This window comes from Rhinopithecus roxellana, chromosome 4, assembly GCF_007565055.1.
Source record: "Rhinopithecus roxellana isolate Shanxi Qingling chromosome 4, ASM756505v1, whole genome shotgun sequence".
NCBI lineage: Eukaryota > Metazoa > Chordata > Mammalia > Primates > Cercopithecidae > Rhinopithecus > Rhinopithecus roxellana.
Window position 1 is genome coordinate 125,978,027 of NC_044552.1, and position 144,179 is coordinate 126,122,205.

Genomic DNA, 144,179 nt, shown 5'->3' on the forward strand with positions numbered 1-144,179 from the left:
TAGGACATTGAATAGAATTTAAAAGATAGTTTGTATGAACATACTCAACATCTTAATACAAGTTTATTATCCTAAAGCTCTTCAAGTCAGAAGTCTGATGGACTGGGCTGATTTCTGTGCTCCAGGTCTCACAAGGCTGAAATGAAGGTATCAGGCAGCCTAGGCTCTTACCTGGAGGCTCTGGAGGAGACATTGCTTCTAGTTCTCCTTTGGGTTGTTGGTAGAATTCAGTTCTGCCTGTGGTCCCTGGTTCCTTCTGGACTATTGGATGAGGCAGTACTCAGTCTGCATTCCCTGGTTAATGGTCCCATTTATCTTCAAAGCCAGCAACAGTAGGTTGAGTCTTTCTTAGTCTTCAAATCTGTATTCCTCATCTGACCTTTCTCCAGCTGAAGAAAGTTCTGTGCTTTTAAGGCCTTGCGTGATTACACTGGGCTCACCTGAATAACCCAGGCTACTCTCTGTATCTTCAGGACAGCTGATTAGTAACCTTAATTATACCTGCAGGGTCTACCACCACAGCAGTATCTAGATTAGTATTTGACTGAATAACCAGGTGATGGGAATCTTGGGGGAACATATTTAGAATTCATCTACCATGAAGCCCACTCCCATTTGGTAATTTTAAAGCTTAAGGTATGAGTCAGAGACTGCAGAGAGAAAGAGCAGGACCAGGTCACAGGCAGACTCATACGCTATGGAAGAGTGCCTTTAATTTATAAGTAATCAAACAGGTTCTTAGTAGGGAGTTCAGGTTTGTGATTTAGTTGAATTTCTGGCTGCAAAGAAAGAAGGCTGGAATCTTACCATAGGTCAAGGATAAGATGAGCCTGAGCTATGAGAGTGATGGTAGAAACTAACAAAAATCTATGAATTCCAGAGGTATCTAGACAGTAAAATTTCTGGGACTTGGATGCTGAGGGTAAAAGAGAAAAAGTGTTCTGAGACTGAATTTCTAAGTTTCTGACTGAAGGAAGCTAAGAGTGGGCTGGTGCTACAAAGACATGGGACTCAGGGAAACAGGCAGATCTTGGAGATGGTGGGCAGGAAATGAGAGCTTCCATTTTGGACAAAGGGCCTCACTTGACATTATGAGGAAAATACAAGCCTCCCTCCCTGTGTGGATATGTGTGTGGTGGTTTTGTTTTTTTTCTTTTCTTTTTTTACATGGTGGTAGGGTAACAGCTTAGAAAGAGCAAGGGAGCAGATTCATTATACCACTGAAAAACTATAGCTGTTTAAAAATAAACATACAACAACAAAATATCTTGTCAAATTAGTTTGTGTAAATCTCATACAGATTACTAGTTAATTCTTAGTGATCGATTATGCTTAATCAGAAGTTTCAGAAATTTTTCAAGGCAAATTTCATCTAATTATAATATTAAACTCTGTTCTGCTGTGTTCAGCCTCCTGCTGCTCCCAGATAATGTCCGTCTGCTCACAACTTAAGTATACGGGTAATGGAGGTTAAAGGGGAGGAAAAAGGAAGTTGGTATAGAAGAACATGGAGGCATTCTCCTTCCTATACCCCACATCCACCCCAGTTTTAGGACCCTCATTTTTTCTTTTCTGGTATCCAGGATGTCACTTATAAAGAAAAACAGAAACTGGGCAATGAGATTTAGCAACAAGCTACACAGCGTGAGCTACTTGTAGGAGAATTAGAAAATGTAAAAACAACTGTAAAATTCTGCTGCTATTACCCATCAGAGAGTTACTCTGAACTAAGGAATTAATGGCAGTAGTCAAATTCAACCTTTTTCAAACCAGAATATTATCAATGTTGATAACTGGGCCTATAAAGCATGATGTATTTAATACATATTTAAGAATTAGAATAGAAACTGAGTGTAACTTAATTAAAAACATAATTATAAAGTGAATTAATCATGTTGCAGGTACGGGCCTTTCCTTCTGTTATAGGCATGGTCAGAAACTTCAATTTTCTTTCTTTGTGCATTTTGATAACTCAAAATCAGTTGTGATGGTTGAATAAAAGGACAATCTTGTAAGAATTGTCTCCTCTTAACTATGCTCTTCTCAGAAAGTTAAATATAGCACAACTTTCTATTATATAGGCCACACACAGTCACACACACACGCATTGTAAAACAGGCTTTTTTGCCCACAGCATTCATTTAACCTTGGACTCCATACACTTGGCACATTCTCTTGTTAATCCTCAGAGACATAAACTAAAAAATTGGGGGTCTTTTTTTCAAATTCCGATTTCTATTTTTAAAGTTACTCTTGGAGAATTTCCTATTGCTTCCATTGAAAGTAAACAAGGAAAAGCTTTACCCTGCGCTGAAAATGGGAAGTGATCTTCTGAATTAAACATGAAATCATGAGGTATTTTCCCAGCTTGGGAGGGCATTCCATGTCATTTACCCATTAATTGAAGAGCTGCTGACATGCTGCAGAGATCAGGGTTTAGCCTTATGCCGCTGGTTCTTTCACTACTTCTCATTATCACCACCACCACCCTGGCCCAGGCCCTCATTATCTCTCACCTGAACTGTCTTAATAGCCTTCTAGCTGATTTCCTCCAAGTCAGTCCCCTCCTGAACCCGCGCCTTCGAAATAGGATGCATTTTCCTTAAATGCTGGGGTGATGCCATCATGACCCTGCTTATCAAGCTCAACCCCAGCTCCTGGTCTGCTGCTGTGGGGAGCCTTTAGAGCACTGGCCCAGCCTCCTCTTCCAGAACTTTTCCTCTGTTCTCCTTTACCTTTCCTCTAGCTGTCAACCAGACTAGATCTTCATGTTCATTGAAACTCCCATTCATTTCTTGCCTCCATAATTGTGCTGTTTCTGCTACATCAGTTGCTCTGCCTTCTTGAGGTGTGCTAAATGTTGTCTGTAGAAAAAAAAAAAAAAAAAAAAAAAAGCCACTGGCCATACAAAGCTTTTCTCCATTGTGACCTCTTTCATGAATATTTTTTTGACCACCTTTCTCCCCTTCTTGAGCCAGATGAGAACTTATACTCGTATATCTTTTGTGGCATTATCTTTTTCTGCTTTTTATTATAATTACTTTTAAATTTATTTTATTCCCTCAATGTTTCTCAAACCTCTTCATCCCTGCTCCTTTTTTTAGGAAAAAAAAATTCAACACTCTTGTAATATTTTGGGATTTCAAAAGAAATGAACTATTATGGGCAATAAATCAAAGTATAGTATTAATTATGCTTTTTAAGACTGTAGTGATTACTGAGAATCTCCTTATCAGCTGATTAATTAAAACCCTAACAGATGATGCTGAAAATGTATATAAAATTCTTAGCACAGTACTTGGCACATGGTGGGTGCTCAATAAATGTTAGCTGTTTTTATGATTGTGATTAGCTCCTCAAGAGCAGGACTGTCAACTGTTGGTTGCAATATTCACAACTGGCTGCTCTGTTAAATTATACAATTTTAGCTTTATGACAAATTTAAGATCATGTCTTCTCGATAATGCTAATCAATAGTAATAAAGCACTCCATGTTTTTTATGACATGGGGCTTATGAGCTTCAATAAATGAAAATGAAACAGTGGCCAAGAGGGGACAATGTAAGTTGTAGCAAAGTACTGGTGGGTAGCAAAGTACTGGTTAAGTGAACACTGGGCATTTCTGGGCATTGCTGTGGGTTCAGAATTGCATTGTTTTCACATGGAAAGAGATGTACAAGATACTCTGATCAATAGTTCAGCAAATCAGGTAAATAGCCATTTCAGAACTTTAAATTGTTTAACCATAATCACCAATGTATAATATCAGGGATTGGATGGGATATATGTCTTATGATTCAAATAACCTGTTAAATTCACATGAGAGAAAACATTTCAGTGTTTCCAAATCAATCACCTTAAATGAGGGTTATGTAACAAGAGGACAAAGTAAGGATGTCAGACACCCACTTCAACTTAGTAAAAAATCATCTATGATAAAATATTTATGTGCTTAGGATCATCACCCAAAACAGGACTTTTCTGAAGTTTTCAGTTACAATTATTAGCTAAGAAGGCTCAGAAGTTGAGCCAACATCAGAAGACAAAGTTGGAGACTAAATTACATCACTCGTGTTTCTAAAAAACACTGTGAGCATTGTCTTGTCAGGCAGCTTAGAAGGATATCACGTGCTCACACCAGAGAATATCATGAAACGCTGATGAAAATAATATCAAACTGTAGAAAACATGACATTGCCTCTTACAGTTAATTTTATTATTATGAAACGATAGCAACCATCCACAGATACTGTTTAAACTAATGTAGATATTGGCACGGCTAGGAGCTAGGTAAAGAACTAGGAGTTCAAAGCAACACATTAACTTTGATTTGAATCTTATCAAAAAAATTGAGTTCTCTACATCATTTTTACTTCCTTATCTTTAAATTGCAAAGTAGTATAACATAATTTTCATTAACTTGATTAAGGCTTTTAAACAAATACCCAAGCAGGCTTCCAGGAATCTCACGATGTGTTTTCTATATTTATGCTCTGCCCACACTGCTTCCAGGAGAGGATGACATGAAAATGAGCTGAGCTCGTAATAAAGAGCTTCTGTCCTCTGCTAATAGAGGACACACTCTGATGGTTTCCCAGTGATCCTTAGCTAGGAAGACCTGGCCTAGGGACTTCAGGGTCAACAAAGGCTTCTAAAGGGAGAGAACCTGGGGGCTGAGATCTAAGTAATGAGGAGGCACGACCATTTAGTCTCCAACTTTGTCTTCCTTCTGAGGTTGGCTCAATTTCTGAGCCTTCTTAACTAACAGTAACTGAAAGCTTCAGAAAAGTCCTGTTTTGAATGATGATTCTAAGCACATAAATATTTTACCATAGATGGTCTTCTTACTAAGTTAAAGTGGGTGTTTGACATCTTTAGTTTGTCCTTTTGTTATATAACCCTCATTTAAGATAATTGATTTGGAAATATTGAAATGTTTTATCTTGTGTGGGTTTAACAGGTTATTTGAATCATATGGCATATTTCCCAACCAAGCCTTGAAATTATACATTGGTGATTATGGTTAAATGATTTAAAGTGAGAGCAGAAGCAGTGAAGAATGTTCCTTCTGATGAAGGGGCACCAGAGCAGAGGACCTGGAAAGAAGCTGATGTGGAGGCTGGAGAGTGACAAAGACTGTCTCCCTGACCACCCTTTAGTCAGGCTCTTCTGGGTCCTTTCCTTGACGAGGCTGTGACCTTGGCCATGTCCTCTCTTTGACGGGTCTAACCCAGTTTCAGCAAGAATCCTGCCAAGTCAGTTTAGAAAGGACCCTCCACCCTTGATACCTGATTCCCCTGGCCTGCCTTCGGCAAGAATCTCCCCACCCTTGCTGTCACCTCTTTAATTTTCCATCCACTGACCCCCTTTCTCTGCTGGTTGGCTGTAAATCCCCACTTGTCCTTACTGTATACTTGGAATTGAGCTCCGTCTCTCTCCCCTGTTGTGATAGTTTTGATGTCTATTGTAGCAGCCCTGAGCAAGACCTGCCTTCTTTACAGTTTTCACAAGAGCAGAGTGAGGAGAGGGAGGGAAGAGGAAGCAGAGAGAATAGAGTCAGGGGAGGCAGCCCAGTTCCCACCAGACAGGAGCTCCTAGGCTGCCTTAAAGACTGTGGCCTTGATTAAAAGAGAACAGAAAGGCATTGAAGAGTTCTGAGTCACTTAGTGACATGATCAGATTTTCATCTTTGAAAGACCATTCTGGCCTTTAGCAAAGAGCAACAATAATACTGTTTTTAAAATCTTGTACAATGTGTAAAGTGATGTGAAAGAAAAATTGAGTTCAGCTATACACATGCAAATGTGCCCCACAAGAGCCTGAGTCTGAATTAGAGCAGGGATTTGCAGTCTTTGTCATCCCACAGCTATTAGTGCCCTTCGATTCCATACTCCCCAGCCTCAGTCCTCCTGCATCTATAAGATATTAACAGTGACTGGCTATGACCATCCCAGCTACCAAATCGTCCCGTTTACTGTGGGTGCTTTGGGGTTTTGTGGTCATTCTAGCAGCCTTACTTGAGACAGGTGTGGGGCTCCAGAGGGATGGTGCTTGCTCAAAGGACAATTTATAACCTGGGCTTTATTTTTAAGACCTGGTGACATTTTGATATTATTTTGAGAAAGCTCCTTTTTCACTTTACATATAAACCTGGTGGTAGTGGGAATGAGGGTAGTGCGTTATAACACACTGAAGCCATTTAGGACCATAAACACCTTAGCAAAATGGGTTTGTTGAGGTTAACAGTGTAAGACCATCTGCTGAGAAAAATCAAACAGAAAAAGTAACTCTTGGTTAAAGAAAGGTCTACATGTTCCATTTTGTGAAACCATGTACAGGTTGAGGATAGGAAGAGAGGGGCAGGGACTCAAAGTGACAGCTGGTTACCCTGACAATGGGCTCTGGATAGGAAAGGAAATCAGAGTCCACAAAGAACCAGGTGCAAAGTATAACACTCAGACTATCTGCTGACTAGGAATCCACAGGTGCCATGCCCTTGATGTGTCTGACCGGACCAGCAACTGCAGTATCTCAGAGACACCTCCGAATCAGCTCCCTCCATCCCAGACTATGACTTCATTCTTGTTTGCAGGGACAAATATATTTATTCACAGAGCTTCCCTTCTGCTTTTCAGAAGAGCGCTTTCAAATAAATTTTCTTCTGTTTAGAATTTGCTTCAAAATACAAGTATGTGATCTTATTGCTAAACTTGCTTTGTCAACAAATTTGTTTTTCTCTGATGAAAAGAAACTCTTTGTATTATGTTCTATAAGATTTTGCTATTCTCTACTGGGTTCTGGGGTGCTGCTTTTCTGTTCACTGTCAGCTAAGTAACAGAGCAGGTAAAATTGCTAGCATAAAAATTAGGTAAGCATACAGAAGGGAGCATTCTGCTTCATTATTTGGCAGCCAGCTCCTTTAAGATCTTTATTGTCTTCTGATTTGGTTATGGTGTCTTATCTTGCTCCATAAGTGTTTGAAAATAAGACTGAATATTTGTCAGGTGGGAACATGAATCGGATCTGACAATGCTTTTCCAATGAGCAAGAGAGGCATTTTAAGAAATCCAGTTGCATACGTTTATGTACTCTTTATGTATGACTAACTGTGATGATGAGGACAACAAACGAAAGGACTTACTGTCCTGTTGCTATAGGCCAATATCATAGCATAACTGTTAAAAAGTAAACTTGCCTCCAATCCATTATATAAAAACAGGCTGCAATCAAGGCCTCCTGGTGTAGTCATCACACAGATGCAGGTATTTTTAAAAGCTGGAAAGTTGGGCAAGAATAACTAGCATCACATGCATTTTTTCCCACCCACCACTTTGCCTGTGGGTGGCAATCAGCTGTGGATATTATGTGGCAATTGACCTTTATATAAATGAATGAGCATTAGAGTGGAGCATCGATTGGTAGGAATTTTGCTTTCATTAAGCAGTAGGAATTGTGGCTTGCTATTTGGGTCAGAAAAGCTTGACGTGATTAGAGTTTTAATTGGAAACATCGTAGCCTTAATTACCTGTTTGTCACTCCTGTTTGATGTCAGTGGAAATGGTCGTACTTTTCATTTGTAGTCTTTAGTTCTAACCTCAACTTACCCCCATGACTAGTTCAATTTGTTTGACTAAAATTTAGGATTTTATAAAGGAAAATCACTTTCATAGTGGAAAGAGCATCACAGGCTAAGAACACAAATTATACTTTAGACTTCAGAAAAGTATCTCCTTTTGCAAGAAGTGGCTACCTAAGAGCATTGAAGTATCCTTCCGTGGTCCAACAGTAGGTAGACAATAAAGTTGACTGGTGCTAAACAGGGCCTGTTCCATTTCTGCTATCTAGTCCCCAAATGCAGTCAGTTATGTTCTCCAGCAGCCTCCCAGGAGCCCAAGGTATCGTTTCCCAGCCTACTCAAAAAACCTGGAAGTACTCAACTCCACCCAGGGCACTAGGTGCACTAAGTGGTCTATTTGGGTGGGCTGACCCTGGAAGGAGAAGCCTAGATGGCTTGTGGCAAGGTGAAATCCTAAAGGGAGAAACCATTCTTCATTCACCTGTGCCCCCTCACCACACACACACACACACACACACACACACACACACACACACACACACCACAACCCCCTCTCCACACATGCATGATATAGCTTGGATATTTGTCCCCTCCAAATCTCATGCTGAAATGTGACCCCCAGTGTTGGAGGTGGGGCCTCCTGGAAGGTGTTTGGGCCATGGGGACAGATCCCTCCCTACAGTGATGAGTGAGTTCTCATCACTCTCTTTGCTCATGTGATAACTGGTTGTTTAAAAAAGAACCTGGAACCTCTTCCTTCCTGTCTCTTGCTCCCTCTCTTGAGATGAGACTTGCCTACTCCCCCTTCACCTTCTGCCATGATTGTAAGCTCCCTGAGGCCTCACCAAAAGCAGGTGCTGACACCATGCTTCTTGCACAGTCTAAAGAACCGTGAACCAAAATAAACCTATATTCTTTATAAGTTATCCAGCCTTAAGTATTTATTTATAGCAACGCCAAATGGACTAACACAACACACAAGCATCCACACTCTGCCCCAGGGCTTACTGCATCACTGAGCATATTGAAGATGCCTAATGCATATAGATTGACCAATTCATATGATGGGCCAAGGAAGATCTTCCTGGCCCCAATATCACCCAAACTAATTTGTGTTAAAGTGGCATTTTGAGAAAGTTTTTTTTTAAACTCCAGATGACTTGAGTGAAATAATACCAAGTCATCAGCACTGATTATTAATGTTTACTGAATGTTACTATGTGTCTATGCTAAATACTTTGCAAATATTTAAATCTCAGTTATATCCCTGTAAGGTATTTGCTATTATCCCTATTTCCCAAATGAGGAAACTTATTACTTTGCCAAGGTTAATTTGCATAAGACCACATGAATAGTAATTAGCCAAATCTTATCAGTCTAACTCCAAAGCCTAGACTCTTGAACATTACTTTATACTGATGAGTTTGTTTATGAACTAGGATGCATGAGAAGCAGACAATACTAATAAGGAAATAGGAGAGAGACCTTGTATCAAAAGTGAAAGGTTGAAAAGGCTGGGACCGGGGAGAGAGAGGGAGGCAGGGTAGGGAGGCTTGGGCCTCTGCAGAGAGTAAGGTCCCCTATAGCCAAAGGAAGGTTCTGAAACAAGCCTGCCTGGTTATAACTTTAAAATTGTCTAAGGTTGGCCCTGGGCATAACTTGGCTCTGCCAGCTTGGGAGGAATTATTATGATCAAAGTTTTAAAACTTGTGTTTGCTTTTAACCAACAATTTTTAAAGCACATGTTTCTCCAACTGTTCTGCTATTTTAGGTAAGTTCGTACGGAAGTGAAGGAAGAGGAGGGATTTACTCTCCCACCTCTCCCAGGAGGATCCTTCTCACTCTTTCACTCCCTTTTTCCATGGCTTTGCTCCTTCTCTACAAAGCAGAGGCATCCATTCTGCAGTTCTGTTTGTAACTGTTCTTGTGTTTGCTATGTACGTATATAAAATCTGTAGTTGTGAATAATGGCACTGAGGCATAGTGTTCTAAACGTGGTTGTCCCCTTTCCCTACTTTAAGTTGTGTGAGTTACAGCCCTGTTTGAACACTGTTTACAGAGTCCATATGTCTGAGTTAAAACTGTGTTTGGTTACAAGGAATAGAATGGCCAAAGCTCAAACCCATCAGGGGGGCCCCTTCCTTAGTGTGTGGCCTTGGCCTCATGCTATCAAGAGCATGCTGTACCTCTTGGCTTCATGTCCATGTCTTATGGAAAGGAATGACAGCTCGCCTGTCTCTTCCATAGCATGTTCCCAAAGGCCTTCTCAGTGACTTCGGCTTAGATTCCATTGACCAGAACTGGGCCACAGTGCCACTCCAGAAACAAGACAGCCTGGGGAACTGAGTGTTTCAGCATTTTGGATTCTCGAGGTAGAGGAAGACAAAGGAAGAGGCGGTTGTGACATAGCACCCACATCACCGTGCTCCAGGAATGCTTGACAGGGAACTTTGGGTGCTTGAGCTGACAAAACTCTCTCTTATCTGAGATGGGGTTCAGTTTACCTTACAAAAAAAGCTCTGATGGTGAATCATGCCTGGATTATAGGTTCCCCTTAAAAGTTACTTTTTGTTAGTGATTGCCATAGTAATTGAAAATACGTCAGAATTATAATGAGTTAGGGAAAAGTAGGATACATCTACACAGTACGATAACTCTAACCAATTTCATTAATACCATTATTTTATAGTTTGACACTACTACAAAAAAGGGATTGAAGAACAGAAGGATACGTCAGAGCTTACCCAGATTTACTCTCTTATTGCACAGATGAGGCAACGATTCAGAGCAGCAGGTGACATGATTGACTCAGGGCGATGCAGTTAGGGAATGACACCACAGGGGTGGGATTCAGAGTGCTTTGCTCTACCCAGGACAGCCTGAGGACCAATCGGAGACCCAGCACTGGAACAGTCAGGCTCAGATCTTACCCAGGGCCCTGCCCAGGAACCACATAAACAGTAGTTTGTACAATCTCAGTCTTTCTGTCCTTTCACACCCAAAAAATAATTTCATGCAATTACTGCTGTTTCAATCAGCACACATTCCATTTATATTGTTATAAATGCAAATGTGATTTAACGGGGAAAAATTCTAAGTTAGAAATGAGGAAATTTCAGCACTTGTGTGTCTATCTTAATGACAGCTAAAATATACTCCCTGGTCTACATGTCTGCTTGTTAAAAATATAAATAGGAACATCTTGAGTCTAATGTTTATTTTTAAATACTGAAGTATTTAAATTTAAATATTCTATATTTAAGTATTTAAATACTGAAGATGCTAATATCTTTAGTGAACCACAAAATTAATATATACAATTTTGGTAGTAATGTTGCCATAGTAACTTTAGATTCAGGATCAACTTTGAGGTTCTTACATGCCCATATTTTCTTTCATTCTAATAACCTTCATTATTGATTTTCATTAAAGAAAGTGAAATTTAGAACCTCTCTGATACACCATCCAGCTTTCTGTCAGATACTAAACAAAATGATCGTAACAGTTCTCTATCTTCTAAAATAAGACTCCAGACAATGTCAAAGTGTTAATTATTGCTTTGACATATTTTTTTGAAAAGTAAACAGATTTAAAAGTAACTTCCAACATTCCTATAGTTATTGTTAAATAAAATTTTAAAACCATTCAAGTCAGTAAGTCCCTAAAAAATTATATTTATTTTAAAATAAATAAGTCCTTTAAAAAGTCCCTAAAAAAATTTTATTTATTTTAAAATAAAATTTTAAGTAAGTCCCTAAAAAAATTTTATTTATTTTAAAACAAAAGTTTAAAACCATTCAAGTCAGTCAATGTCAGGTACGGGAACAGGTATGGGAAGTCCTTTTCCCATACCTGACAGTGTAGCTGTGTGATCTTGATAATGACCTGAACTGAATGTCCCTGGACTTCAGGTTCATCATCTGTAAAAAGAAATTTGTGGATTAGATGCTCTGTACGGTGCTCACAGTCAATGCTTCAAAGAGAATGTCAGATTTGCACTGTCTCTCTTTGGTCCTGAACACTGTTGTCTATGACGGTATCAATCCAGGAAGCTGAACTACCAAGAATTATGAGACAATGGATTTATTACAGGAATTAAACCTTTCACAATTGTGGGGAGGAGGAGGTTGCTGGAGAATGGATGGTCTGATAGGGGAGTGATGATCAAGAGTCCTTAGTCATTTCAAGAAGCCAAATATGTCCAGCCCCAGAAGTGGGTTGCCAAGCGGGAGCTGGTGGAAAAGTCTACAGGAAAACAGTCTGTGGATCCACAACCAAGAGTCTAAGGAAAGACTTGGGGCCGCTACTGGTCAGAGGGTCAGAAGTCAGGAAGAATGGCTGGAAGGGAAGTAAAGGATAGTAAGTTGAAGCTAGAGCCTGCTGGCACCTCTGACCATATAACCTTCAGGAAAGGAAGCTGCTGCTTACCTCAGCCTCCCAATTCTTGCACAGGGTTCCCTTTAGCCCACTCCTTACCCAGAGCAAGTAAAGGCAGCACCTCTAAGATAGGGATTCTAGGAAATATAGTTCCAGTTTAATTAAGTTGATAACAGGACAATTTAATGCAAACACAGCTAAACGAAGTGGTGAGAACTACGCTCTGATTCTCTCAAATGTTATTTAGTCCTTCTATATTCTATGCACCTTTGTGAATAATCTCAAATCCTTGGTGCAATAAGTTAGGTAATGGACACTTTTAAAGAAGCTTCATTATAAAAATGTCTGAGGATTTAGGGACCATGTAAACAATCTTAAAGTGAAAGTTTGGTATGGAATTAACCTGTTGGTCTGCTCATACTAGCCCTTTCCTCCTCACAGATGCCCAGGCTGTGGGAGGAAAGAGTAGGAGGTTTTGCAGAAATGGGACGCCCAGCCAGAAGGGAAGGGGAGCAGTGGGAGGAAGTGGCAGGTGGAGATGCGGGAGAGGGAGAGAGAGAGAAAGAGAGAAACGGAGGGAGGGAGGGAAGCTGGGGAGAGGGGAGAGAGAGAGAGAGAGAGAGTGTGTGTGTGTGTGTGTATAAGTTCAGGAGATAGGTAACAGGGGGATGGGGGTTGGAAAAAGAGCAGATCAATGAACCAACACTGCAAGTAAATCTGGCTGACCATAAGAATTAACCTGGGGAACTTTTTTTTTTTTCATTTCATTACTATGAAATATTTTATATTTTCCAAAGAATATATGTAGCACATATTTAAACGCTAGTGTATTATAATACATCAAATACTAACAGACCCACAACCCACTTTAAGAAAATGAACACTGCCCACTACTGAAGCTCTCTGGATGCCCCTCTCAGCCTATCCCTTTCTCCCCTTCTCTCCTGTTTACTACTTCTCCTATCCTGAATTCAGAGTCCAGAAGTTCGCAGTTGCTTTTACAAAGGATGCAAAGGAGAGTGCATGGTGTGGGTGAGAGGAGAGTGGATGAGGTTTCATTGAGTAATTTTTCTCCCTCAAGAAAACCTGCATGGAGTTTCTGTCTACTCTGGCCATAACCTAGCCTCTTAGTGCTGCGAGATCACTTGTGTGGTCATGGGCATATAGATAAAATGTGCAGGAGGGGCTGGCAGGGGTCACTGTTTTCACTCTGACTCCTGTATGTTACAATTCAATGCTTTTGGCATTAAAGAACCAGAGTCTTATGATTACACTCAAACTAGCAGAGTAACCTCTTGACTGGGCACATTCTCCAAATTAGAGGCATCAACTGATATAATTCTCCTGTGTGGAAATTTGGTATTTAATAGCCCCATTGAAGGATGTCACTTTGCAAATGGTAAGTTAGTGGAACTTTCCTATAAATTGGGGCTTTTTTTGTTACCTTTTCTAGGACTTCTAGATTGGTCTCTTTGGGTCCTTTTAGCCTTGTTGATCCTAAGGAAGCAACAGATATAAGTAAATCACAAGGAAGGGTATGTTAGCGGGGGTTAAGAAGAAGTACACAGCAGAGAGAAGACAGGTAAAGGAAGCTAACGCTGGATTCCTTGAGGAAATGACTGTCTGGTCCAATATTGAATCCTTCCCCATGCCTTCAGCTTTGCCTGGCACAGAACAGTTTGTTGAATTGTTGAGTTGAAACGGGAGAGACAGAATTGGTCAGCAAAGCCTCCACAGTTTTCTAGCTTAACCATGCTTTTCTATCATCTACGTTGATTCCAACTCCACTGTTTCAGAACTGCAGGCAGAATGGAAATCCACAGAGAAATCTCTCCAGCATCAGCAGATCTGCCAAATGCAGTGATGTTTCAGGAGTGGCCTCAGAGGAGCCAATGGTCCTTCAAACCTGGTGGTATAATTGCCGCCAAAGGCTCAGAAATGAGACAGCATTTTCCAACCTAAATCTTTGAAGCAAGGTTGTCAGAATGTTCTGTAGTAATCCCTGGGACTAAGCCAGCATGGATTGGGGAAACGTGATCGGGCACCATTCACAGGCTTGACCAATGGGGGAGTGGCAGATGAAAAGCAGAATGTTCTGAGTCATAGACCAAGGTCTAACTAGGTCATTGTGGCTATAGGGTAGGTTTTCTCAACCTCAGAACCACTGACATTTTCAATCAGATAATTCTTTATTGTGGGTGATTATAGTACTGTGCATTGTTGCATGGCTACCAGCCTCCTTGACCTCTCCCCACTAGATGCCAGCAGCTTCCTCCTCCCCTCAAGTTGTGACAACCAAAACTATCTCCAGACATTGCCACAGGTTCCTTGGTAGCAAATTCGCCCCCAGTTAAGAACTACGGCTATAGAGAATTAGTCTACAATAGTTTTTCTCAAAACACCATTCTCAAACCACCTGCAAGAGAAACACATATCATACTCATTAAAATGCAGAGTCCTAGGGCCCATCCCAGAACCACTGGGATCCCAGCATTTGTATTTTTGATGAGCATCTGAAGAAATTCTTATATATATGAAGTTTGCAACCCATAGTCTTCGCTACTATTTGAAGCAGGGATTTTTGGTTTTGATAGTCCAATAATATATGTTCATCACATCTGCAAGGAAAATTCTATTTTAGTGAATTTCCTTTAAATGTAGGATTTTGTTTAAGAAATCTATTTCTGTGTCCTGAAAGACATGGCTTGTTGATTCATAAGTAACCCTTGCACAGCTGCTTAATATAGTATTTTCCAAAATAAAGTGTGGCCATCTACGTGGCACTGATATTTCTTCCTGCAACAATCAATGCCCCTTCTACTGTAGGTGGCCAGCACAGCTTGCAAGTCTTACCATTGGATGTTCACAGAAATTTGGGCAAGGAAAGCCATCATTATACAAACATTAACTGGTATAGAAAACTCTTTACAACTTAGTATCACTTAGTTTTAAGGTTAGTCCTAGCATAGTGCATGGAAGAATCGTAAATAGACATTTAAATTTAGATGAGGGATGAGATGGTTTTTGAGTTTTGAATATAAAGTAAGTTATTTTTAACTAGCCAACCTCAAGATATTTCTGTGGAGGCAACTTCAGTCTTGACATTCTTTGATAAATGGAGTGTATGATTTGTGGGTACTATGTGCTTGATTAATTTGGGGAAGGGGTTTAGATGTTATTGAACTGCTGGGTGGTGGTGGTTATGGGGAATGTAGTACATAGGCATTGGAACCCTAGGAATTAGAGAATTAAAGTTGTCCAATAAGAAGCAGAAGAACTGAAAGAAGAACAAAAAGACTTTAAAAATTAGCAGAGCCTGCCTTAACATTTTTCTTAAGGCTGACTCAATGACCACAACTAACATTGCTAACACGTTTAGTATGTGTATACTGGGCATTATCTCATTATCTCATTTAATCCTCTCAACAGCACCAGGAGGAAGGCACTCTTATTATTCACCACTGCAGTTAGGAAAACTCAAGTTTAGAAGCAAAGCTATGATCTGAATGTAGGTCTCTCTTTCTAACCCATGTTCCTAACCACACCACTATGGACTGCCTAGATTCCAAATAATTCAACTTGCAAAACCTCCTCTAGGGGACAAAGGTTCACACAGGCTTCCATGAATGTGGCTGTTAATCTGTTATATGAAAATGGCTTTTGATATAGTTCACAATTTGAGCTCCTACTATATCAGCCTCATTATCTGCCTACCATGATCTTGAAGAAGTGGAGCAATCCTGAGCGAAGCAGGGACTGAGAAGGAGTTCCTCAGGACTGGGTGAAGACTGTGGCTGGAGTCACTGGGCCCATGCTTCAGGAGTCCGGCAGGAGGAGAGCAAGGGTCTGGCACCACAGGGACTGGGGAAGGAGGGGGCATTATTCCATTTGGTGCAAATATAGGCTGGAGCCCTTTCACCAGTTTATAGCAACCTGATTTCTTTCTCTACACTCTGCCTCCTGCAGCATACTCCCCTTCCTGTCTTCCTCTCTCCCTCTAAGACATTCTCTTTCATCTGAATTCATTCACTGAAAAGGGACAGAGGGGCACAGTGACTCATGCCTGTAATCCCAGCACTTTGGGAAGCCGAGGTGGGTGGATCAACTGAGGTCAGGAGTTTGAGACCAGCCTGACAAACATGGTGAAACCCCATCTCTACTAAAAATACAAAAGTTAGCCAGGTGTGGTGGCAGGCACCTGTAGTCCCAGCTACTCATGAGGCTGAGACAGGAGAATTGCTTGAACCCAGGCGATGGAGGTTGCAGTGAGCCAAGATCATGCCAATGCACGCCAGCCTGGGTGACAGAGCCAGATCCCGTCTCATAATAATAATAATAACGACAAGAGGAAGACCATTCAAAGTAATTCTTCCTGCTCTGCATCCCCTCATGGAAGGCCAAGGTTCTAGAGCCTTGAGGGACCCTAGGGGAATCCATCATTCACTATAAAAGAGAGAATTGGTCAGGCCTGCAAAGAAGGTGGCCATCAGAGCTGAGTGTCTTCAGAAAAGAGGCAGCAAGCTTGCTTTATTTAAAGGAGGAGGGAGAAAGAGAAAGGGAGGAAGAGAGAAAGAAAGAAGACATTGTATTCCTATCAGATCATATAATTTTATTTTATTTTTTATTTTATTTTATTTTATTTATTTATTTTTATTATTATTATACTTTAAGTTCTAGGGTACATGTGCATAACGTGCAGGTTTGTTACGTATGTATACTTGTGCCATGTTGGTGTGCTGCACCCATCTACTCGGCAGCACCCATCAACTCATCATTTACATCAGGTATAACTCCCAATGCAATCTCTCCCCCCTCCCCCCTCCCCATGATAGGCCCCGGTGTGTGACGTTCCCCTTCCCGAGTCCAAGTGATCTCATTGTTCAGTTCCCACCTATGAGTGAGAACATGCGGTGTTTGGTTTTCTGTTCTTGTGATAGTTTGCTAAGAATGATGGTTTAATATCCAATTAAGTATATTAGTATTAGAATTGACTTGTGTTGGTTTAGTCGGTGCTTTCATGACTTTTTTCATCATTGGATCTTTCACTTCTTTTGGTTTTGCTCACCCTGCTCACCTGGTCTGGAAAACACAATGTCTCCCAAGACAGGGACATAAAGTCATGGCAATGTGACTTTTTTTTTTTTTTTTTTTTTTTGAGATGTAGTCTTGCTCTGTCACCCAGACTGGAGTGTAGTGACATGATCTCAGCTCACTGCAACCTCTACCTCCTGGGTTCAAGTGATTCTCCTGCCTCAGCCCCCCAAGTAGCTGGGATTACAGGCGCCCGCCACCATGCCTCACTAATTTTTTGTATGTTTAGTAGAGATAGGATTTCACCATGTTGGCCAGGCTGGTCTCGAACTCTTGACCTCAAGTGATCCATCCGCCTCGGCTTCCCAAAGTGCCGGGATTACAGGTGTGAGCCACCGTGCCCGGCCGGCAATGTGACTTTTACAATTGCCAGTACACTGTATTACAGGGTGTCCTGCTTGTGGTCTCCAAAATTCAAGTTCTCCAAGTCACATATAAAGTGTCAGAACATAAAATCAAGCTATCACTGGCTTCAAAATGTATCATGCACCTACTGCAGCACACTTACCCCACGAGGGACAGTGCTTGGCCTAAGGCGTGGCTGCTGGTAGAGCTGTCAGAGGACAGGGTCCTGTGGCTGCTTCTCCTTTCTTTCTTTCTGACAAGGTCATCCTGTAAGACACCTGCAAATCCACAATGCTGCAATTCAGGGATTTTCATGTAGTTGCTTCAAGATGTCTTGCTGTTTCAGGTTAATGTACTTGGGGCAGAATTTTTGGCTCTGAGTGAGCCACTTTAGCATCCGTACTGGGGCGGGGGCAAGTCAGCAGGGAGACTCTCATTCCAAGGCCATGCTATCTGTACTTTGTAAGCACTCCACTTCAACAACTGTGAAGTGTTTTGTGGTGACTGTCCCTATATTAGGGGCAGAGCAATATCTACCACACAACAAGAAAAATTCTCAAAGTTGAAGGGAAATAAAGAAAGTCGACTGCCCTTTGTTTCTACCTGTGAAAGGAATATAAATCTTGGGACCTCAAAATCACTAAACCAAGGAAAAGTCAAGCTGGGAACTCTGTCAGGCAAACTTGCCTCCTCTTTTATGACTAAATAAGATAGCTATAAAGACAAAAAAGCTACATACCTCCCTCACAATTTGCCCACAAGGAAATTGCTTGTGAGCCTCAAAATATTTACCCTAAAACAGTTCTGTTGAATTTCACCCTGGCAATGCAAACGGATAGCTTACCATCACAGGTGAGGGACAGAAAGTCATCATGGCTCTTCTCACCTGAGACAAATGGATATCTGATTGCTTCCATTATTTATGTAAAAATGCAGGTTTACTGAGCCCAACTAAATTGTGCATTTAGTGTAAGGCTGATCAAGGACTCAAAAGAATGCAATATTTTGTCTCTTTACCTACCTATGAACTGGAGGCACCCACCCCCACCCCTTCATCTTACACATATTTATTGATGTCTCATGTCTCCCTGAAATGTCTAAAAGCTAGCTGTACCCAGACCACCTTGGGCACACATCACAGGACCTCCTGAGGCCATGTCAGTGGGGCATCTTTAACCTTGACAAAATAAACTTTGTACATTGATTGAGACCTTCTCAGATATTTTGGATTCACACACCGCAAAGGACTCATTTTCTGGGGGGAAAAAAGACAAAATTGAAAGCAGTGTCAGGAAATCCATATTTCCATTCACCAAGTAGAGAGCAGACACCACCGGGAACCCAGATTCTGTATCACATCATGTTGCCTATTTTAAAGGCTTCCCGTGGGAGTGTCCACTCTCTGAATAGCCACCTCAAAGATAAAGTGCTCCCTTTAAGAGAACAAAGCTAATTATATTTATGTCTTATTCAAGTCATTTCTTTTATCATGATGACAGTGGACTTTGAAATCTGCCTAAGATTCTATGGGGATTTTCCTAGTCAGGAGCATAAAAACATGACAGAGAAGCAGACCTAATTTCTGTGTCCAAACGCTGCCCCTCACTCCCTTTATGTTGGAAGCATTAAAAGAAATAAATAGGACAACTTAATTGTAGCGTTTCAACTTTTGGGGGAAGTAGCAGGGACTCAGGATGGGATTCATTCTATTTGGGCATGTTTTCATGTCTGGAGATACTCACTCTCTCCGGATTAAGGAATGTAATAGAAAAAATGCAAAAGTCTGGATATGTGGAAACTGAGAGATTCCTCTTTGTTTGAAGCTGTGCCCTTTGCTTTGCTAGGTTTTTCTTCCATCTTCTTACAGCGTATCCTCTGGGCACCTGGTAGGTAAAGACTCCTGTTTGCTCAGCCTCCCTGAACCTCTTATCCTCTACAACCACAAGCACCAGATATGAATGCTTAGGAATTTGGTGAAGGTGGGGTAGGATGGGGACTCTCATTAGAGGGACAGGCTAGAGGCCCCAGTGCCCACAGCTGTGTGACCCTAGGAAGTGGCCATTCTGGCACTGGTGACTTTACCCAGTGTTCTTATGCTTCCCCCTTTTTATCCCTACTCAAACCTTTCCCTGCTCTTTTACCCAGGATTAGAAGAATAGGTTTCTAACAGGGCCATGTGTTATTCTGTGGTACCGTTCTCATCCTTGACAAGAGAAAAAGACGGGGCCAATTTTGAGCGTAGGCAGAATGAAAGATGCCTACATGCCACGATTTTTTTTTTTTTTGAAAGCCAGAAGAGCTGGCACATTAAGGTTTATCAGTCCAAGGGGTTTAACAGGCATCTTAAAAGACATGCAGGATGAAAGGAACTTGAAGCATAGTGACAGGAATAGAAACAGTGTTCATTCAAGGGGACAAGAATCCAGAATTTTGCCCTAAGCCACCTTTCAAAAACAGCTTTCTGTCACCTTTGTGTCCACCTAAGTGTAAGGCAACCTCCTCTATTTCTCGGTTCCAGACACTCTTTCTAGGAAAATCTTGATAGCTAGTATAATTTGATTATTTCTGATGAAGACAGGAAAGATCAGTGACTTTTCCTCATTTATGATTCACTCTTGAATTTTATTCATTGTAATAAAATTCAGAAATTGTAGCTTAATGTCAGTTAGGTTTGATTGATATCTTTGATTGGAAGAATATATAAAGCTCAACTTAACATATATTTTCTTTTTCTTGTAGGAGTTATACCTAGAACTGCTCAGTCTCTTTCCATATGAATGTGATAGTGATGCATTATGTATGTTTAAAGTTGTTATTATGAAAATTTGGATGCAAATACCAAGAGCTTCTTTAGTCAGTGGAAATCCTTTGGACTCAAAGCCTGGTAGCCTGAAATCAAGCAACAGGGTTGGCTCAGAACACTTTTGTAATGCAATTGTCTGAATATAGGTTAGTAATAACACCTGGATGTGGTGAAATGGTTTTCTAAGATCAGGGATGTGAGAAATTTGTGATTGAGACTAAACATTTCAGCGTTACTCTGTCATCCCAACCATCAGAGAGCAGACAGTGCTATAGTGCAAAAATAAATATTATAGTTGCCACGGAAACTGAGATCACCTTGGAGATGATTAATACCGGTAGGGCTAACAGTGGAGGTTGCAATCACATCATTTCCGGCCGAATTAATCATGACCAAATGAAGAACAGCAAACATTTTTATAAGATCATAAGAGCCAAAGTCTCTTTTTCAGACCATGTAAGAATTAATACCAAGATTTGTTCTCTGAGTGAAAAAAGTATCCTACTAAATGGATAGGTTTTCAACTGCCAAACAACTTTTTACCAGATCAATTTTAGGGGTCTTGAACGTCTTTTTCAGGGTGCAGTAGAGAAGGTTTGATAATGAAAATCCACTTTGTAAACTTACAGGCACTTTCCCCTTTTCTTCTCTGTTGTCTTTTCTTTTGTTCTTTTGAGAATCTTGTGACTCTAGATCACAGTCTTTAAAGTTTTAAATGTTTGTGGCTTTTACAGAGATTGCCTTGCTTCAGAGACCTTTGCCAAACCATCAAATACATGATGCTATCATCAAAAAAGTTTATTATTGGACACGAAGAAATTGTTATTGCTTAAACAAAAGAGTTCTGAATGGAATGGAGAGACAATTTAAAAAATATTTGTTATCTGGTGTGGCTGTGTAGAGATTAGGCTGTCTTGATTTTAAAAGACAATAAAATCATTAACAAGGATAATCTTCCAATCACATACTTCTCTTAGAAATCTCAATATCAGAGGGAGAAATAATGACAAAAATAGTTATGCTTTTAAGGTAAAGAGGGTTACATTATGAAAATACTATTAAAAATTGAATAATGTCAAAGATGATTATTTTGATGCCTGTAATGTACTTAGCAATACTTCTTCCTGGACAAAGTAATGCTATTATAGGTATATTAGTAATGATGAGTAACTTGGCTGTTGTCATAGAAAATCATGGAAATCTTGGAGGCTTAATTCAATGAAGAGTATTTCTCGAATCCAACAATATCCAATTTACTATTCATCTTGATATCACAGAAAGAGACCATAGATATCATATGCTTCCTAAGGAGATCCAATAAGAAGTACACAATACCATATATTCTTGCCAAAAAACCTACCTGCTCAAATAACCCATATGCAGAATATACGGGATAGAGAAACTTGGTCAAACAAGAGTTAAATCAGCTAAATCCAGAATGTGGAAAATGACGCAGGACAAATTGGCCTGATTTCTTTAACAAAGAAAACACAAAGAAAATTAAAGATGAGGAGAAAACTAAGATATAAGTTCAAGAGATATAGTTAACCAACTATGATGTGTGTGAACCTTATTTGCATCCTGATAAAAAGAAACCAACAGAAATAGAATTATAAAACTACTGGGGAAATTTTAATACCAAGTGTTTGATAATAAAAAATAATGTTAATTTTTTGTGTGTGGGACAATAGTACTGTGACTCAATTACAATGAGAGGAGACTCCTTTGGGGATACTGAGATATTTACAGATGAAATAGAATATCTTGGATTAGTTCCAAAACAATTCAGTGTATAGTGGGGTGAGACCTTCACTTATAAAAAAGAATCTCAGTGAAGACTTTGCTAATAGTAGAATATAATAATATTAGAAATAGTACGGAAGACAAGAATTAGTGCTTTCAAAGATCTGGCAAGTATAAGAGATTTTGTGTATGCTTGCAAAGCATAAGTTACTGAAGAACAGGTAACATAAAGTTACTGAAGAACAAATATATTCATTTCATGGTTAGAGATAAAAGTCTCCAAATCAAAATGGAAGCAATTCATTAACAAGCATCAATGATCATCTTAGATCTTTTTCTCTTGGGAGCTTAGGTGATGAAGAATGTTGCTCTCATGACAGAGATAGGAAGGGGAGAGTAGTGAAGGCTGTAGAGCAAACACACATATAGTAAAAATTCGCCTAGGGCCTCCTCCAGGCTGGGTCAAGTACACATCCTGGCCTGGGTGCTTTTTCAAAGTGTAGCTAAGAATATATGCTACCTTGCTTCTCAAGTTATGAGAAGATTGTTTTAGCCTAAAGGACTTTTTCTTTCTTCTCTCTTTTTTTTTTTTTTTTTTTTTTCAAATAATGATTTTAGTTCTCAGAAGATCTTTCACTGAGAAGGCAAAAACTCTGGAAAATACTCAAAGCCATTCATTTACAGGTGACATGACTTAATAATTGTTGAGTTTCTGGATCATCTCAGAAAGTTTTTTCAAAATTGTTTGCCTTTGGTCTTCCTGGCCTTATCCAGCCTCTTTATTCTGAATTCTTTGTTTCCTTTTCCTCATCCCTCATGCTGTCAGCAGGGGGTTCTCTGCATCCATGAGGCCAGCACAAGCCCCAAGGCAGGAGGATAATCCATGGCAGAGGGAGTGGTTAGTGTCCAGGGCGGGGAGTGAGCTAAAAGTCATAGCACGTGGCCATATCCATGTACTAGTAGATGATTTGGTTATTTAAGTCTTGTAAGTTCCTTAAAGGATGGGGTAATGTCTTATTTGGCTTTGTTTTCACAACATCTTACACAATGCCTGATGTATAATGGATTCTCAAAAAGTGATTGTGACAGTGTCTATCGGAGGGTGGGGTCATGGGGGACATTTCATTTTCTAAGTCATACAGTTGCATTTTATTTGAATGTGTTTTAATATAGTGACCACACGTTATTTCCATAACCAGAGAAATTATGCAAATAATTTTAAGTATATGGATAATAATTAAAGTTTTTAAAGCAAAGGTGAATAACTTGCTGTGTCAAATCAAGAGGAAAATCCTGCACATTGTTGAGAGACTAAATAGGTAGGGAACAAATATATTTTCCACAAATATGGAAAGACTGGGTGTGGGGCATGAAATAAAATCTAGTCAATGATGATGCAAAGGGTTTTGAGCTAAACGATTTGAATGATGGAATGATGTCATGAGCTAAACAATTTGAAAGATGGGATGATGTCATCACTGAGAAGAGAAAAACTATAAAATGGACTAAATTTAGAAGGAAAGGTATAGAGTCCAGTTTTTGCTATGATAAATTTCATTTGTCTATCAGACATCCAGGTAGAAAAAACGAGAGACTGAAATAAAGGAGAGTTTGGCAGTTGTGGGCATTAAATATTTTTTAAAGCCATTAGATCAGCAATGAATTAGGGTAGATTCAGAAAAGAAACAAAGACTGAGTTCTAGAGCACTCCAATGTTAAGTGCTGGTGGAGACAGGGAAAAAACAGCCATGGAGACTGGGAAGAAAGGATTAGCAAAGTAGGAAAATCTGGGAGGGTGTGGCGTCCTGGAAATCAAGATTGAGAGAGAACACAAAGAAAGGTAGCTAGTTTACTGAGATGACTGAGAATCCGAGAATCGAAAATGTTCCCATTTTTCTTGCTACTACTTTGATCCATGTCCCAACTACACTTTATTTTTCTCTTTCCTTCCAATACTTTCCAAACCACTCTTCAGATCATGACCAAATTTATATTCTTGAGAACCTCTCTCCTAATATATTTCTCTCATGCTTAGAAAGTCTTACCAGTACCACAAAACCTAGTTACTTGGCCTGGCTTTTAAATTTTTTACTAATCTGAACTCCAAGTACCTTTTCAAACTGATCTTTTCCTCTCCAATTTAAAGTCAATACTCCTTTTGCCACGTGTCCTGCAAAAGGCTTTACTTCTTCCCAATGTTAGGCCTTAACCTTGCCTGCTATTACCCTCTGTAAGATTGTCCTTGAAATACTTCCTTCGTTCATACAAATCCTCAAGGTCTACCTCAAGTTGCTCCATCCTGAGAGCATCACTTTCTTTTTAATATTCCTTCAGGATGTCAAGGATAGTACAGGTCTTATAGTTGGTTCCCAGTGCCATGCATAGAAGTCACGTGAGTGTGCATAAGGCCCTTGAAAGTCTTAAAAAATCTGTTCTGTACCTGTTTAATAAAATTAATAATGTCAACATATATTTTCTACTCAATTTGAAAGAGGGGATATTTGCATCTAAAATTGATTTTCCTACTCTTCTGGTATCTGCTGTTACCAGAACGTGTAAATGTGTAAAATTTCATTAAGAGTAGGTTTCTATTTTCAGGTTTACATCTAGGAAATGAAGGTAATTTGCATGCACAGGTAATGTTGGAATTCCTGGGAGACTAGAGAATGGGAAAAATGTGCTATACCAATGATAGGACCTTGGTAAATGAAACGTAATCTGTAATTCTCATGAAACTAACTGAAAATGACCCTTTTGACTTATAAAATCATGAAATTGAAATATTATGTATACCTGAGTAATTGTTTCATTGATAAAATGGAGATATTTCCTTTATTTCAAATAGGGGTTGGGCCTTAAGGTTAAATTGCAAATATATGGGACAAAAAGGTAATACAAAGTTAATGTGTCAAAAAGGCCTTTGGCCAGTTTTACAAGTATTGAATTCCTTTTGCATTTCAGAATTATCTTTTATATTTTCTACAATTTTGAAAACATATACCCAGCCACTGAAATTACTTTCCTTATTCATTCTAGGTTCAAATGAACCAGAGTACTATTGTATTCATGCCTCCTCTAACTCCCTGCAATTGGTTTATAACCCAGTCACCGCCTTCTATCACTGTAAAACATAAAATTTTATAACCAGTCACATATGTTTTCTGTTTCCTGACATAGTCTTTGGCAAACTGACCCCTAAGTATAGGACAATGAAACTGATTATTCCTTGTATTTTCCATAGTGAATTAAAAAGTAAATTAATTCCACAAACATTCATTGGGAACCCAATATGTAGCAGCACTGTATAAGCCCCTGATATGTTAAAATTAATTTCAGAATTTTCTGGACTTTTTGGTATACAAATAATTCAGGGACATATCTGGATTGACAGTAATCTTTGACCAATGAGCCAACTCTTGATTGACTATGGCAATAGAAGTGGGTGACTGAAAACAGCACCTATAAAAGATATACTTAGTTCTACTTCCTCAGCCCATTGGCTTTTTCACATTTTCTCCCTTTTCTTCCATTGTAAGCCCATGGCCAGTGTCACCATTACATTGCAAAATGGTCAACACTCAATTTTACCTCTCTTTTAACCTACCAACCAGAGAACACAGCCATAAAATTGGGTTAACAAAAGTAGGTAAATAAGTAAAAAGTTGAAAGAGAAGGGCCTGAATGAATCACAGATTAAATACTTAGTATTTAAATATTTGAGAGCAGGCCATATTTTTAGAACTAGACCCTTTCGGTGGAATTTCATAAACATCCAATAATTTTGTGTCAGAATTTCTTAGTGTATATCATTGCCAGAAGAAACCTGGGTAAGAAAAGACTGGCTTAATATTAAATGTACTTTGTAAGTTGCTAAACACCTTGGTAACCAATATAAAACAGAATGTAGTATTCACATGCCAAAGAGAATATATTTCACTTACATTACTTCAGAAGAGAAATATTTCCTATCATTAAGGAAAGTATCATCCTTACTTAAAGTATAGTAAGCATGTTACAGAGTAAGGAATAATTATATCCTATATTCAGTTCGATCCAGATTCTAAATGTGCTTCATATTTTTTGTTCATATGTATTTTATTTGAACCTCTTCAGGTCTTGAAACAGTAATAGATGTTAATAACAAACTCATAAAATGCAAGAGTCTTTGAAAGATAATTCCTTAACTGTTCAACTAACTGGCTGGAAAGTTAATTTGACTTTTCAGGTTATTAACATTGTAAATGATAACACAAGGTAACATACTTGGAATTTGGAAATGCTTTAGAGAAAAATACACACCTAATGAACACAGAAAATATCTGAGTACAGAAAAAAGTGATTTTATTTTTTAAAATAATAACTTCTTAACAGCTTGGAGCTATTCATGACTCATTAGCTGATGACTTCAAATGAATGATTAATTCACTAACCCTTGGGGTGACTGACTCAAATGAGCTAGATAATAAGCACTGTTAATGCCTACTAAAATGTATTTTAAAATCAACTAAGAATATTTTCTCACTGCCTCAGTGATTAAAAATTATAAGCTTGATTTTATTCCAAAATTTAGTATAAATGGAATGCCTTTCCTATGCATGTGTTTTTAATAAGTAGGAAAAACATATGGCATTCTCTCCTCCTCCCTTATCTCCCAAATACCACACTCCTTCCTTCCTTCCCCCTTGTCTTTTTGCCTTCCTTCTTGTACATGTGGTTTATTGAATATGGATGCAAACGTCTTATTTTAGTTCTGTGTATCTTGCTGAAAGACAATATAATGATTTGGAAGGGCTTAATGGCATAATTTTCATAGCAGTGTTAGATAGTTAATACTTTAAAACGTGGGAAATCAAAGTTAAATACTAAAAATTCCCATTCTAAGTTTGGTGCTGTCTGCAATATAGGTCCCAAGTATACCCCCTTAACCCCAACCCAACAAGATGTGTTGGACATTTCAACACTATGTTTTCCTCCAGAAATTATAGATGCTTCTCTCTTTACCAGCCGTAAGAAACCCAAAATCTAATCACCAGATTCTGCACATATGTGATTTAAAAAACTTGATTTGATTCTAATTGATGCAAATACTAGGAATCAACAGTCCCGAATTCAGGTCTTGACTCTGCTACCTTTGGTGTTGCACTGGATGTTGGCTCTAACGTCCTGTTTCTTCAAAATTCAAGGTGTTTATATTTCTATTAGCAAATTATTCCATCTTTTGTACTATAAATACTGTGGCCTTGTCTGATAAACTGATGGGTCTTTTTCTTTTTTATGCTATATTTTACTTCTTTTAGTTATCTGTGGTGAATTTAAGAGCTAAATGTGGGGCCATGCGCAGTGACTCATGCCTGCCTGTAATCCCAGCACTTTGGGAGGCCAAGGCGGGTGGATCACCTGAGGTCAGAAGTTCAAGACCAGCCTGGTCAACACGGTGAAAGCATGTTTCTACTAAAAATACAAAAAATTAGCTTGGCATCGTGGTGGGCTCCCAGCTACGTGGGAGGCTGAGGCAGGAGAATTGTTTGAACCTGGGAAGAGGAGGTTGCAGTGAGCTCAGATCGCACTGTTGTACTCCAGCCTGGGCAACAAGAGCAAAATTCTGTCTCAAAAATAAATAAATAAATAAATAAATAAATAAATAAATAAATAAATAAATTCTAAATTTGAACTGCTAAACAAGTAACTCAAAATTTGTCTTTAGTAAATAGTCAAGAGCTACTATAGTAGCTCTTGATACAAACTGGTGCTAAATAACATTTGTCTTTTTACTTATATTGCCATTGTTTCTTCGAAGATTATACAGATAGAAACATGTATTTAAGCCTGAAAGCTTCATAAACTGATAGATGCCAGGTCTTCTGGTTCCAACATCCATGCCTCCCACTGCTCTACTCTTCTGCAAGTCCTACCCTCATCCTTTGAGAAGCAATCTGCTACAAAGAGACAGGGATAGGCAGTGGATCTTCATCGGAGGGCATCAAGAACCCTGGACCTTTACAGTTAGAAAGAACTTGACAGTTTCTTTTCTTACTCATCTCACTTCACAGGTGAGGAATTCAAAGCCTTGACATTAAGAAAGTAATTGAAATTGAGGGATTAAGTGATTGACTCAAGGCTACATAGCCAGGGTGGCAATGTCATTAAGGGCATATTGCACATTCTCACCTACTTTAGACTAAGAACCCTTACTCACCGCTCCATACCCCATGTTACAGGCTGAATTGTGTCCCCCTGAAATTCACATGCTGAAGTCCCAAACCCCTGCCCCTCAGAATAACCATATTTGGAGATTTAAAGAGGCAATTAAGGTGATTAAGATTAAACAAAGCATCTAGAGTGCAGTTCTAATCTAATATGGCAGGTGTATTTTAAAAATAATTTTCAATATTCATAAAAGCCTAAAGGAAATACACAAAATATGGTCTAACTAGAATTCCAGGTTTCATTGCTTTTAGGTAGAATTGTATCAATGTGGTGACATCAGCTATCTCACATGAATCTGAAACCTTAATTAGTAATCTATGTTTTTGATTAACTTAAAATGAGAAAAATATTTCTAATTTATCAAAGTTGATTTGCTTGATAAGTAAAAAATTCAGGCTTTTTGATGAAGAGAAGATTGAGCAGGAACCACTACTTTAAGCCCCCAATTCCTTTATTTGGATCAACTAAGACCCATGCTGCTTAATCCTCTTCAAATTTCTAGAGCTCTTTCAGGGATGAACTGAACAAATTATATGGCTTCAGTCATCTGTCACATCAGGGGTGTTGAGAGCCACTGTTTTCAAATCTGAGTGCTGCTGACATTTGCTAGATGCTATATTTGGTTATTTTCCTGAGAGTCAATGAAACTTTAAGTGAAAACAATCCCAAGATAACAAAATTTAAAAACAGTCTAATTAAATACGTGGATAGACCTAGCTCTTTAACCGAATAGAAGCAAAATTTAAAAGCCGAGATACTCAGTGCATGTACTAGGGTATCAAGTGTCCTCAGCAGTGTGAAAAATAGTACTGTAAACAGAAATGTACATTTTATTTAAAAAGCAATAGCAAAGGTGTGAAGAACACAAACTTCTATTAATAACAGAAGTTTATTAAATGCTTTATAGCAAAATATTGAGCCCACTCTATTACAATACACAGGCTTAATGTTCTAACAAATAAAGCTGCCTCAATTGAGGGACGTTTGTGATGCAAATGCAAGGTGGAATTTTGGGGAGCAACACAAACAAATGTATCCTCCTTCTGCTCTTCCATAACTGCAATACTGATGTTCAGAAATGTTTAGGTATTGGGAGAAACCTTTAGAATTTCCTGAGTATTTTATTAAACAATTCTTACAGGTATGTTACCTTAAAGGAAAACATGAAAATTTTCTGAGGAAAACATCCATTTTAATATTTATTATCTTCGGTAACTAAGAAACACAATCCTAAACAACATGTATTATACCATGAGAAAGTCTTTGGAGTTATCATAAGGCTTTCCAGCACAAGGTAAACTTCAAGGCAGTTTATCAAGAACTAAATTTTTTTTGAACTACCAAGCTAGTGGCATGTGAAGGTAAAAAGAGATGTCAAGGTTAGCTGATTGTTTTCCAAATACCAGGATCTAAAGCATATTGGGGGAAAATAGAATGTGGGAATGAGGAGCTATTGGAAGGTAACAGATGGCTAAAAAAAAGTACTGAGACTAGTTAGCATTAACTAGTATATAATGTATCTTCATTCATTAATCAACATCATCTTCATGTGTATAATTATTTCAAGATAGCATTTCTACAAATTATATTGGTTCATTTATTTTATCAAGTCAGCTTGCAAATAAATTTTGATTCTGAATATCTAAAGTTATAGCTACTATATTGCATTTTGATGTTTATCCCTAAGTATATCTGGCACTGTCAGCCATGGCTCCTAAATACATTGTTTCTTGATATAATATCACTAGAAACAGAAGTGATATTGAAAAAAATACTACCTATCTAAAACTCAAGATTCACAATGAACTTAACCAATTAACATTATTGAGCTCACACTGAAACTAGATCTTCTTCATTTTAAATAATTTAACCAAATCCTACAAAGAACAATTATTCAGAAAATCACATCCTAAGGTTTGCACTCATAGTCTTCTACAATATGTATTGAGTATTGGGACTGAATTTGTACTCCTGGTCCACACTTTGGTACCCTCTGTTTTCCATACTGGACACTTCATTTTATGAATAGGGCAATCAAAGAACTTAAAAGTAAAGAAAATAAGCTTTAATTTGTATGCAACTATTTTGCATTCATATTAATAAAAGAGATCATGCTTTCAAAGGAAGAGAAAAATAAAATCATATGTGATAACATAGAGTACTGCAGTCACAAGTAACCCAAACATACAACCATCTTCATTACAGAACTAAGCAGCCAATTCTAATACACTACAAACCATTTGATTAAAAAGGCTTATAGCCAGTGCTTTAAGAAGGAAACACCAATGAAAATTGCTTTAAAATATATACCCTTGTAAAATGATATATTCTTTTAACATTAAAACCTTGTTTCAGAAGTTCCCCGCTTTAGGTTGTTACTCAAAAACTCATCATGTTCAAAACTCAAATTATTGTGAGATCTTGAAATCATAAGAAGCTTCTCCTTATTGGTAAAGTCTTTTTTGATGGCAACTTGGGGCACAAGCAACCTATCCATTGGGTCCTCTTTGTTCTCTAGTTTCATATATCCCTTGCTGTTGTTCCGATCCAACCTAGGCCAACTTGGATGTTTCCGTTGTTCTGCCTGAACAGTCAGAGTGGAGGGACCCCGGTCTAAGTCTAAGGACTTTGAGTGTGAGGAGAGCAAATGCAAGGATGTATTGGACCCAAACTGTCTTCTGGCAGCCCCAGGAGACAAGAGCTGTCCAGTCCCAGGTCCGAGAGCCATGGATGACTTGTATTGACTCGACAGTGACTCCCCGATGGAGTGATTCCTTGGTAGCACTGTGTTGACGGCCTGGAAGGATTCACCGGTGTCGGCCAAAGGAGCCACAAGGGAATCCATTGACAAATTCCTTGACCTGCTTTTGAGGTTGTCAGCATCTTCAGTGATGTTATCTATACTGGGTTCATCAATAACACAGTTATTAAGTTTGATCACAGGCAATGTAAAAGCACTGATGGACGATGACACAATTGACTTGGTTTCACATTTCTTAGAACCGCTGGTCCTATCATCAGTTGTCTTGGAAGAAGGTGGATAGAGGCCAAAGACAGACGCAGAGCTGTCAGAGAGCAAAGGGGGCATAAGATGCCCAGAACTCTTACTTTCATTTAGCATAAGTTCATCCTCCTCCACGGAGCTGTCCATTCGAAAACTGCTCCGAAAACCCGAGAAAGAGGCGATCGTATTTGCTGCCAATCTCGAGGCACAGGAGCTCCCATTCTGTTTTACTTCTGTTTCTCCCATCAAACCAGTGTACATGCCATTCATTTGTCTTTGCTCCTTGATTCTTAGCGTGTGAATGTCAATGACTGTGGAATAGATATCCCTCATGTGTATGATTTTGGTCTCTTTGTCACGGTTTTCATGAAGAATGGCATTAGCACAAATGAAAATGAAAATGCCAATCCCCATGGTGAATGGGCCAAGCATTTTCATCTTATCAGAATGCAAATGCTGCTCAAAGAAGCGAACCACCACACCGCCCTCATTTCGAATGACCTGAGTTTCATTTGTTGACAGTGTTGTTTCAGCATCAATAAAATGTTCTTTTTGGGGCCAATATCCAAGAACGGCCATGGCAATTCCTATAATGGAGATGAGCACTCCTAAAATAAGAAAAAAGCCAGATGGGGAATAAAGCCGGATTTTGCCACGAACAACCACAACATCTGCGCGGGGCCGGCGCCTGATGGGTTTCTTCTCTTGGGTAGCAGGAGACGGGCTGAGGTTGACATGCTGCTGTGATCTGGCAGAGTCTTGCCTTTTCAAGGCGGCCAGGCCAGTTATCACTCCACCAGTTGCTATCATAGCTTGGCCTTTTATTCTGAAGAAAAAAAGGAAAAAGATGATCTAAATATGTTCCTGGGGTATGAGCATCAATTCAATTAAACAGCTGTTCACATAGAATTTTTGTTACTGTTGCTGTTTCATGTGATTAAATGGGGCAGAATGTCTTTTTAATTAACATAGTTTGGGTACAAATTTTGTTTATTGACTAATGTCAATTTCCAGAGATCTCCTTTTTGGCTAAGTAAACATTTCTATTATTTTTTTCAGTTACATTTCTATTATTGATGAAATGTGAGCTCAAGGAATATTTAAATAATTTTATCACTTATTAATATAAAATAGTCCCCTGGCCACAAGACTGGTGCTCACTCTTTCTCTCTCCTTCTCTCTCTGTCTCTCTCTCTCTCTCTCAGACAGATAGACAGACACACACACACACACACACACACGCACAGAGAGAGAGAGAGAGAGTTATCTGTGCTACTTTAAATCATTGGACAAATCTAGCGTACTTAATAGGTCAAAAACAAACACTCCAGACTGACAAAGAGGATACATTCCAGCAATTCACGGTTCTAAGACCTCTCTTGTGAAAGTTGTCAATGAATTCTTAGCTGCCACATGTAATTTCCCCCTCAGTTTTCATCTTCCTTACCTCTCTGCTTCCATGGATATTACTGCTCCTCCTTTCTCCACACTCTGTCTTCCCCGGTCTTTTATGATGTTAAGTTCTCTTGCTTCTACTCTGACCTCACTATTTCAACAGACTCACCTAAAAGTAGAACTTCTCCCTAGAGTCTTGTCCTTGGCCATCTTCTCTTCCATATTCTCCCTTGGCATTCATATCTGTTCCTACATCTTCACTATTTCCTTGATGCTAATGAGTCCCAAGTCTATATTCCAGGTCATATGCTGAGTTTCAATTTCATACTTTCCACTGTCCATTAGGGAACATACACACATTCATGTACTGCTAGTAAAGCTTAGCTTACTTTCTAGCACACACCAGCTGCACCACTTGACTTATCTGACTTTTTTAGCAGGGTCAGTTCTCAGATTTGGCTCTTTACAGTTATTTTTAACTCCTCCCTTTCTTCTTCCTCTCCAATCAGGTTCTAACTCCTAGAAATTTCCACTACAAGATGTCCTTTAATTCCACCCCTCTGTTCTAATCCTACTTTTCCCAGCCTTGTGCAGATCTTATTAACTTTTACTAGACAATATAATAATCACCTAACTGATCTTCCAAATAATTTCTCTTCCTTTACAATCAAGATTAGTGCAGATCAATCATCTCTGAAGTTGTTTAAAGAGCAGAATAATGATAAAATATTCTCCACTACCTATCAAAGTTTCAGCTGAAATTCTAGACCCATTGACTTTAACTTTGTCTCTAACTCTTCTCTTTAATTTGCATAAAAATAAGACCTAACCAATGTTCTGTTTTTCTCATTCATATTCCATTTTGTACCATTTCTGAGATTTTGTTAACAATGTTTCAGCTGTCCAGAATCCACCCACTCCCCACTGCCCTGCCCTGTTCTTCACACACCCACATCTGGCTAGGTATCAAAGCTCATATTCCACTTTCTTTATAAAGCCTTCTCTAGCTGACCCACTGCACCCTATGCAAGCATTACTTCCTCAGAGCATTTTATAATAGCAAGTTTTCTATGGCATTTATAATATTATAATATCACAGTTCTACCTCTTATGATCAAGCATCAAATTTAATTCACATTTCATTAGCAGAAACAGTCACTGTAGTACCTTGCACATGGTTAGTGTTCAAGAAATATTTGCTAAAATGTTGAATGAGGGATAAATTCTCTTCTTGTGGTCTGTTGGATGACCATATTACGTACTAACTTTCCTAGTTAAAAATATGAACAAACAAGATTAATATCCAAACAAAAAGCAACATTTTCTGAGTTGGTAAAATATCTATTTTGATTTATAATAAATAGTTCTCAAGCTGCCATATCTAGCTGGTAGGAAACAAAAAGTTATTTTAAGTCCCACAAGGTCTTTGGCAAATTTCAGAGAGTTTCTTCAGGGCATCAAATCTCATCTTGCAACATTGAACTCTCCTTTTGAATTTCTATTTATGATTTCTGAATTGTGTTTAAATAACAGGGTTGTGGTTGATATCTACAGTTTTAACAAGTCAGTGAGTAAATCCAGCCTTCAGTGAACTTATAACTAGGATTAAAACAGTTTTATGTTGGAAGAACAAACTAAATTGTAATCTGTTGCTCTAGTCTATGAAATTTATTCAAGTGTACATACTACAGATTAGAACCTTTCCCAAACCTTTGCTAAAATAAAGCTTAGTATCAACCTATGTTTTCTTGAAGCAAAAACTATTTCAAATGTTTGAATTAAATGCTTAGATTAGATAGCAGCCATCTAGCCCAGTTATTTCCATATGGCAGGCTTAAGGATTTAGTCTGAAATCCTTCTGAGTATAATGAAAACAAGGGCAAAGTCTTTCATTTAATTTAAAAGCAATAAAAGTGAATTACATTCCATACAGATTTCTAGTCCTCCCCCACTTTTTAAAACATTAGCACTACCATTTTCTGCTCAGGAGGCTGATAGAGGAAAGGAGGTAAGATGAGAAAAGATATTTTAAGAAAAATGTATGAGGGCAGAAAGGTGAAAACGAGAGATGGATGACTGGGCTTGCATGTGAGCATGTGAAGAAAGGTTAGACAGGAAGAAAAAGCAAGGGTAGCTTAAAAGTATGAAAATATATAGAAACAAAAAGAGGCAAAAACTTCTAGAGTAGTTCAGAAATAAAGAATATAATGGGTGGGGGATCACATTTTCTTCAGCCATTCTACCCTCGTCAGGCCCAGACAGAGGCACCAAATCTACCAAGGATTAGCAAAATCACATCTGGTGCCAATGTCCTTTGATTCTGTTCAAGGCAATTCAGTACTACAGAAGGCTCTATTATCACTTGGGGACCCAATGTAGACCCCAAGAGGAAAGCAAAGGTGAGCAAATTCAATCACTGTTTCAAAGAGCTTGAAACCTAATGAAGGAGCTAACAGATCCACATAAAACAGAATGAGGTAACTCCTAGAATGAAAGTTTCCATTAGAGAAGGACCTTTCTTTAGGGTTCACACACGACAGCACATAGATCACAGTCAAAAGTCAGGTTAGCAGCATTTCAAGGAAGGTCAAGGGAAGGAAAGCAGACCAGGGAATAGGAACTTGGCCAGCACACAACTCAGTACTACAGGAGGTCAGCTAGGTAAGTGAGGCCAGAGCGAGAGGGAGAGCCAAGTCTTGGGAGTTGGCAAATGCTATTCCTAAATGCTTGCAATTTATACACATCTGCCATGGAGTTGGAGTAAGACATAAATACTGCTGTTGTTATTTTAGAAAAATTAATCTGAACTAGGAGATGAAAGCAGGAATGAGGGACCAACACCGGGAAATGGTATGGGGATGCTAAAGGCAGTTTCACAATAAGTAGCCTAGTGAAGACTGGGTGCAGGGCTCACACCTGCAAGTCCAGCGCTTTGGGAGGCTGAGGCTTTACCGTCACTTGTGGCCAGCAGTCCAAGACCAGCACTGGCAACACAGCAAGACCCCATCTCTACAAAACATTTTTTTAGCAAGTTAGCCAGGCATGGTGGCAGATGCCTGTAGTCTCAGCTACTCAGGAGGTTGAGGCAGGAGGATTAATTGAGCCCAGGAGCTGGAGGCTGCAGTGAGTTATGATCATACCACTGCACTTCAGCCTGGGTGATAGAGCAAGAGCCTGTCTCTCTGAAAAAAATAAAATAAAAAAATAAAGAAAAATGAAGCCTAGTGAATCTAAACTCTAGAGTGAGTGAATCTACAGGCTCTGCATCTTCAAACTGTAATGCCAGTTGGTACAAAGTGGTCAGTATATGCAAAAACAGCCCAAATCTACCTTTTTTTTTTTTTTTTGTCAATGCTACAAAGCTACATGCCCTCCATCCTACACTTCTATGACTGTTTTTTTTGTTTTGTATGTTTTTCTAAGGCATGGGAAGTGTAAGAATCCTGTTAACTAGTCTCCTCATTGTAACAAGACATACTTTTCTAAGTTTTAATAATAATAGTAATAACAACCCATACTGCTTGTGGTCAGGCACTATTCTAAGTGCTTTAGTATAAAAACATTTGTTCTCACAATAATTCTTGAGGTGAAATAATTCTAATATCTATTTTTCAGATTACTGAGGCTAAGAGAGCTCAGATAACTTGCCCAGAGTCACATAGCTAGGAGTGACCCCAGAGCCTCCCATTTGAGATGGGGAGGGGCCTCCAGGTTTGCTTTCATTTGAGGTTTTCTTTTTTCTTATCCTGATTCCTGTTTCTATAATAACACCAAATGCTAAAGAATGCTGCTCTGCCTTTGTAACTAGGCCTGTCGACCAAACAACTCCCGTTTTACAAATCTCAATGATTGCCTGCGAAAAGTCATGGGGAGTACATAAGTTTGAAGGCCTCACCTTGGATGAGTATCTGGTCTCTTGCACCTGACCAGATCCCTTCAGTGTATGAAGATGCAGACTCAAAGGAGACCACTCTCTACCTCCACATCCTCCTCTTTGCTCTCTACCATGCCTGACAAGGCAGGGCTGGGACTTATTCCCTCAAAGATTCAAGTGAAGGATTTTACTACACTGAATTTCATTTTGTTAACTTGGGAACAGAATTTCTGCCTATCAGTCTCTTTGGATCCTAAACCTGGCTTCCAAAATCATGTTGTCCCTCTCAGTTTGTGTTCATCTGCAAATATTATAAATCTGACTTCCAAAACTTCACCCAAGTGTTTGGAAATTGAAGAAAGCATAGAGCAAAGAAAGCTCTATGATATTTCACTAGAGACCTCTTTCTAGGTAGACATTATTAATTTGTGTAGATATTCATGTAATTCCAATAAAAATGGACACCTGGAATTGAAGTAGACACTGGGCTCAAAATACATTTCCTGGCCTGAGACTATATTGATCAGCAACCATCATTTTGATGACGTCACTTAGCTGGTTACAAATAAGTCTAACTAGAAGGCCAGGACAGCCACATTTAATGTTTCCATATTCTTCAAAAAGAGATCATGATTTTGTCAAAGCCCAAGTTAAAAGACAAATATGGGCTGGGTGCGATGGCTCACATCTGTAATCCTAGCAACTTTGGAAGGCTGAGGCGGGTGAACTGCTTAAGCCCAGGAATTCGAGACCATCCTGGGCAACACAGCAAGACTTCCTCTCTTAATTAAAAAAAAAAAAAAAAAAAAAAAAAAGACAAATATGTATATACTCTGCAGACAACCAAAAATACAAAATTAGTTTGGGCTAACTATTGGCTACATACTGATCTTTTTTTTTTTTTTTTCCATTCCCAATGCTCATAAACCAGCCACAATTTTGCTAAGCAATAGACATCAAGATTACCAGCTTGAAATTCACAAAACACACCTTCTTTACTTTGCAAACCAGGATACTGTTGGGCTATCTCCAGGCCTTTGGCATCTTACATAAATCTGAGATTCATTGTGGGTCTTGGAAATCATCTGTAGGAAATCTTATTTTCTACCTTTCTCACTACAGAGAGATATACTCTTCCCCACACTCAAGCCTACTGTCTGCTTGCCTCTTTTGGGTTCACTTCCCTTTGAACCATTTGCCTTTGCAGACAAAAGCTCTTCTTGATGAGAAGATTTCTGCTTTGCATGTCATGTGTAACACTACACCACATACCGTCCGTTCTAATCTTCAGGCTTACCTCTCCTATTTTTGTTCTCATACTAATCTTAAAAGCCTTATTGCTGTTCTTTACCCTTTTTTACCAGCTTAAGCACATTCTGGTATTTGCTTTTTATGGCACTAAGCCATACCAGTTTTTAGTATTCTCACACTCACAGAAGTTTATTCCTATATATTTAGGTCTTCTAACCACACTGGCACACTATTCTGACCACACTGTGAGCCTGTAACACATTAGACATGGTTCAGCTATATTTGAGATAATGATAATTACATAGACTTACAGAGCTGAGAGACTTTAGACGTCTTTCAATCCAGACATTCCTTTTAGCCAACTAAAGGCCAGGAATGTTACTGAAGATCAAACACCAAATTAGCAGACAGAATAGAAATGGAATACAAGTTTTCAGACTCCCAGTCCAGTGTTCATTCTTGTTTATATATTCTCTTTTCTATTGTTTTTTCATGCTGTCCCAGTGCCTTGGCAGAGTGCCTGGCATATGCTAAATGCTCAGTTAGTATATGTTGCCTGTGAACTGAGTTGATGAAGGCTTGAGTCTGGTTGAAATGTTCTAGGCACTGGGGACACTAAGTTAATAAAATATCATTCCTGATTTCAAGGAGTATGGAGTCCAGTAGGAAAACAGTAGAAATAAACATTTAAAATAAAATAATTGCTATGATGGAGCTACAGGAGCATTGGAGAATGCTTTTCCATACCATCTGAAGGAGTCAGAAGAGGCTTCCAAGAAGTGGTGGCAGTTAATGAAGGCTTGGCACATCAGTGAGGGTATGCCATGCAGATAGATTCTAATTCATCCTTGTTCCTGTTTCATAAGGGTCTCTGCCCTCCAATTTTTCATCATCTTCCCAGTTGAAGTGTGACTATTATTTTAAATATATTTGATACCATCTTATTTATATGTTTGAATTTTTATCTTTATCTGGAGGTTTAAAAATTCACCAGAATGTGAGGCTGTCTGCCCAAAGGAAGTAAAAATTAATCTATGCCTCGAGTACCAAACAAAAACATTATATAAAAACCCCATGTGGTATCCACAAATGTGACAGATGGAAATATTTTCTGTTCAAGCTAGAACAGTTTTAGGACTTTCTTCCCAGTTGAGACATTTCAAACTTTTAGAATAGGATTTTTAATCTATATCTTTACCAGAATTGAAAAAAGAAAATTCATATGGGTGACTACGGGTTCAATCATATAAAGTTTAAAAAATAAAAATAGAATACAAATCACTTTTGGCTGGGCGTGGTGGCTCACGCCTGTAATCCCAACACTTTGGGAGGCAAAGGCAGGTGGATCACCTGAGGTCAGGAGTTCAGGACCAGCCTGGCCAACATGGTGAAACCGTCTTTACTAAAAATACAAAAAAATTAGTTGGGCATGGTGACAGGCACTTGTAATCCCAGCTACTTGGGAGGCTGAGGCAGGAGAATCACTTGAGCCTAAGAGGTGGAGGTTGCAGTGAGCTGAGATTGTACCACTGCACTCCAGCCTGGGCAACAAGAGCGAAATTCCATCTCAAAAAAAAAAAAAAAATCGTATTTTAGTGTGTCGCATAATAGTTTTTCACATGGACGCTGGAATCAGAGAAACAGGGGCCCATGTCTTTGCTTCCTCATTTGGTGGCCATGCAAGTGGCTTTTCTTATCTCAGTTCCTCCATCAATAAAATGGCAAAGCCTTCTTTGATACAAAGTATATGGTGTACTTGAGGCAGAAGACCTAGGAGGCTTGAATCCCTACACAGCAGTTATTAATACTTAATAACCACACTTGAACAATGAATCAACCTCTTGGAGCCTCAGTTCCTTCATTTGTAAAATGGGTATAGTAACAGTACCTATAGGATTGTTGTGAAGCAGAGGAGATAATAAACGCAAAGCACAGCTCAGTGTCTGGCAATTAAGGTCTAAGTGAATGGTATTAGTGATATCGGCTGGGTCTGACTACAAGGAATTTTAAAAGATAAATTATGTATATAATGCTTACTTTTGTGTTGATTATAGGAAGTTCTCAAACAATAGCTATTACTAACTCTTCATAGCTCACATTATTATTTTACTGCTCTGCTAGGCAAATTAAAAATATACTAAGTAAAGTAATTAATGATGGCTTGTTGTCCATGGAGAGGTAGTTATGACTGCAAGTTTGTTCTCAGACTTAAGAGTCAAAAACTATCTGAATAGAATCTGTATATTTTAGTGGCAAAAGGATTAACAATTTGGTAGTTAAAAAGAACAGTTGAATTTATGTAAGAGAGACAGTTGGGAGATATAGAAAGAATAAAGCATGCCTTTCTTTTAAGCTCATTCTATTTCTTCAGATTTGGAGACTTGTCTTGTGACAAACATAAAATCAATAAGAAAAACAAGGTAGGAAAACCTAAACCCGTTCATCTGATGTTTTTAGTTATCTTCATGATGCAATTGGATCAAATGCATGAGTAATCTGATCAATTCTGCAAGCACTATTCTGTTTCCATTGGGACACCGAAGCATAAAACTAACTGAAAATGAACAGGAATATGGGGCCTGGGCATATGGGGAGTAGAGAAGATGCCATAAGGGTGATATAATGTGAAAATCTGCAAAATGTAAATTCTGTGGCAAGTTCAAGCTATAATTTTTATGGACACATTCTGAAGATCTTTGCTGGTCTACCTTGGGGAGAATTGTTTCTCAATATTCAGTATAGTTCTACATTCACATCAATGCTGGAACTAAAAGGAAATACAAAATGTTTAGAAAATTTGCAAAATGATAGTCAAGTCATTAAATGTAAAATATTACTTTATGGTCAAGTACATCTTGAGCCTGCAGAAAACGCTAGGAATAGAGATGAGACTGCCCTTGGAAATCTATACCTGTTCTGTTAGTAATGCCTTCAAAAACTGGCAGCCTGACAAACTGTAAAATATGTGCCCACACCAATTATGAGCTGTGTAACAAGACATAGAACCACTGATCTCCAAAGACTAAAAGCCAGAAGCCCGTAGAATGCAGAAGTCTTCAGGAGGCCAAGTACAGATCCATAATGAGCTCAGAAAACACCCTGCTGAGACCCTGTGGGAGATGTTTTCTGCAGGAAAAGAAGAAATTAGAAGGCCATTTCCCTCAAAGTAGAAATATGCTTTCCGCCCCGCATCCCATCTCCTCAAATCTGGACAAGCTCTTACACAATCACTGTCACACTCCCCATTCTCTGCATTTCCTGACAGGAAGGTGACTTGAAACTGGTGTAAAGAAACTATCACTAAAAATGTCATCAATTTACTAAGATGCAGGAAGTTAGCCGAGATATTCCTGGACAAACTGAAGCATTCAAAATCACAAATTGGACTTTTTATAGAGACCCCTCCACTGCAGGAAAACATACAGTAACTTCACTTACAGGATAGTGTCTATGTTTTCGGAGACACCATTAAATAGTGAGTCTCTAATAAGTATTAATACTCCTTCCAGTGATTTTAAATACCTGTAAAATCCCACACACTGTTGGCTTTCCTACAGGACAAGGGGGAAAGCTGAAGAACAATAGCAATTTTGATTCTAGCTGCCCAACATACTATTAAATATCTTGTATAAATAAGCCTACACTTTGGCAAATAACACAGCCATGTCCATGCTGTTAAGGCTACTAAAGGTCTTATGTTCTTAACTGCTCTAAATAAGGAGCCATCTCTCACCAAGATAAAATCACCATCTAAACGAAAAATGAGGTGTGCCATCTTTTAAACCACAGACTAATATACTGTACATTGATGGCAGCTCAATTAATAGTAAAGCATTCTCAAAACTCTATACAAACATTAGAAAATTGTTCAAATTACATCATTTCTGCTGGAGAATTTTACTTTTTTTTTTCATAAGTAAAATCTAAGTTGGATCATACTTAAAGCAAGATAGAAAGAGGTGTGAAAGGAGACTTCCTGGGGGATGGCAAGACCAAACTTCCCACCACTCACAAAATGAATGATCTATTCCACTTGTAAATGCAAAATTCTTTTAGCATTTAAGGGACATACATAGCATTTAAGGGACATACATAGCATTTAAGGGACATACATAGCATTTAAGGGACAAACCCCATGGTTGAAACTTTAATGGCAAATGTATTAGGAAAAAAAAAAAAACGAAGATGGTGGAGATGCCTGCAACTATTTCTGGACTATTTCTGTTTTCATCTTTTTCCCTCTCTTCTCCTACTTGTGCAGGTTAGTGGCAGCAAGATAAATTGAAGAAAACATAGATTTTCAATTTTTAAAATGTATTTCTCTGTCTGTTTTTCTCTCATTTATTTCTCTTTGGAAACTACTTGCTATGGGCTGAATATGTCTCCCCCAAATTCCTATGTTGAAATCCTAGCCCGCAAGGTGGTATTAAGAGACAGAGCCTTTGGGAGGTGATTAGATCCTGAGAGCAGAGTCCATGAATGGGATTGGTGTCATTATAAGTGGAATCCCAGAGAGCTCACTTCCCTCTTCTACCATGTGAGGACACAGTAAGAAGACAGCATCTAAACACCAGATAGTGGGTCCACACTAGATGCTGAATCTGCTGGTATCTTGGACTTCCCAGCTTTCAGAACTGTGATAAATAAGTTTCTGTTGTTTATAAGCCATCTATGGTATTTTTGTTGTAGCAGCCAGAACAAAGTAGGACACTCCACGTACTCATGGTAAAAACCCAGCAGTATAAAATGAAGAGGGAGTCACTTTAGCCTCTGGTTCTCCTTCCCCAATGTAAGCATGGTGTTGGATTTCTTATAGCTATATCCAGAGAAGAATGTTTTCTCATTTGGTTTTCTAGAACTGATTTATAAAAATTTTTTTACATATTGAGGAAATCAGGTTTCTGGATGTAATATGAGTGGCAAGCATGTTTAATTTATATTTTTACTTTATTTGATTGTATCTTTTATCATACAGAAAATTTCAATTGTATATGGTTAATCCTATCAGTGTGTTCACGAATGGTTTCATGTCGTCATTAGAAAGACCTTCCGCAATCTAAGATTATACTTAAAACATTCTCCCATGTTTCTTTCCGTAATTTTATGGTTTAATTCCTTGCATTTAAATTTTTTGATGCATCTGGGATTTCTTTTTGTGCAAGAATCAGGCAGGAATCTAACTATTGTTTACATGTAAATAATCTCTCTTCCCTTGGTTTGAAATACTACCTACATTACATATCAATTTCATATATTTGTGCTGTATACCAAATCCAGTATGTATTTGGGTCAATATTAAGAGTTGTCATTCTGTGATTCTCCTGCCTCAGTCTCCTGAGTAGCTGGGATTACAGGCACACACCACCACGCCTGGCTAATTTTTGTATTTTTAGTAGAGATGGGGTTTCACCATGTTGGCCAGGCTGATTTCAAACTCCTGACCTCAGGTGATCTGCCTACCTTGGCAGATGGGCCCACTTGGCCTCATTATTTGTCTTTGTCAAAAGTTTCTAGTCTGTTCTTACATATTTTATGTTGCACATGAACTGTAGAATTTGACTTTTTAAAATCCAGTTAGCAATTTTTATGGAATCATGCTAAATCTATACATAAATATATGGAAAACTGGTGTTTTTACACTGCTTTAGCATTTTATCTAAAAATAAATTATATACCATAGTTTTTTTTTGTTTGTTTGTTTTTGTTTTTAACATAGACCTTTCTCATTTCTTGTTACTTTTTATTTCCTGGGTATTTTGTCATTGGGTATCTATTGTATACTGGTAAACAATACAATTGGTATTGCATATTTCTTTTACTCCCATTTCTATCTTCAAGTAGTTGTTTGAATGTAGAAAGGCTACTGATTTTTGTGTGTTGATTTTGTACTAAACCACATTACTAAACTTGCTAGCTGTTTAAGAAAAACAGTTTCCAGTTCATTCTCTCAGGTGTTCTAGAAATACAATTATATCATCTTGATATAGTATTGTTTGCCTACCTTTTCCTAATTTTAAAACCTACAATTGCTATTTTCTAACTGTGTCACTTAGTGCCTCCAGAGCAAAGGTAAACACAACTGGGATGAAGGTGTACATCCTGGCCTCACTCCTGAATTTAATGGGTACAACTATTGTTTCACCACTGAAGTATCAATCAGTGCCTGCTTTATTAAGAGTTTTCACCTAGAATTCCAGGAGAGAAAATTAATTGGTTCAGAGTTGCTATCAGAGAGAAAGCTCTCTACCTAGAGAGGAAAACAGAGAAAGTGAAACAAAGGAGCAGAGAAAGGGCAAAGAGAAGAAAAAAGGAAAAGGTGGAGGATAAAGTATAGGAAGAGAAGGAAAAAGTTACATTGGGGGAGAAAATTATGGATTAATGACAACATTAAATATTGGAAACCATGAATAAGAATTCCTATATACCTTCTTAAATGTGCTTACTTCTTAAAAACAATCTCTTCTTTGAAAAACCACATATATCTAAGGACAGGAATTTTCTGCCTGGGATTTTTGAGATTGCTGAATTATCTACCAAATATATGAGCTGAAAGGGAAAAATTGAGAAGAATGATAAATTGCCTAAGATGTCAGGAATGTAATAAAAATCAGAAAGAATGCTTAGCAGTAAAAATGAGTTCAAGGGAAGCCTAAGATAACAATAACAGGATAAAACCATGTTTGTAAAAACACCATACATACATACTACCACTTTCTACAAAGATAGTGTAATTCGGAATCATGCCTCAGATATTTTTAGTTTCAAGTATCTCCTACACTTAATAATGGTTTGTTTCCTCTACAATGTCCTGTTAGAGATAGCAAGTCTAGAGAAAAGTGGGTAAAAAACTTTGATAGTTGATTCACAGAAGAAAAAACATAAATGTTTTGTTAACAAATGAAAAGAAGAATGAGCAAAGAAATGCAAACTAAGGTAATTCCCAAAGTAAAAATATTAACTTCATTTACTAATTGGCAAAAATGAAAAAAAAAAGACAAAAAGATTGATTATGACCATTATTGGTGAGGTATAAGGGAAGAAGCTCTAATAAGCTGTCAATGAGAGGACAAAGTGGTACTTTTCTTGAGGGTAACATGAGAAAGACTTTCAAAAATTGAAATGTCCATTCCCTTTGCCACCCCCTGCCTGCTGACTGCCAATTTCCCTTCTATGAATTCTCCTTTCAAAAGATGTGCCTGAGAATACATGAAAACTATTTATAAGGATATTCACTGCAGCATGATAGCAATGGCAACAACTTGGAATCAACTGAAATGCTCAGCAACAGAAAATTGGTTAAATCAATCATGCCACCTCTATATAATGGATTATTATACAGATATTTAAAAGGATTAATATACACTAATAATGAAAAATGTTCACATGATATTTCTGATATTTTAGAACAGTAATAGTTAGATCCTGTTTATGGCAAACATACAGAATGTTGTTGGTGATATGTAACAGAATGCTCACTTATATGTAACTGTATTATTGACCTATGCAAGGAACATGCACTGCTTTTATCTCATTTCCAATTTGGAACTCTAAGTACAGAGCAAAAAAGGATGTTGAAGCCTGGAACACAAGAGTAAAAGGCAAACCGATCTGGTACATATTAGGGTAATTAGGTGTGCTTGCTAATTTAAAACAGGTGGAGTGTAGCCTTTGAAGCAAAAATTCAGGACTGGAGCAACAAGAAAATACCTTAACACACAAACCAGACTAAATGAGAAGTTCAGCAAATAAAGACTTATTTATGATACATTATAATCTTGAAACACTGAAAACAATTCCACCCACTCGGACAACACCTGAATCTATTGGGTGTAAAGTAGCACAGAGGATGAAGCTAGAATTGGTATCTGCCTTTATGAAGTTTGTACTCAAGAATCTGTTTAAGGCTAATGCTGTGCATTGTAAAGCAAATGAGAAGTAAGCCTTAATCAGCACTGATGAACTTTCTCTGCACTTGGGTCATCCCGACTTCTTGACAGCTTCCTCCTGGGCTCCCAAAGGGACATGGCTTGCTTTCTTTCCTTCCCCAAAGTTCAGTCTCCACTGTGATAATGTCTACCTACCTTCATGCCAACTCATCAGTGATCTTTGGTTGCTCTAACCTTACAACGTCGATTCACAGATGGAAATGGGTTCTTTCTAAGAATATCCTGTGACTTTAGAATGATTACTCTCATAAGGCATGCAGCCACAGAGGCTGAACTGAGACCTTCAGCCTTGTGATGAGACGGAAACTGAGCTGGGGTTCCAGAAAGGATTCTTCCCCCTTAACCTAATTTACATTCATCTCCTCATAAAGATGATGAAGCAAGACTGAATTTTATTTAATTTTCATGCCTTGAAATTAAATCTCCATTCCACTCCCTCCGTTTATCCTGTTTCATCTTTTGTGTGCTGCACAGCCCTGTATCTACAGAGACCATGAGTCATCCCAGTGGGCGAGCGTCTGCTTCCTCAAGGCCTTAGGGCTGGAGCTGGGCGAGGTAGGGAGAGGCCACTGTCCCTTGCACTCAAGGGTTACCCCACTGGAGGCTTTTCCCTGTCTACTCTCAACCTACGGAAGGAATATTTACATTTGACTTTTATTCAAAGCATTACAATCCCTGGGGCTTATTTAAAATGAGTTTATGACAAGGGAGAGCAGTCCCCTACATTCAAGTTCCTTCAACCGCAGTTTTCTTGATTTTTTTTCATCAAAATCAAATACTAACAGTGTTATGAGTTTTTGATACGTGTATGCTTTCTAAACAAATAATTAGCATTTGTTTATATTTCTTGATCCTCAATGGTATCAAATCCATAGACAAACATAACTTACTGTAACACACTATTTTTTGCTTTGCTGTGGTTTCATGCAAAACCATAGATTTATTTGCAGTCTTTTGGAGATTAATGGAAAGTTTGTTGGCTTATTCACATACTGGCTCACTTAATTCTCATAACAACCCTGAGAAGTAGTTATCAACATTCCCTTAACAGATGAGCTAAGGTCCAAGAGGATATGTAATTGGTATGTAAGTGGCTGTTTTAGCAGCTCTTCCAACTCAAGTTCTGACTATACAAATTTTTGCAGCCACTATAGTGCTTCTGAACTGGCTGTGTCTTCAAAATGACAATGCTGTAGAGAACTGAAGTAATTGCTCAGCTTTCTCAGGTTTCAATATCCTTTGCTTTAATATATTTACGGGGTGTCTGGATTATTTTTGTATTGCTTTTTGAGTGATGAGGAGGACTCTACTTTCTTTCTAAATCTGAATAAGATAATGAAATCAAGCAATTAGGTAAATCAAATAGCATTCTTAATTCTTCCAGAACAATGTTGATAATTGGTTCAAATTTCTAGTTCAGTAAAATTAGAAAGCAGACTCCAACTCATCTTTATTTAGCTCTGCTTATGTTGTTTTCAATCCAGACCGCCAATTATAACTTCAAACTTCTATGTTCCTTTATCTAAGGGAACCATGACTTTTATCTTAAACTCTTGTGATGTTTAACATTGATTTCTGCAGAAATATTCAATACAAACTTGCTGAGCACTGCCATGAGTCGTGACCAGAGTCTGTCACTGAATCAAACATCCTCTGTGCTCTTACTGGGCTGAGGGTCTAGAAGCAGGGAGACGAGCGAGTATTACTAGGCACAAGGATGGGAATATTCGTGGGGCACAGAGACAGGACGGAAAAAGAACTCTGGGGATGGTAAGAGGGAGGGAGAGAGCAGGAGATGTTTCACAAAGAAGGTGACCCTCAAGCTGTTTTCAAAGAAAGGTGGAGGAAAAGCAGAGAGGCAGAGAGGAATTCCCAGCTGGGAAAATCAAGGGAAGGCAGCTACTAGCATAGCATGAATTGATTTGCATGCATTCAGACTGGTTGGGGTTTAGACTTAAGAAGGACAACCTTCTATTAGCAATTCCCAAGCAGAAGACAGAATTCATTGGTAATATCTCTAGGTTTTACTTGATGAAGACACCAGTCACCATCAGAGCTCCCCCACCCATCCCTGGTGATCCTGGGATAATAATTTCTTCCCATAATTTGAGGACTATCTACTGCTTAAAAGGTGATCTCAGGACTCATTCAAATTGGAATTAAATAATGTTAACTAAACTAAGGTCTATAGCCTTACTTAGATCAAAGTAAATATTAGTTAAATGGTGACTTTTTAATAATGATTAACTCCAGAAAAAAAGAAAAAACTTTTATCCTAAATCTTTCCCAAAAGAACTGCCAAGAAGTTTTAAATTAATCATCTGGACACTTTGGGGGAAAGTATGAAAAATGAGAAGAAAGAGTGAAAATTAGAAATGAGAAGAGAACTAGCATTTATTGAGCCCTGATTTTTGTTTTTAGCAACTCAATATATATTATTGTATTTAGTTTCAGAAAAATGCAGGAGGAAAAATTGCCATTCTAAGCCCATTTCATTGAGGCTCAGAAAAGGTCTGTAATTTGTTCAATGTCACACAGCTAGGAAGCAGAAGAGAAAGTTTTCAAATTCAGATCCGTTCAGCTTAAAGAACACACAGTTTCTCCTTCATCATACCACACATTAACAGAAAAAGGATTAGGAGAAGGAAGCATAATTGAAAACTTTTGGAGAAAACAGATGAGAAAGAAAGAAGACTTTATGAATTTAGAATACAGTTAGAAAAAATATGCTAAAGAAAAAATTTAAAAATATGTTATTTAAAGAAATCAAATGTGTCTCTGAATTGCACAGCACAGTGTCCTGCCCTTGATAACTTGCAGCTGTTGGTGAGGACCAAATGAGTTCAACTTCTAACCTTTATAGGAACTCACTTCCATAAAAATTATCAAAACTGTATGTGAGAAGTAATCAAATACTTCAAAGCAGAAGCAAAAACAAACACATACCATACAATGCGTAAATCAAGCTCAAACATTCCAAATAGCATGTAATGGTGGCAACATTTAATCTATTTAGTTTCTTATGTATCTTATTATTTTGAGGCATAATTTCTGGTGTTTTTTCTCTTTATTGCTGTAGATTGGACCATCTGTCTCCAAGGCTAAAAGAATACTAAAAAATGACTCCTATCACCCCAAACTGACTGATTTTTTAAACCTAATCAGGTTTAAAATTTCATTTTCTTCCTAAAGTATCACATGGAAATATTAACAAAAGGTTTTAAGTTAGCAACATTTGTATATATATTTTTCTCCCTTTCTTGGGGGTTAATTTGGCAACGTACTTTTTTTTCTTTCAATTATTTTAAAGCAATGATTTTCCAACTAATTAGGATGTATTCAAATAAAAGAATTCTATGTAATCATTTAAAATGTAAGAAATCAGTTAATGATAGGAAGAAATGTTCAGTAAATGTGTTAAGTGAATATAAAGACAATGTGATAAGTGATCTCATTTACTTGAGACTTTTTCCACACATACACATGGCTGGAATAATGGACACCAAAATATACACAGCTGTCTATATTCAGCTGCTGATTCAGCAACACAAATGTCCCTGTAGTAACAAGAGGCACATGGAGAACAGATATACATAGAGAAAATACCCAGATAAGCCATTTGAAAAAGAGCTCACTCTATGGTCTAACTAAATATAATTTTAATTCTCCTTATCTATTAAGTATTATCCCAAATAGAAGGCCACTTAAAATACAGCCTTTCATTTCTTCAAAGTCATGTATATCTTTATTCTAAAAAGTCAAATTACTTTGTTGTTATGCCAAGTTCAATTTGAGAGCTACAACTGTGAATTTCTAGCTTAGTCAACTAAATGCTAAAATTCCATGTCAAAATTATAGATACATTAATCGTGGCTTCCACGAATACTTCTTTTTAATGATTTCAAAAAGGACAACTGGCTAATTAGCAAGACACCAGAAATATAATAAGAACACTCATATAAGTTTTCTAAATAGTTGGTTGAAGGGGTCCAAATGCCTTCACTATTCTGACCATATGCAACTTGCATTAAATGCTGAGTGGGAAACCCTCTCTAAGGCCTTCTGGTTCAAAACAGTTCCCGTGTTTTGGAATTTGCAGTCCATAACAATCAAAACAACATTCAGGAAGACACATAAAAGACACGAGTATTATGATATGCCAAGGAGAAATAATTAGGATCATTTCAACAGTTCAAAAGCAACATTAAAAACTACAATGAGGCTGTGTGTAGTGGCTCACGCCTATAATCCTAGCACTTTGGGAGGCCAAGGCAGGCAGATCACTCAAGGTAAGGAGTTCAAGACCAGCCTGGCCAACATGGTGAAACCCCTCTCTACTAAAAATACAAAAATTAGCTGGGTGTGGTGGCGTGCATTTGTAGTCCCAGCTGCTTGGGAGGCTGATGCAGTAGAATCACTTGAACCCAGGAGGTGGAAGTTGCTGTGAGCCGATATCACACCACTACACTGCAGCTTGGGTGACAGAGCCACACTCCATCTCAAAATAAAATAAAATAAAATAAAAAACTATAATGAGATACCTCCTCACACCTTTCAGGAAGGTTATAACCAAAAAGACAAAAGATACCAAGTGCTGGCAAGGATATGGAGAAAAGGGAACCCTTGTACACTGTTGGTAGGGATGTACATTAGTACCGCCATCATTGAAAAAGCATGAAGGTTCCTCAAACAATCAAAAATAGGACTATTATATGATCCAGCCATCTCTCTTCTGCGTATTTATCCAAAGAAATAAAATCAGTATGTTGAAGAGATATCTGCAGTCCCATTTTCATTGCTGCATTATTCACAATAGCCAAGATAAATAGAATCAACCTAAATGTCCAGTGACACAAGAATAAAGAAAATGTGATAAACATGTATATATATACATATATACACACACCCACACAATAAAATATTACTCAGCTTTTAAAAAGAAAAAAGCCTCCCATTTGTGACAACATGAATCAATCTGGAAGACATTATGTTAAGTGAAATAAGCCAGACACAAAGAAAAATACTATATGATCTCACTTATATGGAATCTAAAAACGTCAAGTTCATAGAAGCAGAGAGTAGAATGGTGGTGACCAGGGGTGAAGGGAGGAATGGGAGATGGACAAACGGTAGAAATTCTTAGTTATATTAAGATGAGTAAGTTCTGGAGCTGTAATGTACACCAAGGGACTATACACAGTTAAAAATACTGTCTTATATATTTAAAATTTGCTAAGAGTAGATCTTAAGTGTTCTTAACATGCACACACGCGCACACGCACGCACACACACACACAAAGGTAACTGTGAAGGAATGGATGTGTTAATTAGCTTGACTATAGTAATCAGTTTACTGTGTATATATATATCAAAACATCATGCTATGCACCTTAAATACATACGATTTCAATTTAAAAAACAAACAAAAAAACTAAGTAAAACCAGTACCTGAGAATAAACTAACATCCGTGAGTCTTGGGACGTAAGGATGTAAGAGAACAAGAAGAGTTCAGATGGAGTAATGCTGCCCAAAATACGATCCTCGGGCCAGCAACATTGGTATAACCTGTGAGCTTGCCGGGAATGCAAATTCATGGTTCCACTTCTTCCTACTGAATCAGAAGCGCTGGACCAAGCGGGCCCAGCAAACTGGTTTCATAAGCCCTCCAGGTGATTCTGATGCCTGCTGAAGTTTGAGAGCCACTGAGCTGGAAGAGTTTCTGGTGCACAGATGCAGCCTCTACTCAGATGAAACAGAAGGGAGGCGACTTTCTAAAACAAGATTCTTTTTGGAGGGTGGAAGGAGGTGGGGAAAGGAATGCCGTTACTAGAGAAACATGACTTCAGGCAGCAGTCTCCACCATGTCCTGGAGGATCAGGGAGACTCCTTGCTGCTTGCCCAGTGGTCACAGCCTGGCCATGAAGGATGGAAGAAGAAATGAGTAGGAAGGGAAAGACAATAAGCATAGGATTTCAGGGGACCCTGCACTGAGAAAATGTCCCCTTGTGCTCTCCCTATGCCTAGAATTCCTTTAAACGGGACAACGTTTTTTGTTGTTCACTCAGTCCGTTCTTCATTCACTGTTACTTGAAGACATCGCTGAGAACTAAGGACCCATGGCTAAAGAATGTCAGAATCTACTCCCAAGGAGCTCACAGGCCAGAATAATACATTTAAGACGAAAGTGCCAACTGAAGTCACATATTTGCAGGGGTCCATTGTTTAACTGCAATTTCCCAACTCCATGAAGTTAGGCATAGAGAGGTCACTTACTATGGTCAGAAAAATGTGAGTGGGGAGATGTTCATCTCTTCATGGCGAAAAACTTTAAGAGCTAGTGTGTGACATGACACGATCCCTTCCCCTTGCCATGGTGACCAACAACCTTCCAGATAGCAATGGGGCAGTCAACTCAAGTTCTCATGTAAGGATGATGTGGAAGAGGGACTGGCCAAATCACAATGGACATGAGTAAGTGAGAAGTTCATCTTTGTTGTTTTAAATACTGATATTTAGGGGTTGTTTGTTACTGCACATAACCTATTCTGACTGATAAAAGTAAGTATCAGTATTATTCCAATGTTACATATAAAGAAACAAAAGAGATTAAAACAACTTACTAAAATACAGAGAGGTGGTGCTGTAGTCTGAATGTGTCCCCTCCACCAAAATTCCAATTCATGTGTTGAAAGTTAATGACCAATGTGACAATGCTAAGAAGTGAGACCTCTAGGAGGTGATTAGATCGTGAGGGCTCCACTTTCACGGAGAGGATTAATGCCCTTATAAAAGAAGTTTCATACAGCCTTCATCTCTTTTGCCTTTCTACCTTCCGCCATGTGTGGCACCACCTTTCACCATGTGTGGCACCATCTTGGAAGCAGAGAGCAGCTTTCACCAAACACTGAACCTGTTGGCCTTGATCTTGGAGTCTCCCAGCCTCCAAAGCTAGGAAAAATAAATTTCTGTTGTTCATAAATTACTCAGTCTGTGGTATTTTGTTATAGGAGCAAGAATAGACTAAGACAAGTGGTGTCACTGAGTAAATGTTTTTCGTTTAATTCCTGATGCTCTGGCGTCAGGAGCCAAAGGAACTTCAATTACTTGATTCCACAAAGATTCCCTCTTGTAGTTCTAGTTCATACTTTGCCACATTGATATTTGTTTATATCACATGACTAATAATTGATCAGAAATTGCCCGCATCTAGACAAAAAATAATGAATGCTGGAAAGGATGCAGAGAAAAGGGAAGTCCTATACACTGTCAGTAAGAATATAAATTAGTACATCCACTATGGGAAACAGTATGGACATTTCCCAAAAAAACAAAAATAGAAATACCATATGATCCAGCAATCCCAGTACTGGTTATTGATCCAAAGGAAAAGAAATTAGTATATCAAAAAGATGCCTGTACCCCCATATTTATTGCAGCACCATTCACAATAGCAAAGATATGGAATCAACCTAAGTGTCCATCAACAGATGAATGGATAAAGAAAACATGGTATATTCACACAATGGAATACTATTTGGCCACAAAAAGTAGTAAAACCATGTCATCTGCAGCAACATGAATGGGACAGGAGGCCATTATGTTAAGTGAAATAAGTCTGTCATGGAAAGACAAATATTGCATGCTATCACTCATATGTGAGAGCTAAAACAAGTGGATCTCCTGGAGGTAGAGATGAGGATGGTGGATTCCAGAGGCTAGGAAGAGACTGAGGGGGAATGGTGGTATGTAGAGGTTTTGGTTAATGGGTATAAACATACAGTTAGATAGAAGAAATAAGTTCTCATGTTCAATAGCAGAGTAGGGCAGCTATAGTTAACAACAATGTATTGTACATTTCAAAATAGCTAGAAGGCAGGACTTGATATGTTCCCAATACATACAAATGAGAAAAACTTGAGGTGATGGATACCCTAAATACTCTGAGCTGATCGTTACACATTCTATGCATAACAAAATATCACATGTACCCCAGAAATATGTAAAATATTCTATATTAATTTTATAAAAAGAAATTACCCTCATCTAAAGAGGTTAAGCTTATTGCCCACTGTGACTCAGTGTGTGACCAAAGTAAGGACCCAAACTCAGATCTTTCTGACTCTAAAGCCTGTGATTTTATCACAATGCTTCATTGCTGTCGCAGCTAAATGTACTCTAAACCAACTAAAAGTTCTCGTCTCAACTCCACCTTTAATAGTAATAACTTTTAGGTAATAATTTAAGCAATGGCTTCAGGTTTTTATTTGTAAAGTGGGAATATTTACCCTCCCTTCCTCACAGGTTGCTATGAGCTAGACTGAGTTTTAAAGGTTTGCAAATCATACATCAAAGAATTAGAAGTAGTAAATAATAAAATTTCAGCTCTGGGACATTCTCTGGTTCATGAGTGGCTCTAGAAAAAAATAATTTCGTATTCATCTCTTTAGAAGAAAAGCTTTTTACTTTCATTATTTGTGATGGAAATAATAATACTTCATTCTAGGCTCCTCAAACAGTATTAAACATAATTTTATTTTCTTTTGATGACTTAGAGTTGTTTTGGTATGTTTTGATTATGAGTATCAACCAGGACATGGTTTTGTGCAGTCCTCTGACAGCTGTGTGAAAAGCCAAAGTCTTTCCTTAAGAAGCTCATCTACATATGATCAAGAATGAAAAATGACTTTTTAAAAGCATAATCATGCCAAGAGGCGAATGTGGTTAGTGTGCTCACACTAGTGAAGGTCTGCAGGAGTCTGGAGGAGGAAGAGATGGCCACTAGGTCAATACCACCACTGATACTGGTGGGCCGCTGCAATTGTCTTTTCCTGTCCACATCATGAGTGAGGGTTTTAATTTGCTGTGGCCCTGGAAATGAGATAACAAAGTAAACAGGCTTATGGATGTATGCAAATTAAGAGCAAGCAAAGTTGGAGCGAAGACTTTGAGTATACATATGCGTTGGAGTTTACGACAACTCTTTGACTTGTTTGATTATGAATACCAACCTGGATATGGTTTTGTGCGATATCCGGACAACAAAAAGCCAAGGTCTTTCCTTGAGAAGCTTATCTACATATGATCAAGAATGAGAAATGGCTTTGGAGTTTTTAAAATTTTGTGTGTGTATGTCTACTTCTTGGTTTTGTTTCATCCTTAATAAGCAAAGGTCCATAGAGTGTAAAGTTATGATACTGAATAGCCTTTAAATGGTTAAAGAGTTGTTACATATGTTGTAGCCTTTGAGTAGAGGAAAAATCTGTTCTAGATTTTGCATTCCATATAATACAAAGAATTTATAAAAAAATCCTTTCCACTTGTTCAGGGCTTGCCAGTATATTTAAATTTCTCCACCTAAAAGATTCTTTCTATACACACTTAACATGTTGCTAAATCAGCTTCAACCTGGGTAGATAAAGCTGATGATATTTTCAAACTAACTTTTAAAAAGCACTACCCATTTGTGCTCAAATTTTCATAATTTTATTTTTTTCAGGCTCAGATTGTCAGAATGATTCAACACCAAAAGTAAGTGTTTGAGTGACATTCAAATCAGTCTTTCATTCACTCACTCACTTGTTGCATTTATTTTCATTCATCTAACAAATATTTAATTAGCATCTATTATGTGTCAATCACTCTGCCAGGGGCCCAGGGATAAATTGATGAACAACTCAGACTTGATCCTCACCTTCTTAGATTTAAATCTTGAGTGGAAAGACAGAAAGTAAACAAACAATTATACATATGTATTAAAAAGAGAAAATGTAGTATGGTATGGAAGTGAATATCAAGGTGGGCAATCTTAGTCTGGAAGGTTTTAGAAGGCAGTTTGAGGAAGTGACTTGAAACCGAGATAGTGCAGGGAAGGGAGGGAAGACTAGCACGTGCCAAGTCTCAAATACTGGAGTACCCGGTTTCAAAGAAATGAATGAAAAAACAATGTGGCTTGGACAGAGAGGTGAGTGAAAAGATAGCAGAGCAAGATCATCTGAGATTTCATAGATCATATTAAGGAGTCTGAACTCTATCTTAGGAGACACCATGATGATCTCTTCTAGCAGAGATAGAACAGGATCATATTTCCATTTTTATAATATTCATGCTGCTGTATGGAAAGGGGCAAACAACAGATGTAGGAAGACCATTTAAGAAGCCCCTACAGTAACCCAGGAAAGAGATGACAGCAGCTTGAACTAGGGTGGCAGTCACTAGGGTGAACAGAGTAGACAGAACAGACAGCTATTTAGAAGATAGAATACAAAGACCTTGACACTGGGTGTGGGCAGTAAAGATGAGCAGCTATCAAGATGATGCCCAGTTGCTGGCTTGAGCAATTGGATGCAGGATGGCACATTTTACTGGAATAAGAACAAATGAAAAGAAGCTGTTTGAGGAGAGAGTTAAGTTTTGAACATGTTATTGGTTCTTACATTCCTAGAGACTTGCTGTTAATTGACTATATGTATAGACACACACACACACACGCACACACACATGCACACACACACAGAGAGAGAGAAAGCAATCCTATAATCAAAACTAAAAATTTAATCCACTAATAAGCATGAGGCTTAGTGACTATGAATCATAATAATGTTGTTTTTCTTAGTGAAATACAATCTCTGAATATTCACACTAGAATCAAATGCTGGCTGATGAGTATAATTTGGGACTAATTTCTGTTCTCTTATAGCATCATTTATTTGATAACAAAGGAGAACTGTGGTAGCATTTAGTATAAAGTAATTGTTAAACTCAATATACTATTAAGAAAACAACAAGAAAAAGCCTGCCTCCAACTGCTTCCAAAATAAAAAATCTTAATAAAAATCAATGTCATTATGTCATTAAAATGATAAAAAGAAAAAAAAGCCACAATATTTAGAAAATATTTGGTATATAAAACACTTTGAAACCCTGAAAGAAGAGAGAATTCAAAGTGTCATTGTTATCAAATTATTACCAGTTTGATTTTCGAATGACTTGTTTCAACAGATAATGAATTTTCACTAATGATGCTTGCATACTGTGACACTTCCTTACATCCACATAGCGTAATAATTCAGCTGCACATCATATCACAGATTTTTCTTTTAGGTTTCGGTGCAACCTCAGACACCCTTCAATAACTGCCTCGCGGCAGCAGGAAAAGGAGGGCTTCATGACACATGAGTAGAGGAGAGGATATCTTGTGAGCATGGGAGGGGTGGACAGATTTCTCATAATTTAGTAAACAATAAAAGTAGGGCTCAAAGAGACCCCCACATCCTTTCAAAATGTAAGGATCTGCCATGTTATGGAGACTTCAGCTCTTTTTCTATGTACTGGTAAATAGTTTTGTTTTCATTATATAGAGCTGATTTCTTCACCAAGGAATGGTGCAATTCATTAATAATGAAACTTGTTATTGGCAAGTCAAGCACATGAAAGTGAGGAGAACATATTAAAGGATGCATCCCTCCAGGTTTGAATTTTATCTTTTAGTCTCACAGGGTACACAGGGACCTTCTGTTCATTCTCCCAAATCCTCCAGTCCTAGTACCTTATTATGTTCTCAGTAGCAAAAGAAAAACCCTCTCTTTGAGGTCAAACCTTTCTTCTTTCCAGGACCTAATGGTCCCTAACTCCCTGGTTGGCCTCTCTTCCTCAGAGTAACCCCTTTCCTTCTGCTTCCCTTGAGGATAATTCTGCAAGTCCTTCCATTCCATTGAATTGCATTCCACGTAGGGTGGTAGGGATGGTCTTTCAGTCCCGAGGGGTAGATTATCTACAAAACAATAAAATATTTCATGCTGAACCAAATACTTGACTTCCTATGAATGAATACACTAAGGAGCCTCTGACTCTTCCTTTCCTTTATATTTCATATCCAAAGGTGGGTTTGGAAGTTCAGTATGGTGCTGGCCCCGTAAAAACAGTCTGTGCAGAGCAAAGAAAAACAGTCCTCAAACCATACATACGTATTTGCTGGTTTACTTGTTTATGATGTGTCTCCTCCACTAGATTACACAGGGAACATTTTTGTTCACAAGTTCCTAGCATAGTGCCTGACACATAGTATGCTTCAAATGACATTTATTAAATGAAGGTGGAATCCAGAGGACTGGACTTGGCCAAATGATGTTACAGGCGTCATTGAACTATTCTGTGCTCATGAGGCTGTGAATTTCAAGAGAGACCATGCATACTTTCTTGTACTGAATTATAGACATGTGACAAATTAGTACAGTATTTACAAGCACTCTTAATGAAAATTCATCTTTACTAGAATGAGTCATTTGAAAATTAAACTAGTAATAATTTGGTAACAACACTTTAGGTTCCCTCTTCTTCCAGGGTTTCAAAGTGTTTCATGTACCTAATATTTTCTAGATATTGCAGTTTTTTTTCCATATATATATATATTTGAGACGGAGTCTCGCTCTGTCACCCAGGTTGAAGTACAGCAGCACGATTTCAGCTTACTGCAACCTCTGCCTCCTGGGTTCAAGCGATTCTCCTGCCTCTCAGCCTCCCCAGTAGCTGGGATTACAGGCGCCCGACACCATGCCCAGCTGATTTTTGTATTTTTAGTAGAAATGGGATTTCACCATGTTGGCCAGGCTGGTCTCAAACTTCTGACCTCAAGTGATCCACCCACCTCAGCCTCCCAAAGTGCTGGGATTACAGGTGTTAGCCACTGTGGCTGGCCTCTTTTTATATTTTCAATGTCATAATTCATTCATTTTTATTAAGACTTTTATTTTGAGAACAGTGAGAAGCAGGTTTTGTTGTTTTCTTAATAGTAAATTAAGTTTAACAATTATTCCATATTAATTGCCAAAGAGATTCTCCTTCGAGTAAAAAATAAATAATACTCTAAAAGAACATAAATTAGTCCCCAAATCATATACATCAGTTAGCTTTTAATTCTAGTATGAGGAGTTAAAACTCCTATTTGGAAGAGGGAAGATAATGATATTCTAAGCACAATATGTTCAAAAGCTCTAAAGCAGTAAAAAGTTTGATATGTTCTGGAAACAGAAAGAGGGCCAAAGTGGCTGAGGCAGAGATGGACAAGGGGCTGGTCATGCAGCCTAGATAAAAAGCGTGTGATTTGTTAAGTGTGTTTAAGCTGGTTTGTGACACAATCTGATATGCAGATATCACTTTGACAGCTGTGAGGATAATTAATCCCAAAGTGGCAAGAATGGAAGCAAGAAGTAGATCGGGTAAGGGATGCTGGTGGCTTGGACTGGGGTTGTGATAGGAGATGCTGAAAGGGACAGAAGATAGGACGCACCACATAGCAGGTGAAGGACAAGAATCAAGGGAATTTCCAGATCTCTGGCTGGGGGGATGGCTGTGCCGTTTACTGACATAGAGAAGACTGAGAGTAGAAAGAAGATTTGGCCTGAGGAGAGCAGTCAGTATTGGGAATCATGAGTTCAGGAGTGGGCATGCGAGTCTGAAATGCCTGTGAGACATCAAAATGCAGATGTCACATAGACACTGGCTACAGGTGCATGAAGCCTGGGGATGCCTACTTGACATCTGTTTTGACATGTCACAGGCATCTCAATGACAAAGTTTTAACACAACACAATTGAGACAAAAGAGCATTCCGAAGTAGAGGGCTTCACAGGCAGTTCCAGGAATAAAATCTGGGCTAGAATACACACTTGGGATTATCAGTATAGATTCCACGTGTAGAATGAGAGCAACCTTACACTTTTGTTCTGTTTTAAAAGACCACAGATAAGATGCAAGGTAAATGAGAAACTGCTGGTACTTGATTCTGAAGTTTCCATCATGAATTACTCTGGACACAAAATCCTCTGAAGACAACTTACTCCTAAGTAATTTATTGTACATACATATTTTACAGAAGATATGTTATAAATATATGTTCATTTCTCACTGAATGCAGAATTCATCAGACATTAAAGTTTTGCCTTATTAAAATATCTATCTTCACATTAAAAAATAAATTGATATGAGGACATTTAAGAAATAATTTATCTTCAATTATGTGTTCCAGAATCTTGGTTTCAGAATATGACCACAGATATTTTGTGTTTGGCAAACCATTAGGTAACTTCTAAGTCAACCTTCCAAACTAGCATTGAGCCCCATGCTCCTTCATGAACAGTTCATCCCTAAAGCATTCGAAGGGGGTGAGCACAGCAGGAATCCACAGCAGAGCAGAGAATTCCTGGTGACCAAAAGTGGGGTGCCAGAGCTTGGCTAGCATGAGGAGGACAGTCACTTAAAGGGGTGCTAGCCCCAGTGGACTATTCAAGTCTGAGCTGGGTAAAGACGGGTATCTCCACAGGAAGGGGAGTGGTGGTGTCTAGGCACAGAGTTTCAGAGCCCAAGCCGAGAGAGTAGCACTTCATATGGGGCTGTGGGCCAGCACGAGGTGTTAGAATCTGAGAGAGCTGAGATGGGACTCCCTGTGGGAGGGGAAAGGTGGATGAGGAGTGGCAATGCAGAGCACAGCCATGCAGGGAATCAGCACCGACAGTGAGAGGCAGGAGTCCCTGTGGGGCAGAGTGAGGCAAGGGCTGCAGGGATGAGAGACTGTTTACACAGAGAGGACCTGTGAGTGGTGGCAATACCCGGATAGCAACAAGCACACCCGTCATTTCAGACCTTGGTTTCTAAACACATTTTCCACTTTAAAAAAAAAAAAAAATCAGGCTTCTGGGAGAAGTAGCTAATTTCAGAGCTAGAGCAGGAAAAGGACAAGATGAGCTCACAATGATTAGTGCTAAAAAAAATAATAATAAAAAAAAGCAAGGAAACGTTCAAAGAATGATGGGGTAGGTCAAAAGGCTTGAATGAGCTTCCACTGGTCAAATATGGGACAACTGAGCATCAAAATAAATAATGATAGTATCAGATTTTAACCTACTAAACCATGAGTCCATAATAGAAATAAATATATACATTGATAGTTTAATAAGGAACAAGACATTTACATACATTCGATGTATGTAAATAATATAAAAAATAGTAATTAAAAATGGAAAATAATATGCAATTTTGCAGTGGCAGACATGCCTAATCGAGTGACCAAAGTGAACATCATTATCATGGGACAAACTGAAATGCAGTAACCAACACAATGAGAAGACAGCACGACTTCTGTGATAATCCTGCCAAACCTGACTCTAACAACAAGCAAGCACCAAACAAACCCACCTTAGGAGACATTCTATGAAATAACTGGCCTTTCCAGTTTATGAAAGTCAAGCAAATACTGAAGAAACATTCTAGATTGAAGCAGAATAAAGAGAAACGACCACTAAATTCAACACAAGATTTTGGATTGGATCCTTCTGCTATAAAAGGCATTATTGGGAAACTGGCAAAACTGAAGTGGGATCTGAGAATTCTATGGTAGTAATATACCAGTGTTAGTGCTTTGAATTTGATGGTTATGTTGTAGTTAAGTAAAGAATGTCTTTGTAAGAAATGCACACTAAGGTGCCTGGAGGTGAGAGCAAGTTACTTTGAAGTGTTTTAGGAAAATAGTACAAATATACTTGCAAAATTTCTGTAAGCATAACATTTTTTAAAAACTCTTTTAAAAATTGCATTTATTTGTCTTAGCACCCAATAAGCTAAGACACTTACCCCAACATAGTCAACTACTGGTTTAAAACTAATCTCAAGTGTCTTTTTTTATTTTTATTTTTATTTTTTTGAGACAGAGTTTCACTCCTCACCCAGGCTGGAGTGCAATGGCACAATCTCGGCTCACTGCAACCTCTGCCTCCTGGGTTCAAGCGATTTCCCTGCCTCAGTCTCCCGAGTAGCTGGGATTACAGCCATGCGCCACCATGCCTGGCTAATTTTTGTATTTTTAGTAGAGATGGGGTTTCACCATGTTGACCAGGCTGGTCTCAAACTCCTGACCTCAGGTGATCCACCTGCCTCAGCATCCCAAAGTGCTGGGATTATAGGCGTGAGCCACTGCACCTGGCCTGATTTTCCAAAACTTCCACTAAAGGGATGCAGTCTCCCTATGATAGGCAAGTCTAGAGTCCACTGTGGCTTTCCTACAGCTACAATAACACTGACAACTTATTCTTAATTAAATGAGAACATCATGCCCCTAAATCCAGTCTTATCAGAATTAAGAAAAAAGTTCATTAACATTTCACTTGGGCTTTTGAAGTGGTAATTCTTGTCATGTTTTCTGATTATCACTTAACTTTGTTGAAACAAGGGATCTGCCACACTCAACAGCAGCAATGACTCATTTTGTACATGGTTCTAAATACTACAAAATTATGATACCACTGAAATCTTTTTACCCAAAAGACTTCTAGCACTACTAGACAATTTCAGAGAAATATGAGATTTTTCTTTACATGGTTCTTTTTCCATTTAAGCAACTGCTATATATTCCCTTTAAAAAAAAAAGTCTAGAAAATGCCCACAATTACCATGAGATCATCTGGATTTAGACATTTCATTTAAAAATGAAAAATTTAATGTTAAAGGCTCTTACATCTCTCCACAGATTTTGGGTTCATTTGAATTTCATCAGCCCTTTAGTTGTTTCTTACTGAAGAGTTTCTAATGTGTAAGATGAGAGCAAAGCCAAAGTGATGAGGTTGGTCTTCAGCCCCCTCCTAAATCAGCCGGACCACACAGGGAATTCCCACTCACGGAGAACTCACAAAGGAACTCTGATGACAGGAACACCCAAAAGTCTACCCAGGAGATAAGTTAAGGCTCAATTCCATAAGTTAACTCAAACACATTCACTTTAGTTTCAAAATATATGATATGCAATCCAGCATTTTATTTTAAAGAAATACAGTGTGTAATTTTGCTGTTAGAGTCATATAAACTGCAATAAATACCATAGATCTTCTATAAACTAACTTCTCAAACTTTTCTGATTTTTTATTATTTATTATTATTATTATTATTATTAAGATTGAATCTCGCTCTGTCGCCCAGGCTGGAGTGCAGTGGCGTGATCTCGGCTCACTGCAAGCTCCGCCTCCCGGGTTCATGCCATTCTCCTGCCTCAGCCTCCAGAGTAGCTGGGACTACAGGCGCCCACCACCATACCCAGCTAATTTTTTTGTATTTTTAGTAGAGACAGGGTTTCACCATGTTAGCCAGGATGGTCTCGATCTCCTGACTTCATGATCTGCCTGCCTCGGCCTCCCAAAGTGCTGGGATTACAGGCGTGAGCCACCGAGCCTGGCCACTTTTCTGATATTTAAAGATTGCAACATACTTCAAGAACATGATTCATTGTTTTTATTTAAACAGTGATTTTCATTAAAAAAAACAAAAAACAAAAAAAACCTGAGAACCAGAAAGGAAGTACCTTTCATACATAAGGCCATATTATTCCATAGAAAATAACTGCCTCAAAAATCATATTGAGATTCATTATAATTAATCCTGGCCTCCCAAATCCTAGGTCACTGGCTTTTAAGACACCAAATTATCCTCTTCTTTAATCTAACTACCTGCTAGTCATGAGATACCAAAATACTTTGTATTATAAGAATGACAGACAGGAAAAAAAAATCCTATCTATCTGAAGCATTACCTGTCCATCAAATCTTTGAATTGGAGCCAATTCTGTCACAGACAGAATGTGGGAAATAGGTCACTAAATAGAATTAGGCAAAGGCTGGCACCTCCTCACTGGTCCCTGGAAGCCTGTCAGATCCCAGGTAGTTGCAGAGACAAACTTGTACAGAGGAGCCTGGCATGGCCCAGAGGTCCAACGTGTCCTGAGATTATGTATTTAAGATTATTTCTGACTTCATTTATAAAAGTGTATTTCATATAAAGGGAGGCATGCTCATTCAAAGGGTAAAACATAAATAACCACTTAAAGATACATAATAAAATTTAAAAATAGACTTTGAGGTATCGTGTATCAGTTCATGTCCAATGGTAAGCACGTGTCAAGAGAGAATTAGAAATGATTATTGGGGAAAACACCTGTGATAGATAAAGAAAAGAGGGTGCAGGAAAAGGTAGAGAAAACCTTAGACCACCATGAAGACTTGGAAGCCACAAAAGGAAGGAAAGAAAGCAGGAATGAGTAGGAGGAGACTCAGATGCATGTGGCTCTGAGGAAGTATCAAGAAAGGACTGCCCATTAGAGGAGTGGCATGTGAGACAGAGCTGCCCTGGCTTTCATATCCCACCATGCTCAGTCACTGTCTGGGAACATCCCAGGGTCAGGGAGGGGGTGGTGGTCCTGTGTGAATGCTGTGATGGATCAGATGTGGCAGCTGCAGGCTGTTGGCCAATTACTCCTATGGTAGTTCTCCCCTAAAGGGAGATCTGAGTGGCACCCTCCTCAGTGGTGTCAATGCAGAAACAACCAAACTAGAAAAACAGTATGCATATACTACACAGGTCTTTTCATATCATTCTACTACTTGAAAGCTTGTTAAACTTCTCTGTTACCCACATCATAATACCCAAACCCCTCCACAAAGCACATGGTCTTTCAGAATCTGGACCCAGCTTTTCTGGTCAACTTCATTTCCTACCTCTTCTCCATAAGCACCCTGCTACCCACACTCAAGCCACATGTATTTCCTCATGCCCACCCCACATGTCTCATGTCCTTTTTGCTCCCTTGACTTTTCAAATGCTCCTTTTTTTTTATTATTATTATACTTGAAGTCCTAGGGTACATGTGCATAACATGCAGGTTTGTTACATATGTATTGTTGTTCCATGTTGGTGTGCTGCACCCATCAACTCGTCAGCACCCATCAATTCGTCATTTATATCAGGTATAACTCACAATGCAATCCCTCCCCCTTCCCCCCTCCCCATGAGAGGCCCCGATGTGTGATGTTCCCCTTCCCGAGTCCAAGTGATCTCATTGTTCAGTTCCCACCTATGAGTGAGAACATGTGGTGTTTGGTTTTCTGTTCTTGTGATAGTTTGCTAAGAATAATGGTTTCCAGCTGCATCCATGTCCCTACAAAGGACGCAAACTCATCCTTTTTTATGGCTGCATAATATTCCATGGTGTATATGTGCCACATTTTCTTTATCCAGTCTGTCACAGATGGACATTTGGGTTGATTCCAAGTCTTTGCTATTGTGAATAGTGCTGCAATAAACATACGTGTGCATGTGTCTTTATAGCAGCATGATTTATAATCCTCTGGGTATATACCCAGTAGTGGGATGGCTGGGTCATATGGTACATCTAGTTCTAGATCCTTGAGGAATCGCCATATTGTTTTCCATAATGGTTGAACTAGTTTACAATCCCACCAACAGTGTAAAAGTGTTCCTATTTCTCCACATCCTCTCCAGCACCTGTTGTTTCCTGACTTTTGAATGATTGCCATTCTAACTGGTGTGAGATGGTATCTCATTGTGGTTTTGATTTGCATTTCTCTGATGGCAAGTGATGATGAGTTCAAATGCTCCTTTCTTTGTTTGTCTGTATCTGATTCCCCAACCCTGTCTAAGATGCAACACCTGCCAAATCCATTCAGGCCTCTGGGGTCATCCAGAGATTATGGAAAGTAGATAAGGAACAGGTCAGGGTCAGAGGATGGAGGCTAGAAACAAAAGCAGTGTCTCAAATACTCAGAGGGTCTGGGAAGAGGTTTATCATAGACTTTCTCTGGCCTCAAGTGTAGTTGGAGGAAATACCCGGGAAAGTGCCTACCTGGGCAGAAAACCCAGAATGCTCCCTTCCTGATCCCTCTGGTAAATTCCTACCCATCGTTCGAGACCCTTATTGGGTTCTGAAGCCTCTACAGTCTGCTCTGCCCAATCCATCAGTGTTCATAACTCCTTCCTTTGGGCCACTATGGTATTATGCACTATGGAGCACTTTTAGTAGTGTTCTGGGAATACTGTTTCCGTATCTGCCTCCAGACTGCTCCAAACTCCTTGACCATGCTTTACCAACCTTTGCATGCCCCACATTTTGCAGGTGGAGCATAGTAAGTGCTCAAAAAAGGTTTGATGAATGAATGGCATTTACTACAAATATAACCATAGAGATGATATGTAAATAATACATCAATATACTTGTTACATAAAAAATAAAAAGGATAGCAGACATAAAATTCAGAGATCAGGTCTGAGATGCAGTCTCTTCAATCTATTTCTAAGGAGAATAAGTTTCAAAGTTTGTGAGAGTCAGGCTCCCTTCCTATGACGCTTTATATAACTTTTCTGTTTCTAAAATGTTATTTGTAGTCTGATTTGCAATATAAATTATTTGTCTGCTTAGTTTTTTCCCCTCTACATTAGAGGCAACTCGGAGCTTATTGGCTCTTACTCATCTCTACATGTCTTGTGGCACCTACCAGTGTTTTAAACATAGTAGGCATTTATGATATTGACCAAATCAAGTACCACCATGGACACATGTGTGTAAAAGGACATGAGTAAATGATTATTGACATAATTCCTCCAAAGAGCACTAACTGAGGCAACAAAGGTTTTGGTTTTGAATTATCTAGATGGTTAATTAAATCATCTCCTTGCTGAAGTCTGTAAATGCAGACAAAATATACCTCCTGACCATTAACAATCCTAGTATAGCAAGCTCCTTGTGCAAATGAGAAGTAACTACGAATTCTGTTGTCATGCAAGTGTGATATTTCACAATCTTGATGCCCAAACCGCATTCCAAAATGAACCAAATCTCTATATAAAAGAAAACATGAGGTCAGATTTCTTCCAATTAATTTTGCTTCTGTCACTGTATTTCAGACGGTACTTAAAATACATTTAAGCATTTTCAGATGCAGGGTCAAGCTTCTCTGCCTCCCCTCACCCCCTCACCCACATAGGCTTAATATAGCACCACAAGACTTCCAGAATGCAATTATAATTCCAGGAGCCTTTCACATTATGTAATGGAGGTTTCACTCTCCCCGTATAAAAATAAAAGGAAAACTACACTAAAATCAGGTACGATGTGCTCAAAACCAAGAAAACTAGATTATAAACTCTTTAAGGTTTACGTTTAACATTTAGCAGAGAGGAAAAAATAGCCATGAGCTTTGTTCAGGAAACTAAAGGAGAAAGTTTAAAAAACATGGAGAGATCAGCCACCAAGAGATCAAACAAGGCCCAGATGGGAGGCTAAGACATAAAGATAGTGAGTATCAACTACTCCCACTAAGATTTCAGTCTTAAAGGAAAAGAGAAAGAGCATTAGTTAGAGATGGGTACACAATTAAGGAGAGAGGATTGGGCTTCTGTTTAAGACAGAAGAACTGCTTCTGACAAGGCTGACAAAGTCAAACCAAACTATTTCCAGGGTGTAAGACTGAGAAGTAAAGTTCTTTCATTTGGAATTCGGGACATTATGTATCAGGTATAGAGTCTACAGCAATGCACCTGGAAAATGGGAACTGGACAGGAGAAAACTACTGTCACGCGTATTAACGTAACATAGATTTGTCTCACAAACACAATGGAGAGTGGAAGAGCTACTTTCAGAGGACTATATATATTTAGATTCCATTTATATTTAAAAATATGTGAGACTAAACAAGGTTTTTAAGGGATGCATACACGTGACTAAACTATAAAGAAATGCAAGGCAGAATCAATGTAAAATTCAAGATATTGTTTAGGGGAATGTGGGAGGAGGGATCAGAGCACACAAGGGCTACAGATATGTTTAAAAGGGTCTAGTCTTAAGCTGGATAGTGTTTTTCTAAGTATTATTCTTTAAGCTGCACATATATTTTATATTTCTCCTTTATGCTTGTGGTATATTCTATATATTTTTAAAAATCAAATATAAATAAGACAGAAAAAAACTTGGCTGTATGATATGTAAATGGAAAGGAGCCAAGAGGAAAAGTTAGATATTGAAGATATGAAAAGACAAGGATCTGATGGAGACAAATTCTGGAGGAGAAATGATGTGTGAGCTCCTTCCTGAGGAATGCATTAACTTTGGAGAAGAGGGTCATCTATTCCCAGAAGCCAGGGAATGACAGAGGGTGAAAATAAGCTTGTATTAGTCTGAAGTAGATAAAATTGCTGGTTTTGCAAGTCAAAACCTAGTCAAACATGGGCAGAGTCATATGTGTTCACTCAAGACATGAAGAAGCAACCTGCCAGTGAGGTGTTAAGCATGTGCAGTGTCTGTCATCTGGATTAGGAAGCAGCCCATCTACCACAAGCTAGCAGTGGGTCAGGAAGCCTGGGGAAGGCAACAAGAGCCAGCATAGGGAGAGAACACTCCAGGTGTGCACAAGAGGGCTGCTGAGCAGTGCTGAAAGCACATAGGATCTGGAAACCATGACTGTGAAATGGCAATAGCCCACTAAATTGCACGATTTTCTCCAGGAGCACTGAGCAACCCAGTTCCCAGAGGAAAGTGAGCATTCCTAGGAATATGAAAATGCATGATTCCTCATTCGCAGTTAGAATGATTCTCCTACCATGATGCAAAGTCAACTAATGGAAAGTGAACTATAAGAAGAGACCAAAACAAAACTGCTGTAGTAGTCGAATTTAAGTGATAACAGCAATTCTTAAAAGTTTCTGAAAATGAATTTCCATTCATACTTGCCACAAAAAGAATAAAATGCCTAGGAATACAGCTAACTGGGGAGGTGAAAGATCTCTACAAGGAGAACTACAAACCACTGCTCAAAGAAATGAGAGATGACACAAACAAATGAAAAACATTCCATGCTCATGAATAGAAAGAATCAATATCATTAAAATGGCGACACTGCCCAAAACAATTTACAGATTCAATGGTATTCCTATTAAACTACCATTGAGATTCTTCACAGAACTAGAAAAACATTTTAAAATTCATATGGAACCAAAAAGAACTCCAACATCCAAGGCAATCCTAAGCAAAAAGAACAAAGCTGGAGGCATCATACTACCCTACCTGACTTCAAACTATACTATAGGGCTATAGTAACTAAAACAGCATGGTACTGGTACCAAAACAGACATGTAGACCAATGGAACAGAATAGAAATCCCAGAAATAACCACACAACTATAACTATCAAATCTTTGACAAACCTGACCAAAAAAATGGGGAAAGGATTCCCTATTCAATAAATGGTGCTGGGGTAACTGGCTAGTCACATGCAGAAGATTGAAAATGGACCCCTTCCTTATACCATATACAAAAATTAGCTCAAGATGGATTAAAGACTTAAATGTAAAACTCAAAACTATAAAAACCCTGGAAGACAACCTAGGCAATACAATTCAGGATATAAGTATGAGCAAAGATTCTATGATGAAGATGCCAAAAGCAATTGCAACAAAAGTAAAAATTGACAAATGGTATTTAATTTAACTAAAGAGCTTCTGCACAGCAAAAAAGAAACTATCATCAGAGTGAACAGGCAACCTACAGAATGGAAGACAATTTTTGCAAACTATGCATCTGACAAAGGTCTTATATCGAGCAAATATAAGGAACTTAAACAAATTTACAAGAGAAAAACAGACCCATTAAAAAGTGTGCAAAGGACATAAACAGGACATTATTTTTCAAAATAAGACACTATTTTTCAAATACATCATTTTTCAAAATAAGACACACATGCAGCCAACAAGCATGTGATCATCATCACTGATCATTAGAGAAATGCAAATCAGAGCCACAGTGAGATATCATCTCACACTAATCAGAATGGCTATTATTAAAAAGTCAAAACATAACAGATGCTGGAGAGGTTCTCTGTGGAAGACAGTGTGGCGATTCTTCAGAGACATAAAGACAGAAATACCATTAGACCCAGCAATCCCATTACTGGTTAGATACACAAAGGAATATAAATTATTCTATTATAAAGACACATGCACATGTATTATGTTCATTGCAGCAGTATTCACAATAGCAGAGACATGGAATCAACCTAAATGCCTATCAATGATAGACTGAATAAAGAAAATGTGGTACATTTACACCGTGGAATACTATGCAGTCATAAGAAAGAATAAGATCACATCCTTTGCAGGGAAATGGGTGGAGCTGGAGGCCATTATCCTTAGCAAACTAACACAGGAGCATAAAACCAGATACTGTATGTTCTCACTTATAAGTGAGAGCTAAATGATGAGAACACATGGACACATAGAGAGGAACAACACACACTGGGGCCTACTTGAGGTTGAAGGGTGGGAGGAGGGACAGATTCAGGAAAAATAACTAATGGGTACTAGACTTAATACCTAGGTGATGAAATAATCTGTATAACAAACCCCCATGACACAAGTTTATCTACATAATAAGCCTGCACTTGTACCCCTGAACTTAAAATAAAAGTTTTAAAAACGCTGTAAGTCATGTTGAAAAAAAAAAATAGCAAAATGAAAAAAAGTTCCTGAAATAAGAAGGATTTACTCAAAAACTATAGATGATCCCAGGCTTTTCCACTGTAAAAATACACATTATCAAATATTATAAAGTTTTCATTCAAAATTCTATAATTTTGAGCATAGAATTTGCCTCTTCTAATAATGTTCTGATTATATAAATAATCACCAACATGAATCAGCAGGTTAAAAATACCTCAAAGTTTAAAAAAACCTAATTCTGGATACCATTTATCAAAATAATAACAATAATCAAGAATAATTCATTATTACAGTATCTAAAATTTACTTGGTATGAAAGTGCTATCTTCTATGGTCATACATTCTGTCTGAACCCTGAAAAGAAAATCTGTGATCTACTGTCATCAAAATTAATTAAAAAATGGCTTCTTATGAATATCTTGCTACATTTGTCAAAAGAGTTCAATTTAGTAATTAGTGATTATTAATGTAGTCAAATGACAGGTGTCCCTCAGAATGAAGGGGACCATCTTCTATCCAAATGCTTTTCCCTGTTAAAACAAGTGGCTTTACCTGGTGTTGCTGCACTTAGAGATATAAAGAAAGAGGCAGGACAGCCAGGGATGGAAACAGTATGAAATTATGCCACTGAGGATTTGGAGAATGGAGAGTGGTAACTGGAGGCAAGATGCAAAAATTGCAGTTAAAAGTGGTATGCAGTCATAAAGAAAAGAGATGGAGATGGCCTCTTGCATACATGTAGATAACATAAAGAGGCTACATTTTTACAATAACAAGAAGTTATTTATGATATAATTTCTAATAGAGGATAGGGATATTTATAAATAAAATTTTGAATAGAGGTTAGGGATATTTCACTTCATCTAACATACATACTTTAAATAAACTTTGTATATCAACTTTCTATAAAATTAGATAAGTTGAAAACCAAAGATTTATAGAAATTCCTTGAGTTTGTTATGAGTTGTTTAAACTGCACACATTATATTCTCTTTTGTGTCTGCAGTATATTCCATAGGTAGATAGCAAGAAAGAAAAGTCTTGGCTATGATATATGCTGAAGGATGGAAGCCAAAAGGAAAGGGAAATATCAAAGGTAGAGAAAGACAGGAAGAATCGATAGAGTCAAGTTCTGGAAGAGAAGGCAAATATAGAATCTTGAGATGGAGACCCCAAGTAATTCTCATAAGTACAATAAAAAGTTCCTTTGTGGGTCTTATCCAGTTAGTAATAAATCCCTAATAACATAATAATAGATAAATTGATTGTGTTTTTTTATTTAGATCTACTGAGTGTCAACCTTTTTTTATTTTTTGCTCAACTGATTCCCGTTTTCCATGAACAGTGTTGTAGTCTCTCCTGAGGACACAGTGTTTCAATTTTTATTTCTTGGAAATTGCTTGTTGTGTTTCACTTTAAAGTTTTCATCATTTCATCATTTTTATGTCTTTTTTGCATAATACTCTATTTGTTTATTATATGAACTATTCTTATGGCAAACTGTGATATTTTTCCCATAAAAGCAATTCATAAATTCATTCTTTTGAGTTTTGTAGTCATAGTAATAAAATCAAAAGCCTTAAGGTTTTTTTATTTTTAAGACAGGCAGCTATGAAGATATAAAATTTTAAACTCCTGTAAGGCAAAGCCACCATAGTCAAATTGAGAGTACAAACAGCAAACAGAAAGAAACTGCATGACAGGCAAAGGTACACTGCCCCTACCATATAAAGACTTCTTAGAAATCAATGGTTTAAGAAAAAAGGAAAAATAGGACATAAACAGGCAATTTACAAAAGAGAAAAACTGAAAAAAGCTCATAAACACACACACACAAACATTAAAAAATAAATACTAAGTAAATAAGTGAGATATCATTGTTTTTACCTATCAACTTTATACATTTAAAACAACTGAAAAGACTTATTGATAGCCAAGTATGGAAAAAGTGTGAAGTGGAAGCAAAATGGGTACAAACTTTCAGGAAAACAACCTTGCAATACTTAATTCTTAAAAATGCATATAACCATAGACCCAATGAAGGTATTAAATATACAAAATTATTTGACAGGTACACAAAAATATATGTACAAGGACACCTGGTTGCAGCACTGCTGAATACAGTGAAAAGGAAAAAAGAAAAGACAAAAAAGTAAAGAAAAAAGAGACAAAGGAAGAGAGAGAAAAAGAAAGCAAGAAAAAGAAAGAAGAAAGAAAAAGAAAGAGAAAGAGAGAAAGAAAGAAAGAAAGAAGAAAGAAAGAGAGGAGAGAGGGAGGAAGGGAGGGAAGAAGAAAGAAAGGAAGGGATCTAAAGGATCTGTAATAGGGATTAGTCTAATAATTTATGGTTCAGCTGAGCAATGGAATACTATGAGGCTAATAAAAATAATAATTTACTGCTGTGAAAAGATGCCTTCCACATAGGAAGTGAAAAGGCAAGATATTAAACAACATGACACCTGAACACAGTGAGGTGGCACTCTGGGGTAAGATGGACCTCCTTGCTAGAAATACACAGAATTGCTAAATAAACTATAAAAACAAAAAAGGTTAATGCATAGCTGAGCTCTGATGATGAACAGAGATATCCCCACTCCCCATTTATTTCTAGAAATGAAGAGGTACCCAAAGTCAGAATGAAAAATTTCAGCTGATGTCAAGGCATCTCAGGGAAATTTCAGACCTAGATGTAAGGTCCATCACTTAATGACTAAATTTTGTTTATTTATTTGTTTGTCTGCTACTGTAACAACTGTGTGGGGTCAGGTGGTGTGATGAGAAGGCCACACAAGGCAGGGGGTTGCACTTGGAACCTTAGAATAGAGTCTGTGCCCCAGACAGTCAATTATGCCAAAAAGAGGCAAGAAAACTTCAGTCAATGGCTCAGTGAAACAACGAGGAAGCTTATCTTTGCCTGAAGCTCCAAGTGTCTGGCTAGGCAGAACCCAAGTTAAACTCTCCATGAAGTACAAAAATCTTATGTCACAAAATTATAGGGAAGAAAACTAATCTTGGACTAATGAAATCCCTTAAAACCCAGCAGAAATAAACATGTCTATTGAAACAACCATAATTCAGGGCTTACATATGAAAATAGTGCCAGTTAAAGATAAGCTCACAATTTAAAAAAAAAATCATAGGAGCTAAACTGTCACTATGACAGAGTCAGGAGGTTCCCCAAACAGTAGGACTCATAACCCCAAAAACTGGAGATAATTTTAAAAAATAGGAACGTGACTAAAAGAGAGCTGGGGATGTGGTGAACAGGGAACACTTCTACACTGCTGGTGGGAATGTAAACTAATACAGCCACCATGGAAAGCAGTGTGGAGATTCCTTCAAGAACTAAAAGTAGGACTACCATTTGATCCAGCAATCCCACTACTGGGTATCTACCCAGTGGAAAAGAAGTCATTATTCGAAAAAGATACTTGCACATGCATGTTTATAGCAGCACAAGTCACAATTGCAAAACTGTGGAGCCAACCCAAATGCCCATCAATCGAGTGGATAAAGAAACTGTGAAATATATATATATATGTGTGTGTGTGTGTGTGTCTGTGTATGTATATGTGTATACATATATATGTGTGTGTGTATGTATATATATTTGATAGAATACTACGCAGCCATAAAAAGGAATGCATTAACAGCATTTGCAATGACCTGGATGAGACTGGAAACTATTATTCTAAGTGATGTAACTCAGGAATAGAAAATCAAACATTGTATGTTCTCACTGATACGTGGGAGCTAAGCTATGAAGACACAAAGGCATAAGAATCATACAACGGACTTTGAGGACTTAGGGGGAAGAGTGAGAGGGGGGCAAGGGATAAAAGACTACAAATATGGTGCAGTGTGTATTGCTTGGGAGGTGGGTGCACCAAAATCTCACAAATTACCACTAAAGAACTTACTTATGCAACCAGTATCACCTGTACCCCAATAACTTATGGAAAAATAAAAAATAATAAATTAGAATATAAATAGGGAAAAAATAAAATAAAAAATAAAAACTAGAAAACATAAGTAGAAAATAGTATACTATGAAAAAAGAAATGATGTTTTTAAACATAATTTGTCGAATGAAAAATATAATAATAATTAAAAGCTCAATGGCTGATTAAGCTACAGATTAGTCACCGCTAGGGATAAAAGTGGTGTACAAAGATGCTTCTAAGGAACATGCCATGAATAAAGAATTAGAAAACATAGTAGCTAACATCAAAGGTCCAAATTGGTCTATTAAGAGTTTCTACAGGAAACAATAGAAAGGATGGGAAAGAGGCAATTCAAAGACATAGTGGTTGAAAACTTCCACAGCTGATGGAAAACATGAATTAGCAGGTTGAAGAAATATACTAAGTTCTGAAGAATTTTTTTAAATGCATACTTACAATGAAGTAAAACATTACACAAGAAAAAGAGAAAATCTTGAAAACAATCAAAAAAGGTTAAATACAAAGGAACAACAATGTGAGTGAGTTTAGACTTTCTATAAGAAATTGTAGAGTCAGAAGTTAAAGGGAGTGGGAACTTCAAGGCGTTGAAGAAAAGGAACCATTAACAATACCTGCACAACCAGCTAAACTATCATTGAAGTCAGAGAAAAAAATAAACATATTTTCAGACAAACTAAGATTGTGTTTACACTCATGGATCTTCAATGAAATAACTACTATGAAATAACTACTAACGGATATAGTTTAGTAGAAGGAAATTGAACCACGAAAAAAATGAGATATGAGAGGCAATTGGGAACTAAGGCAATGGTAACCACTAAATAGCAATAAGAATGTACTATGAAAATATTATAATATCATTAGATGGTGACAGCTCTCAAAAGAAGACATACGTGAAGTCAACAAATACATACATGAAAAAATGCTCATCATCACTAATCATCAGAGAAATGCAAATCAAAACCACAATGAGATACCATCTCACACCAGTCAGAATGTCCATTACTAAAAAGTCATAAAACAACAGATACTGGTGAGGTTGTGGATAAAAGGGAACACTTATACACTCCTGGTGGTAATGTGAATTAGTTCAGCCACTGTGGAAAGCAGTGTGGAGATTTCTCGAAGAACTTAAAACAGAACTACCATTCAATCCAGCAATCCCTCTACTGAGTATATACCCAAAGGAAAAGATATCATTGTATCAAAAAAAAGAACACATGCACTGGTATCTTCATTACAGCACTCTTCACAATAGCAAAGACATGGAATCAACCTAGATGCCCATCAGTGGTAGATTGGATAAAGAAAATGTGGTACATATACACCATGAAATACTACACAGCCAAACAAAAATTAAATAATGTCCTTTGCAATAACATGGATATAGCTGGAGGCCATTATCCTGTGAGAACTATGCAGGAATCAAAAACCAACCACATGTTCTCACTTCTAAGCAGGAGTTAAACACTGAATACACATGGACACAAATATGGGAACAACAGGCACTGGGGACTACTTGAGGGAGAAGGGTGGGAGGGAAACATGGGTTGGAAAACTATCTATCAGGTACTATGTCACTACCTGGGTGATAAGATCATTTGTACACCAAACCTTAGCAACACGGAATTTACCCATGTTACAAACCTACAAATGAACCTAAAATAAAAGTTGAGAGAGAAAAAAAGAAACATTTATAAAGAAAAATAACTCATGTAAAAATCTAGGGATACCCACTAAAATAAAAATATTACAATATTTTTATATAATAATTATTATTAAATAATAATTATTATTGCAAAGGATATGATTATTATAAAAATGTATACCTTCCAAAGCAACAGAAGGAAAAAAATGAAAACCTATGAAAAGGTAATCAATGCAATAAATAAACATATAAAAAGCCTGGTGAAAAGACAAACAAAACAGGACGGTGGAAATAAATCCAAATGCCTCAGTAATCATACTAAAACCACACATATTAAATTTAACAGATAAAAGCCAGACATTTTCAGATTGGATTTCAAAAAAAAAACCCCACAAATTTAAAACATAAATGACACAAAGTAAAAGAATGGAAAAAGATAAATACTAGCCAAAAGAAAGCTTGTATAGCAATATTAACATACAAAATAGACTCCAAAGAGGGGGGAAAAACATTATTAAGGATGAAAAGGATTTTTACATCGTGGCAAAAGGAACAATTTGCCAGTAAAATATGGTAATCTTAAATCTATATTTATCCAACAACATGAGTTTAAAATATAGAAAGCAAAAATGGACTGAGTTACAAAAAAAACTAATCCTTGTTAATGGAGATACAAATTGGTACAATCACTTTAAATTCCATATTTGCAATAATTAGTTAAGTTTAAAGCTGCCCTTAATCTATGATTCTATTTGAAACTATAAATCCTAGGAAAACTTACATGAGTAAGGAGAAATGATTCCTCTGCGATATTGTTTGTAATAAGGAAAAACTAAAAACAAATTATTAATAGTTGCCATCAATAAGGGATGGATGATACAACCATGTAATCTACACAGCAGTTTAAATAACCAGTTAGAGCTACAAGTATTAATCTGATTAAATTCAAAAATATATTTAATGACAAAATGTGCAAAGAGCATGTGAACTAGGAAATCATTTATGTAAACTAAAAAATACATAAGACAATACTATAAATAATTGTAAGTACAAACATAGAAAGTAAAAGTATGAAGCAGAGGTGAAGGCTGCACAAGGTCCTACTGATTCTGAAGAGGGTGAAACATGCAATGCAGGGGGAAGAAGCCTACTATAGTAGCTTCTGTATCCTCATTTTATCTCTTAAAAAGTATTTTTACAGTATTTTTTAATGACAAAATGTTAAATTTCACCTGGATGATGGGTACATAGGTGCCTTCTATCCTCTGTATATTTTTGTATACCTGAAATATTTCACTATTAAATAAAAAACCTTACCATATTAAAAAGTATGGGTGATTTCACTTTTTAAAAATACACTAAGTATAAACATGTGTGCATATATATACAATATGTGTGTATATATAATGTATATGGTTTTGATATTTTTAAAGGCTATGCTCAAAATATGGATTACTGCCAATTTTTATTTACTTCTTTATATTTTTTCCTAATTATCTGATTTTTTAAAAAAGAAAAATATTATCCTCTTAAAACCAAGGTAACAACAAGCAGAACAAATCCCCTCCTTTCCTCCTGAGATATTTTATTCTTTACAACATTTATCTCACCAACTGAAAATATTCTTAGTTAAAAAAAAAAAAACAGACTGGTCAGAGTCATTTTTTGAGGCTCCAATAAAAATATAAGCAAACAAAAATACATAAATAAAAAACTAGTGCAAATGGTTTTTCTTAAGTTTTTAAAAATCTCTATCATCACTAGCATTTTCAGAGCACCCGTTACATGCAAGCAACTGCTGGCCCCATGTTCATAAGCATTAGAAATATTGACATAATAGATAAAAAGTCTGAGAGTAGAGAAATGTGTGAAAGTTTTAGCTGATATTTTTAGGCAAAAAGAAAAATAAGCCATATTGGCTTTGCATACAGTTTATAACTAAAGTATGTCTAAGAATGTTCTTTGAAAATGATTCCAACATCAAGTATCCCTTTTCACTATTTTAATATTTACTCCAGAGAGAAAGATGGAGCTGTTTAAATGTTAAGTTTTAGCCACGAAAGGCACTATGACAAACTGGATAGCCAAGTCCTCTTTAGAACTGCCATCACAAAATGATTGTCTTAAATGACTACAGCATTATTACCTCAGTATTTTATACTGCCGTTAAGTGTAACACTTGCTTTAAATTCAACGACTTTGATCCACCTTAAATTACCTTCTTGGATGCCTAACGCAATCCCATCAAGAAAGTGTGTGGGATGAGCCTGTTCTGTCATCGTTAACAAACAAAACCTTCTCCATCTGACCAGTGATCTAAGAGCAATTGTTATGAACAGAAATTTCGTTAACAATTTATTTTTTTAATCACTTCCTAATATCAGCTTTAATGAAATCTTTTTTAAAAAAATTACTTAACTGACTACTTAAGATTCTCAACCATACTTGAAACATTTTCAGGGCTACTTTACCTCAAATTAGTTGTTTAGAATAATCATTCCCTCTGAAGAGACCATTTTTGAGATCTGTTCTTTCTTAGTATGCCTTCACAAATCTGCTATTAATGTTTCAGAAAGTTTAATAGAACAGACTGTCCAGGGCAGGTGATTGGAGCTGCTTTTCTACAGCCTCCAAAATTACAGATTGATTTTGACACGGACTCTCCAACTAAGGGTTCCATCCCACTTGGGAAAGGGAAAAACTACTGAAATGACCTCTTTTCTAGGCAACTCAGTCTAGCTAGAGGATTTATAAGCAATCCAACCAGTACGGCTGGATAGCTTGTCAGAATCTTTTGTGTGCGTGTTTCTAAGGGACAGGGGGAGTGGAATTTTTCCTATCCTATATGCAGGAAGGAGCTATGAAGATAGGTATTGAGTAGACCTAATACATATTTCCTGAGTGTCTACTACTTTCAAAACATTGCAATGCAGTGAAAATAACACAGGACAAAGAAAGAAGACTAGGATACTGATGGAGGCTCTATCAGGAGGCTCCTGATTGGTTAGCTGGGTGGACTTGAGCAAGCCATGTAATTGTTCCTGGCCTCAATTTCCAGAGAAATAGGCAATAGACCACACGAACTTTCATATCCTTACCTTCATACAAGTTTAGGATTCTGTGATTCACTGTTCACAAAAAGGCCTTAAGACTTTTGCAAGAAGGCAAGTAAACCATGCCCACTATCCTCTGTTTACCCTGTACCATACCTTCTATTCCAGAGAGATAGCTTCTACCATCTCATGTATGCCTACTGGAAGCTCCAGAATGTAAACGCAGTCTTCAATTCAGTGCTTTGTATGTACCTTTTGACATCTTAACAAATGCATAAGGGATGCCAAAAAATAAATTAGCAAGGGTTTTGTCAGCCAGACATGAAGAGAAGAGGATAATCTTTGCCAAAAAATGTCCTCCCACATATACAGAAACTGGTAATTGGAAGTAAGAGGAATCCCCCACCTCCCCAGAGCAGACTGTGCAGAGGCGGGCGCCCCTGCCAATATTCGAGCCTCTGCCAAAAGCAGAAGCAGCGTGGGGAGAGAAGAAAGCTCTGCCACCCCTGCCACTCTGAGTATTTACGGGGATGCATTCCAGCTTCCAACAGAAACCTGCTGGCAGAGGTAAGTATTCCCTTCTGTGGGTGCGGAAGGGAATTTCAATATGACGGTTGTGAAACAGCAAAAATCACATCAAGCCTTGATAAAGGTTCTTTTTTGCATAGCAGTTCAGCATTTCTCTTTAAGCAGTCTCAGACTTACAGACTCTAGGCTGGGTTCAGGAGAAGGATGTTGACTCCCTCAAAACAGAACAATCAAGATCCAAATCTTCTGATGTTGGTATAAGGTTTTGAGAAATGGACAAATATTGACTTCAAACCCTAACAATGAAATCCTAAGTACAGTTTATTGAATCACTAAATACAACCAGGGATGTGATTCATTGCTATTTCACCTCAACAGCAAAACAGTGTAAAATAATGGGAACAGAAACTCATTCATTATTCCAATCAAAGAGGCATATGTGATATTCCATCTGTAGGATCAAGACAGGAAGAAAACTCCTTACTCAAAGGGTGGGATGAGATTTCAATAAATAAACCATGGTTAAAGATGTTTCAAATGTAATTTTGTAATTTTAAAGATGATTTGGAAAATGCAGCAACTGTTTCCTGGACCAAAGAGAATAACATGGTTGCTTTGAAGAAATCATAAAATGGTTAGTGATGTTACTAAATGGTGTTTTGGTCATCTCTACAGTGCTGAGAAAACTGTACACCATTTCCCTGTTTTACATGATGGGCCTGGAAAATACTCTTGAAAAAAGAACTCTTGAGACTATTGTTGTTTGCAGCAAACTAATCTACAAATTATGCTTACATAGAAAATGACAAAACACTATCACCATTGATGGCTGAAGCAACATGATCCCAACCCATTCAGACCCCTTGAACATGATCTTTGCTCAGGCTCACATGTGAAGCCGTGTTGACACTGGAGTACTTAAGACTGATGTAACACATCTGCCCATTGCACACCCACCTCTGATATTTTAACTGGTCATTTCTGGCCCATTAATGATGTGACAATATTTGTTGAAAAATTACTTCATTTCTACTGCCATAACACTAGGTATATATTTTTAAATAGCACTCTATTGTTAGAATTAATATTTTTTTCTCTTCTGGTATTTCTACCTTACAAGATCAAATTCCTTAATATTAGGGACAATTAAAGAAGACAGCACGACTTAATACCCAGATCCCTTGGTCTTCCTCTCTCTACTACCTATTTCCGATTGACTTACTCAGCTAAGACCTTGGACAAGATCCCAGCTTTTAGTTTCTCTTTGGGTATCTACTGATCTCTCTATTCTATCCAACAGAGATGCCTGCATGGTTTCTTCATTCATAATTTGGCTGGTTAATTCCATCAATGAATTCTTAAACAATTTTGCTTCTATGATTTTGTAAGTCTATATTGTCTGATTCAATCTTATGGAATCCTAGCTGTATTCAACTACAAATAGTTATTAAACACCTACTACATGTCAAGAAATGTGCTACTCACTGTAAAAACCAAAATAAATGAGGAACCAAAATGAATGAGATGTCAAAAACTCACAATTTAGTGAGGGAAATAAATCAAGAAACACAAGTTATGTATGGTAAGTGCTAGAAAGTACAGGTGCACAAAGTGTTATTGTGGTAAGAAGACAGGCACAAAGTATAGCAGTGATCTCAGGGAAGGGTGCTTAGGTGTTGCTTCTAAGATGAAGAAATGCTTGCGCTGTATCTTAAAAATGAGTACATGTGGTGGGGCGGAGCAAGATGGCCCAATAGGAACAGCTCCCGTCTCCAACTCCCGGCGTGAGCGACACAGAAGACCGGTGATTTCTGCATTTTCAACTGAGGTACTGGGGTCATCTCACTGGGGAGTGCCGGACAATTGGTGCTGGTCAGCTGCTGCAGCCCGACCAGCGAGAGCTGAAGCAGGGTGAGGCATTGCCTCACCTGGGAAGCACAAGGGGGAAGGGAATCCCTTTTCCTAGCCAGGGGAAATGAGACACACAACACCTGGAAAATCGGGTAATTCCCACCCCAATACTGCGCTTTAAGCAAACGGGCACACCAGGAGATTATACCCACACCTTGCTGGGAGGGTCCCACGGCCACGGAGCCTCCCTCATTGCTAGCACAGCAGTCTGCGATCTAACCGAAACGGCAACAGCGAGGCTGGGGGAGGGGCGCCCGCCATTGCTGAGGCTTAAGTAGGTAAACAAAGCCGCTGGGAAGCTCGAACTGGGTGGAGCTCACAGCAGCTCAAGGAAACCTGCCTGTCTCTGTAGACTCCACCTCTGGGGACAGGGCACAGCTAAACAACAAAAGGGGAAGCAGCAGAGGCCTGTGCAGACGCGAACGACTCTGTCTGACAGCTTTGAAGAGAGCAGTGGATCTCCCAACACGGAGGTTGAGATCTGAGAACTGACAGACTGCCTGCTCAAGTGGGTCCCTGACCCCTGAGTAGCCTAACTGGGAGACATCCCCCACTAGGGGCAGTCTGACACCCCACACTTCACAGGGTGGGGTACACCCCTGAGAGGAAGCTTCCAAAGTAAGAATCAGACAGGTACACTCGCTGTTCAGCAATATTCTATCTTCTGCAACCTCTGCTGCTGATACCCAGGCAAACAGGGTCTGGAGTGGACCTCAAGCAATCTCCAACAGACCTACAGCTGAGGGTCCTGACTATTAGAAGGAAAACTATCAAACAGGAAGAACACCTATACCAAAACCCCATCAGTACATCACCATCATCAAAGACCAGAGGCAGATAAAACCACGAAGATGGGGAAGAAGCAGGGCAGAAAAGCTGGAAATTCAAGAAATAAGAACGCATCTCCCCCTGCAAAGGAGTGCAGCTCATCACCAGCAACGGATCAAAGCTGGTCACAGAATGACTTTGATGAAATGAGAGAAGAAGGCTTCAGTCCATCAAACTTCTCAGAGCTAAATGAGGAATTACGTACCCAGCGCAAAGAAACTAAAAATCTTGAAAAAAGAGAGGAAGAATTGATAGCTAGAATAATTAATGCAGAGAAGGTCATAAATGAAATGACAGAGATGAAAACCATGACACGAGAAATACGTGACAAATGCACAAGCTTCAGTAACCGACTCGATCAACTGGAAGAAAGAGTATCAGCGATTGAGGATCAAATGAATGAAATGAAGGGAGAAGAGAAACCAAAAGAAAAAAGAAGAAAAAGAAATGAACAAAGCCTGCAAGAAGTATGGGATTATGTAAAAAGACCAAATCTACGTCTGATTGGGGTGCCTGAAAGTGAGGGGGAAAATGGAACCAAGTTGGAAAACACTCTTCAGGATATCATCCAGGAGAACTTCCCCAAGCTAGTAGGGCAGGCCAACATTCAAATTCAGGAAATACAGAGAACACCACAAAGATACTCCTCGAGAAGAGCAACTCCAAGACACATAATTGCCAGATTGACCAAAGTTGAAATGAAGGAAAAAATCTTAAGGGCAGCCAGAGAGAAAGGTCGGGTTACCCACAAAGGGAAGCCCATCAGACTAACAGCAGACCTCTCGGCAGAAACTCTACAAGCCAGAAGAGAGTGGGGGCCAATATTCAACATTCTTAAAGAAAAGAATTTTAAACCCAGAATTTCATATCCAGCCAAACTAAGTTTCATAAGTGAAGGAGAAATAAAATCCTTTACAGATAAGCAAATGCTTAGAGATTTTGTCACCACCAGGCCTGCCTTACAAGAGACCCTGAAGGAAGCCCTAAACATGGAAAGGAACAACCGGTACCAGCCATCGCAAAAACATGCCAAAATGTAAAGACCATCGAGGCTAGGAAGAAACTGCATCAACTAACGAGCAAAATAACCAGTTAATATCTAATGGCAGGATCAAGTTCACACATAACAATATTAACCTTAAATGTTAATGGACTAAATGCTCCAATTAAAAGACACAGACTGGCAAACTGGATAAAGAGTCAAGACCCATCAGTCTGCTGTATTCAGGAGACCCATCTCACATGCAGAGACATACATAGGCTCAAAATAAAGGGATGGAGGAAGATCTACCAAGCAAATGGAGAACAAAAAAAAGCAGGGGTTGCAATCCTAGTCTCTGATAAAATAGACTTTAAACCATCAAAGATCAAAAGAGACAAAGAAGGCCATTACATAATGGTAAAGGGATCAATTCAACAGGAAGAGCTAACTCTCCTAAATATATATGCACCCAATACAGGAGCACCCAAATTCATAAAGCAAGTCCTTAGAGACTTACAAAGAGACTTAGACTCCCATACAATAATAATGGGAGACTTCAACACTCCACTGTCAACATTAGACAGATCAACGAGACAGAAAGTTAACAAGGATATCCAGGAATTGAACTCATCTCTGCACCAAGCGGACCTAATAGACATCTATAGAACTCTCCACCCCAAATCAACAGAATATACATTCTTCTCAGCACCACATCGTACTTATTCCAAAATTGACCACATAATTGGAAGTAAAGCACTCCTTAGCAAATGTAAAAGAACAGAAATTATAACAAACTGTCTCTCAGACCACAGTGCAATCAAACTAGAACTCAGGACTAAGAAACTCAATCAAAACCGCTCAACTACATGGAAACTGAACAATCTGCTCCTGAATGACTACTGGGTACATAGCGAAATGAAGGCAGAAATAAAGATGTTCTTTGAAACCAATGAGAACAAAGATACAACATACCAGAATCTCTGGGACACATTTAAAGCAGTGTGTAGAGGGAAATTTATAGCACTAAATGCCCACAAGAGAAAGCTGGAAAGATCTAAAATTGACACCCTAACATCACAATTAAAAGAACTGGAGAAGCAAGAGCAAACACATTCAAAAGCTAGCAGAAGGCAAGAAATAACTAAGATCAGAGCAGAACTGGAGGAGACAGAGACACAAAAAACCCTCCAAAAAATCAATGAATCCAGGAGTTGGTAGCAAGACTAATAAAGAAGAAGAGAGAGAGGAATCAAATAGACGCAATAAAAAATGATAAAGGGGATATCACCACCGACCCCAGAGAAATACAAACTACCATCAGAGAATACTATAAACACCTCTATGCAAATCAACTAGAAAATCTAGAAGAAATGGATAATTTCCTGGACACTTACACTCTTCCAAGACTAAACCAGGAAGAAGTTGAATCCCTGAATAGACCAATAGCACACTCTGAAATTGAGGCAATTATTAATAGCCTACCAACCAAAAAAAGTCCAGGACCAGATGGATTCACAGCTGAATTCTACCAGAGGTACAAGGAGGAGCTGGTACCATTCCTTCTGAAACTATTCCAATCAATAGAAAAAGAGGGAATCCTCCCTAACTCATTTTATGAGGCCAACATCATCCTGATACCAAAGCCTGGCAGAGACACAACAAAAAAAGAAAATTTTAGACCAATATCCCTGATGAACATTGATGCAAAAATCCTCAATAAAATACTGGCAAACCGGATTCAGCAGCACATCAAAAAGCTTATCCACCATGATCAAGTGGGCTTCATCCCTGGGATGCAAGGCTGGTTCAACATTTGCAAATCAATAAACGTAATCCAGCATATAAACAGAACCAAAGACAAGAACCACATGATTATCTCAATAGATGCAGAAAAGGCCTTTGACAAAATTCAACAGCCCTTCATGCTAAAAACGCTCAATAAATTCGGTATTGATGGAACGTACCTCAAAATAATAAGAGCTATTTATGACAAACCCACAACCAATATCATACTGAATGGGCAAAATCTGGAAAAATTCCCTTTGAAAACTGGCACAAGACAGGGATGCCCTCTCTCACCACTCCTATTCAACATAGTGTTGGAAGTTCTGGCTAGGGCAATCAGGCAAGAGAAAGAAATCAAGGGTATTCAATTAGGAAAAGAAGAAGTCAAATTGTCCCTGTTTGCAGATGACATAATTGTATATTTAGAAAACCCCATTGTCTCAGCCCAAAATCTCCTTAAGCTGATAAGCAATTTCAGCAAAGTCTCAGGATACAAAATTAATGTGCAAAAATCACAAGCATTCTTATACACCAGTAACAGACAAACAGAGAGCCAAATCATGAATGAACTTCCATTCACAATTGCTTCAAAGAGAATAAAATACCTAGGAATCCAACTTACAAGGGATGTAAAGGACCTCTTCAAGGAGAACTACAAACCACTGCTCAGTGAAATAAAAGAGGACACTAACAAATGGAAGAACATACCATGCTCATGGATAGGAAGAATCAATATCATGAAAATGGCCATACTGCCCAAGGTTATTTATAGATTCAATGCCATCCCCATCAAGCTACCAATGAGTTTCTTCACAGAATTGGAAAAAACGGTTTTAAAGTTCATATGGAACCAAAAAAGAGCCCGCATTGCCAAGACAATCCTAAGTCATAAGAACAAAGCTGCAGGCATCACGCTACCTGACTTCAAACTATACTACAAGGCTACAGTAACCAAAACAGCATGGTACTGGTACCAAAACAGAGATATAGACCAATGGAACAGAACAGAGTCCTCAGAAATAATACCACACATCTACAGCCATCTGATCTTTGACAAACCTGAGAGAAACAAGAAATGGGGAAAGGATTCCCTATTTAATAAATGGTGCTGGGAAAATTGGCTAGCCATAAGTAGAAAGCTGAAACTGGATCCTTTCCTTACTCCTTATACGAAAATTAATTCAAGATGGATTAGAGACTTAAATGTTAGACCTAATACCATAAAAACCCTAGAAGAAACCTAGGTAGTACCATTCAGGACATAGGCATGGGCAAGGACTTCATGTCTAAAACACCAAAAGCAACGGCAGCAAAAGCCAAAATTGACAAATGGGATCTAATTAAACTAAAGAGCTTCTGCGCAGCAAAAGAAACTACCATCAGAGTGAACAGGCAACCTAAAGAATGGGAGAAAATTTTTGCAATCTACTCATCTGACAAAGGGCTAATATCCAGAATCTACAAAGAACTCAAACAAATTTACAAGAAAAAAACAAACAACCCCATCAAAAAGTGGGTAAAGGATATGAACAGACATTTCTCAAAAGAAGACATTCATACAGCCAACAGACACATGAAAAAATGCTCATCATCACTGGCCATCAGAGAAATGCAAATCAAAACCACAATGAGATACCATCTCACACCAGTTAGAATGGCAATCATTAAAAAGTCAGGAAACAACCGGTGCTGGAGAGGATGTGGAGAAATAGGAACACTTTTACACTGTTGGTGGGATTGTAAACTAGTTCAACCGTTATGGAAAACAATATGGCGATTCCTCAAGGATCTAGAACTAGATGTACCATATGACCCAGCCATCCCACTACTGGGTATATACCCAAAGGATTATAAATCATGCTGCTATAAAGACACATGCACATGCATGTTTATTGCAGCACTATTCACAATAGCAAAGACTTGGAATCAACCCAAATGTCCATCTGTGACAGACTGGATAAAGAAAATGTGGCACATATACACCATGGAATATTATGCAGCCATAAAAAAGGATGAGTTTGCGTCCTTCGTAGGGACATGGATGCAGCTGGAAACCATCATTCTTAGCAAATTATCACAAGAACAGAAAACCAAACACCGCATGTTCTCACTCATAGGTGGGAACTGAACAATGAGATCACTTGGACTCGGGAAGGGGAACATCACACATCGGGGCCTATCATGGGGAGGGGGGAAGGGGGGAGGGATTGCATTGGGAGTTATACCTGATATAAATGACGAATTGATGGGTGCTGACGAGTTGATTGGTGCAGCACACCAACATGGCACAAGTATACATATGTAACAAACCTGCATGTTATGCACATGTACCCTAGAACTTAAAGTATAATTTTTAAAAAAAAATGAGTACATGCTAGCTCAACAAAGAGAAGAGAAGAAAAACAGGAGGGAACAGCTAACACAAAGGCATAGATTGGGATTTGAGTTACTAGGTGATTGGAGACACTAAATAATGTATCTCTGTCCAGGCATCAAGAAAATGGACAGATAAACTGACAGTGAAACTGGAGGTGGAAAGGCTTGTTAAGAGGCTACTGCTGTAATGATTCGGGCAAGAAAGGTTCAAGGCCTGCACTGAAGCCATTGCAGTGGAAATGAAATGGGTAAGAATGAACTGTGCATACTGCACTGAAATGGGAGGCAGGATAAAGAAAATGTAGAAACTTGTTGGGTGGGAACAGGGAAATAGTGATGGCAAAAGTAAGAAATGGCTCTCAAGTATTTGGTTAAAGCTTGTTTTAAGATAATAATATCTACTTTTATTAAACAGGCTATGCATTGTTTTCTAGGTGATTTATATGCATTATCTCATTAAGTAATTTTACATGCATCACCTAATTTGATCTTCACAATAACACTGGAAGATCAGTATCAATTTGACAGATAAGGAAAATGAGACAGAGGGTAGGTAATCTGTACAAGGTCACTGGGTTATTAAAGAGCAAAGCAAGATTCTCGCTCCAGAACCCGAACACCATTCCCTGGGATAAAGAATTTTGAAGGAGGTTTAAAAGAAGGGAAATAAGATGGTGAGTTTAGTTTTATGCATTCTGGGTTTCTGTTTCTGGAGCTTGTGAAATATACAAGAGGAGACTTCTAGTAAAACTATGAGCTAACAGGTAGGTTCTAAGCTAGAGATAATATATTTGGGGATCTTCAGGTTATTTGTTGGAGCCTGGGTATGAGAATTGCTGCAGAGTTTAAAAGAGAGGGAGAGAGAGAGAGAGAGAGAGAGAGAGAGAGAGAGAGAGAGAGAGAGAGAGAGAGAGAGAGAGAGAGAGAGGCCTTTAATTTCTGCCTGGTCCTTAAAGCCTAACATCTCAGGTATCCAATCCCAGATTACCCTTTTCTTTGAGTGAACACATTGTCTAATTATATCAATGATGGGGCATGGGCAAGGGAAATATCTGAGAAAGTGGTGGCATTAATGGTTTCCGGAAAGAAATCTGAGGTTATGGTGAGTCCTTGCCCTTTTGGTCCAGAAGAAAATAAAAATCCACTGCATATAATGAACTAACATAGGTATTATAACTGATAACTAAGTATTTCTTAAACCTTTTTCTCTTTCCACATTTATTGCACTTCTATGGGTGTCCAAGCTGTGGCACCAGAGAAAGACATCACACTACCCTCTATGGGCTGGCAGTCTGGTGAGAAGGGGCACAGGTAAACTGATATTGACATCACAAAGCAGTGACTGCTGTATGTATGTAGTCGTTCTCATTCTGAGGCATTTTTGTCCCCCAGAGGACACTAGGCAATATCTGGAAACATTTTTTTGCTACAACTTGGGGTAGAGCACTACTAGCACATAGTAGATAGAGGTTACAGATGGAGCTAAACACCCTACAATGCATAAAAGTTATTCAGTCCAAATTATCAATAGTGTAGAGGCTGAGAAAACCTATTGTGATAAAGGTAAGCTGACAGAGAGCAGAGCAGTGAACAAAAACCCAAAGGTACCTGGGAGATTCAAAGCAGCCTCACCAACATGGAAGCTGACTTTAGAAGGAGCAATTTGCCAAGCTAATGTTTCAATACCTGATTCTAGCAGATATCTCCTCCTTGCTTTGCAGTATTTGCTTTTCATAGTCTCACTCCATTACAGTATCAAGTAAGAAATACTATTATATGCAACACATTCCCCTCCATGCTATGAAGGAGAAATATTCATGAAAAAGACAGGATTTGTACCTTTAAGGGTATAAAGAATACTCAGGTTTGTCAAGCTTTTTAACATACTTTACCATTTAATCCTCAGCAGTCCTATCAAGTAGGCAGTACTAGTTTCACTCTGTAAAGTCAGAAAGAGCTCACTGAGATTAAATGACATACTGTAGCCCACATAGGGCTGCTCTGATACACAATGTGTGTTACATTCAGATGATATGGTAAAAAGCCGTGGTCATTTCACCAAAACACAACACATTTGAATTTGCTCTACAGCTACGGTTACACAACTTCAGAATGCTTCTTGGTTAAAACTATAATAGATGACACAGAAGTATAATGAGATCTTATTTCTCCAACATTCAAACCACTGAGATTAATTAAACAAAACTGTATGACTTATAATCATATTTATCAGATCCTGAGATTCAGTGAATGAAAAAACAGTTAAATTATATTCAAAAATAATTTGGGGGTTGTTGTGCATTTCATTTTTTATACTTTTTTTGAAAATTGGTAAGCATTTACAGAAATTCATGGTTAAACAGACCATCTCAGAAACCAAAACACATTTCTGGCCATTCTTGACAAGAACTTGTAAGCAAAATAACTTATATTAGTGACTCTTAGGTATCAATGTGAGCAATTTTTACATGGCTAATTACTCTCATAAAGTAAAACATATTAACAAAGAACTGGATGGGAATCCTAGAACTTTAACAATGGAAGCCCATGTAATAAAATGAACCCAGGGAATCTCGAACTGAGTCCCTGAATTAGCACAACTGGCCTGGAAGTTTTACTGAGTACTTTTGAAATTTCTGAGAAAATCTGAAGTTCTGTGGATCTCTCTGAACCCACAGATGCTGTTAAAATCTGGCCTGTGATATTATGTATCTAAAATTAATAATTTCTCAAAATTCTAACAAACAATATTATTGCTTCTTCTATACAAAATATTTTGGTAGAGGGTCCTAGGATACATATTAACTTTATCACTTTCAAGCCCATAACCTCTTTTTTCTCTCAAATTGTTCCTTACATAGGCTATAGAGTTGTGAGTTGAGGGAAGAAGCGACACAGTGTCAAAACAGACTGCCCATTTCAAAATCTGTACTGGACCTTCTGGTCAGTGCACTACAAGAGAGAATGCCCAGGGCTGGAAATCAAGAGAGCCCATAACTGCTTCTGCTTCCACTCATATCTTGTTGTGTGACTGGGTAAAAGCTGTGTCATTTCACCAAAAACATTTAGTATTTTTATCAATACTAAATCTTCATTTGCTCATCTGTAAAATCAGGGGACTATATTATAAGATCTTCTAGTCTATCCAAATCTAACCATCTATAGTTTGAATCTAAAACTGTATTTTACAGTTCTACTTTGTTGAGAGTCAAAGACAATATCTTTGACTTATCTAAAGATAATGGAGCTAGACCGTAGTGCTACTTTCATATTATATTTATTTTATATTTTCTATAAAATTCATTTTATCTTATACTTATTCAAGAAATCATTGTTCAAAACATGATTTAGGTTTTGTAAATAATTTCTCTTAAATGTACTAATTGGTGTTAAAATTACTGCCACTTGCTGATGTGCCAAATGTCATGAGTTAGGGGATTTTATAAACACACTTATCTGCGGTGGTTGATGCAATTCCCACAAACTGGGGGAATGATACTTTCTATAAGGATATTCTAATGTTTTATTTTTTTCATTCTTGTCACGTTTAGTATTTACATTTGAGTAATGCACTAGACTTGCTATAAAAATAATCTACATATTTACAAATATAAAAATGAATAGCCATCATTTCTGATAACAAGATTGAGAAATATGATTATCTACTTATGCCACTCAGCAAAAGAACCAATCATCTTATTAGAAATAGAAAAAAATAAGGATATATAAATTTAATTATGAAGTAGTATGCATGAATGAAAGCATGTACAAGCAAGAATCCACATTTAACATCTACACAAACAGAACTTATCTAAGCAATGAATTGTCACACAAACAGAACTTATCTAAGCAATGAATTGTCACACCCTGAGATTACGCCTCATGTTCCTTATTGAGGACAGATATAACACCTCTCTTGATAATTCATTCCAGGGGGTTATCAATTTGGGAAACATCCACATAGCTAATGTCCTAATGCTGTAGTTTATTTCCTTTTTAACTGGTTATTCACTAGTAGATATCTGAGTCCTACAGCATCTGAAAGCCACTGTTATAAGCCTTCTCTTCTCCAGAATAATCCTAGTTCCTTTCACATTTTCCAGCTTCTTAATCAAGCCTTATTGCTTGCCTAGAACTTCAACTCCTTCACTTCCTTCTTTTTGGTTAACTACTAAAACCGACACAGGAATCTCCAAGGGATCTCCACTAGTGCAGAGTATAATAAACTTACTAAGCTTTAAACTGTTATTCTCCCCTTTCCTAAGCGGCATTTGCCATGCTACCTTTGACTCCCATACAGTTCATCATGAAAACTTTCACCTGGGAAAGGAAAATTATTTTGAGAATCAGAAACTAACCATAAATCAATTCTCTAAGACTTAGGAATACCTACCCTTACACTTCTATATTCTTTCCTACCTTCAAAAAGGCAAACAGGATTTTAAAAGCTTTTTAAGAGAAAAGACACCAGAAATTGGATAGGGCTCTAAACCACTCTAGTAAGAAATTTTAAACCTAAATATTCTCAAGTCTAGTTGCCAAAGAGCCTCATGCATAACTGTTTAGGGGAAACATAATTACGAGTATGGAAACTAAGTCACAATTTCAATCTAGAATTCCCTTAACATATTTGAGTTCTGTTGGCTTAAGCAAATGCAAACAAGACTTAAGAAGCCATGTGGCCAAGTCCACAGGATGGTATTCAAACAGAAAAGAAAAGGGTTGTTTACTCTTTTAAGAACTCTATCCAGGCTGGGCTCAGTGACTCATGCCTGTAATCCCAGTACTTTAGGGGGCCGAGGCAGGTGGATCACCTGAGGTCAGGAGTTCGAGACCAGCCTGGCCAACTTGGTGAAACTCCATCTCAACTAAAAATACAAAAATTAGCCGGACATGATGGAAGGTGCCTGTAATCCCAGCTACTTGGGAGGCTGAGGTGGGAGAATCACTTACCTAGGAGGCGGAGGTTGCAGTGAGCCATTGCACTCCAGCCTGGGTGACAGAGCGAAAGTCTGTCTAAAGAAACGAAAACAAACAAACAAACAAAGCAAAACAAAAAAACCGAAAGCAACTCTATCCAAATAAAAATATCCATTCTGCTACAAAGGAATTATGGGAGATTTTGCAGTAGCCTTAATGCTGTTATATTATTTTTACTATAAACACAGGTAAAAAACATTCTTTCCGTTTAGGCATCTCAGTGTCTTGTACTACCACCTTCATATAAGAAACACATATTGCCACCAAATGATAGAATTAGAAAGAATCTTAAAGGTCAAGTCCTCTTAGCCTTGATAATTAAAGGCCCTCTTCTGCCCACTCACTTCAATAGCATTAAAGGATTATTGATGAATGAACTGTGTGACCGCCTCCACCACAACTGGAAAGTTTCAGGTTTAGAAATAGGTTCTCCATGAAAGAGTGCCTGGGAGTACTGCAGGAGTGCCTTATAAAAAGATCTGGCTTCTAAATGATGCTGGCGAAGAAAAAGGAATACAGGCCGGGCGCGGTGGCTCAAGCCTGTAATCCCAGCACTTTGGGAGGCCGAGACGGGCGGATCACGAGGTCAGGAGATCGAGACCATCCTGGCTAACACGGTGAAACACCGTCTCTACTAAAAAATTCAAAAAACTAGCCGGGCGAGGTGGCGGGCGCCTGTAGTCCCAGCTACCCGGGAGGCGGAGGCAGGAGAATGGCGTAAACCCGGCAAGCGGAGCTTGCAGTGAGCTGAGATCCGGCCACTGCACTCCAGCCTGGGCGACAGAGCGGGACTCCGTCTCAAAAAGAAAAGAAAAGAAAAAAAAGAAAAAGGAATACACCTTTGAGCACAGTTTTAAAGTAACAGTATGTTAATGCAAGGCAAATTTGTTTTATTTGAAAATGCCCCAGGTTCCTAACTGTTGAGAAGACACTATTTCTTGGGGGTTTTTTGGTTTATTTGCGGGAATTTTTTGGTGAAAACAGAATCTCAATGCTAATCACCCAGAGTATCTTTTAAACATCCATGGTTTCCTTTCTGCACTAGAAGTTGATGTTTGAAGGGGGTAAGGATTGGAACAATTTTGCATCCATGTGGAAGGAAAAACCAGACATCTAAGATGAAGAGGGTAGAGCTTTCCTAATCTCTTCCCTAGATTCTCTCTAGTGGTCTAAAAATATAATCAATTTCAATTCCCACCTGCCAGTCTTTGGCTGACAATAACATAGTTTCCTTTAGTGACTCTAAGAGTAGCTTATAAAAGGTGCATCTTTAGAGCAATCACAGTTTGCTCCGACAAGCAGAATTTTGGTCCACAGCAGTTTTCAGCCCTGTTCTAAGCAAACTCAGTGGCTACCCCTTTTAGCAAAGAAGACTGAAACACTCAAGTGCTGCACACAGAAAACACTCCTACGTATCCCAACCCTTCCTCCGAGCATCGGTGAATGAGATTGGTCCCTGTTCAAGCTACTGGATTTACTGTATTGGAGATCATTTATCTTAGAGGTATGGGGCTGGGATTACTCAGGGAATGAAAACCAAAAAGCTCTCTCAATACAATAGATTATTTTCTCCCAAAACTGAATGTTAGTTGTTTTATAAACCAAGTTGCACACCTAGATACATACACACAGCAAAAGAAAGAATAGAGAAAAATCCTAGATAATTCAAGTTTAAGAGTCCCCTTACAAACATACAAAACAATTTTCTTCAGGATATCAACATTATTTCAGAAACATGGGATTTTCTTCTTCAACTAAAGGACAATTTTCTCAACTGTTCATTTTGCATTTCAAGGCACCTTTTGCCAAAGGGTAAAAGGTGATCCCTAAAAATTCATCTGCAAATTATTTCTGTAGTTTATGTAAAATAATGTGAGATTACATAGCATCATGAAATGGTTAATGCTCAGACTCTTACAGAAGGTTTTCAAAAAGAAAAACAGCATGAAAGATTACAGGTTACAAGGTTATAAACCTCCTTTTATTCCAAGCAGAACAAATATAATTTTGAAATTACAGAAGAGCAAAGAAAATTATTTTTTTCTGCAGACAATGAGCTTCTAACTAAGGGCCTTTTCTCTTAGGGATTTGTGTGGAGAGAAAAGAACAAGAGGAATGAGGAGCAGTCTTGCTAAAACAGCCTACTCTATAAAATGACCTATACAATTATTTTTACAGTGAGTGTTTCACCAGAGCAGAGACCTATCTCTATCTCAGTTTAAAAGTGCTTATTGCAAGGAACTTTGAAATGTCCAAATAAGACATCTGGTTTATTTAACCAAGCTAAGGAAAGAATTGCCTGACAAAGTCCCACCAATAAACTTTGTTAGCTCACTGGAAGAATAAACCCATTACAAAAATCATCATAAAAAGTCACCATCCAGGTGATCAGTCTCCCAGCTCCCTGAGGTCATTCCCTGCTGTCGCTCACCTCCAGAGCCAGGTGTCCCAGGAAAGCCCTGGCTCTCTTCAGTCCTTTTCAGTGGCTCTGTGTGCTAAGAAATTAAGAATTTTTATTGTGTGAACTCCATAACTGACAATGTCGCAAATTTACATGCATGAAGCATAATGTCAACAAGCCAAATCCTCTTTCTACTTTTTTCTGTCTGACTACTTTCTTCCACATTTATATCCAAAAAAAAATATTAGAAATGACTGAATGGTCATGTGTTTCTTTCTGCCACTGGATGAGATGCTATGATAGAGATAAATCCATTTGCAAAAAGATAATAAATAAATGTACTCCAAATGTAAATTTTTGTATATTAGAAGAAAAGCAAAAACAATCCCAAACTGTCTAACATCCTCAAACTTCTAAAGAAAATGAAAAAAAAAAAATTCCTTCAGAAAATTTTATAGGAGAGTTATCTACCCATTGACCAGTTCACTGTAATGTGATTTGACCATCACTTCAAAGGTTAAGCTTGATAGAAAATACAAAATATCTAATGACACATATCGGAAACATGCTATGCCTTTCTGAATCAAGGAAACTTCAAAGGAAAGTTTCAAGTGTCACAAGAATTAACATTTCTTTTTTTATTAATTAAAAACAATAATTTTCTGGCCAGGTAAGATGGATCATACCTATAATTCCAGAACTTTGGGAGGCCAAGGTAGGAGGATCACTTGAGGTCAGGAGTTCAGGACCAGCCTTGGCAACACAGCAAGACCCTATCTCTACAAAACATTAAAAAATTCACCGGGTGTGATGGCATACACCTGTAGTCTCAGCTACTTGGGAGGCTGAGACAGTAGGATTACTTGAGCACAGGTGTTTGAGGGTACAGTGAGCTATGATCATGCCACTACTTTCTGGCCTGGGTGACAGAGTAAAAACTTTTAAATAAATAAATAAAACAAAAATAAAAATACAGATAACAGCATTATACAGCCTTTAGAAAGGCATGTTTACAAAAATTTCAGTAACATGATAAATGCTTATAATAAACTACCAAAAAGCATTCACAAACAGTAAGCTTATTTCTTATAAAAGACTAAAACAACTTACAATGTTGAGAAAGTACTTAACAAGTAATTTCTTCTTTTCTCTTTTTCTTTTCTTTTTTTTTCCTTTGAGACAGAGTCTCACTTTGTCACCCAGGCTGGAGTGCAGTGGTGGCATCTCAGCTTACTACAACCTCCATTTCCCGGGTTCAGGCGAATTCTCATGCCTTAGCCACCCAAGTAGTTGAGACCACAGGTGTGCACCACCACACCTGGCTAATTTTTCATATTTTTAGTAAAGATGGGGTTTCACCATGTTGGCCAGGCTGGTCTCAAACTTCCGACCTCAAGGGATCCCCCCGTCTCGGCCTCCCAAAGTGCTGGGATTACAGGTGTGAGCCACCACTCTCAGCCTCTTCTTTTCTCATATAAGTTGAATAAATTATTCCCACAAAGTTCTTTGGGTCCCATGGCCTCCAAAGTTTTAATACTTGTCAGAATTATTCAAAAAATTTTAAAAAGGAAAAAATAATCTTTTGTACTCATAATGAAGACAGTATTCACCATGTCTTGATATTCATTTTTACCTCGATGCCAACCACCTGTGATTTGTTAAAACACTGAAAATTAAAAGGAAACTAAAAATACTTACTAGCTTTCTAAATCACAACAGCTCATAATTTATTGATCAGTATTTTCAGAGACCCAGAAAGCTATGTCTGGATACACAGCTGAGTGAAGATGGCTATGGGAACCAGATTATTTGCCATCTCCAGGCATTCAAGTGTCCAAACTTCAATTTTATTAAGACGGCATCATGAATGTTTCAAAACATCAAAGTGAATAAGGCCAAGAATGGGAGCAGACTATCCCCTGTCATGAATACTCCCCATGTGGCTGCTGTGGAATGCCAGCATGCTGGAACTTGCTGCTCACCTCACAGTGTCTCATTCTCTTCAGGATGGCATTGCTGACTTCCCAGCAATCGGGAAGAGAAAAATTCCAAGCATAGGGTGGCTCTTTTTCTGAGCTAGTTATTGCCCTTAGTTTGATATGACGTGTTCCTCAGTTGAGTGTCACTGTCTTGCCCAATGCCACAGACAACTAATGAATCCCACGGAGCTGCCATCTTAATTCAATAGAATGTGACAAATTTAATAATGTCTGAGCAAATAGATACGGGCCATAAGGAGGAGTCACAAACACAGTGTGACTTCATGCCTGGCCTCAAGGAACTCACACGGTTCCTTGGGTGAGATGCTTTGCTTCCTGATCTAGAGTCACTAGGAAAGCCCAAGCAGGTGCCTCGAGGAACCCGGTCACAGACAAATGACTTCACACATAACACAAATGTTCCTGCTTCGTGCCACTACCTTGCCCCTTCCCCAAGAAGATGGAAGGATAAGTTCTTGAAGGCCAGAGGAAGGGGGATACTTTTAGTGGGGCTGCAGTCATTATCCTGAATCCATACACTAGTCCCCAAAAATCAAGCACTCAATACTCCATCAACAGAGCTGAAATGGGCTCTAATTTTTGGTAACATTGCCAGTGGTAAAATCTTGGGAAAAAAAGTCATTCATGTTCCATGCTCCACTCAACTCTTTTTGTTGTCCTGAAGACATTAGGTCCACTTCTACTACTTACAGCCATGGGTTTAGGATAGAGACAGAAGATAGACCAGTCACTATCATTTCATACAAGCTCATCTGATGGCACGAGCAAAGCGCCCTGAAAGTGCTGGAAGGTGCAACCAACTCTCCTGAGACAGGCCGGAGAAGACTCCATGAAAGAGGTGCACTAATTCAAGGTGGGTCTAGAAGAATGCAAAATGCCTCCCCAGCAAGGACTTCCCATTCAGGCAGAGCTAACAGCTGTTTCATGTAGAGCATGCATGCATGCAGGGCAAGTGCATCCAGGTGAGAGGGAATGGAGAGAGGCGAGTGCGAGCCAAAAGGGAAGGGAACAACATTGGGCAGTGTCCACTTTGTGCCACATACTGTGCCAGATCTTCACTTACATGACCTTTCATACTGCCCCCCCACCAACCTCCTAAGATAGTCATGCTGCCCTACACTAAACTGGGGCTCTGCAAGGTGAATTAATTTGCCCAAGGTTTCATAGCTCTTATGCAGTAATGCTCTAATCCTCCTGTGATTTTCAAATTATCCTTGGCAATGGGATTCTTTCTTCCAAACAAAGTCTCAAGTGAATCATAAGTAGCCCAGATCATAAAAGGTTCACTATATATATCTTTAAAACTATCTTTGAAGGAGAGCCACTTCAGGAAGGCAGCCAGATGGCAGTGTGTTCTGGAGTGAACGGAAGAGGAAGCCACAGATCAGAGAAGCTGCAGACATGTCGGCTTACCAGACTTTCAAATGTTAACCTTCAGTCAGCAATTTCTCAAATTCTACTAGATAAACTATGGACCTAAAGGGTAAAAACCAAATAAACCTTTCTGGTTCCTAGTCTTGAATTTTAAAATGACACTGTCTTTCCATAAACTTTTAATTTGCACATCTCAACAACAACAAAAAGGTAGCCTCTCATTGTCCAGGTAGAATATCATCCTGTCTGTATGGCATAGCACGAGGCAGTTTTGAGACCGCCCTCAATGTTCTGTGGTTGTCACAGAAACATGGTGGACGTTCTCTGATCACTGAACTGGGAGGAAAATTGTTAGAGTCTCCGGCACTGTAATCCGAGCCTGATACTTGTTCTTCTGCAACTTCTCAACCGATGTATGTGTCCAAGGGAAACTCAACTTCCACAAATATAAACATCCTCTCTCATCAGGGAAACAGCGCCACTTCCCTCACGGGCCATCTTTAGAGATGGTTCACCAAAAGGCACAGATTTGAAAAAAACAAAACTATATTTTTTTGGTTAGGGGCAGGCAAGAGGATGGATCATCAAATACAGCCAGCAATATCTAGCACTGCTTCTTATGACACATTGCTGATGAAGGTCATCCATAACTGACAGACACTTAATCCAGGACAGATAGGACCACTGATAAGTTCCCCTTCTAAGTATTCAAATAAGATGAGAAAGGTGCCAAAGGATTGATTGGAGGCTTCTTATTAAACAGGAGACCCTGAATGGCACTGTACTAACTCCCAGATGACTCAAAGTCTAGGAGAGTTTTCACCTTATACTTCTAAGTCATAACTTAAGAGAGTACTATGGGTATATTAAGCATTGTTAGGTGCTTTGATAACTTCATTTTAAAATTTACTTCTGAAACTTAATTTTTATTTTTTTAGAGACAGGGTCTCGCTCTGTTTCCCTGGCTGGAGTGCAGTGGCATGACCACAGCTTTCCGCAGCCTCGAATTCCTGGGCTCAAACATTCCTCCTGCCCTGGCCTCCCAAAGTGCTGGGATTACAGGCATGAGCCATCACACCCAGGCTTAATTTTTGAATAGTGTAAAAATTGTAAAAAATGAAAAGACTATGTTGGTAGATTAAGAAACATAAAACAAATGTAGTTAATCACCTTAGGACAATGCTCACACAAGGCTGATTTTGAATTTTTTCATATTCATTTCATGTACTACCAGTGACTCTCTACTACGTATTTCACTGTAGGGAAATAAGAACAAGGATGTGATGTTCCTGTTTGGATGAACGGAGGCAAGATGGCGCACTTCCGGGTTCTTCATCCCCCCCAACTTTTCCCGCGCGCGAAAATCCAGCCGGTGACCCGGGAAGGTGCAGACCAACTAGGCATGCGCCAGGTGATGTCAATCTGAAGAGACCAAGATTTACCTGGTCGCACCTGTGGAACGCCCCCTGACACGCCCGTGCCCCGCCTATTGCCCTCCCACTCCTAGAAAAGCCGCTCCGGAGGCACGCCACGCGCGGCCTTCCTCAGTCCTCCACTCCTGTCGGGATGTCAGGACTGTGGGAACTCCGTCCGAGAGCTGTACGGGTGACTCTGGGGGCCCCTTTTGTCGGGGGGCCAACAGACCTCTCCCTACCCACCTTCTTCCCTTGAAGCTAGGTGACCAAAATAAACTTGCAGTTTTGCTCCTACCCTTGCCTAGTCGCTGGTTCTTTTGTACCCACTCTGGTGGTCTTAGAAAAACAAAACAGTTGGTGCCGAAGACCCGGGAGGAGACCCCTCCTCAGGCCTCTAAGGGTTGAGGAACCTCCTCCTGCTCCCACGCGGCAGACGGACCAGGACCTGAGACCCGCTTCCCTCACTCCCACGGCCTCTCTGGGGTAAGTGCCCTTGTCTCCTCTTTACCTCCCTCAGCCAGAAATCCTGCGCAGGTCCGGGGTCCATTTGGAGCCACCAAGTGGCTCAGGAGACCCGTTCAGGATGGAGACGTCCTCCTGAAGGTAATCTCCACTTAGGCTTCAAGAGCCTCTCGTCTGTCTCTGCTGGTTCCAAAGGACGCTTTGAAGCCAGGCAGGGATCCATTCCCATGTCCATTGGGTCCATTGTGTAAGTAAAGAGGAAACAAATGGGAAACCCCCAGTCCAAATTTCCAAAGAGCACCCCCTTAGGGTGCCTCCTAGCCAATTTAAAAACCTTACAGCTTGAACAAGACCTTAGGAGGAAGCGGTTAATTTTCCTTTCCACTGTGGCGTGATCGACCTCAGCAACTTCTGCCAGTGGCTAGGCAAGTGGTCTGAAATTAATTACGTACAAGGCTTTTGGGCCTTACGCTCTCGTCCCGACCTGTGTAGCCGATGCTCTTTGGCCCAAGTTATGCTAGCCAAGGACGCCGGCTCACAGGAACCCGAAAAAGAGGAGTCCTCATTCCTTTCTGTTCAGCCGGAGGATCTAGGGTTTCCCTCACTTCCGCCCTATACTTCTCCTCCCTCCGCTTGGACTCCTCCTTCCTTTTCCTTACCTACTAGTAATCCACTCAGTCCCGTGCTTCCTTCGGGGCCCCCAACTGGCTGTCTTGAGTCTCCTGTCTCTGCACACACCCACTCTAAGTGCCCTGCTGATGCCTCCACTCCTGCCCCACACCCTCCTACAGTGTTAGCGCCTTTGCGAGAGGTGGCTGGGGCGGAGGGGGTAGTCAGAGTACATGTCCCTTTTTCATTGGCCGATCTTTCCAAAATTGAAAAGCATTTAGGGGATTTCTCAGCTAATCCCACCGTCTACATAAAGGAATTTAGATACCTTTGTCAGGCCTATGACTTAACTTGGCATGACCTTCAGGTTATCCTAACCTCCACCCTAAACCCTGAGGAGCAAGAGCGCATCCTAGCGGCCGCCAGGCAGCACGCCATCCAACTACATTTAACTAACGCCACCATCCCACTAGAGGAGCAAGCAGTCCCCTCGGCAGACCCGGACTGGAACTATCAAGCAAACCAGCCTGGGCGCCGTAGGCGAGACATAATGGTTCAGTGTTTGTTGGCTGGTATGCAAACAGCCTCAAACAAAACTGTAAATTTTAACAAATTAAAAGAAATTATTCAAAATCCAGAAGAAAATCCAGCCGCATTCTTAAATAGGCTGACTGAGGTTCTAACCCAATATACCCGGTTAGATCCGGCCTCCCCTACAGGGGCCACCATTTTGGCGTCTTATTTCATTTCTCAATCAGCTCCTGACATTCGTAAGAAACTTCAGAAGGTAGAGGATGGTCCTCAGGCACCAATACAAGACCTGGTTAAATTAGCCTTTAAGGTCTATAACTCCAGAGAGGAGACGGCTGAGGCAGTGCGACAGGCACGCCTCAAACAGAAGGCCCAGTTGTAACCCCAGACCAGAGAGCACATACTCCGCAGACTCCAAGGCTACAAAAGGAGCATGCTATAAGTGCGGCAAGGCAGGACACTATGCCAACAGGTGTCCGCAAGGTCCCCGAGCCCCAACGCAGCCTTGCCATAAGTGCAAGGCGTCAGGACATTGGGCCAATGAATGTCCTAAGCCTCGTCCACCAGCAACCCCCTGCCCTGCTTGCCAGCAGGGAGGACACTGGAAGTCTGATTGCCCCACCCTGAGAACAGGTGCTGCGTCTCCACGTGACCCCCTTTCCCAGGATCCTGGGAGCTCCTTCCAGCTCCTACATCTGGACGATGATGACAACTGAAGGTGCCGAGACTCAGGGACCCCCATCACCCTCGGCGAGCCGCGGGTAACTCTCCTGGTAGCAGGTAAGACAATTGATTTTTTAATAGATAGCGAGGCTACCTATTCTGTTTTGCCGTCCTTCTCTGGACCTAGCCTTCAATCCGATATCTCTGTAGTAGGAGTAGACGGAAAGCCATCCACCCCACGAAAAACTCCACTCCTTAATTGCTGCCTGGCCAACAACTACTTTGCGCACTCGTTCCTCATTATACCCTCATGCCCTACCCCCTTACTAGGCCGAGACATCCTGAGCACCTTAAAGGCCTCCATATACATTCCCACCAACTCATCCACTCCCCTTCAACCCCCTCATGACCTGTTGCTCATGCTTTGTGCAAGTGCACAGCCTCCTCCTATGTCACCCCCACCCCCCATCTTCCCTATTTCTGTACACCCTCAAGTGTGGGACACTTCCACCCCGGTCATAGCTGCTCACCACCCACCAGTTCTCGTCAAGCTCAAAGATCCCACTCGTTTCCCAAACCGCCCCCAATTCTCTCTCTCTCCGACACATCTACAAGGTTTAAAGCCAATTATCACGCGACTACTTAGCCAACATATTCTTGTCCGCACACATTCCCCCTGTAACACTCCAATACTTCCAGTTAAAAAGGCAGATGGAACGTATAGGTTAGTACAGGATCTTCGGCTAGTCAATGAAGCCACCTGTCCCACGCACCCTGTAGTTCCCAACCCTTACACCCTTCTGTCCCATATCCCCACCAATTCTACTTATTTTACTGTGCTAGACCTTAAGGATGCTTTCTTTACCATACCCCTACACACAGACTGCCAGTTCCTTTTTGCTTTCACATGGGAGGACCCAGACACATCTCCAGTGGCAAGGGACACTCCGTGACTACACTGAAAATGAAGTCTCATTTTATACTTATATTGCTGTTTCACTCATACACTCAGACCTTTGCTAGTCCGCCTACTGTATGGCAATCTTTTTCTCATCACTGAAACTTGGCCGTAAGACAGCCGAACACACTCAGTAGTACATAGTTCTGCCAGTTGTCTTCCTTAAGGCTATTTCTCCTGCTACTGCCCAATCCTTCCTTTCCGTTATTCAGCTCCAAATTCATCCTGAGGTAATCATACTCAGGCACCCAATGGAGGCCAAAACGGCCCCCATTGAAGGCTATTTCTCGTGCAACTGCCCAATCCTTCCTTTCTGTTATTCAACTCCAAATTCATCCTGAGGTAATCATACTCAGGCACCCAATGGAGGCCAAAACAGCCCCCATTGAAGGCTATTTCTCGTGCAACTGATCTCTCTCTAAAACTCTTAACCATACAGCCACTAACTGATCCCTCTATGTCCCCGTGTCCTTGGTCCCCAGTCTAACTCTATACAGCCAGGCAGAAGTAGCAGAGCTTTTCCAGCAACTTTCCATGCCACTACGCCACTCCCGTCAAAACGGGCTGTTTTTCCTCCCTCTAGTTATTGGAATCAGCTGAAAGCCTGGCCTCCCTGCAGCACCGAACTACCTCAATAGCCTAAGTAGCTGCCCAAAACAGGCAAGCCCTAGGCTTGTTTACAGCTGAAAAAGGAGGCACTTGTCTCTTCCTTAGAGAAGAGTGCTGCTATTATGTTAGCAAGTCAGGCCTAGCAGACACTAACATTCAAACCCTCAAATGCTTCCATACCTCGTTCCTATACTAATACTGTGCTTTATTTTATTCTTCATCCGTACGTCCAAATGCCAACCATGGGCCCCGACCTTAACAGCGCCCCTTAACAGCAGGAAGTAGCCAGACAGACCACTGCGCCCCTTATCACTATTATCAATAAAAGGTTGGACTGTTTGGATGAACGGAGGCAAGATGGCGCACTTCCGGGTTCTTCATCCCCCCAACTTTTCCCGCACGCGCGAAAATCCAGCCGGTGACCCGGGAAGGTGCAGACCAAGTAGGCATGCGCCAGGTGATGTCAATCTGAAGAGACCAAGATTTACCTGGTCGCACCTGTGGAACGCCCCCTGACACGCCCGTGCCCCGCCTATTGCCCTCTCACTCCTAGAAAAGCCGCTCCGGAGGCACGCCACACGCGGCCTTCCTCAGTCCTCCACTCCTGTCGGGATGTCAGGACTGTGGGAACTCCGTCCGAGAGCTGTACGGGTGACTCTGGGGGCCCCTTTTGTCGGGGGGCCAACAGACCTCTCCCTACCCACCTTCTTCCCTTGAAGCTAGGTGACCAAAATAAACTTGCAGTTTTGCTCCTACCCTTGCCTAGTCGCTGGTTCTTTTGTACCCGCTCTGGTGGTCTTAGAAAAACAAAACAGTTCCCTTAGGGTCCACCATCACATACACAATGGGCCAAGATAAGCTCCCAAATGGGAAGGCTAAATGAAACCTCCAATAAAAGTTGTCTTTTCTCGTCAATTTTAAGGAGCTAAAATGCATTCATAATAAAAGCCAGGGTAGCCCTCAGAGTCTTCTGATAGCTATTCAATCACTTCTTTTCTAAATTTTATACTTTCCTTATAGTGTCCTGGCAAATAGCTTAAACTTCTATTTGTGGCTTTAAAAACATCTATAACAAAAATAATATATCACCTAGTAGTAAGCCTGCAGATGCTTTAAAAAAGTATAACGGCCTACTAAACTGGAAGGCAGCAATGGAGTTGACAGTAGGAATATATTAGTCATCAGCATGATCATGAAATTGACCTTCAGACGCACTATTCTATCATTATTTTATTGTGAAGGTGTGACTATGTCTATCCTGGTCTAACAGTATCAACAACTATGACATGAAATTAAAAAAAAAAAAGATTTTCAGTAACTTGTAATCCCATTTCACTCAAAAATTTGAAGGTTATATACTACATCGGAGTTGCACTTCTAGATTAAACTGAAGAAACGGAACCCAAATATTCAAAAAGGGCTTCAGTAAGGACCATGTGCGAACAAAGCTTTATTGCGAATATCATGTAGCTTTCATCAGCAGTAGCACACCCCAGCTTTTCTCCTACTACTAAGGCTGCTACTTCTCGGTATGCTCTCTATCCACCCTGAAATGTAGAAATTCCCAAAGCTTGTTCCTAAGCCGCCTCCTTTTCTCAATCTCTATTCTCTCCATAGCTTTATTTGTCAACTACATACTAACGATTCTTAAATTTAAGTCTCCATTCCATATTTTTCAACTGAGCACCAGCCCCATCTGTCTGTCTGAGCTCCTGCCCCATCTGTCCCATCTGTGCTCTTTCCCCTAAGATGTCTCACAGGCATCTCAAATTTAATGTGCCCCATACTGAACTCATGCCCTAACTAGTCACACCGACAGGTTCTAGCCAGTCTACGCAGAATGCGCAGTAAGGGTTTTTGTATCCTCTGCTTCACAGTTTGACATTGGAGGGTGGAAAAGTCCATCCACCCACAGATCGTGTTAACCCCACCATTTTTTGTAGGTGGGACCCATGGAGAGGCGTGAAGCTCAATTGCACATGCGCACATTTCTCCCTTCGTTAATATTTATGACTCTCCTATGGCTTATTGAATATGCTCATTTAGCCACCACAGCATAAATTCCTGTTCCCTTTGTTCCTCCCTCTAAGTATCTGTTTCTGGCTTCTGGCTAGAAGCTATGCTTCCCAGCCTGTCAGAATGGCCACCCCACAGGCTGTAACCCTTTATGAGAAAGAAAGTCTCCCCCTTTTCTAAATTGTAATTTTTTCCAATTTAACAGTGTTGTCTGAAAAATTCTCCACACAGCTCTCAATCAACAACAAAATTTTGTTCACACCTCCTGTGGTTTGAATGTGTCCCCCAAACTTCATGTGTTAAAAACTTAATCTACAATTCAAAAGTGTTGGAGGTGGAACCTCTGAGAAGTGATTAGGCCACGAGTCCTCTGCCCTCATAGATGGATTGATGACATTATGGAAGGAGTGGGTTAGTTATTATAGGAATGGTTCCTTCATAAAAAGAATGAGTTGAACCCCCATATGCTCTCGTCCTTCTGCCATGAGATAACGCAGCAAGAAGGCCTTCACCAGTTGTCAGCACACTGATATTGCCAGCACTCTACTAACCCAGTCTTCAGAACTTGATAAATACATTTCTTTTATTTGCTTTTTGAATTACCCTGTCTGTGATATTCATGTTACAGAAGCATGAAATAAACTAAGATGCCATCCAAAGTAAAATATCACTCCCTAGGCTTGGGAATTCTCTGGGCTATTCTTACTCAAGATCTTTTTTTTTTTTTTTTTTTTTTTTTTTTGAGACAGAGCCTCACTCTGTCATCCAGGCTGGAGTGCAGTGGTGCGATCTTGGCTCACCGCAACATCTGCCTCCCAGGTTCAAGTGATTCTCTGCCTCAGCCTCCTGAGTAGCTGGGATTACAGGCATGATCCACCATGCCCGGCTAATTTCTTGTATTTTTAGCAGAGATGGGGTTTCACCATGTTAGCCAGGATGGTCTCGATCTCCTGACCTCGTGATCCGCCCGCCTCAGACTCCCAAAGTGCTGGGATTACAGGCGTTAGTCACCGTGCCTGACCAAGATCTTTATTAATATCACTTTCACATGACCACATGATTTCTAAGAACATTGAATTTGAGTTCAGGCCCCATCAGGCAGGCCTATAACTGACACAGACACCTGGGATTTTACTCACTGAATATTTCTTCTGAGACTAGTAATAAAAGTGAGGGTTAGGCCCCACAAAACCCCCACTGATGGGCCTGAACTCTAATTAAATATTCTTAGAAATCATGTGGTCACATGAAAGTGATATTGATAAAGGTTAGCTTCCCAGCAGATCCTTCCCATACAACTCAGAGTAAAGTCCAAAGTTTCCTTGTGACCCCAACAGCCTCTGTGAGCCCCTGCTTTGTTCTAATCTATGCTAATGCTACTCACACAGTCCAAGCCAACTCCCACCCTCCACACTGACTCCTCATGGCCTTTGCACTTTCTATTCCTCCCGCAGTGCACTCCTTCACCAGATATTCTAATGATCTCTTCCCTCACATCATTCAGGTCTCTGCTCAAATGTCAGACCTTATCAAAGAGGCCTTCCTTGGCCATGCTACTCTAACCCCATCCTAACGGCTTTTAGTCCCTGGGCTCTGCTTTATTTTTCTTCTTACTATTTATCACAACAAATTATACATGTACTATCTGTCTTCCCCAGCTGGAATATAAGGCTCATAAAGACAGGAACTCTGTTTTGTTTCCGATTACATTTCCAGTGCCTAAAATAGTACGTGGTAAGTACTCAGAAAATATTTATTGAATGAATAAATAAAAGAATAAATGAGTGAGGCTCTACTGGAAATGAAAGCAGCAGGATTGAGGCCTCTTCCAATCTAAAACTACAGGAGGACTTGGAGGAGCAGCTTAGGTCACTGTACTCTGAAGCCAAAGAGTCAATATGTAGCCCCACATGCAGGAGGATAAAGAAGGGAGGGCTGGGTTCATGGGGCTCTAGGTAGGAATAAGTCCCAGAGGCCTGCAGCCAGATAGGTCTCCTGCCACATAAACAGATGAGATTCTGGCAGTTGGGGCAGGAGAACAGGGAATCCCTAGGGTGATATCTCTAGAAACGAGAATTGAGATGCAGGTGGCCTTGTTACTTGGAGATGGATGGCATGTGCTGCCTTTTTATCTGTGACTTCTTTTTTGTAATCTGTCTTTTCAAATCATTTAACCAAATACCAGACTAAAGGAATTCCTGAATTAATTCACAATCTCACTCCTCATTACTGCCACCCCAGCGTAGACTCAGGGAGTACCATATAGCATCTTACTGCAAAACTCTTTCCCTTGTGCTAAGTACTTAGAGTATTACCCAGTGGCTCTCTAGCCTGTGAGTTTCTTGAGAAAAGCTTGTTATGCTCTTAGCATAGAACACAATGGCCAGCACTTAGTATGTGCACAATAAATGTCAGATGACTTAATAAGTATATTTGGCTAGATCTCCCAGAAGACATTGAGCTAAATATTCATTAACAAGCATCATTAGTTATATGTTATTATTGTCTTATATTCAATTATGCATGAAAAGTTCTGAATGGAGGTTATTTCGAGAATTGGGAGACTCACAAAATAAATAAGGAATTCCCACAAGTCAAGTAAAGTGTGATAAGACCAAGTGATATTAATAAAATCTTTATATAAAATGTGGACTTTCCAGAGATTTCTACTTAACTAGAGAGAAAAAAAAATGTATGTGAGGAAGATGATTATACTTGTGTATTTTTTATTTTTCAATATTTCAATTTTAGCATTTTGAATACAATTTAAAATTACTGTTAATATTTAGAGTATAAAGAACATATTATCCATATTATCCTTTTTTTCAAAGAAAAGGCTTAGTATTTTCATAAAAATACTGTTTTGTGTGATTTTCCTTAGTGCAGTGGCTCACACCTGTAATCCCAGCACTTTGTGAGGCCAAGGACAGGTGGATTGCTTGAGGTCAGGAGGTCAAGACGAGCCTGGCCAACATGGTGAAACCTCATCTTTACTAAAAATACAAAAATTAGCCAGGCATGGTGATGTGTGCCTGTAGTTCCAGCTACTTGGGAGGCTACTTGTGGAGTCCCAGCACAAGAATCGCTTGAACCCAGGAGGTAGAGGTTGCAGTGAGTCAAAATCACATCACTGCACTCCAGCCTGGGTGACAGAGTGAGACACTGTCTCAAAAAATAATTAATTAATTAATTGAATGTGATAATTATTTAATGTGACAATAATTAAATGTGAAAATAATTTAATTAATTAACGTGATTTTTATATCCTAGGTTAATTTTTTTCTTACAAATAAAATATTCCATATGGTTAATTCAGTAACATTTATCAAATACATATAATGTACAGGTCAATATGCTAGACTCAGTTAAGGAATACACGTTTCACATACCAAAAACTCTATGGTGGACTTACTAAGCTCTATATATTCTTTTGAAATTGCTATTTATATTTAGTTACATTTATATATTTATTAAATCTATTTACATGTTATATTTATATTAAAACCCCTTTGTAGGTATACATACTCTATATGAAATGTCCTTAACCATATAGTGATACATGATATATCTTGACCATAACTACATATAGTCTCTAATGTGAGCATTGTTTTTGCTCCCAATACCAATATCATCATTACAGTGAAGTAATACTTTGCATTCTTCATCTCAACACTCATTTTTAATAAATGACCTCAAACATCATGCTCCAAAAGAGCAACCTTCTAACGGCTTTCCAGCGCACTGAGTATAAAACCTACTCCAATGCCCCCTTCCCAAATATGTGAGGCTGGCTCCTTATTCTCTCGCAGGTTCTAGTTCAAATGCCTCAAATGCAGGGAGGTCTTCCTTGACCATCTGATCTAAATGAGCCCATGCACTCTCCATGACATCAGATTCTTTACTTTCCTTACAGCACTTTTGACTGCCTGAAATTGCCTTGCTCATTTATATGTTTCCTGTTTGTCTCCTCCATTTACAATGTAAGCTCCTCCATAACTTTTTGTTTTGGTCATTACTGGATCCCCAGCTGGCAGCACAAATATTTAATGAATCCTTTATTAATTAATAAACTTTCTCCTGAGCCAAGTTTACTTTTTAATGCATGTCATAAGAGCTTTTATGTGTCTTATAAGTAAATAAATGTATAAGGCATGAATTCCTACACAGTGTTCTGCGTTATTGTTGTGTAAGAAGTTCTGTCTCACATTTGACAAAATGAGTTATAAATATAATTTAACAGCACCTACTGAATGAATCTCCCTAAATAATCATTTGTTGAACAAATGAACAAAAATAATTTTGTTCAAAATTATTGACTGAGATCCGTAAAGGAGAATAGAGTTATTACAATATAATAATATCCTTCAACTTTTAGAAGAAAACCAAAACATTTTTTAATTTTAGTTGTAAATTATTTTTGTAGGAATATAGTAGTTGTGGAAAAATTGAAACTGGCACTCAAAAACCACCTCAAATCGACTGCGACAGTAAGTTTAATAGTTCTCTTTACTCTCAATAAGTGTTTTTAGACAATAAAATACCCCGCAGAGGTATGTGTAAGATCTAAATTCCTCTTCTGGAATAAGTCAAAGTTCATTGCCATAAAACTAGGTACTGTGATGTGGCTGAATTTTGTTTGGAAAGGAGAGCAAAACCAGAAGTTTCAAAATTCAGGAACTTTGTTTCTGGGTAATCAGTGACTAACATTACAAAAGTTTTCTAGGGGAAAAATTTCAAGCATTTTCATGGCTGGGTGAGGTGGCTCATGCCTATAATCCCAGCACTTTGGGAGTTTGAGACAGGTGGATTACCTGAGGTCAGGAGTTCGAGACCAGACTGGCCAACATGGTGAAACTCCATCTCTACTAAAAATAACAACAACAACAACAAAAATTAGCCTGGCATGGTGGTGTGCCCCTGTAATCCCAGCTACTTGGGAGGCTGAGGGAGGAAAATTGCTTGAACCTGGAAGGCGGAGTTTGCAGTATGCTGAGGTCATGCCACTGCATTCCAGCCTGACTGGTGACAGAGCGACACTCGGTCTGAAAACAAACAAACAAACAAACTCAGGCATTTTCAGATCCCACCTCCCAGCAAAACTTGGTCTAAGGTCACCTGCTGAGGATATAGCCATGGACAAAAGAGATATAGGCCCACTTTCACTTGGGTTACAGCCCCAGTGAAAAGCGCAGTTAGAACACTCCATGACTACTAGGACCTAATATCCAAGGCTACAGAGGTGGGGCTGTCAGGGGTTTAGCTCTGCAAAAAGGGGCTCTCAACCTACATCAAACAACTTCTCTCATGGGCTGCCCCACAGTAGAGTCTGAAGAGTCCCCAAACAGGATGTGTATAACACTGGCTTTCAAAAAATCATTCACAAGCTACTTTTTCTGTCATGGGCCCCTATCTGCATGCTCAGAAACACTTATAAGTAAATTTTAAACAGTGAAATGAATCACAATATCTCACACAGTCTACATTCTAAAAGGGAGATTTGGGTAACAAAGGAACAAAATCAGCAGTTAGCATAAACTATCCCTTTCTTCAAAATGGTAGCTTTTTAAAATTTAAAAATAAAAACAACCACCTAGTGAGAGCATGTGAAGGGTAGTTCCATGCACTGTCAGTCATAACTTCAGTTATTTGCAAATCAGTTTGGCATTAAGTATCAAGAGCCTGAAATTTTCATACCCTTTGACCCAGGAATTATCGTTCCACGAATCTTTTTTAAAGAAGTAATCTGATAAACATACATAAAATGGAATATAAATGCATTTATAACCCTTATGCACTAAAAAGAGAATCTGAAATTTGAAGAAAGATTCATCAAAGTGCCGTTTATAATACCAAATATTTGGAAATGGCCTAAAAATCCAATTTTAAGGGACTAGATAATAAATTATGATATGTCCACATAATCCAATATTATACTGACATTAATAAAGCTTGCCTAGAAGTTGGAAAATATTTAAGACATAAGATTAAGCAAACACAGTAGGTTGTAATACGCTATTAAGCAATATGGAAAAAGTCATTAAAAATAAGGAGAAAGAAAGTGCCAGAATGTTACGAGTGCCTTTGGGTCACAGGATTACAGGCAAATTTTCTCCCTGACTTTTATACTTAATGTATTTCCCAAGGTTTTTATTGGGAGTGTGTATCGCCTTCATGATTAGAAAATATAACATCTCTTCAGAAATGCTAACTCCATTTTGTGACAAATACTTGCACATGTATGTTCACTAAGCCGATCTGACTGACTTTGCCAAGGGAAACAAAATTTGTGTCTCTCTTATGCCAACCTCAGCTTAGAGACAGTACTGAGATTCTTTGGATTCATCCTGTATTTAAGCCCAAAGATGTTGACTCTCAAAAGGAAAATTTTTTTTTTCTCCCCAGCAGTTGCTAATCTATCAGCACCTCTGTGATTAGCTCACTATTTACAAGAAAGAGCCTACTCTTATTCAGCATTGCTTTTGTGTCACGAGCCTCTAATATTCTTTCCATATCTCTACCAGCTTTATTTCAAAGCATCGTAATCATTTGTTTACATATTATTCTATTGAGTTATTCTAAAAGTTTTATACATGGTTGTTTTACCTCTCCGAATAGGCTACAATGTTCTCATAAATACTTCTATTTTTATACACTTTCTCATTCCCCTTCCTCTTGTCGTACATATATACACAGTCGATTGCACACACATCCAGTCACACACCTAAGCAGATACAAATTTGACCTTGTATTTGTTGGGGAACGATATGATGTCACTCACATTCTACTAGTAACTCATTTTATTTAGAGCATCCTCAAGTACACACCTTTATAACTAGAGTGTGTTTCATGAACTTACTACATTCGCATGTGCTAGCGAGTGTCCTCTCTCCCTCTCTATATGTATCTACTTCTTAATTTTCATATTTCAGGGCAGAGTATCTGTATGTATAAAGGTAAATTCAGGCCATGGCAGCTGGCAGAGGTCCCTTCTCTTGAACTGAAATCAGTGACTTAAATTAAGCCTTCCAAACATCTGACTCGCTGACGTATCTACCCTGCATAATGATAGAGATCCTGTACTGAGGGGAAAAAACCTACTAGATTATTAAGTTTTCTGCCAAAGCTGGATATAATCCTGCTGGACAATTCTCTTCAGACAGTCTGCTCTTATCTCACACTCAGATGTCTAAAAGTTAGCTTACTGTCTTCCTTCACAACTATATGCCCCTGCTGATTTCCCCATTTCCATCTCTCAGACTTGATATTGACCTTGTTCTGCTAGCACCAGGATGACTCCCTGAAGATCCAGGAAGAGGTCTGGATTCCAACAGATCTGGGTTCCATGCCAGCTCTTTCACTTTCCAGTCTGGCTCCAGGAGCCTAGGCCAGTCACTTAACCTTCTGAGTCTCCATTTCCTGGCTCAAGAAAAGTGGTGGTGGAGGGGAGGCATAATATTTACCCTTCTGGAACTTATAATGAAGATTTAGTGAGATTACATATCTAAGGCACATGGCCTTACAAATGTTAGCTCCTTTCCCTGACAGTGCCTGACAACTAATAAAATCCTGTCTCCCTCTGAGGAGCTGCCCATTCCATATTCTTATCGACTTACACCAGGAAGGATATTTAAAGCCATGGCAGATGGTAGAGTTCCTGTTCTCAGGTCAACAATCAAACCCCAGTTGTTCTATTGATCTGCCCATCTGTTCGACTTCCTGATAATTCTCCCATTCCCTTTCCTTGCTATACCCCAAACCCTAAACCCAGAATCGATGCATGTGATATTCTTTCCTTTCCAAGAATGTCTTACCTTGACATTCTTGTCCGGGTAGGCTCTGAACATGAATGCCATGCGCTTTCACCCTAATAACTTCTGTTCTGTGCCTTCTATTTGACCTGGAATTCTGGTACTCTCATTTCCTATCAGAAGGGCCAACCTTTAGCTGGTCCTTCAGTGTGGCCCGATACAGTGAATTTGACCTTGAGGTTGAAAGGTAGTTTTCCATAGTGGTTAAAGCAAGGCTTTGATGTCCGACTGCCAGGGTTTGATTTCCAGCTGTACTGTCTAATGGCCTCATAACCTTCAGTAAGTTATTTACCTCCCTTCTCTCATTGGAGGGCTATTGTGAGATTTATATAACATTAATATAATAACTTTAAAGTATGCAACATGAACCTACCATACTAAGTAGATCCTCGGTAAATGTCAGTTCTATGCATGCCCCTAGCTCTCATGGTGACTACAGGCCTCCTGTCTACACAATCCATTTGCTATTAACCTATCTACCATGCACAGCCATTTCACCTACTGGCCCAGGCTGACTTTCTAGTCTACACCCTCCTGGTCTATTTCACTGCACAAATGCTTCTGTCAACACAAACGTTCCTTCATCCTGACATATAACCTCACAAGAACTTCATAAGATTGCTCACAAATTCTTGCTGCCAATACTTTAATTGGAAACTTATCATCTTATGCCTCCTAAATGATAATTCTAATCTGTGCCTGCCACTCCTCTCTGCCCATTTCCAACAACCCAATGAATTTGCATAAACAATAGTCCTGTGTTAATCACTTCAGCTCCCTGTTCAAATTTTCACTGGCTCTACAATGGCCAAAGTAGGGGGTCTCCAATCTCATCATCACTAGATGGGCAGGGCTTTTGGAAACAAAATCTCTGGGCTGGAAATAAGGTACAGGGATATTTGCTAGAAGTACATAGATATGAATAAATGGTGGCTTCCCATTCAATATATTCTGGAAACAATCCTCCTTTTAATAAAGTTTAAATATGAGGGCATTATTTCATAACTGGGCTATACCTTGCTTGGGAGAAAGATCCCACTTTTGGGATATGCATAGTCTTGACATCTGAGATGCTTCCATGTGCAAACTCCAGATCATTGTGCAGAGGGCTGTCCCAAAAAAGGAAGGAATTTTTCCAAATAATAGACACATTGTTTTTGATTGGCAGCATTATATTTTTGGGAGAACCACACCTGTATGTAATCTTGACAGAACTGCCTATCATAGTGCCCTACCAGCCTCCTCCTCCTCATCCCAGCAGCAGAACCACATATACACAGGGTTGGGCACACAATTTAGTCCAATGCAATCAGAGTAGCACTCTCGACTAGATACAGAGACCAATTCAATTACCACTGATCAGGGCCAATCAGAGCCCTTCAAGGAGATTTATAAAAATGGGACCTGGAAGAGAAAGGACCTCTTTGTCTCATAGATGAAAAGCTCAGGAATGTGGGTTTAGAACTACCCACAGTCATCTTTCCATACTCAGAAAGAGTGCCTCGGAATACAGCTGACCCAGAGAGAAGTGGGGCCGAGAAACGGGGAGAAAGAGAAAGAACCCCAACAAAGTTGTGTAAGTCTCTGAGTTCCAACCATGACTGAAGCAAGGACCACCTTTGGACTTTCTGGTCACATGAGTCAGTAAGTCCTTTCTTGCTTTACCTAGTTAAATATTCACACATGCAAGCAAATGAATCCTGAGTAACTCCCTTCTACATGAACACAGAGTGGGGTGGTGAACAGAGTGGGGTGGTAAGCGGGGACTTGTCCCACTTTGGTGTACTTCATGCTCAGGGCAGAATGATTAGGGCTCTACAGGAAGGAATGCACAGACGCTCATCTTACACCTTGCTAGATTTCTATGCCTTCTGTGTAATTTCACCTCTGGTGACAAAGTTTCCAAAGCACAACTTGCAGAATGCATCCGATCAGTTAGTGATACAGTGGCCCCAGAATTCTCGCCTTTATATGAAATACATAGATTTCCTTTTTCCAGCATCACTAAAAGTTCTTGGAAGAGTCCTATCAATTACTCTGTGGTAGTCAAACCCCTAGAATTCCTTCTGGGGAAGAGGGGACCTTAGGGGAGGAGCGGGCACAGAACAAGAGCAGTCAGATTAAACATCAATAATCAGAATTCAAGGCATTTCAGGAAGTCTTGAGCTCATAATTGGAGACTTCTGTGTTCCAGAATGTAACCTAAATTCTTACTCAAAAATTCAACTTCACTTAAAATCTGACCCTAACCTTACGTCTCTCCCCTGTTTACTCAGGGTTTCCAAAGTGAGCTTTAGCTTCTCCTATCTCTACAAATCCTGCAGAAAGGCAGTGGCGCATACTGGTGCAGATGTACTTTGCAGTAGTAGTCCCGGCTTCATCACCTTTCTGCTCTAATTACTTCTGAGGGTGGTCATGAAAATCAATCGCCATCATTTGTGAAAATGCATGGAAAACCACCCAGTACTAACTGAAAGTTGGTATTTTTATTATTTTATTATGTATTTTCAATTAACATAATCAATGTTAGGCCAGATGTCCCAGGCCAGACATCTTTTACTTCTCTTTGCCATTTCCCATTCAATACAACTAGCAAGACCCTCCAGCCTGGCTTCCTTTGACCAAAACCCTACAAACCACCCTCCTACACACACACACTGATTTCTGTCTCTCTTTAATTCTACGAGAATTTGCCTTGCAGCATTTTTAAAAGAGAACATAAAGATCGCCAGTCCAAAGCCCTCATTCTGCAGATAAGGGCACCAAGAACCAAAAAGGCAGAGGAATTTACCCACTTACCCACAGCCACCTAATCAGTGATTCAGTCAAGATGACAACTCCCCATCCAGGTCCCTTTGCAACACACTATACTGCTTCCCAGTCTGCACTGGTCCCCTGCTGCTCTCAGACCACCTCAGCTGCCAAGTGATCTGTGGTATATTTATCAGTCCCCTCTCCATCAGCCTATAAGCCTATAGAAAAGGCCTGGAGGGGTATCTAGGATGACACCACAACAAGCACTCACTGATGTTTTCTGAGGTTTTGAGCACATATCAGATCTCAGCAGACAAAACATAGTGTAAGTCCAGGAACAAGTGGATCTGCTTGATAAAACCGTAAATCAGATATACATTCGTTAATAAAATGAGGTCCATCTCATCTCATTGCAGGTTTGGTTTTCTGTCGCTACACAAGTTATTTTTCCTCTTTTAAATTCTACCCTCTATTTGATAAGTAATGTGTATGACTACAAGGGCTTATTTTTTATCCTCTACTAATTTTGCTTAAGAAATGTAAAAGGTGACATTTGCTTTTGTCTCTGTTCTTATCTATCTTTCTAAGCTAAATATGAATTCCTTTCCTTTATGCTAAGAGTCATCATGAAAAGTAGAGTATTTAACCAATCAGTTCAGATCTGCTCCCTCTATATGTCAGTAGTTACCCTTTTCTGTCCAATGAGCTATTGTCAAAATTCTGAAGCTACACAAGTCCAAATATAGCAATGTAACTCTTGGAGTATTCAAAAGCTTCATAAAAAATTCCACTAAGTTAAAATAACAAGTACAACCATCCCTCTTTACAATAATCTTTCCTGAAGAATCCCTTCTGATTATGCGTGTCTTTAGACACTATATGCATTTACCTAGACCTGCCTCAAAGGCAACAGGTGAATTCTTTCTATGCTAACTGCCTGGAAATTACATACAGGGACTTCCCACACAACTCTACTGAAGGCTTTCCCAGCCTAGATACAAAGCTAATTATAACCAGGGTTACAAATTATAGCTAAATTATCTCATAATTATGAGCTATCTAGTAGGACTTGATTAAAAATCATTCTCAGTGTGTATGTTTTACAGTTAAAAAATCATAATGTTAAATTGTCAAAGCATTTAACTACAGTTTCCAGTTAATGGAAGCATTATTTTCTGTTTAGAAGGACTTCTATTCTTCACTTGAGGTGTTTAAAAATAATGAAACTACCACCACATGCTTCTGTATAGGTAAACAGTGGGAAAATAAAGTAAGGTTTTAAAAGTTTCAAAATTAAGTCTACTTTTCACAAAATGATAAGGTTTTCTAGTATCAGTAGCCAAATAATAAACTGAAGGTCTTTTTATAAGTGTTTCCATGATTCAAGAAATGACAAAGTAAATAGCTTTCACAACCTCTGGTAATATTTATGCATACAGCCCTATAGAAAGTGTGCCTCTGAACTTGGTTTGATTGCAAAACCAAGAATTCAATATTCTTTCTCACAAATAAGAATAATTATCGATTCTTGAAATGTTTTCTATGCAGTTGTCCATAACTACTCCTGAAGGTATTCAGAAGAGACAAGGCAAGAGACACTCTAGTCCAACATATTTAGTTTTTAAATACACCAGACTAAGGTGGACGGGGGCTGATTACAATTAGTCAATTACATGTATATGCTGCCTTTCTCTCTGACATTACCAATGCCTGATACTGAACAATGAATTGTTACATAAAACACACACACACACACACACACACACGCACACATTTCTCTAAATCAAACAGCAGTAAATACAGAGAGCTTGCGCCTACACAACATGAAGTGTTGGCTTGAACAATTTATAGCAAAAGAATGATTAATGAAGCAAATCTTAGTAGCCTTCAGTCCTTTCTCTTACAGACAAGACTACAGGGAGAAGAGTAGTGCTGAATTCTGCAAATAATTGCTTTGCCTCTCCATTTTGCCTGTGTAGATTCTGCCCCATCCAAATACTGCTTTAGGAAACCCTGACCATACTTTGCTCAATCACAAATTAACACTGTGGACATTACAGAGAATGCTGACTCTCAGGAACCGAGACAAAGGAGGGTGTTGCTTGGAGAAACCCAGCCAGGCACTCCAGTACTCCGGGTTCTTGGAGGCTGCCCCGCACGGCTTCTCTCGCGCTCCGAGCACTGGGGAGTCCGGACCCGGTGGCGGACTTGGTTTGTTTCCCAAACTTTAGGAGAGACAGCGTTTACCTAACTCTGGAGGCTGCAGCGGAGAGGAGGGCAGGGGGCTGAAGAAGTGCCCGGTTTCGGCTGCGGTGGCCGCCCACCCACCTCCCCACTCGCGGCAGCACCCTTTCCATCCCCTCACCTGTCCTGAGCACTGGGCCCTGGGGGTCGGGTCGCCTCTCCCGGTTCGCAGTCCTGGTCTCAATCCAGGAGCTGTCGGGACGTCGGGCGCCTCTGGAGGCGGACGAAGAAGGCGGCGGGGTCGGGGGCGTCAGCGGGAATCTCGGCCGCCGTGGGCAGCCGCGGTCTCCCTCCCCATCCCAGGGCTCGGGCGGCCACCGCGGACGGATGAGTCAGGCGAAGGGGCGGGCGGCAAGGGGTGCAAGCGGGCGGAGGGTGGGGGCGCCCCTATGCCCGCACTGGGGGGGCACCGGCGGCCTCCAGGCATGGGACGCGCTGCTGCCGGTGCTCACAGAGGGCCTCCGCCATCCGGGCGCAGAGTGCAGGCGCGCCTGCCCTCGGAGGGCACTAGGCGCAGCGAGCCGGGCAGGGGAGAGGGAGTCGCCGCTCAGACGGCGCCGCCACCGTGTCCAAGAAAGACAAAAGGGACCGGGGATGGGAAGGGAAAAGTTTTCTGCTGGGCTCCAGATGGATCCCAGCCCCAAACCTCACGCCACAAAGCCCCGAAGAGGCGGGTTGGGGGCGGGGGCCGGGGCGGGCTTCCAGGGGCGTCGCTGTGCGCCTGCGACCCCGTACGGTGCCAATCTTGCCACCGCCCCAAAACCTGTGGGAAACCCCAGTCCTGCCACCCCTCCTGGAGGACGCAGACAGGATCCGCTCCTCCCTCTGCAGGAGCCCAGGCCGGCCGATCCGCGCCCGGGCCACAAAGTTGCACTTCGAGAGCCGAATCACCCGCAGACAAAACCCATCTTTGGGAACAAAGTACCCGCTTCCAGGCGCTCTTCCCGGGCTGTAAGGCCGGCGTGCGGAAATGGACACACCCACCCGCGGGGCCCGCCTCTCGCTACCGCGGGACCACGGGTTCCAGAGCCAGGGACTCGGCTCCCCCAGTTCTCCGGAGCGGCTGGGGAGCTCCAGCCGACTCGGGGTGTTCCCGGAGCAGGCGCCGCAGGACCCTGGCTCCACGCCCCTCGGACGCTTTCTGCTCAGATGCAGCCCGGCGGGCCGGGGTCCCCCTGGCGGGCTGCGCGGGCGCTGCGCTAGCAAAGTCAAACCTGGCCGGAACAGACGCGGCCAAGGCCCGCTCCGTCCACGCGTCCCGCCGGCCCAGAAAGGGACTCCGGAGAACGGCTTGGGGGGCGAGAACCATGGGCGGGGGGAATGGAAGACAGGGGGAACTGAAGCACGGAGGGCTTCGATGAGCAATGCAGATGTTCAACTCCAAACATCAAAGCCAACGGAGGTTCAGGTTACTCCTCTCTGACCCCAAACATCCAGTGAGTGGAGACTGTGTCCTGTTCATAGAGTGAAATATGTTGTCTCTAATTCGGCAGAGACAGTGATGACTGTATATATGCAGGCCAATTCCGTAAGTAAAGTTTCATGTAAAACTAATTACCGGATATTCCAACCACCCACCAGGCCTGTGCAGAGAAGGCCAGCCGCCTATGCCCCTATGCGCAGGGGATGTGCTATGCTTGTGTCCCCTGGATGTGTTTAAGTGACAGAAGGCAAGTATGATATTCTGGTGCAGTGTATTTGTTTATTTCAGCATGTGGTCTGTTTATCTCATTTTCAGGAAAAGTTTGCTTCTGGGGGGTATAAAATGTATGTTTGGGGGGTGGGGGAGATCCATGCAAAAATTTCCACGGTAGAAAAATATCTTTAAAATAAGATATGGCAATGAGAAGAGACTGTAGAAATGGATTTCCCGTGGTATTACCTTCTTGCCTTGACTAGAAGAATTTAGAGATAGGGCTCTTTTAGTGGAGATGTCACAATCAAACTGTTTTATAAAAAGAAAGAAAAGAAAACTAAAGGAGTTGGGGTGGGGGAAGGATGAGTCACCTTTATAAACCATCTGTAGTTTTATTTTTACCCCACCTGCATCTTGTATTCTAGCCCACAGCCACTTGCTCAGTTCGCTTAGGTTTTCTTAAATGCGTTTGTCAAGCACCATATCAAAGGAGTGTGCTTCCATTGGGCCTTCCTCCTAGTTGCCTCTACATTTTATAAAGAAATACACTGAAGCCACATTGTCTATAAAGCTCCTGAGAGGGAACACCCTCCTGGTTCCCCTCACTAGCTAAGGAGTGAGTAATAGGAATAGGCTCATAGCCCATAGATCATTTGAGATGACATCCTCTCTAAGACCCATGGTGAAACGTTTAAAATGGTCACCTAGCCATTTTAAGCATTGAGTGACTGAGCCGTCCTCAAAAAGAGACTGATGAGAACCATGAAAAAAGGAATAAGCACATTCTTAGGACCACAGATATTGATGCTTCCTCATTTATGAACTGTGAACTCAGATTTTAGTGATTTACCAAAAAAGAAGAAAGATGGACTAAGTGAGATCACCAAAAGGGAATTATTTAGATTTGTTTTTAAAATAACTACTGTTAGTCTCACAAAAGACAGGTAAAATGGCCTGTAAATAGAGGATTATTTGCAATTCAGTACTCCGAGCAACTCTCAACATATTAGTTATAAATTTTCCCTGACATTGAGTGCTCAAGGGAATCTCAGGTAAATTATTTATCTTTACTAATGGCCAATATCTTTCCATCTGAAAGTGAATATACCATGCCAGTAATGGATTTTTAATTTAGCTGCACATCTGCTTTGGAAATAATGGATAGAAGTCAACTATTTTCTACTTCTCGCCGTCAAGTAGCACTGCACTTCACACATGATATTTTTTGCTGTGTCTATATGAGATGTGTAAATTTCCACTAAAACAAGCCAACCTTATAAGAGTGCATAGTAGAAAGAGTAATCCAAGTGTCCTGCAATCCAAGCTCAACCACCTACTAACAGAGAGACTTTGTACCTCATTTCTCCCATCCCTTAAGTAAGAACAAAGTATCTATTTCAAAGTATTATGAAAATTGAATGAAATGATGTGTATAATATTCTTCTTACACATCACATAGATCCTCAATGCATATGTAATTGAACATATATACACTCACATCAAACTTGTTTTAATGCAATTAACATCATAAAAAAGACTCTTCCTCTGGAATCAAGAATTAACTTGAAAAAAATGTCAAAATATGAAGATCAACATTTTCACTCTTGGTATACTATTATGAAAGTCTAATGGATGGCAATTAATATGTAATGAATTAATTTTGGAAACATACATTGAAATGAAAAAGAATGAGTATTCTTAAGAGGTCACGTAACAAGGCTAAGAGAAGGGCTATTAGAAAATTTGCATGGGATTATACTCATTTTCTCTTGCCGTAAATGTAGCCTATAGCATTTTTAGACCTCAGAAGGGGTCCTTAAACAGAAAATAAAAATGTCTTCAGTGGGAAAAAATAGAATTGCTTGCTAGATTTTTATCTGAATGGCTTTGTTCTTGATGTGAAATAGATAGATAGTCTCAAAACCCCTGTAGTATTTATGCTGGCAGCCATAGTCGCTTTTTCAAAGTAGAGGGTAAAGTCAATAAAGAAAATGAACTTTCTGACGTTATTCTTGAAATAAGGAAATAGGGGAAGGAATATAGGATAAAGAAAAAGGTAGAGGAAACATATTTAACAGTAAAATTTTAAGGTCATTTTTATTTCACTGTGATTTTGAATAGCACTTTGTCATACTTTTATTTTCGCTTTCTCATTATGTGCAATTGACAAATAGTTCAGTGTATTTCACAGCAGAAAGATGTTAATTTCTCTTCTGTTCATTAAATGTGCAAGTAACAGTGCTAACCCCTCTCAAATTGATATTTTGTAATGTTGAGGCTGGTATGACTACTTAAATATTTATAAATTCTGTATTAGATACAGAATCATCTATATTAGATAATTAGATACCTCCTTGTTAGATAATAAACCTGATTAGATTCTTTTTGCCTGAGGGGCACTGGCAGCGTACCATTTAGAAATGTGAGATGAGCCACACTCTCTCCCTTCCAAAGCCCAGTTCTTTCCTCTGAACAGATTTGTGCCTATTGAAGGGAATAATCTCCAAGTAGCTTACAGAAATTCAAAAATCACTTTTTAAAGATTTTGACTGTGTTTGTTGGAAGAGTCTACCCATAGAAGATAATAGAGTTTTGACTGAAATGAGAAGATGGTAAGTGGTGGCCCACCTGTTCCACTGTCCATGGTACTGAACCAGTCATTCTTTCATTGGTGCTTGACTACTCAAAAGCATAGTCCGAGACTCAGCAATATTTGCATCATGGGGAAACTGTTAGAATAGTAAGATCTCAGGCCCTTGCCCAAACCTATTAAATCATACTCTGCAACTCAACAACATACTCAAGTGATCCGTCTGCATGTTAATATTTGAAAAGCACTGCACAAGGGCACAGTTCACATGTCCTCTGACTTCCCTGGTGCTCTGCTTACATCAGACTTCACTTCACTCCCTTCCAGAATTATAGCCCAAATGCTGCCTTTTTAGCTGTATTTCATTTGGTGATGGTGGTATGGTGTTACACAGAGAGCATAGCCTTTGACTCGAACAGCTGGGTTAAAATATTAACTTTTACTGATTATTCTGGGTTTCATTGCCCTCATCCATAAAGTGCCAATAATTTTAATATGTCCATATAACACTGATTTAAGTGTTCACTGATTATAAAATTATAATTGTAAAACATTTAGCTAGGCATGTAGCAGATGTTCAACAAATCTCTCACTGTATGAGTGATTCAGCCCAAGAAGGGGTGCCTCTCAGCATAACATTCTCAGGTATGGTGAAAATTTATTGTAAAATAATGTAATTCTCCAATTTCTGCTCAATCAAAACAGTACAACTGCATTAAATTAGTTGACAAAATAAAAATTTAAAATTCACTAAATCATCTTTCTGTTTGGGATTTCTCCATCCATAACCATGATCTAGAGTAAAGAAAAATAAGGTTTTTCTTGACAATTATATTAGATCTGCTTTTATTAAATTAGAACAAAACTACTTGGCATCTTGAATTCTAAAATGTTTATAAATATCTAGATTTCTTAATCCTACAACCAACAGAAATCTGTACACATATACAGCTGAGTTGGTAAACAGTGATCATTTAGACCTGAATTAAGCCACAATGTTAGTAAAATAGAATGCAGTTTAAATCATGCTATTTACGGGCTCGGGGAATATCCTTTCACACATTTCTTTTGGAACATGAGAAAATGTTGGCACATTCATTTTTCAAAAGAAACTTCAAACCTGATAATCTGTTCTATTACAATAGTCACTTAATGAGTTTTAACACTAGGGATTATTGCTCATTGTGTCAGTACTGATCTGGAAACACCTGTTTATATAAGGAAATAAGCTGTAATGAACTTGAGCATGTCAGATCTTCTCCCAGACATTACATTTATTCTTTGCCATTAGATACCATTCTTTGCCACTCCTTCAATTTTTAGTTTATGAACACAAGTGGCCAGTTCAAGATCACATAACCACAGAATGATAGGGCCGTGACTGGAAACTGGATCTTCCTATTCCTAGTTCAGTGCTTATTTAACACTCATAAAACATGACTCATGTTAGAGTGCTTTATGGGTCCCAAGTGATTGAAGGACTTAGCATATCCCTGGAAGCTATGCATTTTTCCAGCCTTACCACACCTTCACACCTAAGGAAACAGCCTTGTGATAAAATATGAATAGAGCTTCAGTTTTAGATTGTTCTTTTATTAATTCAGAAAGCATTCGCATAATGTATTGGGCATTGTATTTAGTTAGGGCTGTACAGAAATGAGCAAATGAGAGCCCTTTTCTGCATATTTATTGTGGTTTGGCGTGTTTGGCACTTTTGTAAGCAAATAGCTGCAGTATGAAAAGTGCCCTAACAGTTACAAAATGGTGATATAAAGTAAGGATCATAAGAAATCCTTTGTTCAAAGGAGATTTCAAAGACATAGGTATCCAAGATCTTGGCTCTGAAAGATGCAGAGACTTCAAAAGGTGGACAAGGATGTAACAGAATTCAAAGAGAGGGAAATGTGTGTGCAATTTCCAGAAAAGAACACAGTATTGTACACTCAGAGAAGTGTAGGCAGAATTACTATGGCTGGAGTGTGGGAAGGCATAGGATAAATAGGCAGAGGCCAGCTTACAGAGGGCTTTCCATTCCAGATTAAGATTTTGTTCTGTGTTCTCAAACAAATCAGACCTACTCAAAAGTTGAAATTTAGATACATATAAAATCAGTGGATTGTAGTATTGTATATAGTGATTAAAATATCATATAAAATTATTATTCAGTACTTACTATGAAATAGGCACTATTCTAAGCATTTTATAACTATTAACTCTTCATAATAATCTTCTAGAGTAAGCACTAGTTTTTTCTCCATTTTACAGCTGAAATAACTGGAGTAAGGGAGATTAAGTAGTTTAGCCAAGTACGTAAGTGGAGGAACTGGGTTCATGAGCCCATGCAGTCTGATGCTAAGGGCTGTGCTCTCAACAACTGTGATAGCTACCTCTCGATGAAACTGGAAATCACCTCTGTGCCCATCAAGAGGAGACTACTTAAATTATAACATGTTTATACAATGGAATACCATGCAGTGTTAGACAGAAAAGATCTATATCCAGGGATATGGGTAGGTGTCAAGGAGACACTGTTAGTAAGAAAATAACTTGTAGAATCTTGTATAGTATGATCTCATCTTTATTAAAATGTATGTGTGTGTGTCTGTGTGTGTGTGTAAGACATGGCGGGATAGAGGCTACCAATGGGGAATGAAATTGAAGAGTAAGGGTATTACTCTAATTTTCATTTTAGACAATTTTGTTCTTTCCAAGTTTTCTTAGTGAAATTGTATTGTTTTGATGATGAACAGTTTAAAAAAATAACAACAGCCATCAAGCCCTTTTCCTCTTCTATCAACTGTGGACACAGCAGTCAGATGGAGCTTACTGATAAATGACAGATTTTGGAAGTTCATCTTCACGTTTTCAGAACTTTCCTGACATGTACACACAACAATAAATTTAAAAGCTGGATTTCACCTTAGAATTTATCAGCTAAGATGCAAGATTTTTGGAATCCTTACTGAGATCTGCAATCAGAATTGCAAGCTTCCTGAACTCTCAGTTGTGTCTAAAAGCAAGTTTTAAGGAAACTTCTGGCAAGTGTGATCAATGTGCAGCTTCTGTCTATTTGCTTCTTTTAGATATGTGAAAGAATAATTTACTTCAAAACCCAGAAAAAGGCAAGGTAATGGTTCCTTGATTTTTAAATATCTTGCTAGGGAAAATGTTATCTACTTAGATTCTTCTGCCTCTATGGCAAAGAAAATGCAGCTTTTTGCCAAAGGATATTTGATTAGCAACCCACAGCTGATAAAAAGAACAGATAGAAAATAATAAATTTTTGCTATGAGAGAAATTAACTCTACTCACTAGTCTTATACCTAATTTAGTATTTCTTTTCCTACTGACAAAGTAAATCTTCATTTCTCAAGTGCTTGCTAAATCAGCTCTTTTGTCTTCCTGTTAATGTCCTCATTACTAACTTAAGCAAAATTTTGGCATGCACCAACAAAAAACTTGACAACTGTGCTTTCACAAAGTTTACCCAAACATACTCATGAGTAATGCTCTTTTACAGTGTTTAGTAAAGTGTGTCCGATACCAGCAAGTTTTTCCTTCACAAGTTGATCAATTACCTACTAGAGATTTGAATTTTTTTTTTTTTTTTAACATCGAGAGGGAAGATAGACATTAGAATGTTGGAGCTCCAAGAGTTTAACTTGCCAAGGATCTAGCAGCAAACAAAAGTTAAGGCTAACACAAGAACACGGGTCTCCTGTCTTCATACTCATTATTCCCTATGCAAAAATACTCTCTTATGGGAAATGGTTATAACAGGAGTACAGGTGGTTTGCCAGGGGCTACTGCAAATCAGGAGTTAATGTGGTACAGCCTCCTGGATCAGCAATTTTGCTGGATGATTGAAGGAAGATTTTTAAACTGAAATTAAAAGATGCCATAGCAGAAAATTTTTTTAATATCATAGATTTTTAAAGATAAAATACAAAATATCAAGAAATTCTGCATTCTCATCTAATGATTTGACCTATGTGCCCACTTCATAGTACAGTAGATACAAAGGTAAAAGTCCACTTTCCTCAGCAAAAGGGATATTTTGATGTAAGTGTTTGTGAATCACTTGCAAAATGAGAAGCTAAGCAATGTTGAGTCACTCAGATTTGAAAGCGTATGAAATATGAATTAATTGTGGCTCTCTGGTTGTCCTCTTAATTTCTTCCCTGTAGTTCCAACAGGTAAGTGACTTCTTCATAGAAAGGGGAACTTACTAGGTCCAGAAAAGAGCAAAAGATTGAGGATTGAGCTCAATTCAATGAACTCCACCCTCAGAGAAAAAAAGGAAAACTAACAAAGCTGTTGGGCACTCTGGTACCATCTACAGGAATGTCAGAAACCATCAACTTGTGATAACAACTATTTGTTCCTTTATTCAACACACTTTTCATGAGTTCCTACTACTATGTTCCAGACCATAGTCTTCACTCTTAATGACTTAGGTGCTGGAGGGGCAGATAATAATCACATATGTAATATAATGTTTGGAAGTGATACATGCTATGAAGAAAAATAAGGTAGGGTAAGAGGCTAGACAGTGATCCTGGGATGACAGTGTGGTTTTATATAGAATATCAGAGAAGTTCTCTCTAGGATGTAATATTTGAGCAGATATCTGCATAAAATAAGACAAGAGCTTTGCAGATATCTGCAGCAGGGGCAGACCAGACTGAGGAAAAGGCAAATGCAGAATCTCTGAGCTAGAGTGTTCTGGGTATGTGTAGGGATCAGCCAGATGGCCCTTCCAGCTGAGAAGATGAGAAAAAGGATGAATACTGATTGATGAGAGAAGATAAGGAGTCAGAGACCTGGTCATCCAGGGCTTCGTAGGACTCAGGTTTTGATTACAGGTTTGATGGGAAACCAAAGAAGACTTTAAAACAGTGAGTGACATGATCTTATTTATATGTTGTACAATCTGATTCGCATCTTCACAATCCTGAGAATTCAGCAAGATTTTCAAACAATGATGACAATTGAAAAAAAAGAACGGACAAAGTAGGCTGCACCTCTAAAAGGCTGTAGCAAGGAAAAATGGTACTGATGGGAAAGTGTCTCAGAATGGAAAAGACAGTGCGGATTTTAACTGATGTAAATCTTTTGTGGTTTCTCCAAATATTCACTAAATCATGCTGCTCTACACCTTGTGTGAGATGTTTCTCTAATAGCCGCTGGGCTGAAGTACCCCTGCTTCTACTTGTGGTGTTTCTAGGGCTGCCCCTCTTGTCTCTGACCCCTCTTACTGGTGCTTCTCCATTTTTTCTGTATCTGCCATGTCATCTTGGCTTACTAATGATAGATCCCTGGGGACTATCCCACTGAAGCACAATTTCCTTTTATTGCCTGGTGGGTTTAGCATTTTCTTTTTGAAAATGGAATTTCTCGATAGTAACAGCATCATGTGACCACAACCTTCCTCCATTAGAGAAGATGTTATGTCTTTTCAGTCTTTGAAACCATGTGGATAAACAAAAAGAACTGGATTTAGGAAGAGTTGTACATGTCATTCAAGTTTAAAAACGGAAGTGACGCCAATGTAAGTTGCATTCTTATCTTATTTTATTTTATTTTTTTGAGACAGAGTCTCGCTCTGTCACCTAGGCTGGAGTGCAGTGGCACAATATCGGCTCACTGCAACCTCCGCCTCAGGTTCAGATGATTCTCCTGCCTCAGCCTCCTGAGCAGCTGATATTACAGGTGTATGCTACCACACTCGGCTAATTTTTGTATTTTTAGTAGATACGGGGTTTCACCATGTTGGCTAGGCTGGTGTCGAACTCCCGACCTCAGGTGATCCACCCGCCTTGGCCTCCCAAAGTGCTAGGATTACAGGTGTGAGCCACCGTGCCCAGCCAGTTGCATTCTTATTGTAAACAACCCTACAGGTCCTGCTACAGACGGCACGTAGGATGCAAAGATCTGAAGTTCACTTTATCTGGGAAACCTACACATCACTAATTGCTGAGGAGGTCAGAGTCTTTAAATATAGACTTTTTCTGCATTTTTAATCAGTTGATTTCCTAAGGGAAGTGTGGCTCTGGAATGCTATATCGTTTTTTAAAATTTAGCACTGGTTTAAAAGGTTAGCAGGTCTAAAACAGAGAAACATCGTCTTGACCCTATAATCAAAAGGAGGCTCTGCTATCTCTTCAAATTTGAATTAGCACCGTCAACTGTACCAAGGAACATCTACTTTAATTTATTTTTGTTAACTTTTATTTTAGGTTTATGGGTACATGTGCAAGTTTGTTATATAGGTAAATTCGTGTCACAGAGGTTTGTTGTACAGATTATTTTGTCACCCATGTACTAAACCCGGTGCCCAATAGTTATTTTTTTTATCCTCTCCCTTCTCCCACTCTTCAACCTCACATAAGCCCCACTGTCTGTTGTTTCCCTCTTTGTGTCCATGTGTTCTCATCATTTAGCTCCCACTTATAAGTGAGAACATGTGGTATTTGGTTTTCTGTTTCTACATTAGTTTGCTAAGGATGATGACCTCCTGCCCCATCCATGTTCCTGCAAAGGATGTGATCGTATTCTTTTTTATGGCTGCATAGTATTCCAGGGTGTATATGTACCACATTTTTTTTATCCAGTCTACCAGTGGTGAGCATTTAGGTTGATTCCATGTCTTTGCTATTGTGAATAGAACTGCAATGAGCATATGCATACACGTGTCTTTATGATAGAACAATTTATATTACTTTGGGTATATACCCAATAATGGGATTGCTGGGTCAAATGGCAGGTCTGTTTTTAGGTCTTTGAGGAATCACCACACTTCTTTCCACAATGGTTGAACTAACTTATACTCCCACCAACAGTGTATAAGCATTCCTTTTTCTCTACAACCTCACCAGCATCTGTTTTTTTTGATTTCTTAATAACTGCCATTCTGACTGGTGTGAGATGGTATCTCATTGTAGTTTTGATCTGCATTTCTCTAATGATCAGTGATGTTGAGCTTGTTTTTGTTTGTTTGTTTGTTTGGGGGTTTTTCTGTTTGTTTGTTTTTTCCTTTCTTCTTCTTCTTTTTTTTTTTTTTTTTTTTTTTTTTGAGACGGAGTCTGGCTTTGTCCCCCAGGCTGGAGTGCAGTGGTGCGACCTGGGCTCACTGCAACCTCCCCCTCCTGGGTTCACGCCATTCTCCTGCCTCAGCCTCCGGAGTAGCTGAGATTATAGGTGCCTGCCACCACGCCCGGCTAATCTTTTGTATTTTTAGTAGAGACGGGGTTTCACTGTGTTAACCAGGATGGTCTCAATCTCCTGACCTCATGATCTGCTCACCTCAACCTCCCAAAGTACTGGGATTACAGACGTGAGCCACTGCGCCCGGCCAGAGCTTATTTTCATATGCTTGTTGGCTGCATGTATGTCTTCCTTTGAAAAGTTTCTGTTCATGTCCTTTGTTCACTTTTTAATGGGGTTGTTTGGTTCTTTTTCTTGCAAAGTTGTTTACGTTCCTTATAGATGCTGGATCTTAGACCTTTTTTCAGAGGCATAGTTTGCAAATATTTTCTACTCTTCTGTAGATTGTCTGTTTACATTGTCGATAGTTTATTTTGCTGTGGAATACCATACTTTTAAGGAGAACTGATGTCTGAGAGATGGCTTACAGCCTGCAGACGCAGATGTGTTCCTTGATTTTGTATCCCTCTATGAGTCTCGGACTTTTGGGAGAGTTAGTTTCATCTTTCCTTCTGGTCTCATTTGTCTTCTACTCTTCCCTTTGTCCCTTTGCTCCCTAAAATAATGTATTTGAGATGGCTGATGTACAAGTCAAAACTTATTGGATAACCAACTTTATTTTTGTAGTAAATTTGAGGGTTACAAAATCTGGATTAAAAATCCCAGCTGCCATCCTAATTTGTTGCCAGAAGGTATTGCAAATCATGTTACTTGAGGTTGCACCCTTATTTCCTATATTAAGTGCAGTGATAGAAATTAGAATTTTATTTTGGAAACCCATTTCAAAATATACAATATAAAAATTAATAACCGAAATAAGTAAAACAAAAACACATGTGTTAGGTGCTTTTGTCCTGGAAGGCTCTTCTCCTCCCCTCTAGGTTTGACCAACTGCTTGTACACAAAAGAACTGATGGCCAAGTAGAGGCCAAAGTATCAGTTTTATTTATGGTAATGCAAACATATTAAATAGCTCAAAAATGCAGATTTATCAAATAAAACCTGGATTAGAGATACTATTATGGACCAAATCATTCTACTCCCTCTCTTTCCATCACTGGATCTTCTGTCTGAAACACTTAAGCTGGAACAGAAAGAAAGACTAGATGCAGAGCAGAGTACTGGCCTTTCTAACTGGTAGTGAGTATGGCATTTCAAAAGGAAATAGATGTGAACAAGAGGAACCTTTCACACAAGACCCCAAAATAAGTCAAGAAAGGAATAAGAAGTATTTTGCTTTTTGCCAATAGAAACGTGAAGAAATGGAAAATAAATGTCTCAACTCCTTTTAAACAATTATTAATGAGGTGAAACCAAAAATTTCTACAATATATGATAAATGATCATTTTAGCTAAGGCTCATTAATATAAGAGCTCTGAGAATCTCAGAATGTAGATGTAGACACATCTGTTATAAGTAAAGCTCCCCAGAGCAGTATATGTTTCTTTGCTGTTCATAGAAACTGCGAGTTCTATTCAAAATTAAGGTCTACTCTTCAAAATGTTTAATTTCTAACTCAGTGAGCATGAAGACCTCAGACACACTGGAAGGGCAAGTTCTAGGAAACAGAAATTTTCATGTTCTTCAATGATCTTCACTCTAAGTACAGCTACACAAGGAGCTTGAGTGGTCCTATCCTTGACTTTGCATTAGCACTCAGATGTGTGGATCAGGTGGGTATTTGGGGTCCCTTTGATTGGCGGTAGTTTGCAATCATAAATAGGAGAATTGGTGGTTACTAATGGCAGGGGTGATGTTTTATTTATAGTAAGAAAAGTCGTAAGGTGAAGAGGTTCCAATTCAAAACTCCTTAAGTTGTGAGTCACGCTTGAGTTTTAAAATAGGGTGAGAAAAACTGCTGAAATAATTTTAATGGGCTTCTACTCATAAAGCCTTAATATCTTGATCCATTAATATAGCTCCTTGACTCGAGTTGATCCCCCTTTCTTATGTAAAACAACCATATTAATTTTTAATCAAGTTTTTTTCCTGAAAACTTCCATGACTGCATATTGCAACAAGATAAAATGCAAAATATTCAGCTTGTCATAACAACCTAGGGTGCTTTTTACCCTTCTAGCCTTATCTAAAACCCCTCTCATGGAACTAACAGAACTGCCTTCCCTGGATGTCCTGACAGTTAATTTGGAAACAGGCACAATGACACATGACCCATGACAGATACCGAGACTTTTCTGGTTCCAATTATGAGAATCTGTTCTGTCTTTGGCTTCTTGAGCTCCCTGCATTCATATGTGAAGTCAGGCAGTCTTCTTTTGTACCACTTGAGGACAGCTGACAAATTCTCTCCTTCCTGCTGTGTGATGGGGCTTAGAAGCTCAGTATCTGTATTTACTCATTCAATAAACAGGTGCCAAGGGCCTGCCATGTGCCAGGTACTGAGGATTCAAAGGCATTCCAAACCCTGCTGCCTCTCAGGGGTGTTTCAGGAGACTTGGACACACTCCCTATCCCCACGTCCCCCAAGCCAATCTCGTCCATAATTTTACCTAAGCCTTGTCATAGCCTGGAGGATTCATATTTTCCAAAACAAATACAATTTCATCTAGATTAACACAGCTTCTCTTGTTTTATCCAAAACACTCCTGGATGATGAACACCCTAACAGGCAGGAGGAGCTGAGTTGTCTACACAGCTGCCTGACAGGAAACACCTCAGTGGATGCCGGCTGCTTGTTTGTGCAGAAAAGAAGTTGTGAGTTTCTGAGGCTTATCTTTTTCATTCCTAGGCTTCTTTTTCTAATATCCTTCCCCTTCAGGGGAGCCACTTGTCCTCTACCTCCACCTCCACACAGGTATCTAGTACTTTCCAGTTTATGCAGGCTTCGGCCACCTCCACCCTCATGCTCCGATCCCTACAACAGAAAATTCAACTCAACCCCACACTCATTTATTAAAGACATATTAAGTATTGAGTCACTTACTCATTGCCCCGCCTTAAGAGGTTTAGAATCAATGGATGAATTTGATGGAAATTTCATCACAGCCTAGTTTTAGGTCCATAAAGCATCCCTTTTTCCTCCATTTGTGTACTATGATAGAAATAAATTGTGCAGACATTTTGGTAGAGGAGATGGAGGGGGTGCGTTGGGCATAGGGGGGTAGTTGTCCTGAAGCAGTAAAAGGAAAAATTTTTAGGCCAAAGTAAAATGAATGCAGTCTCTTTTTGTTGTTGTTTTTTCTGCTTCCTTTCCCTTCACTTCTACCCCCTTTCCTCCTTCTTTCTTTCTTTCTAGAAAATATGCATATATTGGGGTGAGTGGCATCTGCAGCAAAGGATTGCCTGTTAGAAGCCAGGTAACAGTGGGGCTCCATGGCTCACGCTAGTAATTCCAGCACTCAGCACTTTGAGAGGCCGAGATGGGTGGGTCACTTGAGGCCAGGAGTTCAAGACCAGCCTGTCCAACATGGCAAATCCCCATCTTTCCTAAAAATACAAAAAGTAGCCGGGCCGGGTGGTGTGTGCCTGTAATCCTAGCTGCTCGGGAGGCTGAGGCAGGAGAATGAATTTAACCTGGGAGGCAGAGGTTGCAGTGAGCCGAGATTACATTGCTGCACTCCAGCCTGGGCGACAGAGGGAGACTCTGTGCCCCACAAAAAAAGAAGACAGGGAAAGTCAGAAACAAGTATCTCCAGAAGAATGTTTAAGCATAATATGTTAAGAGAATAAATTCAGATTAAAAAATAGATTCCAGGATTTTGCCCCTGGGCAAAAATATACAGCTAGCTAGAGATATACATGTAGAAAAACACTGGAAGGACAAATAACAAAATGTTAGCCGCTGTTCTTACTAGTTGGGGTTAGAGGAATATTTTCTTTTTTATGTATTACCAAATTTTCTGCAGTTAACATTTGTTACTCTATAATAACATAAATAAATTGGTAATAAGGCAAGGAAAACAAAAACCAGAAAAGCTTTTGTCCCTGAAGGTTACTTGCTGCCTTGTGTGCCCAGTGGGCCACTCTCTTTTGGGGGTTATTGAGGTAAAAGAGGTGTCCATGACTCTTTTTTTTTTTTTTTTTTTTTTTTTTTTTTTTTTTTTGAGACAGAGTCTCTCTCTGTCACCCAGGCTGGAGTACAATGGTGTGACCTCGGCTCACTGTAACCTCCACCTCCCGGGTTCAAGCAATTCTCACGCCTCAGCCTCCTGAGTAGCTGGGATTACAGGCACCCACCACCATGCCTGGCTAATTTTTGTATTTTTAGTACAGACAGGGTTTCACCATGTTGGCCAGGCTGGTCTCAAACTCCTGACCTCAAGTGATCCACCCAACTCAGCCTCTCAAAGTACTGGGATTACAGGCCTGAGCCACAGCTCCCAGCCCATGACTCACTGTCAATAATTTCTTCTAGCACTGATGCCTTCTCTCCTGCCATTTTCATCCACTTCTAGGCTACCTCTTAGTACACCCAGCCCCTAACTCTCCCAGCCTATGCGTACCCTTTGCCCTGGGACTGAGCTGTCCCCACAGCGAATCAGCTCTCATAGTCTGACTTCCACAAGAGGAATATGTGGACAATCTTTGAATCAGGAAAATAACAGAAAATTGAGCGTGTAGGACACATATAACTTTCTTATAATACTGCAGAGATATGCCTTTTATTATTTAAATATCTCTTCACCCATGCATCAGTATGTTATGTTTGTACTGGCCATGAAGTGTGTGACAAAGTCCTATGTGACTAGAAAGCATCCTTTTCATTGTCTTGGTCATGACTTTTGATATAGGTAGCTCACTTATGATCCTGATTTGTGGAGACCTGGAGTTGACTCAGGAGACCTCAAGGAGAATGTCTGAGCTTTCAGTGAAATGAAATATTTTCTATAGTAAGTTAAAAAGATTATTTGAAAAAGATTCTGTGTTTATTGATAATGCAGACCTGAAATTGCCCTTCATACTAGATTTAATATAAAATTAGACAAGAAACTAAAAGTACACAGAAATCGATAATTCTAGAAGTGATTAAATTTCACTTTAAACTTCCAAGAAGTTGTCTACTTTCAGAAATTTCCTAAAATGACTTACTTAACTCATTTTAGAAAAGTCAAGTTTTGTTCCTTGTATAGTTGAATCAAGGCCCCAGGATGGTCAAAATGTTCTAGGTTTACCATCTACTTTGCTTACTAAGTCATGATCAGTGGCACTTCCTTTCCTTTTACACTCTGTAGATAAAGCCTTTGAGAATTTTATCAGATTTGAATAATATTTCTTACTGCCACTTTTCAGGAAAGCTACTTAGGTCAAGAACAGTTAAAATCAATTAAATACTGAGTTACATATAAAATTTAGCACACAATGAAGTGTTGGGTTAAACAATTTTCTTTTTAATTTTTTATTTTAATAATAGAGTCTCCCTGTTTTAGTTATAATTAAAGAAAAAGAGGTGTTTATTGCTGGTATTATGAAAGCCTGTCTAGCTGACATGGCATTTTATGTTTTTTAAAGAAGAGAAATTCCTTTAAAAATAAGAATACACTGTGGTTTACAGAGTCTCTAAAGTGAGTTTTAAAGAGATTAACTTTAATTAATTACAAATGTGATTGTAAGATATTAAAATTAATAACCCAATTCTTAGCTAAAATTAATTGAAAATGATGCTTAATGCACAGGTTGCTTAGCAATTACATTTTTATGTTTTCACATTAATTTTCCAAAAAGCTCCTGCTCAGTTTATGCATGATAGCCAAAAACAGCTCATTATGATTCCAAAACAATTTTTTCTGGGGTTTGTAAGCAACATCTTGTTAAAACAAAAACAAGGTTTTAAATCTCTAGTTCTTAACCATTCTATTTTATTTGCTACATATTCGTTAGACAGAGGGTCTTTTGAGACTCTGGTAAAAGCTATGGCCCCTTATTCTAGAAAAACACAGAAGCAATCATACTCACAATTTTGTCCCATGCTCATAGAGGGTTTCCTGACAACCTGCTATCATTCTGTGGACCATCCAACTCACCATAAACCCAAAGTTAAGAACTACTGTCCCAAAACAAGACAAATAATTATGGTAAGGTCAGGAGACAAGTCAATGTTTTTGCTTTTCAGGAACTCTTTATTTTCTTATCAAGTGAAATCCATTGGTGGCATAAAAAGAATATTTTATGGATGTTTTAAATTTATGGAGCTAAATTTACAAAGGTGTTTAGGTGTGGAAAACACATGATGATACATTTTAACATTTTTGGTAGTTAGCAGGATAGCAGGATTACGGAAAATGGAGAAGACATAGTGAAATGTCCTCCTTTAGCTATTTATTTCATAAAAGGCCTCAAAAGATCATGTTTCCATGTGTTTAACAATCTGCTACAATAACAACAAGCCTCCCACTCACAAGTGCTGCCACCAGCCCTGCTCTTATTATACCAATTCCAGGAAGTCATCCACGTCCTTACATATTGACAGATTAAAACCACTCCTCATTGTCAAAGTTCTCACTGCAAACACACCCCTCCATGTGCCGTGAACTTCACTTACTCAGAATATTTTCAATCACCTTTATGTAATTTAAATATTATTGAGGATTTAAGCTGGAGTGGGCTTCAACTAAGTAGAGTAAGCTTCATTTAATTTTGAGGCAAGTTAAGTATGATTCTATCCTACTTTTTACTCAACAAATCAGCTCAGCAGGTTCTTAAGTGAGAGAAAACAACAACAAAAGAACTAAACTAAAACCTGAATTAAAAACAAGAACTAGGCATTCCTATGCATCTTTATTCTAAAAGTCATTAAAGTTTAACCATTTTGCATTGTACGTCGGGTACTCACCAGTCAGGTGAAGGATTCTGATGCGATGTCATGTGTTAAAGCAAAAGAATAACAGACCACATTGGTTATTATCACTAATTTATTTCCTTCCTTCCTTCCTTCCTTCCTTCCTTCCTTCCTTCCTTCCTTCCTTCCTTCCTTCCTTCCTTCCTTCCTCCTCACCCTCCCTCCCTCCTTCCTTCCTTCCTCCTTCCCTCCCTCTCTCCCTCCTTCCCTCTCTCCCTCGGTCTTTCTTTCACAGCAAACTCAAACAGTACACAAACAATAGCACTGAGAGTTTGTGGAATCCTACATCAATAAGGCTTAATTATTAAAGGTACCTAAAACTTTATGTGTTCTAAATGTACTGAAAACCTTTTAATATTTCTGGCATCATTTTTTGCATCCAGACAAATTTCACTCCAGGATGACACACCCTAACTGAGGCCTGACTGCATCACAGAAATCAAACATCTTCAAACAAATAAACAAAAAGGTTTAAGAAAAGACTGAAGCACAAAACCTTCATATTCATCATAAAGGATACCAGATGACTGGTTACAATAGCAGGAAATCTCACACTAAGGTGTTCGTGAAGAAAGTCTCAAAATGATATAAACATAAATATGATCAGAATATCCAAATGGATCAGACCTAGTATTTTCTTTCTTTTAGAGTTTCCAAGGAATTTTTCTAGAATTAAAAGATGAAATTGTGAGAATCTATTTTCATTTTACTTTAACCCTTCTAATTTTTACTTAATTCATTAGTATTTGTGCTAATAAGAATAATGGCTCCTCAAAGATGTCCATACCCTAATCCCCCAGAAACTGTGAATATGTTATGTTGTATAGCAATGGGGAATTACAATTATAGATAGAATTAGGTTTGCTAATCAGCTGACATTAAGAAGGGGAGATTATCCTAGATTATCCAAGTGTTCCCAGTGGAAGCCTCAGGATCCTTACATGCAAAATAGGCAGGGAGGCAAGAGAGTCAAAATCAGAGAGAAATTCGAAGATGCTATACTAGTGGCTTTGAAGACTGAGGAGGCCACAGGCCAAAGAATTCAGAAAAAGGCAAGGAAACAGATTCTCCCCTAGAGCCTCAAGAAGGAACTAGCCCTGTGGATACCTTGGTTTTAGCCCAGTAAGACTCATTGTGTACTTTTGGTTACAGAATTATGAAACAAATTTGCATTGCTTAAACCACTGATGAACTGGTAATTTGTTAAAGCAGCAATAGAAAGCTAATACAATATTATTGAACACATATTGTATAACCATCTGTGCATTATAGATCAGATGTAAGTCATGGTCCCTAACCTCAGCAAGATTAGTGGAGATTATATCCTCTGCACATGATTGAGTGAGCCCTCTACGGGAACCTATCTCAATATTAAGAGTCCCATAACTTTTGAGGGATTACATTAGGAGGATATAGATGATTACATAAATGGAGAGAAATAGACTTGGAAATGAATGGAGAATATTCAAATTGGAAAGGTTATCATCTTTCATTGAATCAGGACTTGTATCCTGATATCCACACTACTACTGATGTTATTTTTTCTACACTCAACCACCGGCTGTAGAAGGTAAGAGTGTGAATTAATTCTTGAGAGTCCTATTTTCTGAAAGAGGAGTTTAGAAAGGAGAAAGAGCATGGAATAAAGAGGAAAAAAGCATAAATGTAGATTTAGTCCATTCTCACACTGCTGTAAAAAACTGCCCTAGACTGGGCAACTTATAAAGAAAAGAGGCTTAATTGACTCACAGTTCTGCATGGCTGGGGAGGTCTTACAATCATGGCAGAAGGGGAAGCAGGCACATCTTATATGGTGGCAGAAGAGAGAAGAATACGTGAAGGAAGAACTGTCACTTATAAAACCATCAGGTCTCATGAGAACTCACTCACTACCACAAGAACAGCATGGGGGAAACCACCCCCATGATCCAATCACCTCCTTCCAGGTCCCTCCCTTGACACGTAGGATTTATGGGAATCACTATTTAAGATGAGATTCAGGTGGGGACACAGAGCCAGATCATATCATTCTGCCCCTGGCCCCTCCCAAATCTCACATCCTTTTTACATTTCAAAACCAATCATGCCTTCCCAACAGTCCCTTCAAAGTCTTAACTCATTCCACCATTAACCCAAAAGTCCAAATCCAAAGTCTCATCTGAGACAAGGTAAGTCCCTTCCACCTAGGAACCTATAAAATTGAAAGCAAGTTAGTTAATTCCAACATATAATATGGGTACAGGCATTGGATAAATGCTCCCATTTCAAATGGGAGAAATTGGCCAAAATAAAGGGACTGGAGGCTCCATGCAAGTATGAAATCCAGCCAGTCATTAAATCTTAAAGCTCTAAAATAATCTTCCTTGACTGCGTGTCTTACATCCAAGGCACACTGATGCAAAAGGTGAGCTCCCACAGCCTTGGGCAGCTGTGCCCCTGTGGCTTTATAGGATTCAGCCCCTGAGGCTGCTGTCATGGGCTGGCATTGAGTGTCTGTGGCTTTTCCAGGCACATGATGCAAGCTGTTGGTGGATCTTCCACTCTGGGGTCTGGATGATGGTGGCTCTCTTCTCACAGCTCCACTAGGCAGTGCCCTAGTGGGGACTCTGTGTGGAGGCTACAACCCCACATTTCCCTTTCACATTGCCCTAGCAGAGTTTCCCCATGAGGGCTCTTTCCCTTGCAGCAGACTTCTGCCTGTACATCCAGACATTTCCATAAATCTTCTGAAATTCAGGCAGAGGTTCCCAAATCTCATTTCTTGACTTATGTGCATCCAAAGGCCAAACACCACTTGGAAGCTGCCCAGTCTTGGGGCTTGCACCCTCTGAAGCAATGGCCCAAGCTGTATCTTGGCCCGTTTTAGCCCCAGCTGGAGCTGGAGCAGCTGGAACACAGGGCACCAAGTCCCCAGGCTACACAAAGCAGCGGGGGCCCTGGGCCCAGCCCATGAAACCTTTTTTCACTCCTAGACATCCAGGCCTGTGATGGGAGGGACTGCTGTGAAGGTCTCTGACATACTCTGGTGATTAACATTTGATATCTTGTTACTTATGCAAATTTCTGCAGTGGACTTGAATTTCTTCCCAGAAAATGAGGTTTTCTTTTCTACCACATGGTCAAGCTGTAATTTTCCAAACTTTTATGCTCTACTTCCATCTTAAACATAAGTTCCAATTTCATATCATCTCTTTCAAGTTCAAAGTTCCACAGATCTCTAGGGCAGGGACAAAAATGCCATCAGTCTCTTTGATAAAGCACAACAAGAGTTACCTTTGCTCCAGTTCCCAGTAAGTTCCTCATGTCTACCTGAGACCAGCTCAGCTTGGACTTCATTGTCCACATTGCTATCAGCATTTAGGTCAAAACCATTTAACAAGTCTCTAAGAAGTTCCAGACTTTCCCACATATTCCTGTCTTCTTCTGGGCCCTCCAAACTGTTCCTACTTCTACCTATTACCCAGTTCCAAAGTTGCTTCCACAGTTTTGGGTATCTCTATATCCAAAGGCAGGGGATACCACTCCCAGTATCAATTTACTATAGTAGTCCATTCTCACACTGCTATAAAGAACTGCCTAAGACTGGGTAATTTATAAAGAAAAGAGGTTTATTAACTCATTTTATGGCACGTCTTGTTGACTCATGGTTCTGCATGGCTGAGGAGGCCTCAGGAAACTTATAATCATGGTGGAAGGGGAAGCAGGCACGTCTTAAGTGGTGGCAGAAGAGAGAAGAGTGTGTGCAGGAGGGACTGTCAAACACTTATAAAATTATCAGATCTCATGAGAACTCACTCACTATCACAAGAACAGCATGGGGAAACCACCCCCATGATCCAGTCACCTCCCATCAGATCCCTCCCTCAACACATGGGGATTACAGGGATTATAATTTGAGATGAGATTTGAGTGGGGACACAGAGCCAGACCATATCAAGGCGACCAGCTGTACTCAGTGCAAATGGTACTGCTGGTGATGGTGAAAATCAACATTGCCCAGTTTGCATTTGTGTCAGGCTGGTATTACAATCTTAGCTGTGGCGTTAAGCATCTAATGATCTTGTTAAGGCTTGATTATATCTTATATTCAGGGCTTTATAGCTGAGGCATACATTTGCATGAGTGTAAACATTCATTCATGTGTAGAAACTGATCTTCTACAAAGACCACCACAAGATTGTCTAGCAAGGTGCAAATTCCACACCTCAAATGGAAGGGCTGAAAAAGAGTGAATTACACCTTCATATTTTGACATAAGTACAAAGAAGTGCTACCCTAACCCTCAAAGGAAAGCAATTACCTTTCCCTCCTAGCATAGGGACCAAAAGAATCACCAACCAGCATTCTGTCAGGCATTTAGCCACAATATATAAGCAGGAAGCACAATGATGGCAGGCACTCTGCCATTATTCATGTGAACAGGTGATTGTTTAGGTGTCACTCTTATGGGAAACACAAATATGAGAATGGAACAAAATATGGAACGAAAATAAATATGGAACCAGTTATCCAAAATGTTACTTCCACTCACCTAGGATATTCTCCACAAATGTAGTAAATGCTCTTCCCCTTTTTTAGAATAAAACTTTCCCAGAGATAGTCCCATGCACTTTGCTGGGGCTCTTCAAGGTAGTATTACCTAGTGTTTAGATGCACACATATCAGAATTGAAATTCTGGCTCTGCCACTGTGTGACTCTAGCAATCTGAACCTCATTTTCCTTATCTGTAAAGCAAGGATACTAGAAAATATCTCGTAAGTGTTTTTTTGGTAATTAAAGGGATAATTTATGTAACATGCTTAATATATTGTATTACTAAATGTTAGCTTTTATTTTAATAGCTGAAGCGTAGTCATCTACTAACACAGTATGTGTTTGATAATGTTGGCTTACAAAACCCCAGCTTTGATCATGTTGATTGAATGGATAAATGAATAATAATTTTGTATCTGACTTGTTTATATCTATAGCATGTAATGAATACATTGTCCTTCACTTAGTAGGACACAGGCGGCCCTCTATCAGGAAGATTCATTAATGGAATTGTCTCCTGAGTGGCAATTCATTTGGGCTAAGCCATCACATTCCTTGATGTGTTTGGCTACAAGTCATATATATTGGAGAGTTAGTGTTAGTTGGGATCAGGGCTTTACTACTCAGTCTTGGCACATTGTTTTCTGGCTTTGGAATGAACCTACTTATACAGGGAAAGAACCCACAACCTTGGCCTTATCTCCATTCACCCTGGAGCATGAAAAATCTGCTGATTGACTGCCTGCTGACCACTTGGCTCATCTTTGGGAACAGGAAAGCCAACTTTGAGAAAAATAGTGGCTGGGAGCCTGATCCCTCGCTACTGTCAGGTCTTGGCCCCAACCCCTGCCGCTCAGAGACAACGGTGATTGATATTGCCAAGTGTTTTGCAAATATTATAAATCTTTTAAATGAAAAGAGTTGATTGATAAATGACATGTTGTCCTTTTCACACTAAGCATGCATGCTGGCTGTCTGCTGGTAACAGATTTGTCTACTGTAAATATAACCTGGTTGTTCACATCTCCCTGCCTTTCTCAGATAACCACACTGATGGTGCAGCATAGAAAGAACCATACCAGAAGTTGGGGAACATGGGCTTTCATTCTGGATCTGCCACACACTGTATATATAGTTTTGAGTAAGGGGGAAGAAAGCAGCATTGTTGAATGTCTTCCAAATACAAGTCTCTGGGTAAGATACTGGATATGCATGTAACCTCTTTAAATCTTCCCAACAACCTTGGAAGGCAAGTGTAGTGATCCCCATTTTATATATGAAGAAGGTGAATCTCAGAGAGACTATATAACTTGCCCAAGATTACTGACCTTAATAAGTAGCAGAATCAAGAAATTAACTTAGTTCTGCTCATTCTAAAGCCGTTGCTATTTCTACCATACCATGTTGCCTCTGAAACTCAGTTGCCTCATCTGTAAAATGAAAGAGGTGAACTAGGCCGGGCGCGGTGGCTCAAGCCTGTAATCCCAGCACTTTGGGAGGCCGAGACTGGTGGATCACGAGGTCAGGAGATCGAGACCATCCTGGCTAACATGGTGAAACCCCGTCTCTACTAAAAATACAAAAAACTAGCCGGGCGAGGTGGCGGGCGCCTGTAGTCCCAGCTACTCGGGAGGCTGAGGCAGGAGAATGGCGTGAACCCGGGAGGCAGAGCTTGCAGTGAGCCGAGATTGCGCCACTGCACTCCAGTCTGGGCGACAGAGCGAGACTCCGCCTAAAAAAAAAAAAAAAAAAAAAAAAGAGGTGAACTATTTGGGCATCTACCTTTTTTCAGTAAAGGACTGCATTAGAGCAAAACCCAATGCCTTGAGGACCACAGTCTTGTCTTTTTCTTTTTTTTCTTAAAAATTTTTTCTTTAATAATATGCCCATGGCTTATGTAGAAGTGTTGCAAGATCTTCCACCGAGATAGTAATTTGTTTAAATGTGTTTCCCTCCTCCTCTCTTTTCCCACCCCCAATTTCAAGCAATGAGCGGGGTTGTGCTTCTTTGCCTCACAGGATATTTGTGGCAGGATGGACAGCAGAAGCCACTTGAAATCAGAGAATTTTCTTAGTTTTTTTTTTTTTTTTTAACCTAAGCTCCTTGATATTATTATGATAAGTGTGCCAGGGGATGAGGAAGGAGAAAGTGGTGTCTTTGAGGTCAACAGAGGCAGGAAAGATTTCTCCAGAGAAGAAAAAGAATGGTGTTTTCTGTGCAGGAACCTGGGCATAGCTTCTTGGCAGAGCCTCAGGGAAGCGGCAGCTCCACTGAGGAGTCTGGCTGTCCTCTGAGTCCAGAGAAACTGGGTCCCAAGCCCAGAGTTTGCAGCCTTAGAAAAGATTCCTGGGCCTCCATGTGGCATGGAAGGAGCGAGCTCATAGGCTTGAAGCGTGACTACAGATGACTGTGATGAGCTAGAGATGACACTCTCTTTCTCCATCTGTCAGCACCAAGAACATTTCCTTGATTTTTATGCAACCTTAATGACTAAAACTAAATTTCTCCCCTGTTGGACAGTACAAGAGCTTGTATCAGATTTTATATTGATTTAAAATAATAAACGAATGTGATATTTCCTTCCACCAGAGTTTGCAGCCTGAATCACACCTGTTCTGCAATATTGGATATGACTCAAACTTGAGTCAGGTGCATATGGAAGCTTTATTGAAGCCAGTCTTCCTTCTGTTGATAATCTCTCATAAGGTCCCTTTTCCAAGGTTTAATTTTAAAGGAATTAAATATGAGCTACTCAAAATTCTATATTAAATTAGACTCAGCTTCCAGTAGAATTGCTAATTGATCCAAGTCTATTTAACAATATAATTGCTAGTAGTCAGTCATGAAGCAATCATTCAGAAAAGGGTTATGATGTACTGAACCACTAGTTCATACTTAAGTTACAATATACATCTCGGAATCTTAGTTACTTCTGAGGAAAAGGTAGAGCAATGAGATCAGGGAGGAGCACGAAGGGACATGGGTGGTTGTGGGTCAAGTTCAAAAGTCTAAATCTTAAATGGGTGGTGGGAGTATCAGTCTTTGCTTAATATATATAATTCATAACTTACACATACACAACGAATACTCTTTTGCATGTCTCAAATATTATAGTAAAATATGTTTTCATGCTGAAAACCTCTAGCAAGAAAGACCTAGGTCACAATCCTAATATATATCCCCAGAAGATTTGCTTTTCTACTCTGCCAGAAGACTGATTTACATCTTCTCGTCACCCCTCAAACTTGTCACCCCCTTAACACACACTTACACACATGCACACACACATGCGCGCACACACACACACACTCAACTGTGGCCCCGTCTTGAACTTTATTGAGGAAATAAGCACAATGATTATGTTCTAATCTCTAAATCTACCAAGTGGCTTGCATCTGACCTTTACTTTCTTCCTTCTCTTCTGCTACAATAGAAAAATTATAGCAGTCCCTCCACAGATCTGAATCCTATCTCCTCCAGTACACAAAGATGTTTCTCCCGTATCAGCTTGCGGGTGCTGTAGTATCTCTCCTTCAATAAACAACCACAAACAGCCTCTTGGGACCTAGGGTCCCCTCAGCTAATT

At 39.3% G+C, this 144,179-nt stretch overlaps 1 protein-coding gene across 4 annotated transcripts; it reads right to left on the reverse strand.

Moving 5' to 3' along the window:
- Window positions 1-28,954: 28,954 nt before the first annotated feature.
- Window positions 28,955-118,802, reverse strand: TMEM200A (transmembrane protein 200A). 4 transcript variants are annotated; one of them, XM_030928048.1, is made up of 2 exons: window positions 118,756-118,783; window positions 28,955-31,972 (listed from the first exon to the last, which is right to left on the reverse strand). In XM_030928048.1, exon 2 carries the CDS (start codon window positions 31,954-31,956, stop codon window positions 30,481-30,483), a length of 1,476 nt encoding a protein of 491 aa, XP_030783908.1. In that variant the 5' UTR covers window positions 31,957-31,972; window positions 118,756-118,783; the 3' UTR covers window positions 28,955-30,480. The 4 variants fall into 4 exon arrangements, with proteins under 4 accessions (XP_030783908.1, XP_030783909.1, XP_010353007.1 ...); XM_030928049.1 differs by lacking the exon at window positions 118,756-118,783 and adding an exon at window positions 117,645-117,751; XM_010354705.2 differs by having other exon boundaries at window positions 29,013-31,972; window positions 117,952-118,802.
- Between the last annotated feature and the right edge of the window lie 25,377 nt (window positions 118,803-144,179).

Excerpts from the sequence above, each read along its gene's own strand:
- TMEM200A (XM_030928048.1), bottom strand. The coding sequence starts at position 31,956 with ATGATAGCAACTGGTGGAGTGATAACTGGCCTGGCCGCCTTGAAAAGG.